General features: G+C 43.5%; 2 protein-coding genes across 11 annotated transcripts; both read right to left on the reverse strand.

Annotated features, from left to right (window-relative positions):
- Window positions 1-734: 734 nt before the first annotated feature.
- CLK4 (CDC like kinase 4) lies at window positions 735-12,680 on the reverse strand. Of its 7 annotated transcripts, none has more exons than XM_074603725.1 (14): window positions 12,429-12,680; window positions 10,275-10,334; window positions 9,495-9,652; window positions 8,231-8,456; window positions 6,936-7,026; window positions 6,474-6,540; window positions 4,918-5,034; window positions 4,653-4,819; window positions 4,457-4,551; window positions 3,580-3,709; window positions 3,149-3,231; window positions 2,582-2,661; window positions 1,182-1,269; window positions 735-1,092 (listed from the first exon to the last, which is right to left on the reverse strand). In XM_074603725.1, the coding sequence occupies exons 2-14, from the start codon at window positions 10,326-10,328 to the stop codon at window positions 955-957; spliced, it is 1,494 nt and encodes a 497-aa protein (XP_074459826.1). In that variant the 5' UTR covers window positions 10,329-10,334; window positions 12,429-12,680; the 3' UTR covers window positions 735-954. The 7 variants fall into 7 exon arrangements, with proteins under 7 accessions (XP_074459826.1, XP_074459827.1, XP_074459828.1 ...); XM_074603726.1 differs by having other exon boundaries at window positions 9,495-9,646; window positions 12,429-12,557; XM_074603727.1 differs by lacking the exon at window positions 10,275-10,334 and having other exon boundaries at window positions 12,429-12,572.
- An 11,669-nt stretch (window positions 12,681-24,349) lies between these two features.
- RASGEF1C (RasGEF domain family member 1C) lies at window positions 24,350-100,781 on the reverse strand. Of its 4 annotated transcripts, none has more exons than XM_074603850.1 (15): window positions 100,522-100,781; window positions 98,364-98,520; window positions 54,164-54,346; window positions 52,390-52,512; window positions 49,676-49,813; window positions 44,359-44,571; window positions 40,604-40,678; window positions 36,901-36,996; window positions 35,728-35,830; window positions 35,547-35,626; window positions 34,821-34,916; window positions 29,585-29,680; window positions 28,047-28,170; window positions 25,915-25,987; window positions 24,528-25,510 (listed from the first exon to the last, which is right to left on the reverse strand). In XM_074603850.1, exons 3-15 carry the CDS (start codon window positions 54,338-54,340, stop codon window positions 25,486-25,488), a joined length of 1,419 nt encoding a protein of 472 aa, XP_074459951.1. In that variant the 5' UTR covers window positions 54,341-54,346; window positions 98,364-98,520; window positions 100,522-100,781; the 3' UTR covers window positions 24,528-25,485. The 4 variants fall into 4 exon arrangements, with proteins under 4 accessions (XP_074459952.1, XP_074459951.1, XP_074459948.1 ...); XM_074603847.1 differs by lacking the exon at window positions 98,364-98,520 and adding an exon at window positions 81,523-81,992 and having other exon boundaries at window positions 100,522-100,708; XM_074603851.1 differs by lacking the exon at window positions 98,364-98,520 and having other exon boundaries at window positions 24,350-25,510; window positions 100,522-100,780.
- Window positions 100,782-103,439: the final 2,658 nt, after the last annotated feature.

A 103,439-nucleotide genomic window follows, 5' to 3' on the forward strand; every position in this document is an offset into this window, starting at 1 on the left:
TGACAGCCTGGATGAACCCTACCGCAGCAGCGTCCCTTCCTCCCGCTCCGCAAGCCATCCACGCTGTGTCACACAGACTAAGAGAGCACTGAGCAAGACCAAGAAAACATCAACTTAAACATGGAAGAGTAAAAACTACCAAAGTGCACTAACAGGGCTTGGAAAGCAGTGCCATTTTCTCCTCAACTCAGCACCAGAATTCAGGAGTCTCAACTGAGAACCCATCCTCCTCCCTGTGTTATGGTCCGATGACAGTGTTCCTCAGTTGCCAAGGTTACTTAATTTACCAGTAACTAGAGCTCCACAGAAATGTGAATTTGAAGAGCGCAGGATGACCTTGTTATTATTGCAAGAGAAGGGCCTAAATATACTACAGCTCTGTGGGATGCATTTTTCTCCAGGAGCAGTACAGTCCTCCTTAAAACCTTATGAAAGTGCTGATAATTCAATGAAACAAAACAGTATTGAAAATGTTACTTTTCAGACCTTCACAAAAAACCTACCTCTAAAAATCACTTAACACCGAAAGCATCAGACAAGTTTCAGAGACTACTCTGAACATACACTGCTTCCACCCATGCTTCAGAATGCTGTCACCAAGTACTATACAGCATGATTAGGCAGCCTTAGCCCTTCAAATCTTCTCTTTATGACTAGGAAAAGGAAGCTAGTTCTCAACTCAGAAGCTTAACTAGCCCCATCTGCAAAAGAAGAGGGATACAAAGAGAAAACAATTTTCAAAAATGAAAATTACTTTTATTTTTCACTTTGATACCCAGAAGACTACAACAGTTCAACAAGGTAAACATAACAGTTATACAAAACATATGTTAAGTATTTACAGACTTAACTGTACAAAATAATTTAAAGTTTACAAAAGTTTCATGCAACTTTTGTTGACTGACACAGTCTAGGAAATCTCCCTGGAGAAGCATAAGAGATCTTCAAATTTATTTACTTATTTAATGGTTCAAAAAAAGGATGCTGCAAGGCTTCATCAAGAGTAATTCTTTTGGCTGGATCATATTCCAGCATCCTGCGAACAAGGTCAAACAGACTTTGATGATCCGTGTCTTGGCAATGCATGAATTCCTGAAAGAAAAGAAAAAAAAAAAAAAGTATTTTAGAGAGATCTTTCACAACTGCCAATCTAACAAAATAATAAAAATGTTGCCTCCTACCTTTAAAGGCTTACAGCGTCTCCTAACGTATCGTCCTGCAGAACTGTGTTCATCCCAGTCCAATTGGTCATGGTGAAAATAATGCTTTCTGCATGACACAGAAAATAATTTTAAGATAGTGTCAGTGTGTAAAGTTCTAAGAAGCTCTGAAACACCATAAAGGTGTTCCTGCATATCCCTCTACATTTAGGAGCTAGCACCTCTGTTAGCTAATATTTATTCGGAGACCTGTTGCTTTTATATTACCATTGTCCCAATATTTAGAAAACAGGTCCTTCAGTATTCCAATCAACAAAGCAGCCACCGAAAACATCATTTCCATTACTGACATTTAAACAGATGGATGCTTTCAGGTATTCCAAGAGAACAACTTGGTCTCATCTGCTACTAACAAAAAGACAGCTTGTCATCTATCAACTTTTAAAAAACATTTCTTATAAAATCTGCACAGTGTAAAATAGTTGCTAGCCACTTGAAAAAAAAAATCAGACATTGCCAAACATCTTTAAAAAGTGTGTCGCCAATACACAAGACTGACTACCAGTGCAAACTATGTTCTGAGAAATCCACACCTCAGCATCACGTTAACACTGCTATATGAGTAGCGTTTGATTTTTAAATACTACCTGAATCTATGCCAAGTGCGCTTTTGGAGTTTTTTTCCCATTTTTCAAAATGCATTATCAATCAGTTGGACAACTGTAAAAAAAACTAAATACACTAACCAACCCAGATTGTTGGAATTCTACTACAACACGAGTTACAGGATTATCTAGATTAGCTGGCAAGAGCACAACTTATTTCAGAACAAGAATGGACCATCAAATCTCATGGTCTGGATTCAGACATAGGGGGTTAGGGGAGAACCCTGTGCTGGCTGCTTCTCCTTGCAATGGAAGCAGGAACCTCCTGCTGCATGTAGCTATCTTTGAGGAAGAGAGAAAGATCACTGAGGCACATGTCCGAGGGATATGAAGGGACGATGAAAGGGGTTGGCAGCTGTATTAGCAAGACAGGACCCTCTTTCCTCTCAATATGTATCTTCTGATGACAGCAGGTTCTTTATTCTCACAGTTTATAGAAAAATGGGTGTCTAGTACTGTTCTGGTGACGATACCAAACTTCGCTTTAAAGACTTAAGAATATTCATAATCAGTTAATGTTCAAGAGGCTGACATTTTGGTTGCTGGCAACTCAGACTAAAATCAGGAAGGATTACTACTGTCAGCTATTTAATTCACCTACGTCTCACATGATTTCTTGCAACAGAATAATAGGTAACAAGAAACCTGGAAGTCTCTTTGTTGATCATCAGAAGCTCACAGCTAGCAACGGAAACTCAAAAAGATTTCTCTTAACACAGGAAAATATTGGGCAACTTACTTCTGTGATGAACTTACCTGGATTTCTTGATCATGTGAGTTGGCAGAGGCCCTAGTATTCTTTCCATCATTGCTAAGTGTTCTTTACTGTCATGTGTCTGTGTGGAAAAAGCAATGAAAGCACTTAGCACATTTTTCTACTCTCAGCCACCTGGGCACAACACCCATCTACAAACAGGATGTTTGCCAGAGTACCATCACAGTATCTTTATACATTATCACCTTAAATTATTACAAATAGATTATGCAACGCAGCTTGTAATATAGCACTTTCCACAGTTAAGATGGCCCCTGAACAACAGGGTTCATAAAACAAGTTTTGTACGAGTATGTTTTCTTTACTCTTAATTCCAATATTATCTTCAGAATCTAGACAGGCTTCTTCATACAAAAAAACCCCACAACAGATCATCTTAAATAGTCCGAAGGAGATATCCCAGCCATCTAATTATCATGTGTGTGCTGTCTTTACAATCTCACCTATATAATCCTCAAAAAGCCTGTAAGGTCATGCCTTATACAGTAATAGTTAAGTACACATTATTAAAAGAAACAAAAACGTTCAATTTGACTTTATGTACATACCTGAAACACTGTAAATCCTAGGTAATACTCAATTAGAATACAACCAATACTCCAAACATCACAAGGCTGAGACCAACCCAGTGCTGCAAAAGAGGCAAAGTTTACATTTTACTTTTTAATATATTCTCAAAACTTGTAAGCCACAAAGCACATGACCAGTTTCCACGCATTTACTGATGCCCATTTTCCCCACACACACGCTTCTCTTCAAACCTTGTTGGGAGAGGAACACGTTTGGACTTCTGTTTTCAGAATGTTTCTAAACTGTTTTAGAATATTTCTTTTACTGTTTACTCTCAAGAATTCTAACATCGCTATCTGTGAGAGAAGACATTATTACTAGAAGCACAAGCAACTGCTGCAGTTCATGAAATAAAGACATCCAAATTAACTGCAATTAACTGTCAGAAGGTTTAAAAATCTTTACTGACCTAAAATAACCTCAGGAGCTCTATAATGTCTTGTAGACACCAATGTGCTGTGATGCTCATCATCAAAAGTCGCACTTCCAAAATCAACGACTTTGATGTCTGTGTTTTTTAAAGTGCGCTCATCTCGCTTCTGCAAGAAAATCAAAATGCTATTTGTTAGTATTCTTCAAAAACATGCTTAGGCCAAAGGTATTCATCACATTATGTTAACTGGTATTTTGAAGAGAAATTAAGATAAAATGATAAAAGTTAAACCTCTGTAACAAAACACTCCTTCCAAATACATCAATTCCTATTCAGGTCAAGCTCCAAGAAAGAGAAGCTGGTAAAGTGATTTAATCCGAATATTCAAAACAGCCGAGTAAAGGCCCTTCCCACAGTAACAGAGCTCCTTTCCTCTTTTGTTAACTTTCAAGTTAACTTCAGTTAGTTGTTATCTGTCTTAGGTTTTTCTATCCATTGGTGCATGCACTCATTTGTGTAATTTTATCTCTAAAATAAAAAAAAATAAAATCAAGCCTTATCCATACACTAAAGGGACTGAAATCCATATTGCTCCTGTCTCTAAGAAGGTTTTATACTTTGAAAAGAGAGCAGCAACGTAAAAAGAAACTTGTATTTCTGCCACTGTGTGAAGTGATTTGTGCAGACAAGTTCCTATCCCAACATTGTGCCTTAGTGTTTTCTCCAGTTCAGTTTGAATCAGAGCAAAAGTTACTTGCTTAGCAAAGAGTCAGTGTCTCTCAAAGAGCACAAAAAAATTCCAGGAAATGTAACTATCACTTGATGTTTCTACACATACTTTTTTTAAAAGAAAAGTTCAGATGAAGACAGAAGTAGCCCAATGCAAGTTGGGAGAAACAAAGAACAAACTTACCATTTTGGCATTGTACTTCACTATGTAATCAGACTCCACAAACAAGATGTTTTCAGGCTTTAAATCCGTATGAGTTAGTTTATTATGGTGTAAAACTACAAGGAAGAAAAGAACAGTATGCCATAATTAATACATTTATTTCCTATAGGAAAAAAAAACAAAAAAATCTTTGGTAAGAGTATCGTGATTTACTTACAGTTTATAGATTGGCAAATTTGATAAGCCATATTTCTGATGTCATTAATATGAAATGGCAGAAAGCTGTTTTCCTTAATAAAGTCGTAAGTACTAAGTCCCAGTAGCTCAAAAACAATGCAAACATGGCCATGATGATCAAACCATTCCAGCATCTGGACACAGCGGCTTAAAAAAAAAAAAAAAAGAAAAAAGAAAACTCAATTTATTGAATTATTACCTTTCGCAAATCCTTGGTATGCTGACTATGCTGATTTTATACTTACAAAGTGCTGCTTGGATCCATGGTGTTTAAGTGTTCCAATACCTGTATTTCTGAACGGGCTGCTTCCCGATATCTACCAACATTTTTCACAATTTTAACTGCTACATGCATTCCTCTCCTTTAAAAGAAAGTAAAACATCACAAATTGAACCTACTATTGTTAAATACCAACAACCCTAAAGCAGCTCAGTTTTAATAAAAGAAACACAGGAAGATTACAGGTCATAAAGAATTATAAATTGGATTACGGGAATTTGACTTAAGCACATTGCACTTAAGCAGAACTGTTTATATTTATAAAGAAACATAATACCAATCTTTCCTTTGTCAAAGACTCATAGCGTATGCTGAATTAACTACTACTCAGTCTTATTATCTCATCTAAGGTAGAGTAAACATCAGGAAACCACTTGCAAGACCATTAAAAAAAACTTAGCAAAGTTCTAATTTGAGGAAAGCACTGCAGAAATTTGGCTTTTTTCCTCCAACTTGCACTTGTTCTCGTTCTTTTTCAGTGCTCCTACGGAATTTAATAACTTTTGAAGTTTACATTCGGACTATTTTGTACTATTGAAAACTGACGCACTCAGTGTAACATTCAAAATGTAAGGCTATTACTCAAATGGAACAGATACACATAGTTCATTCTATCCCATTTACCAACAGACAATTTTTAACTGTGTCTATATTAGGAGTCTAATGACTTAAGAATACGGTCTCGCCTCATAACACAATCTCGAGCTCCTGAACTAAACTTGAGAAGCGACAGAAGAAACCAAAGGCAGAGGAAAAAACGCTAAAACCACGTCACAGAACTGCAGATACAGAGCATATGTTTAAAATAATCTGAGGTTTATGAACTGCTTAAACCTCCTAGCACATACAGAATTAGTGGAGATCCATTCCATCAAAAAAACAACTGTGCATTCAGAAAAAGTTCAAAGGGTAATTCTGGTTTTGGAGACTGAGAAAAGAAATTTACAGCTCGACCAATACCAAGCAGTTGCTTTCATGAAGAAACAAATCTACTTTCTCAGCATTTCATTGCACCATCTTCTAAAAGTCAGTCTCTCAAATCAATTTTGTACTCTTTATGTACCCTCAAATTCTCCAGTTACAGAACAGCACTTGTAGAACCAACAGAACACAATGAAGCAAAACATAGCGCTCTCCCTTGAAAAAGGGCAGATGACATCTATTCATTGATTAGTAGTTTGCACCACATGGTTATACAGCTTGTATAGAAAGAAAAAATAGGATAGTTATAAAAAAGTTTAATTTTGAAAGAAACCCTTTCTAGGCAGATGCTTCCCAAGAAAAACATGGTTAAGGAAGTTTATTGTTAAGGACAGATTCTCAAATCCTTAGAAGTTTTCCACTAGAAATAAGCTTACAAGGTAGCTCTCAAAAACAGTGTAATTTCTTTCTAAAATATACCACAACACTTGATTTTAACTGTGACTTTCTTTTAAAGAAAATGACCCTGAGCTTTTAGTTTTTGAGCCAAGGAGTGTCTTTTGTCATGAGATCCACTTATAAAAGATAACAGACACTTACATATCATGATCTATGCACTCCACAACTTTTCCAAAAGCTCCTTCTCCTAAAGTCGCAACAATTTCATCTAAAAAGAACAAACACAAGTTAGAACTATATAACTACTTAAACAAGAATGAATATTATTAACGTAGATTTAAAAATGTGCCATTACAAAAGCATAATTACTTTAAATCTCAGCATCTGTATGCATTATTTTATTGGACAGGTGTCATGAAACAGTTAGCCAAAAAACTATCTCTTGTTCTAATCTCAAGATTCAAGTTCATTTACTAATTGGAACTTTTTGAACACAGTATTTAAATTCTACAGAAAAGAAGATATGCAAAAAAACAAAAAAGCACAAAAAAAACAGAACAAAAAGAGCAATGAAGATTTCTTTAGCCCCCCTCCTCTGACATACTATTCTAAACAGATTTTTTGCTGAAAAGTTTTTAAAAAGTGTTGAAAAATGTTCTATACATCTTGCTCTTAGAACGTCTCCACTTTCACAGATCAGGTGACCCTCCTCATCATCCTCTACACTCCTGGATCTTTTCCTTCGGTGACTCTTCTGGAAACGGCACCAAGATCGTCCAGCCAATCAATATATCAGAGTGAATTCAGGGCAGAATACGCAATTCATTCAGCGGGGAGATATTCAGGCATTCAGTTACACACCAGGCCACGAACAGTTGGCAGGAGCAATTTCAAATTCAGTCCCCAGAAATTCACAGGGCACAGTTTATGTTACAGAAGAAAAACATGGCAAGGAACAGATTTTCAGATAAATACTTAAAGTGATAAAGCAACAGAAAAAACAACACAATTTTGTCTCTCAAACAGTGGCTTAACTGAAGACAGATTAAGAATGCAACATCACTATTTCTAATACTTTGCTAGCAAATAGCAACAAACAGTATTTATTTACAATCTAAACTTACAGTCAGGTCAAATATGTCTATTTTTAAAACATACACTTTATAGAATCTAAACATTAAAAAATATAAAGTAATTTTACTTCTCTTGCGTTTAGGGAGAGAAGAAAAATTATTCTGCAGTCCTTAATTTGCATTGCATAACCTAATACAAGTTGCTGTTTTCTATTGCAGAAATGTGACATAAAACACCTGGAGCTGAAGATGCATCAGTGTGCATCATGCCAATACTAAGAAATTCACAGAGGATGCCTTCAAAGGCAAGCAGCAAACTTATCCCATCTTCAGTAAGACATTAGTTGCCATTAGCCAGGCACTTGGCTTATCAAAGTTTTCTGGAATCAGGTGTAGAACTGTAGAGCTCGTTCCTATCAATTTACTAGACATGCATGTTTCATAGCTCCAATTAAGCTCACATTAAAAAGGCATGTCACTTTAGTTACTTTTAGTAATAGGATATATGGCAACTCACAGCCTACCTGAAAAAACATAGTTCACTATGCTATAAAACCAAAAAGGGACAACTGTACTTTGAAACAGGATAGTTACGTGTTTTCAATTTTGAGATAACATTTTTCTGATTAATCCCAGAGACCTTAACTACTAGCCACCTATGTTCCCACTGTATAACTAAATAGTCCCACCCCCCACCCAACACTCTGATCCAAAAGTCTCAAGTAAGAACATATTCATGTTGCTCACAAATGGACTCAACTACAAACCCTTTCTTAATAATACATTATTTCTTAAAGTACTGTGACCAGGAATTGAAGTTCTAGCCACACTTAAGACGTCTATTACCACTAATTCATTAATAGTAAAGTTAAAAATTACTCATACCGAATGCGATTGGTGACTGGAGCAATGATGTCTCTTATGCTTCCTTTTATGACTACTTTTCCTGCTCCGACCAGAGGATTTGCTATAGTGATGATGGTGACTCTTTTCATAGTCTCTGTGATAATGCCTGTGGTCATATACTTCACAGAAGTCATTTCTGTATTCCTCAACATATCTCCGGTCATGATGGTCTCTTTCATTTATGGCTCTATCGTCCAAATAATGACTGAAAATATATTTTAAGTGAATGTTCTCCACTTCAAAAACTTGAGGTTCCAACAAGATAAGTGACTTGAGCTGAGTTAGAGTTACATAGTATGTCTTTACATCAAGAATGTTCTCTAATTGACTCCCTCCCCAAAAACAGTGGAGCTTTTGATGTTGCTTTATTAGGAATCTAACAACATTGTCAGTCTCAAATACATAGCAGCACATGAACAATATAGAATTCATCCGCAGTTTGCACAGTAAATAAGAAACTCAAGACTCAAAAAGGAGAAACACTTCCTAAAATATACTGAGTAACTCAATTACAATCTCCAAAGTCACAGGATAAAACTCCATACAGCAACAATCCCCTTCTATGCGTTCAAAGTGTTAAAGATAAAAACTGGAGACTGAAAGAAGTAGCATTGTTCTTAGTGCTCTGCATTAAACATTAAAACCCACAGAGAGTATCTGGATCAAGGATCTTCTGCACAGAAAAAAAACCTTTAAGAAAGCTGGTGAGGCCAAGAGCCGCCATATTGCTGTACACCCACCTCCCTTCCAGCATTTTATAAGTATCAGTATGAACTTTTAAAAGAATTCCATGGGACCTTCTTCTCAAGCAAAAAAAAAACAAACCACAAATAGAAAAAAACCACATCTTTCCAGTAAAAACAATTTAGAAGAAAAAGCAAACCACCTCCAAATTAGTAAGAGAAACTCATACTTACCACTGTATTAAATGATTAAACAAACCTTCTCTTCCTTATGTTCACATTATGTAAAGGCATACTTTTTACTTGAAGTTTAATATTGAACATGTTCAATACCAATACTAAACTGACAACAATGAAACAAACATTTACTTGTTTTTATTAAAGAATTTCTATGTAATGGTTCAGGTACTGTGTTAACAAAACCAACTACCTCTTGTCTTAAAGTAAGCCAAACCTTAAGGAATTGTCAACTTTGGGCACTCAAACACTCTTATCCTGAAAATGCATTTGTTTTAGACACGACAAGAAAAATTAGTACTACTCAATTCAGAGTTTTATACCTTTCTGAAATGTGATTTGGTTTATAGTGCTTGCTTTCTTGTCCACTGCTGTGGGACCTTTTCCTGCGTTTACGGCTGCTACTGTGCTTTCTTTGATCCCAGCTCTTTCTGTCGTCCCATTCAGCACAATGAGATTGTTTTGAATGACGCATCTGTGACTGAAAAAAAACAAATCAACAAAAACCATAAAAGACAAAAGCATTACACTGGTATCTGTAGATGCAAGTCAACTACTGCAGTTTGATCAAATATGACATAACTAGAAAGAACCATTTCCTCAAATAATTCTTTTCCTCGGCTTCCCCCACATATTATTTTGGTTTGGCGAGTAGACATAGCTTTCTCATCCTAACACTGTAACACTGTTACGAAACACAAATCAAGATTAAATAGGCCAACTCATCTTCACTTAATAGCTTCAAACATGTCATAAAGCCCATTTTAAATAAACTCTCAAGTGACTAAACAGAATCATTTCCTTAAAAAGTCTTCTGTTGGAGAGAGACCTTAATCTTCAAACATTCCCTCTGACAAAACCTGGATTTAGTTCTTCATATTGTACATAAGTTACTACATGAAACTCAAATACGCACAACCAGTCTAAAAACTTCTATTTACAAATCACTGTTAAATAAACACTTTTTAAAGTTTTAGCAACAATTAACTCTGATATACATAATTCTGTAGTACTATGAGCCAAGCCACAATTTTTGAACCCTATTAGCATGCAAGTATGCGGGTGCTTTACAATTAAGCTGATTCACCAAAGACAAAACCCACCAGCTTCCGTTGCTGGATGTTAGATGCAGAAATTCTGTGTTCAAACAGGTACATGCACAACTGAAAAAAAAAAGAAAAGAAAGTAAAGCACAGCTGTAGAATTAAAGAGTATAGCAAAACCAACCATTATTTGTTTACTCTTCTTTGGCAGAGGTTTTTGAAAATAAGAATAAACTACAAATTTATTTTAGTATATTCTGAAGAAAGAACACACGACAAGTTAAGTTTCCTATACTAAGCAGTGACAGCAAGAAAAGCAGTTTAGAAACAAGGATAGCACTAAAAAGTAATCATGATTGTGCAAATTTACACAGAACAATGTTGGTTGCCTCTCTATCAACTGCAGGCATTAAGAAGGAAACTTTCAGAACATGTAAGTGGCAAGCCTGTTCTGAAAAAGAAGTTTCCTGATACTTTCATAATATTTGTGACAGGCTAGTAGTTAAAAATAAACCACAACAGACACCTGTACCAACTTTTTTTTTTTTTTTACCGAAATCTGGTTTTAAAATACAAATACAATGCAAACAGAGTAACAAAAAATAAGTGACTGGTACACCCTTTGAGTCAGTCATGATCTAGGTCTTGTAAAAAATCTTATTCACTTATGATACATTAATAAGAAATGAAAATATGAATATACTGAATGACAGACAAAAATGCCTGAAGGATAAAGAGGAAATTAAGACAGATTAGTGTTTCATTTACATGGCTGAATTTCTTTTCTTCTTACCCAGCTCCAATGCCATTTTCCTCTATTTTCAGCCTATATAACTCAAATTATGAAATGCCCTCAGATTTCAGTTATTTTACTTTTGAGGTGAAGAGTTCCCCACACACAGTGAACTGAGGATTTTACTTATAACTGCCTTTTTTTTTTCTTCCCCATCTAGCAGAAAGCAAGCTGCATTAATACTCTATAGTGGACAAATATCTAAATAAAATCACCATTAAAGTGTTGTGCAGAAGGGGACTTGGAGGGTGGCAGGACAGACAATTGACACAGAAAACTGGAGAAAAGGTTTAGTTGAAGTCTAACTGCTGCTTAACTACAGTCAAGTGCACACAAAATTACTGGAATTAAGGCGGAAGTTGCAAATTCTGCCCCTAAAGGAGCCAAGTAAATGCAAATGAGGAGGAAATAGTTAGAATCGGTCTGTGCAAAGCCCGAAGTGGCCACAACCCATTTTGCAGTAGGTGCCACCTTAAGATTTTTTTACTATCATGCACTCCCTCTAAATTTATGCACCGAAGCGCTTGACTTATGTAATACTGACAGCTGACACGAACATATGCATTCCTATATGGCATGTAGTCCTAATCCATATCACAGGCCGTTTTCACTCCCACATTCTGCCATACGGTTTCTCAAATAGAAGCCACAGACCTTTTGTTAAAAAAAAAAATAAATCCATACATAAAACGCCTCAGGAAGGACACAAGCGTCCTGCCATAAGCTGCCTACGCAGCAATTTCTAAACGTCTCTCCTCGAAAACTTGGCAGGCGGTACGAATCGGAGGAGGTCAAAGGCTTAATCTTTTGAAATGACCAAAGTCCGCCCAACCAGGCCGATCTGAGCTGTCCGGGGCCCAGACAGGCAGGAGCAGGTTCTACAGAAGACACCCACTACCCCAACACACGGCCACGAAGTCCACAGTTCCCCGCCATTTCTTCCCTCGGGAGGCCTCTGGAGCCATGGCGGGGAGGGGCGGGGGGGGTGACTCGTCTCCTTTACCGTCTGGGCAGGCGCCAGGCACCTCCGTGCAGGCCAGGCTGAACAACCCATCTGCCCGGCTCCCCCTCAAAAAAAATCACCCACCACACAGGAGGCCCCAGCTCAACCTGCCCCCCCCCCCGCCTCGCCCCTCCACAGAGGCCTTCTTCGCCACAGCAAACCCTGCCCGGGGGGTCCTGTACCGAGAATCCCTCCTTCCACCCCAACATCGCCTCGATCAACCCCTCACGCAGGGCTCTACCCTCAACCTGCTCGCCGAGCCGCGGGGGCGACGAGAGCAGGCCCTCCCCCCTCACCGACCCTCTGCCCCCCCCTCCTCTTCGCCCCCCCGGAAACGCAAGAGGGAGAAGAAAAAAAGGAAGAAAAAAGGGAAGAAAAAGAAAAAAGCCCGAGGAGGAGGGCAGCCCCCGCCACTTACAGCCGAAAAACAAGGCGAGCGAGCCCCGTGTCCGCCCTGCGCGCACAAACAAAATGGCGGCCGCGACCGAGCGCGCACGAAATTCCTTCCTCCTCTCCTCCCTCGCGCTCTCCCCCTCTCGCGGTTTCTCGGCGGTGTGACGTTTGGCGCACGGAGGGAAGGCCCCGCCCCCTGAAGCCCCGCCCCCTGAGGCCCCGCTTCCCTCACAGAGGGGAGCGGGTCCCGATCCACCCGGCCGAGCGCACACCCGCATCCCGCGGGGGGGCGGTCACCTCAAAGGAGCTGAGGCCGCGTGGGTCGGGGACCCAGAAATCATGCGGGGGGTTCAAGCAGCGAGGCCGGGTTCAAAGGCCGCCACGCAGCCGCCCTCCTCTGGTGCCGAGCGTTGCCTCGGATCGCACCGCCAATTAACTCCTCCTAACGAACTCGCCAAACGCTGTGTTTAAGCAGGTTGGTGTGCAGGTTGATTCCACTGTTAGGCCTGGCTTCAAGCTCACTTTGAGTGTTTAAGATTAGCTCGCGGGTAAGTCCTGGGGGAGTCATTGCTGTGTGATGCTAACAGGCTCTGCAGTAAAAAACTTAATAAAATTGATTATCGCCCGAGTCGGCAAGTTAGAACCGCCCCCTCCTCCGTGAGTAATTGCTCTGACAGCTGGAGAGAGCTTGTGCGTTGCTGGGTCCAAGAAAATGGATGTTCCCTGTCCTTGGGACGGGCCCAGGGGGGCTGCTGTGGTTGGGGTGTGAGGAAGGCGAGGTGCCAGGCCTGGCCACCCGGGCCTTCCACCAGTGGTGCAATTCCTGATTCATACCCCTAGAAATGTACTATGGGGAGTCAAGCTCATTCATGCGCTTCGGGCAGAGAGAAATGCTTGCTCCGAGAAAAGCGAAACCCTGGTGTCACAGTTCTGCATTCAGGCAGCGCTGTACAATGGAAAAATTATTATTACCAACTCCTCTAGCAGTCATTCAGACTGAGAATTTAATAAATCCAAAGAGATTGTTTTCAGGCAAACGCAAACCCAAACTGAGGTGAAAGTGGAACCGAAACGCAAACTTCAAATTTATTACCTCATAATGTTTTATCTAGGGAAAATTACAAATCTCTGAAGGATAGTGGATAAAGTGAAAAATTAACGAACTCATCCCTTCCCAGAACAGTTTTAGCAAGCTTTACCTCTAAAACAGCAAGATTTTGGAACTGAAGCAAAACCCAGAATATCTAAGGTGTAGCATACATTTTATTGAACAAGTGCTGGTGTCTTTTTAATGTCAGTCCCCCAAAGTACTAGCAAATATTACTAAAATGCAGGCATACATTTGGTTTCATGTTTTTAAAATTTCCATTACAATTTGTTTGCCAGTGAGTTTAAGCATTTAAATGTGATCTGCACTAGAGTGAAAATCCTGTTTCTCTTCTTGTTTTTTTTTTTTAAGAAGAGAAACTAAGATATGGAGCATTGATGGCTGTTTGTTGCCACGTGTTTTTTTAAAAAACTTTTTACCTCATAGTCCTTGTCATACATCAAATCTGTCAATGCCAAATATGGCTTTGGTGCCAGTGGTTTACTATTTCTCATTTAGCATGTAAACGATTGGTTATTATTTATAAAACTCACTGTAACATCTGCAAAGCGTTAAGAGTTTTCCCAGCATCCACTGATACAGCCCCTGCCTGAGGAATTCTCTCAGACCGCAAGAAGCAGAAAAAAGAGAGATAAAACTATATATACAGAGAGCGAGCATGCACATGTGAACATGCATGCAGAAGTGTTGTGAACATGCAGAAAATACCCGTTGACCTGACACTAGCCAACTGTACCAGATAATTACAGTTTCTCACTGATTTCTTATTCCAAGAGGACTGTCTAGGAAGGGTACCTGGATTTTATGGAAAGCTTCTTGCTGAAAGGCCGATGACAAACCAGTGGCTGATATCCCTGGCAGGGCAGAGAAGATGGGACGTGACAGGATCGTGTTATCCACCTTCCTTGCCTCATTGCCTCTTCTAGGGTTTTACTAGGTCTTTCCTACCTTTGCTATTTTTGTCTTCCTGTATAAATAGATGACAGGCCCTCCAGCAGGGTATCGCAGCTCAGGGACGTCCTGTGTAATGGGAAAAAATAAGCTAATGCTGAAGAGATTATCAGAACTGACTACCTTGAAGCAGGAAAATTTTGGTTCTAGGGTATATTAGTTCTCTCCTGTCGGGAAGAAGGACCTTCAGCCTGGAATAGAAGAGGTGGAAATAACTATTGTTCGTTATGAAAAATGCAAGGAATGGGAGCTAGTAAAAATCTATTGCAATCAGAGGTTTTCAGCTGACAATTGAAAGAGGAACCAATCTGTCAGAAGAATAATTAACTTTTTGTTTGAAACCTTTTTGAAGAAGAAAAGTGGTGTGTAAATGTTGTACCACCTTCACATCAAACATATGTAAACTAAAGAAATTTCACTCTGAAGCAAAAGCCTTACAGCAGATTTTATAGATCTTTTAAACAGATTTTAGTTTTATTTTTGCAGCCTCTATAGACAGGCTGCGAAGCAGTTTCAGCTATTGGTCTTTGTGCTGAACAAAGTGCTTTCAAAAATACCTCTAGAGACATTCAAAAGAAAAGCCGTATTGAACGCATTTAATTTTCCTTCCTGTTCAGGAGGTGGCAGTGCAGACCCAGCAGTAGAGGAATGTCAGCTGGAATTTAAGTGGGGTCTCCGAGAAGGATAAAGTCAGGAGAAATTCACTGGCCATGACAGGTTATGTAGTGCAAACAAAGGAACAGCCCCTCTAGAAATGGCCGTTTTTAGGATAGGAATAATCTAACAGTGAAGAATCAAATTAGTCTTTAGAAAACTGGGAAGAAAACTCATTTGAGTGTAGTTACAGCTACTTCTGCTGTCAACCCTTATGGTATTTACTTCTGTTTATATGCGATATTTCCTTGTTTAATTAGACTTTACAACACCAAACGTATGCACAACTTGAGGAGAGTGCAACACACAATGCAACTATGGTTTAGATTGCTTTGTATAGCAGAATACGTTACAGTGCAGTGTAATTATCCTAGTGGGACACATTTGTGCATGTATGAAAAACTACATTCAAAACATTTGCTTCAAAATGCAATTTTCCATGGTCCCCCTTTCAAATGCTTTGCAGCAGTAGGTGATCCATCCTCACAGCAGCTCTTCAGGAGACGTAAATCTCATTTAGTTTTCTCATTGTTTGGATACAAAATTTAAAGCAGGGCTTGTCTGCATGGCCAAAGCCTCAGAAAGACTCAACAGCAGAGCCAAAAATTCCTGGCTTTGAGTACTTCCAGTGCTGTGCTTGCTTTCTCTTAATTAAAGATGTATTGGTTTTGTTTTTCCTCCCTCTGGTTAGCGTCAGAGGCTGGTTGATTAGTAGTTGTGCTTTGCCTTTAGTTCTTTGTGGATTTCTGCAGTTCATGGTTTGGTTTTTATACTGATGGAGAGAATTTTGTAGGTCCCCTTGACTGGGTGGTACCAGCTGTAGCTTTGCTTGGGAGTGCAGGGACAGGGTAATGACAATACTGCCTGTTTATAAGGGGCTGAACTGCATGGGCATGGAAAAACCACCAGGAGCACTTCGAAGATGTATCAGGGAAAATATATTATTCATCTCACAAATCACTCTAACTACTGATCAAGGGAGCCAGTGTCCTAGATTGTTGTGGCATATGTAAATTCAAAGAGATAATAGGAGCTTGGATGGGTGGATCAGCAGAAAGGCAAAGTGAGAACCCACTGACAGTAGTATTTCCACTCCATGAGAGTTTATTTTTGAAAAGGATAATTTTTTTTTTTCTTTTCATATTAGGCAGTAGAATAAAGGCAAATATATTCAGCCAGGTCAAAAAGAACAAGATAATAGTTGTGGCACTGGGACACATTATCCTTGTTAATGAGTTATTAGAATTTTTTCTTAGAAAAGCAGTGACCCAGAAACTTTGTGTGAGCACGGGCACTTGCGTTCATTCTCACGTGCATTGGTGAAAAGTTGTGGCCAAATAATATGACGGTTCTCCCTGAACTGTGACTGGTGGCAGATCAGAATGGCCTATGCTGCCCTCAGCATGTTCATACATTGTATTAAGATATTAAAGGCAATCGAAACAGCATGCCTTAAATGGCTGGCAGATTGCCGCTCAGGCAAGATGTTTTCTCTCCCGTGTTAAGGCACGGTGTGATTTTCCGGTTGGGATCACCTTGGGCTGAGCTGACTTGATCCATTCCCTTTGACTGCACAGCTCACAGGGACAGTGGAAACTCGGACTTTTCTCACTCTGTGTTTGTGGCACAACTGAGGATTGAGCCTTCCAAGGATTGAAATGTTTTAGCCTAATAAAGACTTGGGGGCTTGGCACTGGGAAGTCTGAATAAGCTACAGTTTACAAGAAATTCAGCCAGGCGACTTACCAGTGCCTTTTAGCAAGAGTCTGACACCGTAAGAACACTGTGCTGAGGAAGGAGGTTGTACATCCCACTTCTGCAAGCTTTGGAGTCAGAGACGCTGCTTACATAGAGCAGGAGTCCTCGCTTGGTAACGGCAGGCAGACCCAGGCTGTGCTGAACAGAAGTAACAAGCTTACGGTCGCAACGTAGTGCAGATGCCTAATGTTACATCGAGGGAACTCCACCACTTGCCCCTGCGCTTCACCTCTCAGCCTCTTCTTTATTTAAAAGAATTTTAAGCTACTTGAAGCAAGGATTTCTCTTGCTGTACATTGTTACTGAAATGGGTCCTTTGTCTCAATAAAAGCTTTCAGTTTACTGCAATAAAAATAATAAAAGAACACATTTAAACATTGGTTGTACCACTGAGTTTTATAGGAACAGACTGGAAATACTCAGGCCCAATCTCAGCTTTTTCCTCTCATTATGAAGAGTTTTAAGTCTATGACTCTTATTTGGGAAAATACTTTATTATGGGAACTAAGAGAATTTATCTCTTTTCCTTGCAGTGTACATGCAGTGCAATGTTCTCAATGCGTGAGGATGAAGAGAGATGCAGTAAAGTGGAAACAAGAGCAGAGCAGAAACCACAGGTACTGTTGTGCCTCCACACATATTCATAAATTGCTGAGCAGAGTCAGGGGCACCTTTGTATTTTTGGAGTTTCAAAGCAATGCGAGTTTCCAAGTTTCTTTACAGCCTATTCTGTAGATTTGTCGTTGTTGAAATCTCTATTACAAATAAAACTGAAGAACAAAGTACATACAGCTGAGCCTTTTTTTTTTTTTAATTATTATTCTTATTTGACACTCACATTACAAAATTTAGAAACCATAGACAGTTCAGGCAAACTGTTAAAACACAGTATAAATTAGGGGGGTTTAATATATAAATTCTATACATAGGTAAGTTAGCTCGAACATGACTGACAAAAGGATTTCATAACAATCTTACCACAACTGTATAAAAAGGCATGGGAATAGGATGGGCACTACCATCATGAATGCAGGTTAAGACATTTTCCACAACAGCTATAAAGCGTAACAATGACCATGCTATTCTTGCGGTGTTTATGTGGGGTACAGTATGCATATTACCATTAACATTTTGCAAGATCTATGTACAGTCACAAAATCATAACAGCCACTTTCAAGTAACTTTACTGTTTCCTGCCTGTGCAATTAATAAAGTGTCAATATTTGTTCTGAGGACTTCTAACAAAGCTACATGGTTTGAGTATTATGGATGGTAGAAGGATTTTAATTTGACTTGAAAATGCTAATTGGAACATGAATTTACTTAAAGAAAAAGATAACAGGAAAAGCACAGTGCCTCATAACTATTGCTTACATGATCAGTATATACCAGTCTTTTAATCCATTTTTATTTTCTAGCTTGATTCTTTTTAAAAAATAAAATGATAATTTAGTTCCCATTTTTCTAAGCACAGTTGTAAAAAGAAGTTACACCAGAAGAAATGTAAAATTAAAATTTTGATACCTTAATGGGGTAATTTTTTGAAAGGACGTGCTTCCCAGGTGACCCTGAACATGTTATTCAACCTTTGAAATTCTCAATCTGAAAGTAAGGACAGTTCTGCTCACCCGGTTTTACTCTGTGGTTTTAAGTCTGTGACTAAATGTTTTAGAATAGGTTGTTCTTGGAGTTTAGGTTTAAGACAGCTGGTACTGTCACTGTCCCTAAAAGTGAAAAAATCTTAAAATCTGATTTCTCACCTTTATAAGCTGATGAACACTTGTTAAGAGTTCTGAAACCCAGAGGATAATTTATTTCCATCTGTGTGTGTACTAACAATAGTCTTTTTAGAGACAGACTCCTAAGGGAAGTACTTGTACGTTTGCAAGAATCGTATCTTGAAGCATGTGAATTTAATAGCTTTCTGTGTGCATCTTTTACTAAGTTTTAATAATTAGGAGGATTCTATTGGAACAATTCTTCTAATTCAAGGCGAGGACAGACTGTAAGTGATAACCCAACTCGGGCTGTTATGGAAATACATATGATGTCAACTGTCCAGACTACAGCCTGCGTTTTCTCAACTCTGTTTCCCCATGGGCCAAACATCAAGAAACCATCATATGCTTAGTTGTTTCAAAAATACCGGAATTTTAGAAGCATAATTAAATAATGAAAGCAGTGATGTAGTACTGACCAGTACCAGTTCATTGAGGAAGTCACATTTCTCTGAAAGGTAGCTGGACTATGGAATTTTCTGGTCAGAAGTCCATTAAACAGGCTTTGCACATTTCAGAAGGAAGTTTCCTGTACAGATATTTAACTTATAGGACGTATGAGCTCTGAACTCTAAGTCTTCTGCATTCAAGGCGGCCTGGGAACACTCTTGCACTGCAGTATTAGTCTGGGCTGGCAGTTTTAGGGCTACAGGGATGAAGGGAGGAGGACTCCTATTCTATCATGACAGCTCTGGAGTATTATTATAGAGCCCTTGTATGGCAGGGAACTAGAAAAATGTTCCTATGGCATTTTGCAAGAGTGAAATACCGCTTCTGTGGAGGGAAAGGCATCAAGGGAAGAGTGAGCAGTCTAAGCCACTCTGAATTTACAGCATTACAGTCTGTCTGCCCACAGTGCAAGGCAGGGGATCTAGACAGGAGTTACTCATACTTAGCTTTTTTCGGTAGCTGAGGTTATAGCCTGAGTTTCAGTGTCTTGCACCTGTGCAGAGCATATGAAATACCACGCATACAAGCTATTAGCTTCTTATCTACATCTTGCATAATATAAAAAATGCAGGATGTGATGCCTTGTATGAGCATTAGCTTAATGTATTGAGTATTTTTTGCAAATCTTAATATATGCAAAAAGAATTGTAAAAGAAATACCAAACAGATTATCCTACAGATCTGTTCCATCAAAAAAAAGGTAACTTGTTTGCTGCCTCCTCTGCTCAGCTCAGAGCTCAGCTGCTCCACACAGCAGCTAACAGTGGCTGCAGGGAAAGGGACACACGATCAGGCAGTGTGTTTTCTTTCCAATGTACCCAACATCAAAACAAAAGTATTCGTACAGCTTTCTGCATCCGTATTTCACTGTATTCTCTCCTGCCTCAGCCTGTCCAGCTACCACTGATATTATTAGGAAGATATGCACACATATCTTGTTCCACTCTGCCACCGTGCTGTGAAATATGAAAGTTAACAACCATCAATATATTTCTCATACTTTTTAAAAGTATTTATTTTTCCATGTTGCTTAGATCTGAACATCTCTGTCAACTAAGTAACAGATTCTTCACTGTTTCAAGTCCTCTAGGGGAACCTCTTTTAGTTCGAAAAATTTTCTTGTAATCATCCTGTTGGATGGATAAGGAAGTAGGCTTTGCCCCAGGTGAACTTCCAAGAACTTCTTACCTTTCAAAAGTGATGTGTCCCAGCATCAGCATCCTGTGTCCCAGCGCAGGCTCAGATATGAATTTGCATGTCAGCTTCGTACAGTATCACCTAATCCCCTCTGCATCCCCCCTGTTAGTGTATGTGCTGCCATATGGACACCAGATACGTGTGCGCTGTTCCCCAGCCACGGTTCAATAATGCCCTGCACCAACTACTGAGGTAATTTCACTCAACGGATAATGTTAACGAGACAAAAGAAAAGAAAGTCTTTGGCCCACAGTTGAGCCTCTGAGCAGTGACAAAGGGGCTTTTCCCTGTTTCCTTGTCACTCCCTAATCCCACTCTGCAATTACAACAATGGAAATAATCAGTTCACAATAAAAGGGGTTTTAATTTCCAATAAAAGAGGCACCTGAGACAGTAAGGCTAATTTCTACCAGACTAAAAGGAAAAAAAAGGTTCTTAAAGCCAGAAAGTCAAATTTTGCTTTCAGACGTGAATTAATTCCTTGGATCAGATTTAGTCCTTGAATTCACTGTTGAAACTTCAACAGTATCAAAGAAAACTTTTGCTAAGGCTGGATTTTCACCCAATTAAGTGCAACCTGCCCATCTGAGAGTTGCACCTGGCTCAAAAGAAAGGCCAGGGACTATAATAGTTGTCAATGCAATTTAATCCCTATGAATAACTTAAAACTGTACTATAGTTAATAATTGCAGGACTGCTCCAAAGCCCATCAAAATCAATTGGAGTTTTTGGGATCAGTCTCATTCTATGGAACACAGTCATTGTTAGGCCAGATACTGGTAACTGTGTAACATTTCTACACTGATATGCATAACAATATCTTTTCTACTAACATGTCTTCTTTTTGCTAACTCCAATTACATAGTCAGCAATCTGAGCTCTGTTCTAAACTGGATTTACAGCTGCGTGCAAACCAGTGCTCATGTGCTTTAATAAAAGGTGCGTAAACTATTGCAATAGAACACGACAGAGTAACCAAGGTATCAGCAAGGGACTGGCTTGATTTTAAGTGAGTGATTATCTTATCACCACTGACCACATTGTAAAATATTTTCAAGCTGAGAAAAATATCTCTATGCTTAAATTGTTTCTTATTTGAAGTGCTTTAGCAGCTGTGTCCACGCTTTGTTAAAGTGCCATCTCGGCAGTGGCTGGGATCACAGTCTGCTTCCAGATCTGCGTGTCCTCTATCCACACGGGGAGCTTCCAGCCAGCTGTACGACAGGATTGTGTTAACGGCCCAACAGAGGGAACGGTGAGATGCTAAACGCAGTGTACTCTGGTGCACAGGGTTCTCGTGTGCTAGACTCATTTCAAGAGTTTTTTGCCCTCAAAATTCAGTCATGCCCAGCAGACCTACATCCATGCACCTTTAATTAGGTAATGTGATTGATGCTGATGTGAAATTGAGGGCAAGATGGTATGATTAAGCGTCTCTTGAAAGGCATTGAGCAAGTTAATCTACTGACTTCAACACAAGCTGAAGGCACACAATTCCCTCATTGTTTTTCACTGGGCTTTTTATCTACCCCATGTTGCAGAATGGCACACTCAAGAGATGAAAAAACAGGACTTTTGCTACAACTCTGATTACCCTAGAGGAGGTGCAGAAGAGATTTAATGTATTTGGGTCTTTTAAATTTTTCTGTATACACAGGAGCTAAGTGAATGCTTCGGAAAGGCTCTGTATCATATATTCACATCTTTCTAGCTTAGGGTTCGGATACTAACACTACAGACCTATCGGTCTAGTTTTGCTCTGTTCTCTCTGTGGCATTAGTTCAAGCAGCTGTCAGGGAGGCAAATCCCCTGAAAAAGGTGGAATTAGCAAGCCATGACATTACTACTAGCAACTTGTCTAGATGTTAGTCTGACTACATGCCTTACAGTGGCTTAGGGGTTGGTGTTAAGTGATACTGCTTTCTTTTCAGCATGGCAGGAGTTCTTCACATGTTTATAGCAAGAAAACATTAATTTTTGGAGGTGCTTTTTCTCGTTTTCATGTAATGTTAATACATTTTTTGAAGAAATCTATTCCCCAAATTGTCATCCTTTGTTTTCAGTTGTACTCGCACCTTGTAAAACCTTTTGGTGAAGCAAGACTCTAACCACTCTTGAGTCTGGAGCTGTACACCCTCATTAGGTCAAATATGAATTACAAATGCAACTGACAGCTGTAACCTTAAGGCTTTACATTGTTTCTATTTAAATCAATAGGATTTTAGCTACGAAATTATGTGAAGACAAGCTATGATTCCTAAAGTCCATTTTTTAAAAGTGCTGTCCTCTTGTTTTAAGTTGCCCTGTACTCTCATCTCCAAGTCACTTTGCAAAGAGCAGCCAGCATCTCTGGAGATCAAATATTACAGACCAATATGCCATGCACCTCTATAAAGCAATAACCGCCTCAGTATTCACCAAGAAATGAGGATGTTTAGCACCTCTGAAAAAAGAACTCTTAAATATGTGATGACATAAAGGCTTAAAGATAATTTAGTGCTTCGGACAGTCCCACTAAGCCCTTAATACCTACCTAAATCTGACCTTTAGGCTTCCATTTTGAGCACTGAAGTTTGAAAGTTTTGGACTATGATAGTGGTTTAGTTTGCAACAGTGATAAACTTTATGAGATCTAATTTTACTTGTACTTAACAAAATTGCTTGAATTCATGGAAGGTGCCCAAGAATATAAAGTGTTACCATGAGAAATCACATTTTGATTCATCTTCAGGGTGTTATCATCTCGGCTGTACCAGCCTCTATTGGCTCATTAGAAAAGGAGTGAGGATTTGCATTTTAAGAAAGGGACCATCCACCTACATTGGTTTTCAGATAAATAAAAAACCATTTCCACTATGAAGTCACGCTGTGTCTGTTAAAAGGATGCAGACATTAAGAAAAAAATGACCATTTAGCAAACACACTTAAGCGTTAGCATTGTTGTAGATATGTTTATGGTTATTGCTCTGGATTGGGTTGGAATTTAAGAGGCTTTTAATGGCATCATTTTGGAAATGGTTCCTCTTGAAGGAATGACTATGTGTGAACGTTTCTCTGTATAGCTCTCAGCTCATGTACAAAAATTAACAAGCAGCATATTAACAGTATCACCAGAACAGCAATCATTCCCTGGCTAGAATGATGTACCATCCTTACACTTAAGTTCTTCTGTACAAAGCTTGAATGAACACATGGACATTTTTATGTTCCCCCTGCTTGAATTCATACGCTGACAGACCTATACGAAAAGGAGAATGGAAGTTCCGCTTCAAGCCCTACGTATGCAAGTCTAGAAGAAGCTGTCCTGCTCATCTCAGCAATTGCAGGAGCAGCAGATTCCAGGCGGCCATGATCCAGACTGCACAGGTTTTCACAGATGATAACCCAACGTAAGAACTGCCCTGCAAACACTACCAACCTTTAGTGTATTGCACAGAGCACGTCTCCGGCTGCTGCGCTCCCGATCTGCTCAATTGGCAGAGCTGCCCTCAGACACTGGCTCACCGATGCCTCGCATTTCAACAACTCGCTCAGGCATGGATAACTTTTGAGGCCTGGCAGAGGGCAGGAACGGTTCCAGTTTTCTGGCTAAATGCATAGGCCAACCCAGCCAGGTTTTGTGATTAGCCTAATTTTTCAAAACACTACAGCCACTTGCAATCACTCTATATTGAAATAAAAGGGTTACACGCTTCTGTGGTAGACAGAGAAAGACCGGAACGTCTGAGAAGGCCAGCATCAAGTCTGTAATAAACTGCAAAGTTCAATATCACGTGGCATTTAGGTTTCATTTAAGCTTTTTGAGGTCTTTTCTGGGGCAGGTAGGAACATTCCTTCCACACGTAATTAGTCTACTGTTAGGGCTTAGTTTTGAATCTAATATCCATATAGTTCATTATCATTTAATATATGTGTTACACTAGCACCTTGATTATTGTGTTGATTATTGTACAACTTTAAACACAAGACATAGTCCCTACTTCATATTATCTGTAAGGAAATGGTGAACATGGTTTAGATCCTAAAAAATAAAAAAAGAGAAAAATGGTTATCTGCTCATGAATAACAAATTCTTTAGTGCATTCATTCTAGTCTGAAACCCTTTTGTCTTTTTAAAGCATACCACGTCGTTCCCAAATTCAGAGCAATCGCCCCTCGCTTCCTGTCCCCTTAGTATCACGTTGCAAAATAAACAGTACTGTATTAATTGGAACCTGATAGATTTTTTCATATGGTAATGCAGTATCTTTTTTCTTTAAGTGTGATAAAACCCTCTAAAAGATGCAACTCGGCATCAACAAAATTAGGGAATACGCTACATACATTAAATAGAGGTAAGTTGAGCCCAGAGTCATTTGCTTCTTCAGTTCAACATTAGACGTGGGCGGGGGCGGGGTGTCCTTAAGTAATACCGTCTACACTCTGTTCCCTCCTCAGATCTGCCAAGATTCACAGTAAGAAAAGCAACAACAGTGGTGGGAAGAATAACTAAGCAATAGTCATACTTCAGATTGTTCTCTCTAAAAATTCATGGGGTTTGTACGATTGTCCCATGCTGATGCGGTCTATATGTGACATACACGTATACATATGAGTGAGCGATGTCAGTTTTCATCCGCGGGAAGCTTATACCTGTAGCAGTCAGTGCTTTGTTCAACAAGGCTGAGGGACTGCTAATGTAAGATTTAGTTCGTCTTTCTTCATTCAGCAATTAACCAGATTGCTGCTGTGTCTGTGTTTGATTTAATTTTACAATCCTCAGAGAGTTTAAAGAGCTGCTGTCTGAAGCACCTGCTTCTGAAATAGTAATGTGTATTTTTTGCTTTCCTTTTTTTATACTTCCGTTCTCTTTTGCAGTACCATGGTTCTCCACGCTCCTGGTTTTCTTATGTTTTCCTTCAGAGGCAAAAGTTACAGTGATCCTGACGCAGTTTGGGCACAGCCACAAATAGTCTGTTTGTCCTTCCTCTCTGTGTCTCGTAGGTAGAAAAGCGTCATTGTGCACACAGTTCTGTTGATTTCAGTGGATGAATCCAGTTCATCCATCATGTCAGGCAGTCAAAAAACCCAACAAAAATCTCAAAGAAAAAAAAATGTCTAAATCCCAAACAGGCATCTTTGGAATCAGTAGTGCAAAATGTTTGTGGATTTCTTTTCCTTGACCTACTGCAATAATCTCTTAATCTTCAAGTCTTTCCTAAAATAGTGGATCTGTAAATTTAAAGCATAAGAACAATAAAAAAAAAGCAAATATAAAGGTGCTTGGTTTTTTTTTTTAAATCACTCTCTTCAGATTCTCACTTACACCGAACCATTGCACACCTCTCAGAAGATCCGGTTAACCTACGGCATTTTTCATCTACATCAGGCCTCTCTCGCATGGGTACAGCACTGGGTAAATGCAGTGTGGAGAGTGGAGAGTACTCTTTAAATGGTGGATAATTTGAGATTACGATTAGCTTTTATCAGTGCAGCCTCAGCTCTGAAGATTAGTTTTAACTGGAAAAGATCTCCAGCAGAGGTCACATTTTAAATACCAGCACTTTGCAAACTTTGACTATCAGTGTAGCATTTTGGAGGTACCTTAGAAATGAGCTGATAAAACGAGTGGTTACCTTAAGGATTTCCACCTGTCCTTCTCTGTCTGGTTTTCTGGACTTTCACTTTCATAGGAAGCCAGATACAAACCTGGAAAAAGTAAATATGTGTTATTTCAAAAGCAACAGTAACCCCCTGTATCTCTGCATTCTTGTATGTCCTATATTGTACCATACAGCAAGAGAAACTTTAAAACTTCATGGTCCGCCCAGTAGCTGGTAATCAGTAGGACGCTGATGTTTAGCTCACGTGGCTACCTTTGGAAAGCTGTTAGGTTGATTTTATTGCAACAGTAAAAGAGCCCAGAGTTAAAATCTGTTAGCGTGACCTTCTTATATAATACGAAGCACTTAAACGGTCTCTGGTTTTGCAGATAGAGGTCTAGGCCTGTTTACTCCATCACAGCACTGCTGCCAAAGTGTTATATAAACATTAAAAAAGAGGGACAGGGAGAGCTGACAGCTAAACAAACAGACTTTTTAAAAGTAAGGCTCTTCCCATCACTTAACACAACGCTATCTTCCTCAATCTTTTTAAAGCTTATGGGGGCATGGTATCTTAAACGGATACAAAACACCCTCAAGGTAAGAATGAGTTACAGAAACCAGAGAAAGAACACAGCAGAAGAAAATAAACAAGTCTCTCTTTTTTCTGCAAAACTTTGCACTGTAGGATGCATTTTATGACACACCAAAATGTGTTTAGGCTGTAGAGTCTCCTCTGCAAAAGCTGGCGGTGCATTAATATCTCACTGTCTTCGCAGATTTTTTTTTTTTTAATTTAAGTAAGCTGTGACTTGCATTTCACACGCATTTCTTCACTTGACTGTTTAGCGATGCTTTATTCTTTAAAGCTGGAACCATGTCAGTATTCAAGTCTGCGCTACAGTTCAATTGCATTTTAATATTCCAGTGTGGGCCCACCATCCCGCCGCGCTGTAACAAGCACAGCACAGCTGCGTTTCACGTGCCGCTGCTGCATCTCGCCAATATCTTGGCCCACCTTTTGCTCAGGGCAGGTCTGTCTGCTCTGCGCGTCCCCTGGGGAACAGGGAGCTCTACTGTGGCTCTTGCACAGGGCATCTCGTGCAAGCAGGGTGAATACAGGGGAGGGCAGGAGAGAGAAAATCTGCAAACAGTTAGTGGGTTGAGGTCACCCTTTTTTGGTCCATCAGCCTGAAAACTGAACGTTTATCCCTGACTTTCACTTTCTGTCCCTTCAGAGCCTAAAACCAGAACAAATGCCTCCATCCTATCTCCTTTTGGTATGTATTACTTTAGTCATATTAATTGTTCTATTTTGGCAGCCATTCTTAGGATTTAGGCAGGATTTTTGAAGCAGTATTTTGTGTTCTGAAGTAGTCTGTGAAATAAAACCTGTCAGGTCTGATTAACTTGGATTTAGTACAGAAAAATGCCTATAGAATCAAGAAAAAATAAACCCAACACCAGTATAGCTTATGGGAATATAGCTACAGACAATTCTGTGCGTGACAATGTACCGAGTGGCAAATGACATAAAGCAATGTGAAATGACACAGTCTGACATGCTGGATACCAAATTGAAGAGGACAGATAAGTATAAAAAGACAATCAGAGAAATAATGCCAGACCAGGGCTTTCGTAGCTACAGCTTAAATTAATTACTAGAAAAGATTTTCTTAAAAATTCTTTTCAGTAGCTAACATTTTTCTTTGGTGCAGGGGGAGAGGTCAGCTGGACTACCATCGCCCTGGGCTGCGTTCACTGAAGAGATGACAGTGTTGGTTTGCGGAAGAGATTAGTTCTGGCTCCATCAGTCACAGAGTGAGTGGCTAAGGGACAGCTGACATTCACAGCGCTCCACGACACGGTTGTGTGGCCTCTTTTTGTGGTTATAAAAGTAGGGCTGCAATGGCGACTGCCTAGACAGTGCCTTATAGAGAAGTTACGGACAAGAGAAAAGCAATCAGGCAGCGGCTTCAGGAGCTAGAAGGTTGTATTTGCAAAACCACGTTGATAGGCTGGGGATAAACAAGCCACATGACAGCAACGCTAGGAAAGAACCAGGACCGGTCAGTGGGAGACATCACCAAAGCATGGATCAGGCTGTTAATTAGTAGTGATGGAGAGACGTATTTTCAGTGATTAGAGATTGTACACAGTCTTACCATCTTCAGTAAAAATGGGAGCAGTATGCAAGTAGTGGATGATGTTAGGGTCTTGTTCAAAGGGACATTCCACTTGCTTCCATGTTATAAATTCTCCTACTTGCTTAGCCAGTTCCAGAAATTTCTGTAAACATAAACCCATTGCGCTCAGATACAGTAAGGTTATCTCACTAAAACAACAACACCCAAGCAGAAGACTGAGATCCAGGATCCCTCGTGCCAAACCACAAGGACATTTGGAGAAAAGACCCATGTATGTTTTGGGTGGGTACATTTTCCCAGTTCATTTACAGGGGAAAGTGAGAGGAAAGGGTGCATTACATTTCTTCTTACAAGATGTCTCTGTTTGTACTTAAAGGAAAATGTATCCGTGAAAAAAGGTATAGGTTACACATATGTACTTGAGAATAGAGGCCACCAACTTTGATGGAACAGGAGGGAGCAGAATTAGATATTAATTACATAAAATGGAGTGACTCCAACGCCTCACAACTCTTTAGGCCTTCTAACAGTTCTGATATAATTTAGGGCGATGCCCCAGGCTCAGTGTTTTATGGGTTATTCAGTGTCTCACAATGCCAATAACTGAAGGAGAAATTTAATGCAACCAAAGACATGCTGAAGAAATGACTTACAAAGAATTAACTCAGGAACTATTTTCTCCTTGACCCTGGGCATTTCTTTGGGAAGCACCACATCTCTGCCCCTCCAGCAGAGGGCAGGAACACAGCCATCGCGATGCACAGCACAACGCAGAACACCTGCGTGCCTGCACGCTGCCACTGCCAGCAAGTTGTACCGGTGTAAAACCATCCACTCCGGCAGAGAACTGGGCTTACTCGGGACACCTGACTAACGCTACCTGGTGCCAGGGCTGGGGGGAATACAATCCTTCTACGGCATTTAACATAAATTTTTCTGTGTAAAACCTACAAGCAGGAGATAATACATTTGAATCCTTACCTCAGCAGCGTGACATTTACCTCATGGACGCAGTGACTGTACTCTATATGCAGTTCTGCTCGTATTCTAATTTTTCTTTAATGACCACAAGTAATTTGAAATTTTTTTTTTGAAATTATTTGAAAATAAAGAAATTTCTTTAAAGACCACAAGTCTTGCTTTGCCAAACCTCCTTATTAAAAATGAGAAAGGGCTAAAAAGGCAGATAAAATAAAGTATAAAGCATCTTATACTGATTTATTTATGTAAGAAAAATATTTTCCCATGTTTTCTGAAAAAGTTGTCTTCCCCTCCAAGCCATAAGCATAGTCATTTATACTGCTGACACTGTATTTCTAGCAGCCAACAGACATCAAGCAAGGTAGGATGATCTGCTTGGAATGTTTACATAAAATATACATATTAATTCTTTAAAAAAAAAAAACATTCTGGGATTGGTTTAACCTTCATGAAGTCTCTTGAGATCGTCCATTTTGGCATATTCAGTCTTTGCTGGCCTGCGCTGAAATCGCAGGCAAACAGTTTCAGATAGCGCTATCAGAATGGGATAGATAAAAACATTTTTCAGATCTTACTTCAAAGTTGACATGTCCATTTGGAAGGCGATTAGCACACCCTTCATTCAAAAAATAAATGTCTTTGATCAATAGGCTGAAGAAGGGGATCACAATCTGTGAAGAGAAATGACATAACTATTATCTTTCCAGTTCGGTATTTTCTCTGCATGAAAGAAGAACTCAATCAGGAAAGAGGAGAAAAAAGAAATATTAACTTTTCAGTGTGCTACGCACTTAGAAAGCAGTACAGCGACAGGCAAGCAAAAGGGCAGTGGGGCACAGAGACACCTTCAGCCATCAGGAGAACATATGCTGAAATTAATATGAACTGAACACGATGTTCACGAGCAGAATAACATGACTAAGAAAATGCTAATACTCCAGTGTATTATCAACAGCATCGGTGCCTGATGACAAGATCAGACAGCAAAGAGCAAAATAAAATTGCAGAACTCCTCTTTCTCTTTCGGGTCTTTACAAACAAAGATGCTGAATATACAGATCGAGCAATTTAAAGACAGCTGGAAAGCAAAGAACCAGTATTGTCCCTGAACAAGGAAAGACAGAATAAAATTTGATGACCAAGGGCTTGTCTGCAAACAGTGAATCAGGAGCTGCTTCATTTTCAACAGCTCCACGCATGGCTGCCTCTTGAGGATGTAATTTCCTTTCTGGTATCTAATTAGTACAACCTGCTCCTCCAAATTAACCTGCAGACAGTAGGATTGAAAATATTACGCTGGTGACAGGAAACTGCCAACAGTAGCCACAGAGGTCATTGTGGCACTCAAAATAAGCCCGGGGCATCATCCAGGGCAAAGTGGTGATCCAAGCGTTCTCTCTACGCCATCACAGTCAGATCATCATTTGCTATAAAAAAAGTCTACTTCTAGGTAAGACTCTTGAAATTAATGGAATTACAGCAGGATAAATTTGCTGCCAGATGTTGTACAGCAGGAAGCAGCAACAGCGCTCCCGAAGCGCATCCCCAGCACTTCAGCAGCGACCCCGCGTGCAGCAGACTCCCTCCGTGTCCTCTTGTGTCACAACTCAAAGGGGAAAGAAAGAGAACACAAAGGGCCAGTCCGTGACAAAGCTGACCCCCGGGGCTTTGGGATTCGATATTCAAATCGGAGTCCACCCACCTCTTCAGCAGTGGCCCTGTGACAGAAAAAGGACACTTGCAGGGTTTGAGCTATATGGGCGGCAGCCACCCCTGTGAGCATCTGGCAGCAACACTTGTCTTTTAAGCCATTAAGTATAAACATAATCACCATGAACTTAAAGGAAAGCGCATCACATGGTAGAGTGTCCAAATGTTTCCACTGGCCTATTTGTGAATTAACTGAACTGTAGCTCATTAAGTGTGCAGCAAAGTTAAAGTGCCTTCACGGCACGCAAGACCGGCCAAGGGAGCTGGTGACAACAAAGCAATCCTCTAGCTAAGGATTTAATGTCATACTGTTACTCCATCTCATGCTGTACATCAGCTGTAATGGGATATGGAATGGACCTAGAACAGGACGGCAGCTGTTATTTTCCAGTCTACAGCCTTCATGATGCAACAGCGAGTGCGAGCAAGTCATAGACGCGAAAACACTGAGGCAAGGAGTCTACAAGCCACTACCAATTCTTGCAGTGAAAAAAGAAGCCGATTTCTGTTTCAGCTAAAATACCACGTGCAGTAAACTGCTAAAGATCTGCGTCTCGGCTGGCTTTTTTATGGGATAGCCATAGATTAACTCTGTAATGTCAGTGCAATAGCCATAAAAAAGCCTGTACTGACACTCAAAGAGTCACTGGTGTTATACATCCTACTGGTATAATACAGGAATGGAAGCAAAGCACAGCCTAACCCCCCGAAACGCTGAGCCCTCCTATCAGGGTGAGGTGGAGCAATTTCTAGTCAAACTGAGCTAAGTGCGTTTCAGGGTTCATTTTTATATCACCCAAACTAGATCAATCAACCTAAGGTAAAGAATACAATTCAGTCTATGTGGTTTGTTTTCTACCAAAAATGACGATAACTGTAACCAGCGTGGTCTTAAGAAGGCGGAAAGAGAGAGAGGGCTGGAGGCAAACACTGATCCCCAGCTAGAAATTACTGCCAGATTCTGTCTACATATTTTTTGCAGGCAGATGCCAGCTTGTTCTACCCTGCTCCGCGCTGCCCGGGAGCCAGGTCACCATCGTTAGTGGTACTAAACATAAACGAAACGCCTTGCTGAGAGGGAAGGTATATACGAATGTGGGCTCAGTGCCACGCTAATACAGCTACAAAGCCACCAGTCAGCTCAGAGCACAGGTAGAGCTTGTTCTCATCTGCATCCCAAAAGCGTCAGACATACCCTAGGATACCAATTTTCTACACATTTGCACGGAATTGCTGCCTTTGGGTCACCATTAATTTCCCCAATAAAAATACGTTACCCTGTATGTTTTGTTTTCCAAATTTCTGTAGGAAAAGCAACAAAAGTGGATATAGTTACACTCTAACGTTGGCTTCAATCCAGGCACTTCGCTAGCATAAAAACTGGGTTAGTGCCAGAAACTCCTATTTCACTCCCTTCTGATTCCCCCCCCGCCATGCCATCCAACCCACCCACACGCCGAAGGACAATCGCCTCCCGCAGAAAGCAGCAAGCTAATGAGATCAGACGTGTTCTTCCTCCACAGTATCAGACAGCAACACCACACAGCACCGCACTGTACACACTCCCAACATTTCAATGCCAGAGACATGTCATTAGCACAATGTAGGGTTTCCCAGCGGAATGACTTAATTTTGGAGGTGGCATAGGTCGGCTGACTGCATAGATAAAACCAGACTTAGTTCCTAACAAGTACATCCCCCGGAATTCTGAGTGGGACATCATCCCTTCTTCATTACCAGCTCGCTCACCCTGCACTTCGGCAGGTTTCTTTCTGCTGCTGGACTGCATGTCTCAGCTCTGAGAGCTGCCTCGCCATCCTTTTACAAACCCGCTCCTGAACGAGTAGCGATAACTGTGCTGTCTGCACACCGAGAGAAGGGCTGGATCAGAACAGTGTGGACTGAAGTCAGGGATCCTCCTTGGGTATATTGAGATGCTTCTCCTACAACCTGTGCTGCAGTCTGAGGATGGGGACAGAGCAGGTCGGGCAGTGCTCTTCATGCCCCCAGGCTGGTGGCACACGGGGCATTTGGGCGAGATGTGTGCAGAGGAGGAGGAGGGGGAGTGTCCCAGGTCACTGGCTCACCCTGGCTCCCTCTGAGGATATAATTTAGCCCCCGAGCTGTGCTTCTGTTCAGGTGCTGGGCAAAACTCAGCAGCCAAGACACCAGCCCTCTGGAGAGAAGAAAGTAACGTTTCTGGTGAGTGTGCCAGTTAAATGCTAGCTCCTCTGAGCCTACAGGCAGTTTTTCTTCCTGCGAGACATAACCCGCTGCTTGGTCTGTTGGTCTGCGACACGAGCGCTCCCTCCAGAGCGCCTTCTCAAGCAGATGGACTGAGGCCTGAAGGCTCCATCTGAGCTTTGGGATGGCCCCTTCTTGAGAAGAGGGGTGCAGGGGACTGGGATCCCAAACTCTTGTAAGCACAATTCCGTTTGAAGATAAAAATTTTCTCCAGAGTGAGCTTTGCTACAAGTTTGCCAAGAAACAACATAACATTTTCTATCAAAAAAAGTGATCGTGTTCTTTCAATTGTATTCAAACTCATTAAAACAATAACTGATAATCTTGTTTACAGAAAGAAACAAAATCCCTTAATTCCTACAGCAAGAATTACAGTATCTGGCACTGTAAAATACCCAGTGTGAGTAGCTACCAAATCATATGCTTAAGCATTTTCTTGAACTAATGTTATCTACACAAGGGAAACAGAATATGGGCTTTTTCTTATGTAAAATAGATACCTTTCAATCTAATAACCTCTCTGCCCTCGGTCTTAACCAGGTAGGGGTAGAGATCTGACAGAGATTGCCAACTTCCACAGGAAATTAAGTCAAACAACAAAGCAACTGGTTGGAGTATATACGATGGTCGCAGAAGAACTAAACTGCAGAAGCATCCCAGACTGACAGGCCCTCGCTGCAATGGGCGAGTTAGAAGAATTTCTCTGCCAGTCACAAAGATCCAAAGCCGTCGTCTCGTCTTTGCAGAGAAGTGCTTTTCAGAACAACTCAGCGTATTCCCATTGCAGCTGAGTCAGCCTGGGACCAGATGCTGATCTCATTTCACTGTAAATGCTGTGGGATTCCATTAGCTTCAGCAGATTTACATCAAATTTACAGGGATGTGAGATTAGCATCTGGCCTGGCTCCTCTAGTGAATGAATACTAACTTCTGTATTATGCTTGTTCACGCATTATCTACTGTACCTTAGCCATACTCTGTGCAGAGATTACCCATTTATGACTATATGCAATTGCAATGTTCAAAACAAACCGTTTTTCATAAAACAAAAAAAAGAGAGAATTGAATGGAGAAATAAGAAAATGAACAAGAAAAACTGGGGCGCAAAACAGGAGGATCCTGCACTACCATCTTGTCAATCTGATTTTTGCAGCATCAGTGACATCTCAGAAAACTACGTATCTGCCACGAACACTGATAAAACCCTTCAATTCTTGCTCACCGAGATGGGAGCAACAACCAAATGAAATGAAAATTCACGCGGACAGAATTTCGCTCCACATTTGCTGCAATTGATTCAGACTAGACTTCTTTGCGGGACTTGCAGTAAGTCACCTTTCCCTAATGTAAAGGGAGAACGACCTCATCCCCGAGCGCTGTGCCCTTTGCTCAAATCACACACAACACAATAGGGGCCTGTCCGCACAGAGGCCTGGCTGGCACAGCCGGAACAGAAGCAGGGTTCCACCTGGGCCCGCCGGGCTGATGCTCCATACCAAAATAAAAGTTGTTTTAGTCTGGAATACCTATTCCATCAGGCTTATCAACCTAAACAATGTGAATTTTCCTGGGATATAGAGACGCTTGCACCAAAGCGTTCCATGCTGTGTGTCCTGCCCTCTCTAGCTCCCCAATGTCTGAGAGCAAGTCCACAAAAGCCCTGTCATCCATTTCAGACTCCTTTCCGCCACAGATTTACATTTCCAATTGCATTTAGCAGCGCAGGAGCCTTGCATTGGTGACTCATGGAAGGGAGGAGAGCATTTGCATCTTGAACATCTTTTGTCTTTGAGCCTCTGGTTCTCAGCAGCAATGCACAGCATCCGTTTGGAGATAAAGGGATGTGCTCACACCTACCTTCTCCCTGTTGCTGTGGGCAGTGAGGGATCTGTGAGCAGCCCCCCGCAATGCTGTTCTGTAGTTATAGAAGTTACCAGTCGGGTCCATCTGGTGCTAGATACACAAAGAAGACATGTTGGTTAGAAAGCAACCTGGGTCCTCTGAAGACAACTTCACCCTCAGCTGTAGCAAACCCTGAAGAAAACCTTGCCTACATCTTCAAAAATCTACATATGCACAAAAACCCATGAACCAAAAATACAATGAAAGATCTACAGATCATGTTTGTACCTTTGATTTTTCTAGTAACAGCTTACTGAGCTTTTATGTGAAGAACGGAGATTGCACATTTTATCTATGATAAATCCTGGTATCCTCAATACCCAAAACAACCTTGGGCCGTGTTCAGTTGATGTCCAAGGTATAGCCTGGGAGCTTTACACTCAGCACCGTGTCTGTGGCCAAACAAAACTAGCATCACTGGGAAGCACTATGGCTTGCATATAGGCTTGTATTTTTGGGTTTTCTTCCTCTTATTTGTTTGAGTGCTCTGATTCCCCTCTACATTTCAGCAGCTTCACACCTTCCTCACTACACCTGGGAAACTTCAGCCAGAATCTGGCCTGTGAAACATGTCTGCAAACATCTCATACCTGGATCACAATGTGAACGTTCACAAACAAAAAAAACCCAGAATATATAATTCAAGCAGTGTATCAGCACTTTTTTTTTTTTTTTTTTTACCTCAAGAATGAAAAACTTGGCTGTTTTCACTTTTGACCAAGTCTTCTTTAGCCTGGAAACTGGACTCATGTTCATTCCAGCTAAGAGCGAGAAAGAAGAAAGGAGAGCCAGGGATCAGAGTCAGGTTTCCTTTTTCATCTGTGGCAGCTGATGGAGAGGTCTGGTTAGAAGCTGTACTTACAAATGATTGCCATCAGCGAATTAAAATTCCCTATGTTAAAGCACTCTCGGGCAACGTCAATGAAGAATTCGATGACTTGTGCTCGCTGTTTCTTTTTTGCAGGCTGCAAATTAAAATAAACGAATATCTGTAATAAGCACATGCAGAATTGGAGGGCATCTTAGGTATTTGTTCCATATGCATCTGCTATCAGTCACTGTCCCCAGTTCTGTTCCAGCAATCCAGTGGATACTGCTGACTGGCAGTCTCTAAAAATCAGAGCTTTCATCGCAGTGACACAGAAGAAATTCCCGGCAGCTCCCAGGCTTGCCTCAGTTAATGTCTCAGTCTGGAACAGGCAGCCCAAGAGCCCTGCAGCAGCTCAGCCCCCCGCTGGCCTCCCTCAAGTCAGTCGACACATCAGCACGGGCTTTCCTGAAGGCAGGATTTCACACCCATATAACAGCAGCATCATTGTCCCAGAAAGACTTTGTTTCACTGCATTAATCCCTTTCCCCTCTTCTGGCCCTTTCAGCAAGTCGGCCAGGACAAATGGGAGTTTGCATTTTAAATCCACATTTTAACTGGACTGGAAACACCCCACCTTTTCTAAAGACAATCTTCAAATGGTAACGCTTTTGAGTCACAGGCTGCCTAGGCTGTTTATACAATTACTATTCCTCTCTTCCGCCCCCTTTTCAAAGGAGAAAACGTTCATTTCATTTTGATGGGGCCAAGTTAAATGAGCTAAAACCACCACCAAGTTAAAAATCGACCAGTCACAGGAACAGTAACGGGCAGCAGGACAAAGAGCCATGCTATGGGAACGCACATGCACAAGAGAGCTTTAGGATGACAGATAACAAACACTGCTCCACTACAATGTTTTCCAGCAGAAATCTCACAGGATAATTCAAGGCGTTTTTTCCTCTCTTTTTCCCTGCAGGGTTCATTATTCCACACTGTGCTCCTGCTACATCAAGAGAAGAGCGCATCCCCTGTGTGTCGCCAGCTCTGTTTTGCAATATGTTAGTCATTTATCAGGTCGCTTCTGCGAGTGCAATATTAGTAAAACTCACCATCAGATGCTTAGCTAGGTCGTAAGAAATAAATCCCCAGGTTTGCTCATTAATGTAAAATCCCAAACTGGTACTTCAGGCATGTGGTAAAACACGCCAGGTACTTTTCGCTTACCATGCAAATTTCTGTTGCTACGAGATAGCAGAGTCTATTGAACCATTTCACATAGGCCTCAAGGTTACTCGTCTTCTTCTGTTCACTGAAACAAGTCTGGGGAGAAAAAAGCACAGAAAGACATATAACTGTGTTTCAGTTAGCTGCCTGATCGCTTAGATAAATACTACACAAAGGTAATTATTGGCCACCTCTCTCCGATGCACACGGAAGACTCTGCATTAAGGGCCCCTCTCAAAAAGTCAGTGGGTAGGTGGGTGGCAGATGCAGAGGGTCTCTCTGAGACTGTCACACTGCACAATTCACACCGGTGTCTAGAAAACAGCCCCATTTTGCCTGCAGCACGTGTTCACCGACACAGTCTGCGCTGACCCCCGTTCACTGGGATATTAACAGCCGGGGCGCTGCAGGATTCAGACAGCAACAGGAACAGGCAGAAAAAGTAAGACAAGCACAGTCTTCCATAGCACGCTCGGTTTGTGGCTTTGATTCCAGGAATTCCTTCACTTCAGTAAATGCAGTCACCCACAGCCCTCTTCTGGAGGGGACGGACCATAATTTAGTGAAGTGAACAAGAGATAAGCAAGAGAAAACACGGTCCTAGTTGCTTCTTTATGAAAAAAAAACATATTTCCCTTACTGAGTTTTCAGGATAATAGGCTCTCCAGTGACCAGCCGTGTCTTGACGGCTGCTCTTGAACAGGTTACTTACGTGCCAGAGATACTTCACTGATAAAAGCCATTACAAGAAAAACATTTTTCACTTTTTCCTATGAAACTTAACATAAATTCCCATAACCGATACAGGCTGTGGGAGCAGATACTTGGCTGAACTCTTCCCGTTCCTTTGACATCAACAGATAATTTGACTTCAGCGGAGTAATAAGGCAGTTCACACAGCCTGAAGATGTTGCTTGGGATTATAAGAATTCAAGTCCTTTTCCCAGCCCTAAATTCTTAGACTGTCCATCTAGGACACACTGCTCTCTAGAGTCCACGTGATTTATTTGAACATTCATTAACATCCACTAGAGGGTATCAGAGAATACTGATTTTTTTTTTGTTTTATTAAGATGATTATTTCCCAGAGCTGCCATAAATACACACCACTAAGAAGAAAATCACAATACATAAAACGGATCCATTAATGTCAATGGGATTACCCATATGATTCACGTTAAACAAGTACCGAAAACCCCTTAAGAAATGGGCTTTGTATGATTCCCAAGGTAATACAAAGTAAGAAAATATTCACCCGTGATGCTGTATACAGGAATGTTTAGAAACAGATACCACAGTACCGTGCTATGGAGCAAATCTTAAGCCTGACATTCCTAGCCACTTGATGAGTAGACCACACATAAAGTAAAAAACATATTTTAAAAGCATTTCAAAATTAAATGTCAGCAAACAGCATGTAAATATCAAACAAAGGAGACCCAAAGCAGCCCCAGTTTATCCACAGCAGTTGCTTTTCTTGCGCTCTGTGGTATTGTTCCTCATTATAGCAAAAAAGTACATGAAACCTGGGTTTTATTTTGAATATAGCATTTCCTTCTCAACACTGCTGTCCTGTGCCGCGGCACAAGAACCACAGCTAATACCACAAAACTTGTAAAAAATGTGCAGCAGCTAAAGCTGAAACAGACTGCTTTTTAAAGGTTAAGCTTTACAAATGGCAACAATATTATCACCTCCCTAGCATCTTCCATCTGCAACTCAGAGTGCTTGATAAACATTCGTAAGCGAAGCCTTTTGAAACCCTCATGCAAGAAAGATATTTAATATGATCTCCAGCTGGAGGGAATTCAGCCCAGAGCCAATTCCCTGCAGTTAACAGGGGTGCTCTTCATGGGTCGGGGAACGATATGTCACTCCACGTAAGGTTTGTGTCACTATGCACGATGCTCTGCCAGGTCCCACAGCCCGCCCTGGGCTAGACCTTACCCTCCTGCAGGGGCTCTAAGTCATCGCTGGGACCTCTGGTCAGCCCAGGAAAAAGGGTGGAGAAAAGTTCCAGACTACCTCTGCTTTCATCAGCCTTGCTGACTTGAAGCCCAATAGTTTGTTAGTGCCTCATCTTGTGTGAAAATGTTACGGCAGTTTTGCTTTACTAAGTAGATCCTCCTGGGGGAAGACACTGCGTTGACCTTAAAAGACAATGCAGTGGCGCATGCCTGCTTTGCACCTGGTATTTTCACTGTTATTATGCTTTTCATTGAAGTCACAGAACTGTTATTGGGCAGCACCTCAGTGGCAGATTTGCATTTGAAGAACATGCATAACTGTCAATTAGCTCGTCATAGTCCATCAAGATGATTTGCTCGGATTTCCCATCCCACCATTATTTTCAGGCTCTCCGCCTCTCATTCTAATCTTTCCTGTCCACCTTAGCTGATGTTTCCTTACGTTTACTTGGTAACCTCAATTTCTCTTCACATCTTTGTGGCATTCTGTGCTGGCCCTGCATTTGTAATTCTAGACACAGCTGCAGCCGTTGTGTGTATGTTAGGTTATTACTGAACATTTCCTTCTTCTTAGCATCCCTTCTCCTCTATGGCTTTGTGCAATTTGATTTCACTCACTGCTGCCTCCCTCCCACTCTTCCAAAATTCACTCAAATTTAGTGCCCTCATTTGACTTCTTTCATTTTACTTAGATACAGACAATGACGACTGTTCATTTTCAGTCTTGTCCCTCATGTTTGCAGCAGGTTGATGAAATCTCACTGTGGCTGGTTTGATATTTCATGTCTCTGACACATCTTTGCTACCTTGGGGTTCCTTCCTAAAGGACGTGATCAATGCTCAAAATACTTGAAACACCAGTTCTGCCCACTCCCATCTCCTTGAAACCAACTGCAGAATCTCCGTAACTCAAATAAGAGAAGGAAAGAGTCCAATGTTGCACTTTTTATTCATCCATCCATCCATCACAAGCTATTCTGGTGCTCTTTGGGTAGCACTATAAACAGAGGTCTTCCTGTTATGTTCAGCATCCAATGATGAAATTCTGCCATTGATGTATGATCTCAGTGGGAGCCCATATGCAGTTTGGGGGAAGAATTTTCCATTCCCTTTCTTTTCTGGCAGTATGTGAAATCTCTGACACTCCCTCTCCAGCCAGGAAGTCTCTTTCCTTATTGAGGCACTCACTGAAATGCTGCTTCAAACCCCATTGGAATCAGTGGGAAGACTCCAACTGGCTTCCACGGACTTTGGATGAAGCCCTGATCAGGCACTCCATTCCCTGCGGTGCTTTGGGTTAAAAGCTATTGTGTAGAGAGAGAAGAGTATGTTGATTCATGACGCACTGACTCATTACTGTGGTGTCTGGGCACACACTATGGGCATTACATCACATCCAGAGTCTTTACGCCTCCAACACTGGGGAACAGACATTCCTTGGTTGCGTACAGCCGCAAGCCATCTAGCAGGTTAGGAGGAACAAAGCCAGAAAGCAGAACATCAGGGTGCTGGCCAGTCTCAGGCTAGGACATACTCTCACCAGGAAGGAATGGCAATGACCTGCCAGTGCGAGCTCTACCAACAGGTCCCATCCTTGCCATGAGAATACAGGTCATCAGTTGGCCTAGCCATGGTCAACCCGTGCCCCAGGCCCTGCTCTTATGGATCTCATCACATCAGTTCATCTAGAACAAACAGTGATCACAGGAGACACTTTACATGCGGACAAATCATACCTTGGTACCATCCAGAGGGTCTTTATGGACAAATGCCTGCACAAACTCCTCAGGTCCGATGTGACTTAGCCTCTCCTGTTAGAGGGGGGAAAACAGAGAGAAGAAGAAATAAGAAACCACCCCAGAATCTCTTCTGTTTCTCTTGGTAAGACATCCCCATTATCCGTCAGCTCTGAATGGTGTTACTGAACTGGTAGACAGCCAACTAGCACCAGACATTAAAATTCATAAGAACAATTAGAGTTATTTCAGCAGAAAGAAGAAAATGAGAATAAATACATCTCATTACTGACAAGTCACAGTAAGAGCCCTCTCCACTGCACAGACAGAAAGGTGCTGGATGCACAAGGCCCCATCTGGGAGCCAGCAGACCTCAGTTCTGTGCTTGGAGTCATCACAGACCTGCTGTGGTCCAGCATTACTCAATAGCCTTGTTCCCAGCTGTTACAATGGCAGCAATGCCGTGCTCTGGTAACCACAGCAATACGTTCCTCGTCTGCACACACAGTGCTCTGACCCTACCTCCCTACCCAGTGAAGCTCAGGTGATGTCCTGGGGTGGTGGCTCTGTGCCACTGGGGAAAAAAGGCATTGAAGATGCACAGGCTTACATTAAAGGCCTTGCTTACGCTGAAGAGTGTCCCAGGCATTAACCAAAACAAGAGTAAATAAAGCATCCAGATCTCACTTAGCGAAAGACAGGCCATCTCCCCCAGCTCCTGAACAAACTTGGCAGTTCCAGCCACACCGCTGGCCTTCTTAATAGGCTTTTCAATTCCCTTAAATACGTTTATTAGAAAAAAATATTTTCAGTAGGTTGTAGGTCACAAAGGTATTTCAGAGGAGGTATTTTGGAATTCCTACAGCCCAAACTTAGGACACTCAAGCAACAATAAAATCAATGGTAGTTTTGCTTAAGTGAAAATTTTACGGCTACTGCCATGCTACTTCTCTTGGCTTCTCACCTTGCCGCTGATAACTGCACAGGACTCTTACTAACAAATAACTGTTATTAAATAAATAGCAAATAATTCTTACTACCAAAGAAGCATCAGACAGTTTTAGTGCAGAGTAGTTGGTGTACTGGATGCAGTAAGTGAAAGAGAAGGTAGAGACCACTGATTACAGTAAAGTGGAATGAAAACCTCTGGCTGCATCAGTTTTAAAAGTGCAGCAGTGCCCTGGTTACAGGGAATCTCCCCTTGGAAGACAGTTGTACTGTGGAGGAAGAAAGAAAAGCAAGAGAAAAACTCCAGGCAAAAGGACTTCTACTCTCTGGCTTAAGCTATATAAAGCAAAGAGAGCCAAAGCTGCATGTTCTAAAAATTAACCGAGCTGAGAAGATGATCCTAAATTCGGGGTTTCTGAGCTATTCCACTTCTTGACAAATAGAATATCAACTACCTTCAGAATTCCTAAGGCCAATTCCATGATATTCACTCCAATCCACAGTCCATTTCATGGTTTGTTTTTCCAGCCTTCCTCTCAAGGATGAACACTGTCTACAGGAGGACAGGCAGCAGGGAATCATTACAGCATCAAGAGATCTGCAGATGGCAGCAACGTTTTATGTTCTTCTTTGAACATCCAGGAGGTCTACACAAAGGACCTGAACCTGGGAGAAGGGTGTGCAACACAACAGTCTGACCAACATCTTGGTACTGCAATTGGAGCAATTACCATCAACAGCCTGTTTGAGAGTGGACTGCAGTCCAATGAGGGCATCAGCAGGACTTTTTTTATACCAACGGTATTGAAAGAGCTGGCGGAGGTGCTCGCCAGGCCACTTGGTATCATTTATGAGCAGTCCTGGACAACCGGGGAGGTCCCAGCTGACTGGAGGTTAGCAAATGTGACACCCATCCACAAGAAGGGCCGGAAGGAGGATCCGGGGAACTACAGGCCAGTCAGTCTGACCTCGGTGCCTGGGAAGGTCATGGAACAGATCCTCCTCAGTGCCATTACACGGCACATGCAGGAGAACAGGGTGATCAGGCCCAGTCAGCATGGGTTTGTGAAGGGCAGGTCATGCCTATCAAACCTAATATCCTTCTATGATAAGGTGACCCACTTAGTGGATGAGGGAAAAGCTGTGGATGTTATCTACTTGGATTTTTGCAAAGCTTTTGACACTGTTTCCCACAGCATTCTCCTGGAGAAACTGGCTGCTCATGGCCTGGACAGGTGTACTCTTCGCTGGGTAAAAAACTGGCTGGATGGCCGTGCCCAGAGAGTGGTGGTAAATGGAGTTAAATCCAGTTGGTGTCCAGTCACAAGTGGTGTCCCCCAGGGTTCGGTGCTGGGGCCGGTTCTCTTTAATATCTTTATCAATGATCTGGATGAAGGGATTGAATGCACCCTCAGTAAGTTCGCAGATGACACTAAACTGGGCGGGCGTGTTGATCTGCTTGAGGGTAGGTGGCTCTGCAGAGGGATCTGGACAGGCTGGACCGATGGGCTGAGACCAATGGTATGAGGTTCAACAAGGCCAAATGCCGGGTCCTGCACTTGGGACACAACAACCCCATGCAGCGCTACAGGATTGGGGCAGAATGGCTTGAAAGCAGCTCGACAGAAAAGGACTTGGGAGTGTTGGTTGACAGCCGGCTGAATATGAGCCAGCAGTGTGCCCAGGTGGCCAAGAAGGCCAACAGCATCCTAGCCTGTATCAGGAATAGTGTGGTGAGCCGGACTAGGGAAGTGATCATCCCCCCGTACTCGGCACTGGTGAGGCCCCACCTCGAGTACTGCGTTCAGTTTTGGGCCCCTCGCTACAGGAGGGACATTGAGGTGTTGGAGCGTGTCCAGAGAAGGGCTACAAAGCTGGTGAGGGGCCTGGAGGACAAACCTTATGAAGAACGACTGAGGGAGCTGGGGTTGTTTAGCCTGGAGAAGAGGAGGCTGAGGGGAGACCTTATCACCCTCTACAACTACCTGAAAGGAGGTTGTAGAGAGATGGGGGCTGACCTCTTCTCCCTGGTGACAAGTGATAGGACGAGGGGAAACGGGTTCAAGTTACATCAGGGGAGGTTTAGATTAGATATTAGGAGACATTTTTTCACTGAAAGGGTTATTAAACATTGGAATAGGCTGCCCAGGGAGGTGGTGGATTCACCATCTCTGGAGGTGTTTAAAAAAAGGGTAGATGGGGCACTGAGGGACATGGTTTAGAAGTGGCTCTTGTCAGGGTAGGCTAAAGGTTGGACTCGATGATCTTAAAGGTCCCTTCCAACCTCAACAATTCTATGATTCTATGATTCTATGACTTCGTGGGGGTGGAATTTGCACACCCTTGAATCTCCATGTATGAAGTCCCAAAGGGAAGAATGAAAAACACATCAGAGAACTCAGATGCTTTGTGGATCTGTAGGAGCAGATTTGAACTGTTAAAATTTCTTCCACATTAATAAAAAGGCTAAAGAGCAGCCATTTCAACAACACCCTCAGGTTGTGGGGCTCAGAACACCTTACAGAAGTGGGAACGCCTTGACCTTCCTGGGACAATGACTCACATTTCACAAATAAGCAAGCTGAAAAAGTAAAGTGACCTGCCCCAAGAGGCACAGGAACACCGATATATAGCCTGCTTCCAAAGCACCTCTTAACCTGTCAAACCCTGCTCCTGCTGCAGCGCTGATACAGCACGGGATGTGCTGCAGCAGTGCAGACATTTTTCAGTTATGTCTGGAATACTTAGCAGCTGATGGCTTAAAATAATATCTCTGCCTGCAGAAGTTGGGAACCATTCCCACTTACCAGCTCCACATGCGTCAGCTGCTGAGCCAGAGTGTAAGGGTCACTGCAGACGCTCAGGATTTCCCTCTGAATTGATGGAGGTTTACTTTTAAAGGCAACCAGCTTATCAGAGACAGCAGCACTGATCTTGACAATCCCTTCTTGCCTGTGGCTGAGGGTTGCAAGCTTCTGATTCAGGGTTTGCAAAAGCTGATTCATCTTTTTCCAGTAGGCCTGGAGAGACAGGGAGAGAAAGAAACATAAATCACCCCCAAAATTCGACAAAGGAGTGTTTTTATGCTGAATTTTCCCTTCTGTAAAATACTCCTAAGCCAGCAACAGGTTACCATTTTATTTTCAACAAGCCTATTTCAGAATAACCAGTTGGCTTAATTACAGTTCTGTGCTCTGGACCACAGAAACAGACTGCAGTCAAGAGCAGAGGCAGGCAGGACTGGTGGGTTGGGCTGGCATCGATACTCACATGCTCCTGCCAACACCAGGATCAGAGGAGTTATTGCAGCTCTCTGGAGCACAGCAGCATTCGGTACCTATCCTTTATGTCCGCTATGTGTTGGCTGAGAACTCCACCTGTTAGTGGTGTCTCCTCAACTCTTATTTATTAGGAATAAGAAATGTTTCTAATGCTATTCTCTCCATCCTTTTGAGCTGAGAGCAGCAGAAGCATGCTGCTGCTTGCTACCCAGTTGGAGTGGTCTGAGCATCATGTAGCTTTGAGTATTTAACATCCAAAATGTTAATTGCTACTCAAGGAAGCTCATATCGCATTCCAAGCACAGCCACGTGCTCAGCAGGATGATCATTACTAAGTTGCTCAGGCTGTTTCCGAGCTGGAGCAGCTCTTTACAGACAATGAGTAGAGCCACTGGCCATGAAGGATCCGCAGAAAGAAATGCCTTCAACTCTTCATGACTGATGGAGGCTGGCATCATAAAACTGAGACAACTGAGCGAACTGGTGGATGGGCTCTAAAGACAAGGATTAATTGGAAATGTCCTTGGGCAAAAGCCTCCTGTGGAGCATTGGACATACCCTGCTGAGGCACATGCCCTCATGGGCTTTCCCAGGCAGAAAAAGGAGCAGCAGCCATGGGTGCAATGGGTGCTCACTTTCAAAGAGCATGGTCATTTGGGAAAACAGTTTGCAGGCTGGCCTACTAGCAGCTTCTCTTCCAGCACAGACACACAGTGGAGAGATCCTCTGGCTGCTCACAAGTGCAATAACTCCTCACTCCCCATCCAAACAGAATTTACTAACATGAAGTTGCCAGTAACATCAGTTTGTAATCTGCCAGTGTGAAACCAGAGCTGGCATGAAGGCCTCTTCTGTTACATCTGTACTGTGCGGCAGATGTACACCCTGGCACCCGCCACGCACTCCTCATCATCGCAACAGGGACTTGGCCAGATTGTGCGTGCATTCCCACAAAGACCAACACACACCTGTGTTGCATCCCAAGCTGTACGCAGCCCAAGCGAAGTCTTTGGAAGTACTCATGAATCCCATGGTTTAGACACAGCCTTCGTCTTCGTCAGTCTTCTGTAGACTGTGGATAGTCTTCAGCGTTAGGCATTGACCACACTTGTGTTTTAGGTGTTCAAGGTACCCGAAGCCAGAGTCACTGCTCTTCTCACCTACACAGGATCCCACCTGCACGCTGGAAGTAGCATCTCCTACTACTTCACAGTAAGAATAATGTGCTCAGTTCTACCCTGTCTCCATCACAGTCTGAGGCTGGAAACCATCAGAACATCCCAAGTACTTCAACTTCTGCTGCAATACTGTAACTTTCATACAGCTTTTCTAGCAGAAGGTTTCACATTGCTGAGGAACCTCTTATTTCACTCAAGGAAGATGCTCTCTCAAGCTGGGCCGGAGCATGGGCCAGATACGCAGGTCGTAGTCAGGCTTTTTTTGCAAAACAGAACTGCTAAGTCCAAAATGAAGCAAGTACCTATAAGGCAGGAGGGACTTGTCCTGGAGAATGACAACGCATGTTCTATTTGGAAGCAAATCACACAGGAGGAGTGAAAATTGAGTGAGGAAGATGTAAAAATAAAGAATTTAAATAATTTTTAGAAAATTAAAAACCAGGCTTTTCGTTTTCATCTTTTCCTGACGTATACTAGCTGCAAGGAAGAGAGACTGCTGGCCTTCTTCATGCAATTCCTCATTCAAGCAGATGGTCACACCTTTGATTTACAAAGACTGCCCTGGACCCAAATTACTGAACACCGTCTAAATATTTCTCTGGTTTACATCCAGGTGTGTTTGCAGATCTGAGCATAGCGTATCAAGCTCTATGAATAGAATGTTATTTTTCAGTGGAAACTCAAATAGCAACATATTTGGTATTTTGTGAACACATTTTGTAAACAGGGGAATTCACTTTGGGGCAGGGGGGGAGGCACAGCACTGAAATCCAAGTCTTCTACAGAACATAAAATATTTGGCTAAAAAACTTCTAGCTAAAAACCCAGTTCTCTTTCAAAAAGGAGTTTGGAGAAGAAATCTTAGGCCAGCCATGTCTGTGCAGTTATCAAATTCTTCGCTGTTCGTATGAAAAGCCAAAAAGCAGCATAAAATTGGCTGAAAGACATGCATATTAGCCAGTCTTTCAACAAATCCTTATCAAGGGATCTAGTTTCACATAGTTAATAGGGAATACAGCATAATAATACAGATATAGAAAACAGTAAACAAAGACTCAGGTAAGCCAACCACCTAATAAAGAATGAAATGAGAGAGACATTTAATGGACACAAAAAAGATTATTCAGAAATTAGAGCTCTTGAAGAGACTCATGGAAAATCGGCTGGGTGCACCCTTGCCTAGAAAGCTTTTCTGTGCCTGTTGGGGGAGAAATTAGAAAAAAAATCCTGCTTTTGCCCTTCTAAAAGTATTTCCTGCCTTCCTCAAACTATGTTCACTAAGTGAAAACAACATTGTTCATTACCTTCAACATGCTGGTAATTACCTTGCTACAAAGTGACCCCCCATTGCACAGGGGCTGCATGCTGGACTCTGTCAACCAGTTTCATTTCATTGCCACATTAACAGTCAAAAGAAGCATACTACTGTTTAATATTTAAAGGAAATGTTTCATTCTTAACCAGGAAAGTTCCTCTGAAGACGGCAGGCCTCAGCAGGTAGCTTAGGAGCTCAAATTTTAATTAAAATTTCTAACTCTAAATGCAAATCACAGCACTTACTAAGAAATGCTTCTCAGCATGACCACCTTTACAAGCACATCACAGAGCCTTTAGAAAGTGGACCCTACAAAGGACAAGAGCATACACTGCAGGGGAAAATCCTGCATTAACCTACATGGGCTAGGTGACCTCACAAATCTTTCAATTTTTAATTTCTATGATCCACAATGGCAACAACTTTCTTCCAAACAACTAATGGGCACCACCACTCTTTCGTGCTGTCCCTTAAAAAAGGAAATTTGTACTCACAGCTGTGTCTTAAATTGATTTTACTGAGGCGTAATCACTTGCAATTATACTGTGTAGTAATATTTGAAAAACAATGATTTGCCCCCCAGGGCACCCATGAGCATTGGTACACAGCTGTGCCCACTCCAGAGCGAAGGTGTGTGGCACTTGCGCAGGTTAGGGAAATAAACTATCGCTTTGTATGCAAAAAGTTGATTTTTAGCATCTATGGCTCTTGACCAGGGCAGCTATTGTTTTTAAAGAGCATCCATAAAGCCCCCGTTCTCTGCCCTTCTGGCTGGTTCCTTCTTCCCAGTGGACATGATTTTGGTGGGTCTGTACAGGTTTCTCTCACTTCAGCTGCTGACGGGCTGCAAGGCACCTTTCTTGGTGGTTGGCAGGAGCAGGTTCGTTGCCTCTTCCCCTTGAGGGAGACATTTTACTGCTCTGGTCAACTGAATTGAGGCCACCTTGGTTCCTTCTGAAAGTCCTTTGTGTTCCTTCACCTCCATTGAAGTGTGACGCAGCTTTCCCTTCCTACCCCTTCTCTCCCACGGGCTGGCCAGCCCAGCCAGCCAATCCATGCCAGCCTACAGCCAGCCAAAAGTGCCAGCCGTGATGCCAGCCCAGCCCAAGAGCAGCTGCTTCAATTTATCTCGTGTTTCATGTGGGTAGGAGGGTCCAATTTCATTTCCGTTGTGCTGCAGCCCTGCTAATTCCTTCTTTCTTCTCTCCACCCCTCTCGTTGGACTCACAGGTACGTGCTTTTTGTTCTACTGAACTGCACCCATCTGTGGCCTAAAGCCAGGCCTTGATGTAGCCAATGGAACTGAATTCTTCCACATCCCATGGTTAACCTAGAAGTAATTAAAGACTCTCTATGTACTATTTGCTCTTATCCTTATTATTTGCATGGATTTTGTGGTATTTTTAATGTTTCTGAACCAATTTATGGGATTCAGCCACCTGAATTTGCAAGCAGGTCTCCCAGAGACTCCATTTACTGTGTCCTAGTCTGCTGCACACATGGCTTATGCATTTGAACACCAAGACCATACAGCCATCTAGACTGAGTTTTGCCCAGCAGGCCACCCACTTGTTAGATTGTAAGCCAAACCCTTGTTAGATTCACTAATGAAAAAGATGACAAAATGCAAAAATTGTTTTTAATAAAAAACCTACCAGACTGAAGACGTGTAAAGTAAGAATGTAAAATTAGATTTCGGCACAGGTGATCAAGGATATCAGCAAATGGAGAAGGTGAGACTAAAAAGGACCATAAACACCCTTTGGTAGTTACTCTTTCATAACCACTCATTTTCTTAGAGAAAGGAAGCCTTCATCTGGTACTTTCAGGCAACTGATGATCTTTTTTAGCACCCCAATGCAATCATTTGACAACTGGCTGCTTGTTCCGCTTCTCATTCGCTAAACTGAACATCCTGGAGCACTCCCTGAGCCACCGCTTGGCCAGGACGGTTGGTCTCAGGTGACAATACTTCACTCCTCTGCTAGGCTGTAACCTGGGAGATCACAGCGCTGTTGCCATCTGAATTGTGACCACCACATTCCGACTATACTGTGCCTCAGATGTTCCATCTGTAAAATGGGAACGGTATTCTCTTACAATTCCGGTAAGATAATAGATAGATTCCACTGGTCACTCCAATGTGTCCCCATGTCACTGTCACAGGGGTACCTAAACTGAGAGATGTGGCTTTCAGGGAAGCTACTACAGTTTTTAACTGTTAGAGGAGAACAAAACTGTAAGAGTTCCCAGGAAGGGGCACGGAAGAGAATGTGGCAAATGGAGGAAGAGGAAGACCAATCAGGAAAATGAACATCTCGACACAACATGCCAGGTCAGACATCCTCACCTCATCACACGGGGCTATCCTGTGAATCATGTCTTTCAGATGGCCAATCATCCGCTCTTCCTGAAAGTCATACGGGAATGTCTCTGTCCACTCTGTCAGCAACTGTAAGATTTTGGGGCCAAATTTTCTGATCCGTGCCTGAAATGGAAACCAGAATGATGGACAGGGATTGAAACATGGTTACTCATTAAAGTATCCCAGCAAATATGTGTCTCACTGAAGGTGGGGCCAGATTTTCAAAGAAGGAACTGACGGTTGCACCTGCAAAATCTGCACACATGCAAACAAATAGTGTGGTGCACAAATGATATATTTTGGCATGCAAAATATACCAGTACTTAGATGCATGCACAACCATCTGTTTTACATGCAGATTGGAATATTCTGCACATGCAATTGGCCAGTTTATGGTTGGATAGACATTTTGTTGGTGCAACCTTTATACCTTTTTTAAAAACATCTGGCCTTTTTGCTCATTTGAACCACATGTTCTTCCCTTTTGTACTTACGACCCTCCTACATTTTCATCCTTTCCTGAAAAATTGATTGCAATGTATCTCTTGACCAACAAAGAGGTGAGTCTTTTGCTTTCTGGCTGTATGAATAAACTGCTTAGTGACCACTGTCAGATGTAACATGAGGAAGAAAAGACGGACAGCACTTTAGTAACTCTACCTGGGCTACTGATCACGTTGCTCTCTGCCCGCATGAGCTCAAGGTCATGATAAGACAAGGACACCCACTTCCATAACATACAGCTGAGGCCCACTTTACTGAGGATGCAGCAGTGGGAATGGTCAGGAAGATATGGGGCAAGGAGGGAAATGTGGGGAACAGCTCAGTTGGTGCACTAGTATTATCTCAAAAGACGGCCAGTGGGGCTGCTTCCAAAGCTTCCATTCTCCATTATCCAAGAACACGTGAAAAGGAAAATGCGTTAAATGACAAACTGCATTTTTATTTACAGAAAACCCAGACCAAAACAAACAGCCTTCTTCTGCAACCTACGTACTGTAGCTAAAGTGTACCCTCTAATCAGGAAAAATTATACTCTTGAGCTCCACGGCTCTCTGCTTTTCAAACCAAGGTGGTTAAAATGCATATTTCAGCTTTCCACCAACAACAGGTTTCAATGAACCACATCTCTAAAAATAACTGCTGTCAGCTAGCATTAAGCTCATGCTCAAAGACCAGCAGGTGGCTGCTAAAGGGAAAGCTTTATTGGAAACTACAAAGGTCTGGGGAGACATTTGCTCCAGCTGTGTAAACTGCTATGACGAATTGAAGGAGAGGACTTTGTGCAACACACAGGACACAATGCAGGGGATGGGAGGTCGCTTGTGTGCAAAGTTTCAAAGTCAGCCCCACTCTCAGGAACACAAAATCAGCCGTGTCCCACCAACTCTGCGTTACCACAGGCTAGACCAAAATGCAGACTCACCTCAGGCAGATTGGGAGATCTTCGTAATAAGATAACAGTTCTCATTTCTTGCAAAGTTTAATGAGCAGCAAAACCTTGTAATGCTGACATTTTAATCCTCCTAAATTTGCATCTGCCATAGCATCAGAGAACAGAACCCATCGCACCTCAGAAATGTTGTTTTGAATGTTGCAGCTCAAACAGGTATTTTTATTAACATGGACTGTAGGGTCAACCCAAGTATCAGGTTTCTATCTAGCCTGGCGGGTGGCTCTCCGCAGTCACTATGGGCAGAGCTCCTGTTACTCATGCAACCAGTTGCCTGGGCAAAACCAAGCACACGCGTTCAGTTGTTGGTTATTCAGTATTTGATGCCAAAAATAGTTTCAAAGCTGGACAGGCTGATCTTGAGAATCATTTCAGAATTTGGGGGTTTTTGGAAAGTTGCAACTAATGCACGTTCTTCTTCCCTCCACTGCACTGAAGACGCATCTCCTGCTCCAGGTAATGTACTGGAGAGGTCTTCATCAACACACTGAGGAGAGCTTGGGTGGAATCCAGCACTGAATAGAATCCAGCGGGATCCATCTCCACCGTAGGGTCTACGGGACTGCCAGAGGATACACATGTGTTGTTACACACTGTATCAGTCTGCACAGTCCCTAGGGCAAAAGAGGAGGAGTGCTGACGCAGTAACAGCTTGGATTTTCTCTTCTGTTACCTTGTCACGGCCTCACTACTGCTTCAGCTCGTCCCTGGTGTGCCAGACAGCGCCGCTCTGCAGCACGGCTGTGCGGACGGTCTGTCAGTGCCAGCAACGGGAGGTTAGTGGGTAGCTGCATGCTGTTACGTAGTGTTCAAAGTGACAGGTAAGGCCAAGAGGAAATATTACTGTACCAGAAGCACCAAAGCAAAAGGGCAGACGCATTAAGTAAAAACGGGAGAGTGGTGTGTTGACATCTGCAATTGATGGTGTGTGAAGTTTATATCCTACCTCCTTGCATCCCGCAGGCTTCATCAGAGCCTTAAAGAAGTTAAGAAGTAAAGTCACCTGGGAAGACTGAGACAGGGGGGAAAGGGAAAATTAGAAGAAGATTTGAAGTGACTAGTGCCTGGAGCACTGCTCTTGGACATGGAAACTAGGATGCCTCAACGTCAGGATCTCAGCGACAACCGTCATCCTTTATGAGAAAGTTTCATTCGATCCAAAGGAGGCAAAGGACACACACCACAGCCCAGAATTCTCTGCCCATTGAAAATACCTCACATTTTTCTGCTGTAAAGATAAACTAACCTTGTCCAGCACGGGGTCGTCCAGCCGCTGCTGCTCTATGCACTTGTGACAAACTCGGGACAAAAGCTCATGCGGTTCGATGAAGAGTCTGGAACTCAGCAGGAATGTAAAGATATAGGCTTTCTGTGGGAGAAAAACAAGCAGACCTGCTGTAAGCAACCGCACAGTGGGTAATATTAGCCATAAAAGCCCCAAACTCCATGGTTTATACATTTCCACTGGGACAGACCTTTATGTCTAAAAGACGTAAGGATTCCTGACCCTGAAGATGGAACTGGTTACAGTGGGTGCAGGAGGCAGTGGCACCATCTCCTTGCTCCACAGCATCCAATTCCAGCCTTTGTTTGCCCAAACCCTGTGCAAACATCCAGCGAAGACAGTGGGTAGGTCACTCTACAGGAGCGAGCCCAGGTATAGGAGACAGCACAGCCAGGGATGCACGGAGGCCAGTGAAAGCTAAATGTGTAGACACTCGGGCATCTCTCTGCTGTACTGGGTTGTGAGCTGCAGATCACAGACCCCCAGATTAGCCACATCTTGCTGTAGCCCTGCAGGTCTCACCCAGCCTGTTTTAAGGAATGTTTCCTTTATTCTACTAACTCCCCAAAATTCATTTCTATCAACCAAGCCATATCATAGACAGTCCCACATCTGTGAAGCTGTGGGAAGCAGGACTCTTGAATAAATCCTTGGATTATTTAAAGTATTCCAACAGTGAATTTAAAATATATGCATGAATCCTCAGTTGTCCGCATCCTGACCCCTCCTGGCGCCTGAATTATCTTCTTTTCCCCAGACCTAGCCATGCTCCTGAGCAGCAGGTATAATATTACATATCACACATTGCTTAATGAAAATCTCACAGCCTAATCTGTCTATTACCTATTTTTATTGCCTGTGTTGTTTTTTTTTTTAATTGATATGCTTCTTTATTACTTATTTTTAGCTGATCAGAAACTGAGCTGTGGGTAATTTAAAACATGCTGTCTGCTCTGCATTGATAACTTTCGTAGTCTTCTAAACTGCCCAGAAGTCAATGCTACTCTGTGCTTTGAAATACAAGCCTTTCCATAGAGATATATTAGCACTTAAAAGTCTTCCAGTTAAACTCCGTCCTGAATTCCACTGAGGACGTGCAAAATCCAGTGAATTCAATGGCTTGCAGGACCATAAACCTGCTTCCAGTTTACATCCTCACAGTGTTGGTGAAGAAAGGCCGAATATTCACTGATGGGGCAAGGATTAGGATCTGGACTGTGCTGTCCAGTGACTGCCGGGTCGGTGTGAATATAACCCGAGGCAGATTGTGAACCCATCAGAAGGAGCGTCTCTGTTGTCACTGAGGGAGTGCCTCGTACGAGCAGACAAACCTGGATGACTTCAGCAGCTACTGAATTTCAGCTAATTTAATGCCAGTTCAGACTTGGAAGTTTTTTGCTTCAGTGTTCATCTAAACCTCTCTGAGATGCACCGCTATTTTTGAAGCGCTCCGACTGCTATATCACTAATTCATCACCACCACAGTTTCCCCCCCACCCCCCGCCCCCCTTCTCCTATTTAAAGGCAGTATCAAGTTTGGGATCTGCTTTTTCATGAGAACAATTATAGAGCAGTGAAACAGCATTTAAAGCCATGCATCAATTTACCAAGCTTTAATTGTATGCAGCTTTTAAATTAGCCCTCTTAATTCAAAATTTACATATTTGCACTTTTGCATAAAGTGCTGCCCCAATTCATCAGAATTAAACTGTTTATTATACTGTGAATTGCTTACTTCAGGGTAGTAATCAGTGGTAGGTATCAGATGCTGAATGAGAGCATCCAGAGATGCTGAGGTAAGGTTTCCATCCTGGAAGATCAATCCTCCTTGTTCATCCTCTTTTGAAGTATGTAGATGAGGGCTGAAGCCACATGGGGTAAACATACTGGTAGAACTCAGCGTTTGGGGCATGCCTTCCTACAACAGAGAGAAACTCACGTCAGGGACAAGATCCAGCAGATTCACAGCCACATCTGTCTTCTGGTTGATTTTGGTGAAAAACACAAGCCTATAATGAGAGCTTCCTGTTCACAAAATTAATGCCATCGCTTCATTATAACCTCTTTTATAGTCGTCGATGGCAGATCATGCCTGCAATGGGAAACACGCAGGAAAATGGGACATTCAGATTTATGCTTTTGGGCCAGAAAGGAACAGCAGCTGCTTCGGGCCCTCACTCCAGTTGAGAGCTCGGTGCTGATCTCCTTTTTGCTACCAGCCCTGGTCAGTCCCACGTAGGAGAGGTGAGATACCTGGGACTTGAATTGAGTAAAAGTTCCTGAGCAGATCAGAGCTGTTGGCTTGAACCTCTGTCCCGCTGAGAACAAGGCGGGAGGATTTACGGGGAGAGGGAGAGAAACGGGGTGGCACCCCAGGCTTGCTCAGGATGGACCTTGAGAAATGCTCTGCGGCTCCCATGGGACAGGAGAGGCATCAGAGTGAGCGAGGGGTAGCAGCGGGAGCCAAAGTCAACTGGAGGAGGATGGAAAAATGAAAGGAGTTGGAGGGAACAGAGAACGTGGGAGCTGAAGAAGAGATTAAAGAGCAAAGAAAAGAGAAATGAGGAAGAGGGAGAAGGCAGACACCTGCACTATTTTTGGAGCCTGAAGTTAGTCAGTCCTAGATCTATACTTAGGCACTAAATAAATGTTTCAAAAAGATCCTGAGCACTCATCCGCTTCACTAGAGATGCAGAGTCCTCAGCACCTTTGAAAAGGAGGCCAGGCAAACTCGGAGCACATAGCCCAGTTTCAAGCTCCCTGTATTTCGGTTTTCTGGGCTGTCTGGGTTTCATTCTAGGCTCCATCTCAATTTTGTGGCTTACAATCAGTTTTAAATGTTTCTTCTGCTGAGTAAAGTTAGTTTGTGTCTGAATTGGTGCAGGGGGGATGACAGATTTTGCCCTGAGAGCTTTAAAGCATCTCCAGCTGCCTCTGAAATCCCCACTAGAAACTGCTCCACTCTCAGCTAGAGGCAGCATCACAGGACGTGGACTGGGAAAAGGACAGAGCATGCTCACTCCTGGGTCAGCAAAGGGACCTGTGACTTGACAATTTGCTTCTAAATTTGATTTTACTTGGTGTGAGGGAGGATGGGAAAGAGATGACGGAAGGGATGTGTCCTAGAGCCAACCTCTACTCCCCTGTGCAGCTACAACACTTCTCCCAGGACTCCATCTCTCCCTCCTGAGCATAATCTCTTCCTGCTGGAAGAGCAAGATCTGCACCCTGCGGCCGGTTGAGGCGGCACCGACCTCCCACGGAGGAAGGCACAGGGCCACCGGCTGACACCGCCTGCCTGCCACTCCGCCTCAGCCTGCTGCTGCTCCCTCACAAGCAGTCAGCAGATACGCCTTATTTTCCAATATATTTCTCTGCCCTATTCTTTACCCTGTTCTGTTTGGTTTTCTGCCTCTCTACCATCCCACACAACTTCAAAAGCTGCCCCACGGATTTGGCTTCAAAACTGAAGTTTGCGTTTCTCCCTCACATATATGTGCTGTGACTCAGACAGCTCAGCTTTAGTTACACGTACATGGGTTGTATTTACTCCAGCAAAAGCACCTCTCTGCCTGGCACAACCCCTCTACTCCCCCACGCTCAGGCTGCTGCGACTTGCCAGCTCAGAGCCACCTTGTGCCACCAAGGACGAGAATGGCAGCGTGCCCGTAAGCCAGGCAGGGTGTGAAGCCCTGGGAGAGACTGGGAGCTGGGTCCCAGCACTGTGGGAGATCAGGCTCTAGGAGCAAAACTTGGGTGACTTCATCCTTCAAAGGAGGGACCGTTCCCTGGGAGCCAGCGGTTCGGTCACTGCCTCTTATCTCCTCCTGGGAGGCTGACACGGGCGGGGAGCACGGGCTGCCTCTGGGATTTCAAATCAAACCAAGAGGAACCAAAATGTCAAACCCAACAAATTCCTGCCTTGACTGAAAAATAAAATAGATGTCAAGGATTTTAGCTTAGTTTAAACACCAGAATATCTGAATGTCATCCCAGCCCGAACGGAAGCTGAAGTATCTAGTTTTAATGAACGTGCAGATGTGCCTGTTAATAAGGCTCCAAGAGCAAGTAATTGCTGCTTTTTGTACACAGCTCAGACTCTGTGTAGTAAATGGGAAAGACTGCCAAATCCCATTTGTTACTTCTAACACGCTCTACGTTACATCTTGTTTCTATGGCAATAATCCCAAGAAGGACTGCATGTCCATATAGATCAAGAAATAAATCTCGCGGACATATAGCTGTCTAGATGAGGAAAAGTTAAAACATCGGTGAACTTACAGGACACATCCTGGCTTCAGTGTAAAACACAACTCAAAGTAATAATTTATTCAGTGCAAGCCCTCACTGACAATGTCATTTTTATTATCAAATAGAAACGTATCTAAACAGGATATTGTCTGAACTTTTGCATCTCACTACATGAGAAATCTTGCCGAAATACATAGTAATGCTTCTTAAGAAAAAGTTACCTTGTTTCTTTAAACTGAATAAAACCAGCAGTACAACTGTCACTGAGACATCCATCTTGGGTATTGTTAAGAAATTAAATTTGACTTTTTATTATGAAGTTCCTGGTCTAATTTCAAGTTTTTGGGCAAGGCCTGCATCACATCTGAGCTGGTGCCTGGTTGCCACCTTACTTGCCACCGAAGGAGACCTTAATGCCTTTTTGGTCCCTGTTAACTGACACATTTACGTTCACAGTAGGATGATGGCCAACTGCACAGAGACTAAAAACCTCTTGCACTACTAAGCTTGACAATAACTAACATTAGTATTTGGCAGACAGGAATTCAGGACAGGGGCTTCTCTGCTCACGACACCTAATTTTTTTTTTCTGTTCATGCAGTTTCCAAAGTATTCTTTTCAAAACTACTAAACAGAAACAAGATCTTGCTTTGAAAGTCCAAATATGCGATTGCCCACAGTAGGCAGAAGATGAGGTTATGCTGACAATCACTCACAGAACACAGAAACAACAAGGGAAGCATTGAGAGAGGAAAACAAACAAGCAAACAACCTCAAGGAGATGCACGTTATTGTACTGATGGTAGTTTGGATGACGGAAAAAGTAGATGGTGTAGACAGCACCAGACCCTTCTCAGAAAAGCACAGTGACAGGATGAGAGGCAACAGCCCCAGGATGCAGAAGGGAAATTCCAGTTGAACGTAAGAGAAAATCCTCCCCTGAGCACTGAGTGAAATTGGAAGATGGACACGGAAATGATGTTCAATTTCTATCCTGGGAGATTTTCAAAACTCAACCAGACAAGGACCCGAGTAAACTTTGAAGTTAGCCCTGCTTGAAGTGGGAGCTTGGACTAACGGCCATGAAAGGTCCCTTCTCCTTAACTTCCTGTGATTCTAACACATATCTTTCTCAAACTGTTGCAGTATTGCCCTGTTTCTGGGCTTTTTGATATAAACCATGGCAAGTAAAAATAAATTCCAGATCATGAGATATTTGTAAAGAAGTCCGTGTTGGGCATAAAAACTTTTTTTCACTTTTCCCGGAAACAACAGCTCACACGCGGTAAAAATGGCCCAAAACCTCACTTGAAGACCACTTGGACTTAACCTGAAGTTAATGAGATTTAAGCATGTGAAAACTCAGCAGGTACATGCTTCCCTGAGCTTCAGTGCAATTCAACACACAGTGTTTTGCCATTCCTCTTATTTCAGAAGGGAATCAGATGCCAATTTCAACCAAAATTTGCAGGATGATGGAGCATCTGAGTTCCTCCACATGCCATAAAGCTGAGCAGCTGGGTAGAGGAGAAAGACACAAATTCTCACCTTCTGGGCAGAGAGCTGCAACGTGAGCTGACCTGTTGCTACATTCAAGAGGACTTGTACAGAGGTAAGAGACCTTACAAATACACCAGCCGAAGGACCAGCATCCACCAGCCTTGCTGAATACAGGAAAATCTTATCACGTCAGAAAAAGCCAAACACCAAAGTTTCACTTTGCTGCTCTTATACATACTGAGACCTAGAAATTTCCAGCAATCAACATACTGGAGGGCTAGTGCCCTGACTTTGGAAAGAGATACTGCTATTCACTGGTCCTAAAAGCAGATTTCATATTTGTGGGTTCAGAAGGAGCAGAGATGCTTTGCTAACAGCACACAGGCTCTGGTGGCAGTGACAAGGGTAAAATACAATGTGTGCCCTCAAGGACCACTCTGATAAATGGTGCTCTGGAGGGAGTGCTGCTGGTGAGGGGATCTTAGTGAAGGTCAGATTTCCACACCCCACCATGCAAAAGTATGATACAGGTGGCTGCACACATACAGCATTTAAACTACCTCTGTGCTCTACAGGACTTAGACCTAGAGATGTGAAAATGTCTCTGAACCACTTGAAAAAAGACAATTCAAGGGTTGACTGTTCCTGGGACTGGTCTCCGTTACACAGGGCTTCCCATGTGGGAGATGGAAGGGCATGTGGCTCCTTCCTTGCCTACAGAAAACCAAGGTTATAAAATGGAAAAAACAAAAAAAGCAGATTGGACTCAGCACTGACATTTGCATAAAGGCAACATAAAATGCTACTGAGCTGGTTTGGTAGGATTTTGCATTAATCTTACCAAAACGTTATGTCCACCAGCAGTGGTCCAGTGCAATCAATAATCCCAGCTCTGTGCAAGTGGTGCTGAGCAAGAAGGGACAAGAAAGGTCCCTCTGCACTTGTTGGGGCACTTTGCAGTAGGGTGTCCTCGTGACCCTCTATCAGGACAACAGTGTTTCACCGGATCATAGCGGGCTCCTCAGTGTTCTCCCAGATCTTGGGGTTGTGCATTCTGTGAAGGATTCTCTGATTGGGAAATACAACAGCTCAAGCAACAGCTTGTTCAACTGTGGCTTTTTTGGATTATAAAGTTGGGTTTGCTGTAAGTGAGCCCATTGCCACTGCAGAGGAAATAAAGTTCTGGGTTATTAATAACTGGAACAGGGAATCTTCTCCTGCATTTATTTCTACCTCTACTCTTTTTTTTTGCTGCTCTTCTGTTTCATCATTCATCATTCTTGGCTCTTATTGGCTATTACAAAGTGCCTTTTCCTTACATTCTTCTAATATATTTTATACGTTCATAAGATTGGAAAGAAATTAAAAAATAATGGCAATATACTGCTTTTTAATCTTTCTCCACTGGCCAGGACAGCTCAGTATTCCAACATAATGATGAAAATAGGTGATCCATAGACACTGCTCACTACAAATTATGCTGCTTGCACAAAAATATCTAAGGACTTGATTCACCATGCCAAAGCACGGAACCAAAGGATCACCAATGATTGGATGAAAAAACACTCACAAACTCTGCACCTACCTACATCTGCAAGTGCCTTAAAGCCTCTGGAAAACCAGTGCCCAAACCTGGAAAACTAAGCAGGGAATGGCTTAAAGAAAGGACTGTCTAGTCATGCACATAACATGGGCCCATCAACCTGCAGCGAGAGAGGTTCAACGCGCTGGAGGATGGTAACAGGCTGCCAGCTCTGCCTGGTGCCAGCCAGGTGACCTGCAGCAGAGCCATGAGGGTAAATACCCCACCAGCATTCCCCAGCTCCACTGCCAGCTGTTACAAATGTCCCCATGGCAAGTAAAGTTAATGCTTATGTGGACACGAAACGTTCAGGAAACATTTAATGTGTTTTTCAGCGGCTTTGATGTGATAAGTGTTTTATCCTCTATCAAAAACTTAATCATGCTGTTTACTTTTGATCTTCATTTCATCTCTGCCTTCCATCTGCTCTGCCTCTCTCAAGGGGAAACAAGAGCTGGTACCATGTGACGAATGGAGCGGGGCTGCAGACTTATCTTCCCACCCACTTAACTTTCAGATTAACAAAATAAATAAAACCCTTCCCACTTCAGGGATGAAAGGCACAAGCTTTTGACAATCTCCCCCCAGAACTACAGGAGCTTGAGAGGATGGTAAGGGAAGGTGTGGAGGCTGGGGTGTCCACCTGTGCCTTGAGGGAGCCTCCAGTTTCCCTCACTAACCTGACCATGATGGTGGGCTCCTCCTTACAAGAACTCAGGACGTGGAAGTCAGTGCTCAGTGAGCATGACCAGGGGATAAATCAAGGCTATAGGAGATTCAAGGTCAAGCATAATTTGGCAAGGCACAGACTTTAACAAATATACCTAATCCAGAGCGAGTTGGACTGGTTCTTACTCCCATCTGCGAACAGAGGTGGGAGACATCTCACATCCCATCTCAATCCTGCAAAATTCTTTATTGATCAAACTGTCACCAAAACCAGAGTTCAAGGAAGTGAAGATGGTTCATGCTAAAACATTTTGGGAAAACATCTTGGAGAATTCTTGTCCACCTTTAGTAACCAAACCTATTATCCAACCATCACTAATCTCTCTATGTGACACTGGAAGAGCTTTGCTGAAGGATTTGCTCTGCTCCAAAAGCATCAGGAACTAAGGGATGGAATAGCAGGAAAAGAGAAAGAATCACAAGCAACCAGCATCTTCTCTCAATGGATCTGGATACGATCTAATGTACTCCACAGGGTTGCAGCTCAGAGCAGACATACAGATCTCTTCTCCTTTGATGTTTAGTTGCAATAGCCCCAAAACCAAGGCCCTCTTTGTTCTAATTCATGTACAGGTGAATCCTGCCCCAAACAAAAGTCACTACTGTGATGGACAAACAGCAGGAGAGGAAACTGAAGCCAAAGGTGATCTACTTAACGCCACAGGTGGGAGAAGAACCAACTCACAGCCCAACTCACTGGGCTTTGGGGTCCGAGCTATAACCAGAGTTACCATCTAGGTAGCTTGGAAAAGACTTTCACTCCTAAGCGGAGACTCCAGTAGGTTATGACTGAAGGAGCAGAAACAATGGCACCGGGGAGCAGGCTGCACAGTGAAGGAGAGTTTCAAACCTTCCCGATTGACAACTTCACAGACAGTCTGAACATGCCAACTGGAGCCAGAAGGATTTAGCTGTTTGTAGCTGCATTATTTGGCATGAAGACACTTTTAGCAATGATGCTTCTTGTCTCTGTCACACGATCCCCGCAGGTCAGGATACGGCACAAGTCCTTCAGCTGTTCCCATAAAGCACTTGCTTTCTGTCCTGTCCCCCGGGGAACAAACCCTGCCCTGTGCTCTCTGCCAGGACACGAGGCACAGTCTGGTCTCATCTGCCTTGGTACCTGCCCACCGCAGTCATACAAGCCCTAAATAATGGAGGGCTCAGCAAAAACTTTGGTAACAGATGCTCATTTTTCTTTACATTACTTTCAGTAATTTTCCAGCTATTCATCTTTGCAGAGAAATAAAACCTCAGACGATAATCATAATGAGTTAAAATTCAGATTTTTCTCTATTTCTTTTGTAGGGAGAGAAGCAGAGGAAAGAAGAGAGAAAGAATTCTAATGTTTCAGAAGACAAAAAGAAAACCACTGCAAAGTAATTGCTTTCAGTTGTCAAGGCCATGGTTATACACGTTTTTTCAGCAAGAGTACCTGGCATTAACAAACTCATAATGTACTTGATGCTGATGTAATTAGGAAACTGGTAGCAGATGTAACTTTCTTTTCACCTTTTCAACAGGCCATAAAACATTCAATTTACATTCCATGAAGTTGTGAGACTGCAGAAAACTCAACCTGTCAATCCCAATACTGCCGGAAACGGTTAAATGAGCAATATAATGAAGCTACACAACTTAGAAACATGAAAGAATCATAGGGGAAAAGAATCGTGGGATGGAAAAGGTGGGGAAAAACACTTAACTGCAATATTCTGCAACTCAATAACAATGATTACATCTCAATGCAGGTTGGCTCCCTCCCCTTTCCCATCCATTCCTTGCAGCAGCTGAGGCACTTTACTGAGATTCACGCAAATAAGATTGCAAGAGCAGTAAGTGAATGTAAGGGTTTTGGGTATCTAATCAGAATTAGATGACAATTCTATTTCCTTTGATCCCACCTGGTTCTCACCTCTGGCTCATCTCCCCTCCCAAATCACTTCCCTGAAGAATTCTCCCCCACAGTCTCTCGTGTGGAGCCTCCTCTGGGTGTTGCAGATCAGAAGGGTAAGGAAAACTCCTGACAAATTTGAACCAGCAATTGCAAAAAGCAATTGGGAAAAGTAAGGGAAAGGAGAGCAGAGAGGAAGAGCACAGCTCTGCAACATGTAGAGCACATGGCACTCCAGAGCAGGAGAGGGATGTGGGCTAGGAGTCTCAGGGTGCCTGGAAAACTTTTTCTTCTGTAAAATTTCTTTTGGGGGTGATGAAATTCCACTATACACCTGGTTTGGCCCAAACTGAAGTGTTCTGAACTGTGCTAGGAGCTGCTGGAGACTGAAGATCGGGTGAGTGCTGCTGCCCATCCCCGTGCTATGGCACAGCCCCAGCCCTCAGCACAAGGTGGGGAGGGGGATGCACTGGGAAGCTCCGACTGGGGGAGAACAGGCTACGAGAGCAGCCGAGCTGCAGCTCCCACAGGGCACTGGAGAAGCACCTAAAGCACAAACCCTCTTCATCCAGTTTTTCAAGGAAAAACCCAAACCAAAGGAACCCCTGCTGTAAAAAGCAGCTACAAACTCACACACCAAACAATTCTTGATGAGCTTCCAACTTCCCTGTGAAAAAGCATTCTAATCCAAAAGAGTAATTGCAAAAATTCAGTTGAGAAACTGGGCCCAGCATCTCCAAAACAGCATTTACATCGCCCCAGGAGTGACCTGAACATGCAGAGAAGCTCTCAGTCTCCATCCTCTCCCCGCTAGCGGTTGGGGAACTCATGGAGCAAAGACCACCGCTCGTGGCAGGCACAAAACTGATCCTGGCTTCTTGCTTTGCAGCAAACCTCCAAACCAGAAGGGCCCAGCGTGAGCGATGCCTGCACTGTAGCTTCATTCCTCTAAAGACATTGCAATGAGACAGGAAAAAAATTCGACTCAAACCCCACAGAAATCACGGGGCTTTGCGTCTCGCATATTTACTCCGGGCTAGAACAAGAGCTTTTATTCTCCGAGATACGCACATAGCTGCGTTCAAAGCCAGCCGACGGCAGAGGCATACGTACAGCTACCAGCTAAATTTTTTCCATCGTGTCAGTGAGCATGATCACAGCTATTCTTGTAGTAGAGGTTTATGAGAAATATCTTGCAGTCAAAATTACTACAGTGAAAAAACAACCATGCCAACCAATTACTTCAGAATCTGATGGACATGCCTCAGAAAGAGGCCCAATTCATAGGTAAGGAGGCATTAAATCAATTACCAGCACGATGCAAGAAAGAACAAGGTCACCTTGCTGAAGGAATATTTCTGTTTATGCTCATGTCGGAGTATTTTGTTCGATAGAGAAAAATGAAAACCTGATTATCATGAATTTGGTAGAATGGTGCTAAGTAGAATGTAAATCAGAAACGAGAAGATTTATGGCCAATTAAATTGAACTCCAATCAAAATCCCATTCAGGCAACAGTTCCCTAGGGGCTTCAATTTGTTAGTGCCACATTTTTTTAATAACTTTCTTTTTCATGTAACATCAGCAATAATAAAAGCCCTTCAATAACAAGCAGAGCTGCGAAGACATTATTTATCTTAAAATGCCATCGTTGCCCGGAATCAGAAAGCATTGAAAGGACGCACTGTGACCGCTCAGGAACAACCCCCCATAAAACTGCAAAGGCTGTAAGGCTTTTTTTCTTAGTCTCAGGACAACTTCTCTTTTCATTAGTCTGGTTCAAGTCTGAAGTATTTCTCCTGAGTAAGTGTGAGCTGGCATTGACCCTGGCATGAGACTGAACGCAGCCTCTGATGTCTCGGACACTTTCCCAATATTGCGTGTGCGTGTGAAGTACGGGGCCGGTGGTGTATCTGTGCCTCATTGTTATCAGATTTTTTGTAATATTAGAAGGAGAACACCTACCAATGTATTCCAGATGCTCGTCACAGTATTCAAATGTATGCTAAAGGCAGCAGTCTGGATTTCTCTCACTTTAGGCTAGGAAATCTATTTTCTGCTCTAATGTGCCTCTCTCCCCTTACGCCTCCCCCTTCCTCCCGAGTTGCTGGTAAAACCTTTAGACAATATAAAAACTATTCTGGTGTACAGGGTCTTTTTTCTTTTTGTTTTTCCAAGAAAAATTTATCCTTTTTCTTTCCTTAAGGAAAGAAAAAGGATAAATAGAACACAAACAGAACAAGGAAAATCAGAGTGCTTAGAGTGGGAACGAATTACTGCACCTTTTGTTAAACACACAATTGCAAAATTTGCCCTGAGTGAAGTCAGAGCTCAACCAGGCATGGACGGAGAGGGAAATCCCGGAACAAAACCATGCAGGCAGCGTTCCCAGAAATCACTGACATCAACAGGAGCCTTTTGGCTCAGTTCAGTTGTCGCTGACGGGCCACCACTGTGACTGCCTGGAAATCAGTCAACGCTTGGATTTTCTTGCTTAGGCAGTGGAAGTGGTGAGGAGAGGAAGTTATTTAAGGATAACTAACAGTTGTCAATCCGAAGGGCTGTGTGGTTTTGTAGGGTAGTCTGGGCTGTGGCACCACCAAACTCACACTTATAAACCAGAAAGGTGCTGTGGGGAATTTTATTTTATATCTAAATACACAGGCATGACACTGTGACTGCCTTTAGACGTCAGCAGCCGCCTCCTCTCAAGGAACAGCTTCTTCCAGGCTGAACCTGGAGGAATCAGAGCAGCTTAAAAGCAGCATGGCAGAGTCTGGCCCCTGCAACACCGACAGCTTTGCATGAGCAAGGACGCCTCTCCCCATCTAAATGAATGCTGTCTCCACCGCATGCTGTCAGAATTACAATGGAAAGCCCGTAAATAAAACAAAAATGCAGACCTCAGTCCTCCTCTCATGACATCTTGGTGAGAACAAGCCCTGACAGGAATAAAAAACCTCCCACACTAAGCAAAGCAATTCTGCTATTTATGCAGAAGGAAGAAGGAAAGCTGTATATCAAACAAATAATTACAAGAGCAGCTTTATCAGTCCCTGCTGATTACTCTCAGCTCGGTTTGATGATTCTGCCAGCGCTCCGCAGGTTGTTCAGAGAGGTGCATGTCACAACATTTCACTTGCAGTTCTTTCATTTATTAGCACCTACTGCTACCTGTCTCTTAGTCAAAAATCTTGGCATACATTTAGAAATTGGTCTCCTGGAGTCTGTCAGGGAGGTTTAAAAACCTATAAATCATATTTTTATACATACACATACGTCCTCAGACAGATTCCACATGCAAATATGAATGCATAATGTATTTTGGGTGTTACGTAGGTACATACAGTTACATAGAGGCACACACATTTTTATATAAGTGCACCCTTGCTCCTCAATATGTAACTTGTTTATCACTGCTCCATTTTGGGTGGGACAACATTACATTTGACTTTTTTTTCTTCCCAAATTCGTTAAAGTATTACATGGAAGAGGGTCTAATCTTTATCTCAGAAAGCATCAATGCCTTCTGAAGAGAGGCACAAGCTCTGACTGTCAGCAATGTCAATTTATCACCACTGTTAATTACATTGCATTTGAGCAATGCTCAGTTACCAGATTAGCACAAATGCCTCTTAGATTTTTGCTCCTAATTGCCATGGTCTGCAGGCATCCCTGAGATTTATGTCCAACTGCAAGGCATCCTTTGTGGCAAGCACCTCTGTGCTTCAGTGTGCCGTGCCCAGCCGAGGGGACAGACAATCAAGCACCTGATTTACAGTGCTCTCATCCCCTATCCTCAACTTGCTTTCAAGAGCTGTGCACAGGATTGTGGATAGGGAAATGGAGAGGTCAGAGCACAGGGGCTACACCAGCGCAGCCAGCATCAGGCTCCAGTCTTAGCTATAGATTTGGATTATTTCATCCTAGCATCCCTGGAGTGCTCCAGACTGACGAGCAGGCTCTTGTGCTCTATGGATGGCATATGGACATGTCTCCCTAAAAGAGACAAGCTCGTGAGCTTCTGGATTTCCCCTTCTGGAGCACCATCTGTGCCTGCTCCCAGTCCCACCACCCGCTACCACGGTGTGACCTGAGGCAGCCAGGGACACGACGGCGCTGGGGGACTCGCCAACCCTGCACCTCTCGCACGAGGCGAGAAAGCAGCAACATCATCTGTAGCTGTCCCCAAATTAAACCACATTCACCCTGGAATATTGCTCAACCCACACAAGTTCAACCTTCGTTTGGGCAGGCAAAGAGTCTTCTGCTGACAGATTTTCTCTGGCTACATTAAGTATTTAAAAAAAAAAAAAAAAAAGAAGAAAAAAGAAGAGACTCTGCTGCCATTTAGGATAACACAGTAAGTCTGTAGCTGGGAAATAAATCCCTCGACTTCAGAAAGAGGAAATTTCAGCTGCAGCTCAAGCACCAATGCAGGTGAGAGTGCTGGGCCCAGGTGGATGCTGCTGGGGCTTCCATACCCCAGGGAAGCACCATGCTCAGCCCCACCACCTCTTCCCCAGCAGGCAAGGGGCAGGGGGAAGTCACGGCCAAGCTGACTAATTGCTCATTAGCTGAAATTAACTCTGCAAGACCCTTCTGTGATCATTGCTGCAAGTCTGTCATTAAAAGGGACTGCAGGCATTAGGTCTTTGCTTCCTATCAAAGCACCAGCAATGTGATGCTCTGGCTTTGGGATCAACAATCTGCTCTTGCAGAAACATGGGAATCACCCATGCGGAGCTGCCTGTGGTCCATCCAACTCACCTACCTGCCTCTCATGCTGGCCACCATCAGATCCATCGTAGAAAGGGGTAAGAGCACCGCAGAGAGCAGAAATACAACCATTTGCTCACTCCAGGAGCCTCTTTCTGCTCTCCAGTAGTTAGAGATTTGTTCATACACTGAAGTACGAGATTTAATATCCATCCAAAATCTGCATTTGTAAGTTATTCTCAGTGCCCATATAAAAATTATAACCTTCAGGAACCAGCAAGGAGAAGTCTTCCTAGAGCTACGGTAGGGAGCTCAGCGAAATACACGCGTGTTGGAAGAGCTGACTTTAAATATTAGGGGATGAATTTTTTCTTGGCATCATTTCACTGATTTTTGTGGTATAAAACCCAGGGGTGAAAATGGTCCAAGATATACACAAAATGAGCTAAATTCTGAAGTGCACTTGCTGACCTCATAACTCTTCAGCAGCTGAAATGTGGGTTACAAAGCCAATTTCCATAAAGGACATGTTCAGTTAACAGTGGGAGACTGTGCTGACTCGAGCTGTGTGAGCGCACTACTGAGATATTTCCCACATAATCTACATTCATTCCATACTTTTTGGAAGTGCTCCTCAAAAGACAGTGTCAAGGGTGCAAATCCTATAGATCAGAAAGATATTTGACCCGTCAGAAAGCACAGAGCTTTTTTAACTCATTCTGATGCTCTGAGAAGCCACAAACACCACGCGTGGCTTTTTTCCCCCCGCACCCTCCAAGGCCCCAGGGTGGCAGCTTGCTCAGTGTACAGCCCCCAGATGGGGACACACACACCCCCCTCCGTAGTGTTTGAAGCAGGACATGCTCTATAGGGACACAGTGAAAATCCCACATTTTGGGATAGGTCCCCAGCATAAAAAGCTATATTCATTCGTTCATTTTGCATATTGCTTGAGCAACAGTGAGCTCTTTAAAGCAGCAACTACCATTGTTACGAAATTGTATTATTTTAATAATATAACAAACTACCTGATACAAAATTTGAATGTACACTTGAGTCGTTACCCTGTGGCTAAATGTCTCACCCTTACTTAATCTTCAAAGACTCCAGACCTACACAGAGACGTACACAACAGGACTTTAAACACTGTAGGGGAATTTCTGGTAAAATTATGCATGTACAGATATGCAAATATGTAGGATTTGCAAAAGGAAGAGTCTAATGTCACCAGCAATCTCTCAAGCCCATAGATTTATACATGCAATTGAAGAAAACCCTTGACTTCCCACACCACCTGGGAAATTGGATGAATCACAAGCTCAAATTAAGTCTGGCACCGCGACATCGCTGGGGCCAAATTCTAACCATCTTATTTCTGTTCAGTGGCCACAAACTCAACAAGCCTTTGCAATCAGGGTGACTATTCAAAACGTATGATTCTGCATCGCATGGATAAGGGGAGCTACCTCTGCTCCCCTGATAGAACCGATTGCTCACGTAAGTGTTTACAGCAACAAGGCTAGATATCACCTTTAAAAATCCAGTCTCTGGTATTTGCAAATTTTCTAGGACTGCTAATACCAAACCCAGAAACGTGCAACTTGTCTTGAAACATTTATTCAGCTAAATAATCATTTCAGTTTGAATAATTTTAAAGGAGCTGAGCCAGCAGCCTGTTTCAAACAAAGAATATTGACAGGAACGAGCAAACACTGGTTTATGCTCAATTTAAGGCAATAACTAGAAGAAACGTACAGCCCATCGTCAAATGGATATAAAACAAGAAAGAATATGTGATGGGTGAGAGAGGCCTCAAAGGCTATTTTACTACTAGAATAGAGATTAGCAGTCAAGACATCACCAGTGTGTCCAAAACTTCCATGGCTGGGTTCCCAGTGCAAAAACCCCTGCACGGGCCCAGTCTTTGGGAACACGACTCAGGCTGCACTCACAAACATTTGCTATTGCAGGAGTTTGCAGAAGGATGGACACAGGACAAATGAAGATTTCATTGCTAAACGCTTTGCTGGGATGTCCTCAGCTGCAGCCATGATAGACACAGCGTATGAAAATCTGATTAAGAAGCTATCTGACCCCCATATAGGAAAGAAACTGTGGAAATGAGGAATGTAATGAAGTGTGCAGCATTCAGTGCAACAAAGACATGGGTTTGAATGTCAGTTTGTAAATAATCCTAACTAGAACAGAAAATATAAGAATTGCAGAGTCACTTAAGCCTTCGGCAAAGTTTTCAGCAGCGTAGCTAAGCTGAAACACCATATAGAAACAGCGATGCCCCTTCCCCTGCTGCACTATGAGACTCCACTTCAGACGTGGTGTATGGTTATTCTGCTCTCTGGGATGGCAGTTTCAGATCCAGGATGCTTTCCCTGCATTTCAGATTTTCAAATCCCCATTTTCAGCAGTCCCTGCTGTACTTTCAGATGGCGCTGAAATTTCACAGTCGGTTTTTCCTTCACGACACACAAAACTACCGAGAGAATCCATTTAAGAGGGAACTGGGGAGGTAACCAGCTGGAAACCCCTGATGAAGGAACGACTACTTGTTACCTCCCTGAGGGAGACAGGGGAGAGTAAAAGTTAATGGAAGGATAATCAGGAACTCTTCAGGGATATCAGTTTATAGGCCAGGAGCATATATAACTGAGACTTGTTTGCATATCAAGAGATTACAGGAGAAGGTGTGACAGCCAAATGCAGCTTATAAAAATATGGCTATCTGTAAAGCCGATAGCTTCCTCGCATGTGAAAACACAATCCTAATGCTCAACTTGGCAAGTGAAGGCTAAATAACATCAATATGTCTGTTTTGGGCAGCCTGTACAGTCAAATCTTATAACATTTACAGTGTTTTCAACAGACATGCCTGGGACTCAGAGAAACAAGCTGGTTTTTTAGGGATTTCAAGGATCCCTGCTTAAAATATTCACAAAAATGAAATACTCAAGCTTTAAAACAACATGGTTGAATTGGGAGCTTTTTAATGGTCTGTGAAGAAAAAAAACCAACTCAGATTGCTCAAAACCACCACGTTACGCTACAAGAACAGGACAAGATGTAATTCAGCTTTAGACAGAGCTCCAGCTATTTAAGTTCTTCACAGAGTTTTAGTAGATCAAACCACAGAAAAGCTGCAGTGTCCAAAAGCACAGCTGTGATGGTCATTTACATGCCCTGCAAATACCAAAAGCAGCACGTGTCTACAGCCATGTCACCTCACCTGGAGGCCTCCCTGTACCTCAGCAGGGCCAAGAGCCCTGCAAAAATTGGCATGGGAGCCCATTTGGGAAATACAAGGAGTTCACCCATATCTGAATTCCTCCCATACTGTAACAAGCATTTTGTTCAAGTATTATCTTCTAAATAGAGATACCTGTGAAGATCCCCCCCTTCACACCAATACTCTGATTCACTTCCATTCTCCACGTTTAATAATCCCCCCAGCTGGTCCCTACAAGCGCGACGGCACTTAGGCCAGATCTGTGTCCTGACCTTCTTGCCAAGGCCAGCACAAAACTCTCCTTCCCTTCCTGCTCGGGACGGGTTGGCGATATCGTTACAGCCTATTAAACAGCATGAAAAGGAAGGACTACGCAAAGCCTTTCACTGGGCTAAGCAATCAAACACAGGATTTTATTATTAGAACCTGTTTTGTCGAAAAGGAGGATATTGGCCAATATTCTCTCAGTCTGCTTTGTGATCATTTCAGTGAAATATTTCATGTTTGGCCAAATCCAGAAATGTGTGAGAAATTAAGTTATTTAGCCCATTATGTCTCTTTTACCATACTAATGACCAACATTCTTCTTTATTGTTCAGGGCACTTTAAAGTGTGTGCTCATCATTCATAAATATATAATTTCTTTCTTGTTTATAATTTTTATTAATATAGTGAGTATTTAGATGGCTACCACATAATTACCCGGGGAGAAAAAAGTTCTGTCTCATATATGGCACAATTCACCAACATCTTCCAGGACTGTAGTCCATTTTAGCAGCCAAGTCATTTCTCAGTGGGAACTCAATTCCTAAATTCCCAAATCCTCCACTTTTAAAACATCCCTTTTTCACGTTACATCAGCTTTTCATTCCGCTTCACTGCCACACCGCACACCACGAGAAGCCGGAGTCAAGAGGTTATTCCAGAGCTCAGTCTGTCATTACTTAATGCCCATTTCTAGAAAAGCCTCCAAGGGCTTCCAATTTCCAAACAACCTTCCCACAAGGAAAGGGTTTGTTCCAGCACCATGTCTCCAACCTCTCTAGAATCCTATGATTTTTTTTTTTTTCTCTCTCTCTCACATCTGCAAATCCTTGGTACTTTTCACTTTCTCCAGGCAGTTCAGTGACTTTTGATTTGCAAGTGGGTTCAGGCAGGAACTTTACTGGATGGGTAGCATCGCTATCCACATGCACTTTGTTATCACATCAGTACTGGCTCTCTTCCAACCAGGAGACTTAGAAGAATCCTGAAGAGGTCTTCGTGTTCAGACCCAGCCTTCTGCTGGGCTGTGGGCACTATCTCTAAAGTGACTCTATGAAAATGACATCATTGTGAGGAAAACATGTTCTTCCTACAGTAAATCTGTGTGGCGTGCAAAGTCAAACCCGAGCTTTTTCAAATTGTCAGCATCTTGGGCTCAGTCTTGCAGCTAAGTACCATGTTGTGTTCTTTCTATTTCATGTCTCGCACATCAGCAACAATACAAACTCGGCAATCAAACCTGAGCTGGCGTTTTTTGTGATGACTCACAGAGCTGATTAAAATACAATTGCTCTCTCAGATCTGGGCTGGCTCAAAACGGCAGCAAGTGTATCAAAGAGGTGTCTCTTAATTCCCCACCCTTTGTTCAGAAAATTAAACGCACACAGAGAAGAGACAGATGCAGTAATGGAGTGTGCATTTTACCCTCGTTTGTAACCGGTCCAAGTCTTAACTAATGGGGCTTAATGTCGTTGTACATTATGATTTCAGATGGGTGTCTTTACTCACGCTGAGTTATGCACTCCATGAGTAGCAGTGACAAAACCGCACACTCACCAACTGAAGCACTGAGAAATAAGGCCAGAGTGAGACTCTGTAAGTTAAAATGACATTTAGTAGCATAACAGCCACATAACCTCGAGATAGAGGCTCTTAACCCATAGCAGGCTTATTTCTAATGCTGTGTTTGTCACAGGTGACATGAAGTTACGTGCTCCCCAGGCAGCAGTGACACACAATAGAGAAACCTTCAGTCTCTGAAGGCAAAAATATTTGTCCTTGTCACCCAGCGGAAGATGGCAACCCCAGCCCAGCGTCTGTTGTAATCATACCAGCACAGCAAACCCAGGGGGAGGAAAATTAAAGCAGCAAAGAGGTAGTGCCTACCTTTTGAATCAATTTATCTTAGGGCATGCCGGTAGCCCTCCTCCGCGAGACACCGCTGCTGTGCTCTGGCAACGTCTCTAAAGCAGTCAACAAATATCGACCTCTAAAACGCCAGCCAGCCAGGCTTCTCTGTACGAACCTTGGATGTGACTCAGCGTGGGAATACATCTTCAAAAGCAAGAGTTTCAGACAGCATTCTCTTTAACAAAAACCAACCACCTCCTAAACAGTTCACTTCAAATCGCTCTTCCTTCTTCCTTTTGTTTTTGTTTTTAATTGCAGCAGAAATGAGCTTTTTTGGGCTACTATTTTAAAAGTCTAGGCCTAGGAGAAGTTCTGCCAAGTCCTAGCAAAACACAATGTAATTTTAAAATTACAGTCTGACAAACTGCTGCTTTGAGAGAACGATCATCTTCTAAATGACTGGGCAGGCTGTCTCAAATCGCTGCTTTACATGAGCTAGAGAAGGGGCTGCAAGAATGTGTAGCCGTCACTGCTCTAACTCCATGCAGGCCCCAGACTTCCAAGACACCTGAACATCACCACGTTGCTAATGAAAATCCCAGGGAATTGCTCTGCACCGTCCTTGCTAAGCCTGAATTTGGTTGCTGTGCTGAAACGTCAGGAGGGTACCAACGCAAGTCTGTTCGTGCCTTGTTACGACTCCAGACTGATACCACACAGCTCCATCAAATAACAATAAATCACGTCTCACAGATATGATTAAATTCCTTTGGGTTATTTAAGTCTGAGCTGGACAAAGCACTAGAGAATACTACACAGACTGGGCACACAGGGAACAGCAGTGATCACTTAAATGGGTCTGATGGTCTAGACAATAATCTAGATTCAAGCTGGAGGCACCTCTACTACCTATCCCACTTTGGAACCCCACTCAGCACCTCCTGGACATGAAGGGACATGCAGGGAGGATTTGAGAAGCTGTCAAAAGGCAGAGAAGACACAGCACTGCCTGCCCTTCGCTCTACACAGCCATACTGCGGGGACAAGGATGATGCACTGCACGGGAGGATGACAAAGGGCCAGGAAGCAGCTGGCTGAAACTGAACCCAAACTTCAGAGACATGATGCTACTCAGCAAAGAAAAGCTGTTTGGAGAAAGTTCCAGCCAAACGCTGTCTTTTCGCCCAAAATGAGCCTGTGCCCTGGGTCCAGGCTGAGGGACAGCGCGTGACGTGCTAGCCACATTGCTGACAGCCTTGCTGGCAGGCAATGAACGGCTTTTTGTTGCTGGATGTGAACGCACATCCTTCAGCTGACTCCCAGAGGCCATCAGACTTTGAACCTGTCTACCACCACATCCCTGCAGCCAAGGCCAGTGCAAACCATCCACAGTGCCACCTCCCAAGGTGCAAGGCCCCAGAGCCAACATCAGCAGTGCAACCTGGGGCCACCTGCACCACAGCCGCTGCTTCCAAACAAGCAGAGCGAGAGGGCAAAAGAAAAATATGAGTTGTCCGGTGGGCACTCAATCGCAGCACAAGCTGATTTATCCAGGGTACAATTCACCCCTGAACTTGCCCCAGGGAAGAAGGTTAAATTCACTTTTAAGAGTTTACAGACTTGAAAAAAAAATTCAAACAGCTTGAGAGTCTGCAGCCCAAAGCAGGCATGTGTCCCTGTCCTCCAGCTTTCGCAATCTACAGAGCTCTACTTGCTTCTGGCTGTAACCTAGAGCATTAACACTGTACAAGATTTATGTTTAAAGCATATTAGTAACACTTTTTAATGATGAAGGAGGCATTTTTAGCAAACACTAAATTCTGCAGAAGCTCTGTTTGGCAGAGTTATCAATAATCCTATTAATGACAAGGTGCAATTTACAGCAAACTGGCAGTGGAAAGGAGATACAGGACTTAAGTGAAACAAAAAGATAATACAATATTATTCCATTGACTGTGCTTTCTCTTAATTGCCTTGTTATGTACGCTCGGGGCACACAATCTATCACGGATGAAGTTGTTTGTTCATAAAGCAGCCCGCAAGAGGTTTTTAATCCAAGATCCCTCTAGCTGCATTTCAGGATTTATTTCAAAGTTGTCTTTAATTTTTCTATTTTGTGTAACTTTATCCTAACATTAGGAAGCACTCCTCTGAAAAGAAATTGCTGTGCTCAATTGTGCTACTTGTACCGGATTATGCGACTGCTTACTCAGGCTTTACTCAGTAAGACGGCACAAGGAGACATGACTGGCAAAAGAGACTGCGGATGTCGTGTCACTCTTCCCTGTCCCCAGGTTTGCAGAAGGGCTGCTGGCCCTCAGGACAGAATCCAAGTAACAGCCATCCGTGCGTGTCCAAATGACCCACGTTCTGAGTGCCAGGTTCAGCACACGTATTACAACCAAGGCGTCAAGAATACCTTTTGCACAACTATGAAGCAACTCTATCAAACTGGATGTCAGAATTTTAATGTAACAAGCACACTTTACACCTAAGTATGTATCTATCCTATTAACACATGAAAAAAAAAAAAACCCACACTGGAAACTTTCCAGATTGTAGAAAGATGCGTTTGAGGCTTTAAAATTATTTAAATGATTTGTTTTCTTTTCAACATTAACTCATCTTCAGGTGTCCGTGTGGGAGGCCAGACAGATGGTTACTCAGCTGAGGAACTTGAGGCTGTTCTGTCTTTGTATAATGGTAACAACCAGCAGTCTGGAAAGAAGATGGGCTTCAGACCGGGACAAAGTCCAAATACAGGAGAAGAGGCTGTGGAAACATCATTTAAGGGAACTGCTCAGATCTAGCTTTTCTGTGGTTTTGCTTCAGCTTGGATTCCCAAGACTCTCACAGATGGATTTGGTCATTACGCCATGAACAGCTAAAAAGCCCAAGGTACACATTTTTATACCATATATAGTGCTAAGAATGTAAGCTACGCTGAGAATGAAGATGATGATGAATGAATTTATTTTATTTGTAGTTTTAATTATCGGGTAAATTCCATTTACCACCTAGAATGCGAATGTGTTTTATTACAATAATATGCGTCCGGCAGGAAGCCAAGACAGAGATTCCAAGCAAGGGGGAGGGGGCATTAAATTGTGCTGGCTGGTGTTGAAAGCACTTGACATTTCTCCATTTCATTTCCTAGGTGCAACATCATAAATAAGCTCAATAAACTGTTGCTTACAGCCCTGGCCAATTTGAAACCCTACCAGATAGATTTATTTCAAGTATACCCTGTCCTCCAAAGCTGCTGGGAAACAACAACTTATCACTGCCAACCTGTTATTTCTAGACCCTACGTTGTCCCTAGCATCAGTGAAGCCATTTCCAGTGCTTGTTTGCAGAGCTGCTGAAAGGGACTGGAGCTGATGGCTGCCCGCACTGATGGCTGAGGACGCAGCAGATAAGCCGAGTGACATTTAGCTGTCCTACGTCACTTGCACTGCCAAAAATGGAGACCACAAAAATACAGAAATAGACTTGGATTTTTTCAATTCATGTTCCACAGTTTAGGAGAACTAGAGAATTATTTCTTGGTTAGGATAATAACACTGGCCAATCTTTTTCTATAGCTCCACTCACATAGCAAGCAAGTTGATTTGCACTAGAATAATTCAAAGAATTTCAGAACTTTCTCTTATAAAAGCCATCAGCTTTGCATTACCTGCCTCTGACAAACACAGAGCAAAAACCAGCTGCGGGCGTTTCTCCAGGTGTGTGCTTGTTAAAATACACACACTTGGCTGGCAGTCTCCATGCAGTTGGCTGATGTTAGGAGGACTGGGACTTGGACTTTCCAATTTGTGGAGACATTTACCTTAAAACAAACTACAAATGAGACAGTCAAGGTCTGCTCTATTAGTTCAGGTACACGGTGAGCTCAGTGAAACCAATTCGACCCTGGGATCTGACGCCTTAGTGACAGGCAGTGCAATTGCTGTGTACAGCTGATGCAAGCCGGGAGCTCACACCACAAGAAGCAGCATTTGCAACGCACACCTATCTTTGGGTTCTCCGACTCAAAAAGCTATTTCACACTCATGCTGTTACACTGCTCTGGCTGATATTTCAGCCTGCAAAAAAAAAGAAAAAAAAGAAAAAAAAATCAAACCTTACCCTGTTCATTCCTTGACAAGGCTGTTTGCCACTCACCACCCTCTGTGTGCCCAGAGTCCTACGGCAGCTTTTCCCTCTCACACATCCAATGCAGCACTTTGGCCTCTGATCCCAGATGGAGCTGCCGCGCAGAGGGAGACAGTCCAAGAGATTTCCACATTATCGTGGCTCTCCATGAATGACTTCAAAGGAACACACAGATCCTATCTGCAGGAGATTAGCTCAAGTGTACCGCCTGCGTAGGCAAGCTTGTTCCAGTTTTTTATCCTGTCACTTGCAGGATCTTCATGCAGCAGAGAAAATTCAAGACCACATTTGCCAAAGCCTCCTACACTGGGTCTGCAGGATGGTCATTTCCACCTGCCAGAGCTATAGGAGACAATGGGACAACACTTACAACCTTTCCTATAGGACAGAGGTGTTTATTCCAAGGTACACAGCAACCACCATTGTTTTGGTTAATAAGTATTCAAATCTTGTCCTGTTTTGAGTTCCAGAATTACTTTTACTAGTCAGTTTACACAACATACATAATTACATTTCCATGAATACAAACCCCATTTCCTGTCGTGCCTTTACATTCAAATAAACAACTCAGCAATACATAAATGCATATGTGAAGGACAGCAAGTCCCTGGGAGCTTTGGGTGCATCCTTACAGGAAGGAGCGTTGCCCGCAAAGTGGGGAACAGGAGCTGCACCTGCCATGAACAGTAAACAACACTATTTTGAAAAAGTACATGTGGGTTCTTCCGTGCAGCTGTGAAGCCCAGGGGAAGCTCCATATGCTGTTAGATTTCTACTTAGTGCTGTCAGACAGAGGTTGTTTGGGCTCTGCACAAGCTGCTGTGGATGGAGCTGGGACAATCCCCGCCCACAGCTCTGTTTGAACCCAATGGCTTTTCCACAAGTCAGATTTCCAGCAGCTGCGGTGACCACCAGGTACGCAATCAAGCTACCCACACCAATGCTCTCAGACTTACTTGTGAATTTTCACAAGTGTCTCCATGAATGACAGACTCTCTGGATCCAAATCATCCAACCAGGGCAGCATTGGAGAACCAGGGACATAGATAAGGCACATTCTGCATAACTTCTGCAGTGGCTGAAATGTATCAGAGAGATCTCAGTGAGGAAAACGCAAGCTGAGCTTCACCTCCACACCCTGCTCGTGCCAGCTCCAAGAGGAAGGATAGAGCAGAGAGAACAAAATCACACAGTTGTGTTTTCTCCCAATGACTTCTGCTGAGTGCACTGGCAGGCTCACGGCTGCCTGCCACCTCGGCTCCCAGAGCCAAAGCCCCTTTACCCAGGGTGCCTGGCAAGGCCAGCCTGCAGGGCGCTTCTGCTTCCTCGCTGTAAACCAAAATGCAAACGAACCTCAAAGTTTCAGGGTGGCAAAGATGATGATGGTGCAAGTTTCCCTCTCCCGGATGAAACCTTGGGTTGTGCCAACTGGTGCTGCATTACGCACATCTCAAACCGCTCCAGCTCCGCATTAGCATTCTGGAGCACAGCTTTATCCTCCTGCCTCAGAGACCAGCCCCTGCTTTACATAAATCTTTAATGAAATGCTCTGCCTCAAGCACCAATGCCTACGCACAAAAGGCAGACTTGAAGGAAAACACAGATTTACCTCCAAAAACCAGAGCAGTTCTACAGATAGCACATGAAAATGACACTTGCTACACCTCTCTGGAATCTCCGGAGCATCAAGAAAGAGAAGGTAGAACATCAAGAAAAGTAAGGAGCTGGGAACAATTGTAAGTACTTTCCAGAAAGGCAGGGAGGAGAGTTATTTAACTGTGGCACATGCTAAAACACAGCAGGACTGATCCAGTCCCACCACATGCGTGTCTGGTTGATGCACATGCAGGAGGTTGTAAGGCTGCGTGTGCCAGGTCGCCGGCATGAAATGCTCCACAGCAATGAAACAGGCTTCCCACTCATCAGGAGACTGGTATTAAAACCTCGAGATTTAAAAACACACGCACAAGTCTATCAACTTTATATTCCCTCTGGGATTCCGAGCGCTTATGGTTAATGCTGTCAAGTGTTTCAAGGCCTTCTTTCACGAATTTAAAGGCTGTAAACGTCCATCTCCCGCTGGAACATGCACTAAGTAGAAATAAGAATAGAAACAGAGACTGTACCGTTGTGAATCAGGACTAGGAATTGTGATTTTTAGATAAAACTAAGTACCATGGAACTAAAAATAAAATTACAGGGGCTGGAAACACAGTGCGATAAGGACAGTAATGGTCCTGATGCAAAACAGTGACCAGGAGATGTTACAAGGCCTGCAGAACTGAGAACGCAGACTGCAACGCAAAGACATCAAGCATTCAGGGCTTCATACTAGACTTGATTGATGTTTTTCAAATCAGTCTACAGGAATTAAGGCATGCATCTTCCATTAATCTTAACGGAAAATGTTTGTTTAAATCCCCAAGACTGCACTGAAAAAGAAGTATTTCAGCTTCACAATCTGGATTGAATGCCTAAATTTTCATTTTTAATATTCACATCTGCATGTAGGCCCCAGGTCAGTAAATCATTTAAACGTGTTCTTCAATATGCAACAACCAATAAGGCTATTCGTGTGTTCAAAATTAGGTAAACAAAAACATCCCATCCAGTAGAGATGGGGTTGCTCCCATGGTTCTGTGTTTTGCTGAACTGGCGCCTAAAACCTGAAGGGAGGCTGCCATAAAGGAAATCAGATTTTGCCAACAAATACCATAGTGTTACCGTGCTTATTCTTATACATCAAGACAAAAGGCAATGTCAGAGACATAGTCCAAAACATACAGGTGTCTCAGAAACACCTTGGCTTTCTCACACATATTTTGGGCTCACAAATCAGGGATCTGAACTAAGTTGAAAAACTGGACCCAACTGAACATTTTTCAAACATCCCTTTACTTTTTCTGAGCAGCAGGAGTCCTGGACAAGGTTTTCTGTACACGCAGCTGAAAGGGAGGATTAAAAATAAAGCAAGAAACCCCTCCAAACTCCAAAACCAATACCTTAAAATAACAGTAACATTGAGTAGAACAAATCTTCCTCCCCAGCTGGATTTCAAATACGTAAAATAAATAGGGCTTTGGCAATTCAAAATACCTCCAGTTTTGGGTCCCTTTACCTCTGCAGGACAGCACAGGATGCCTGGGGACAGGAACATAACTCAGGAACTTGAGCCGAGTGCCCAAAGATGGGCAAGGGATTGTTACGCCCTTTGGGATGAGACATTTTGGGAAGGATCACCATGAACATTTGGACCTAATCTCTGACTTGCAAACTGAGGTCTCTGAAAGCATGGAAATATTTGGATCCCATCATCTGATTCTCACCCCAATCAGCGTAAGAGTCTGACAAATTAATGACTTCATGCACACAATATTTTAGCTTTTTAATGCCAAACAGCTATTTGTGGCTGCATTTTGAAATGCAGAACCCAAAAATAATTATATAAAAAACACAGCAGTTTCCATTTGCGGGCACATCCAAGGTACGCAGTAAGTAGGTAAGACAGCAGTTGGATGTTAAACATCATCTGGTGCGACCACGCGCAGCGTGAAGGAGAGATGCTGCTCGCCCACCACTGCCTGTTGCTTCCCTTGCAACACAGACAGCAACTGGCAGACAAGTGGGGTAAGTCTGCTCAATCTGCTGATCTAGCAGAAAATTAACACACCAAGAGATAAAAAACCCTCTAAGGGCTGCTCTGCTCTTATCAAAACTGAACAATGCCCAGAGGATGAGCCCAGAGGATGAGCCCAGGGAGTCCACTCCCATCAGCCACACAACCTGCAAAGCTGAGGCAAGGGAGAAGGAGCAGATGCGCAACTGCACAAGAGGAAAGAGACTGTCCCTTTTGGCATCAGTTCATGGGTAGGATAAAACCTTCAAGCTGTGCTCCTGGTGAGCAAGTGGCATCCAGCACATGTGGGAGAGGACACAAAGTCGTGTTTTTTTGGGGTTAGCCAGCAGACAGAGGCAGGTTTGCAGAATAATACATAACCCATGCACACAGAGATGTGCGCCTAAAAATCACAGCCCGCGGGTGGCAATCTGTGTGACACTTTCCCACAGCTGTGCCGAGGCACATTCAGATGGAGGGCACACATTTGGCCTCCCCTCTGTACAGCTGTAAGCTTGGCCGAAGTTCTGCCAAGCACAGAGGAGTGCCATTTTTCATACCAAATCGCCCCTCCCTCCCGGAAATCTTCCATGTATTTTTGTAATTTGGAAGGAAGAGCACACATGAGAGGCAAGAGGACTCACCTGCCCAGTATGCGTTCATGGTCAGGTGCTAATGGCTTGTGGCCCATTTGCATGGGGGCAGCAGGCTCATGCCAGCAGGTACCAGCCGCAGCAGCTCTCTTGGACAATAGCACAAGCTTCCACCGCCTTCCTCGGGTGGCTATCACAGCCTGACCTGTGTCCACATTGTCCTAGAGAGACACGCAGCTAAACCCAACTGAAACAATCTTTTCCTCATTTTACTGGTATTGCCAGCAGAGCTGCAGTGTCTTCTGCAGCCCTTTATTCATAATCTCCCTGGTAAGGTTATTACTCTTCTGCAGGCAAACACCTTTGGGACCCACATCTTCCCAAACATACATAGACCCCTACTCCTACATTACGGCAAGACAAGGACTTAAGTGAACAGGTACTCAGAGTCACAGCATACCCCACATAAAGAATGGGGTTTCCTTGAACTTGTTTCTATGTGAACGACAACATCATCTTCAGAAAAAGCAGCTCATTTTGATCCTTCTGAGTAATTCCACTGATTGGAGCCACCCGTAGATTGCTCTGTGGCTCATTGATTATGCTCAATGTGAATAATTACATTACTAAAATAGGCTGGCTCAGGCACCACTGAAGACGAGTCAGAGCAGCCAGGGATGGCAGAAGCGATGCACCCACCTGTACAAGGGCCACGCGAGCACCCTGACTCCAGAAGGACAGTAGAAGGTGCTTGTGTGGCTGCACAGAACTGACCTCCAGAAGGTCTGGGGGTCATCTGTTCTTCCCTATGGCTGTATCTTGCTCCCGAGTGGATGGGCCACTTCATGCTGTGGTCCCAGACGTGCATTTAGTATGCATGACGGTGCTCCTGAGGGCAGCGCCTTCACGAAGCAATGCTAAACATGCTGACAAAGGCAAGGGAAGTGACCTGGAAATGACAAAGTGAAGCAAGGCAAGGAGCAAAGATGAGGCGGCCGAGGAGAAACGTTTGCATGGCTATATCGATAAAGCCCGCTGAGGAAAGGCGATGAGTTTTGTCTGAGACAGTTGGTGCAGTGCAGGCGTTGCTAGGTGTCTCTGGTTTGGGCAAGAGCTCTGTAGATTGGCAGCCAGAAGATTAATCTTGCGCCGCCCAGAAGCGGTGGGGGCTACACACGGAAGAAAAAAAAAAAAAACTACTTTAGTTTTTCATCACGTAGAATATTACATCAAAAGGCAGAGACGCACTGTCCTGAGCACAGTAACAGCTTCCTGGCAGCAAGCACAGAGCTGCCACACAATTCTGAGCAGCTGAAACTGTAATTCTCAAAGCTGAGGTCCCTTTTTCATAACGAGAAGTAGCAGAAATATTACTTTTAATATGCAGAAGGAATCACTTGTAAAATCAAAGACCAATTGTAAAAAACTACACAGCTACTTTTCATGACAGATGATGTTTTAAACACCACAAGAGAGAAGAAAGTTCCCTTAAATAGGTGCCAGTTAATTAATGAGATTTGGTAAATGAGTGCATTTCCTGCACAACAAACTACAGACTTCCACTTCCAAAGTACATTATGTTAAATTGGACAAAGGCCCATTATTCTGGAATAAAAGATTGCCCACTGGAGGGTTTGCACTAAAATAAGTATTCCAAGAATATCTTCATCCAGGAATACAAGCAACATATTTGCAAGTGGAGACCAAGCAACTCTTAAATATCTCCTAAAGAAATTAGGACAGTTGAAGATTAGGCTTCTAGTAGCCAAAGAAAACACAGTAGCTGGGCCTATCGGTTTATACAAAAGCTCAGGAGACAGAGGGATGAGCTACCTCTTGTGAGTATAAGACCCTCAGGGCATGTGTATGCTCTGTAGTGTAAAGTCATGAACTGGCTCTGTACCCTGCACCATACCACGCAGACATCACGTCTCTCGGCCTGTCTCAGCACCCAGGGACCACAGTGTACTTTTATTTCAACGGTGAACTACCGTGTGAGCTGGTTTGTCTGGAGTTAGCTTAAGTTTTCAGGCACCATGCCACATTGCAGGGTATGGACAGGACAGGGTGAGTGTCCTTAACACTATGCAGGAGTCCATGATGGAACTGGGCATCATCAAGTAGGTTAGCGCACAGCTTGAATGCAAGATAGTGGTGGAGACCACAAATGGGATACATGCTTCCACTTCACACTGGAGGACACAGATGTGACAGCCTTCCATCGCAGTCCCCAGTGCCCAACACCCTAAACCCACTGAGAGACAGCAGGGCTGCCCCTAACAAAATCAACAGAAGAGAGACCAGTCACAAGACCAGTGTAGTTTATAAGGACTCTCCCCAGCTCAACCCATGGCGCTCCCAAAGCCACCTCCTCCAAATTCCTCCCAAAACCTTACCACAAAAAGCTTTACACCAGCAGAGCTCTCAGCCCAGCTGAAGGGATGCTAACCAGTGATTCAGTGGGCTCCTAGGCAGGTAAGTCATTTGAGGTAGACACCATCTTGACCATGCACTCTGGATGCCCATTCTCTAGGCCAGAGGTTGATAATCCTTAGCAGACTATGTGCTGCTGACACAGAAAGACTACTCAAGTTATTCTTTGGAATAATAAGCATCAACCTTACCTCATCAGGAACACCTCTCTCAGCTCTCTCACTGCAAACAGCCAAAGTCAACTCACCAGGATGCCAAACTCTTGACTTTCATTATGGTAAATTATTCACAGCAGAAGTGTCACTTTAGCAGTGTAAGATTCCTTGCCATTATAAATATTTTCAAATCATGACTTTCCTTCTCTTATACCTGTGGAGTCTTAGACCACACTGGTTTCTTCACCTTTAAACTGTGCATAGCTATTCCCACACAAAGGACAGTCCCCAACTTACTGGAACATAGAGTAAAACTCACAAGAACCCTCTCCAGACCTTCAGAAAGAAGCATTAATATTAATTTCTTACAGCACTTCCACTGATTTTTCCCATTCCCCAAAATAAGTTTCCTTTTCTTACCAGAAGGCCCAACTATGCACACACTCCACCTTCAGTATAATCAATATATTGATACAGAAGCGAATGCCTTACAACACATCTTTTTATTGCTTTAATATTCTTTTTGCTGTGGCTGTTAGAACTAAATCCATTCTTAACTGTATTTCTGTACCAATGATTTCCAACTCAAAGGCTTTGCATTGCCAATTACACACATGCGTGCACATACCTACATCTGCATCTTCTGTTAATTCTTTAAGCAATACTTGAATCCTTTAATATTCTCTTCAAGGCTTTTTACTATTTTCCCACAATGCTATTTAGGCTACCAATTAACCCCATTAAAACATCACTGTTGCCCAGTGCTCTTACAACAGCGGTCAAAGACAGGACCACGTCACAGAGCCATGCATTCATCTTCTCTTCTGCGCGTATGAAGTCTTGCCTTGCCTGTAACCATGTTTTTGCTCACTTACCTAGGGATGAAAACACTTAGTTATTCCCAACTCTACTCATCCACCTCTGTTTGGTAGTTCAGAGCAGGAGTGCTGAGCCATGCTATGAGAATCATCACCTTTTCTTCAGTGATCTGTTTGGCAAGGCCAGTGCTACCAGTTAATGATTTTGCACACTAACAGAATGACTGGGACCGTACAGCAGCAGGACAGCAGACAGGTATGCTATAGCAGTTGGGACACGTCATACCCCTGATCTCCTAAAACACACCACCCCTGAAACGGGAGCAGGGAGGAGCGCTAGTTTCCATTTCCAGGCTGGTTTCGTGCTGTCAGCCACCCCGAGGCGCGGACACAGGCAGCAGATTAACCTGTCACAGGCAGGATACGGCTGAAAGTCTACAAAGGGCTTATCCTCCCCGCAGCCTGTGCCAAAACAGCTGGGGAAAAAAGCGCCTGGAGACTCAGGTCCCTGGGTGTTCCCCAGAACCTCAATTTACAGTCAACCTTCTAAGAAATTACTTGTATATCTAGGAAGTCTTCAGGACCATATCGGTTCTCACCTGTAGGTGAGAAAAGGAAAAAAAAAAAGAGCAGAAATAGTCCCTTCCACAAGCCCTGGCTACAGGGATATTTCTGCTGGTAGCAAGCATTTGACTTCCCAGTATGGGTGTTTTTTTAAATTGAAGTCACCTGCAGCACCTGTTTGGGAAAGCTCTTCCTAATGCGCTTTTGTCCATTGGGATAAACATACATTTGTGCGCTCTGGTTAAAAATTGTTACCTTTTCCTGGTGAAAGGAACTGGAACTTCTATGTTGCATAAAGTGCCACAGAAATGAAAACAGACTTCTCCTATTAAGATCATGAAAAAAGAAAAAGAGAAACCTTCCTACATAAACATGATAGAACAGACACTCAAGTCACATACTGAGCATTTTACAGTGGCTTGGGAAAGAAAAGAAATACAAAATTCGAAGTTAATATTCCTCACGGAATGAGATTAGAGATATTTATTTTACGCCCTACTTGAACCATCATAGTAATTTTCATCTGCACTAATAAAAATAAATCAGAAGCTGATCTTCCATGCATTAAAATTATCATTTCATGCAACAGTCACAATGTTTCCGAGACGTATGTGCCCTTTGGAACTCCTGCCACAAATAGAGCTGAATTTAGGGACTGCTGCGTGCGCAAATTTATTACATCAATTCTTTCCAAAGAAGGATATTGTCATGTACAAAATTCAATGTGGGCAGATAGAGGAAAGCATCCAGCACTGAGTAAAGACTCTGAGCTTTTAAGAGGAAAATAATCAGAACCAAACAACTAAAAAAAAAACACAGCACCAACTGTTCGGTGACCAGCAGAGCCCTGTTTGGAGCACACTTGTCACCCAGACAGGAATTAATGAACTCACAAGCAGTTCCCCTGTCTGCAGCTCAGCCTCTCACAAAGATGCTCATTTGCAGAGCAGGATACAACTTGCTGTTACACGGGAGAAGTTCAATATTCATTAACCAAAAGAGCCCCCACTTTGTGCTGCTGCCTGCAGTACAAATCATCTGCCCACAGGTTTTGTGAATCCCGTCACCCGCTGTTTTGTGAACGCTGTACCTGGAGACACCCCAAACGCATCAACACTCCCAGCCCTGAGCCGGGGTGCTTCCATAGCCAGAGTCCAAAGCTGGGAAACCTCAACCGCTTCTTCAGCAATGCAAATAGAAAATGTTGGAAGGGCCAAAGGTTTCATTTCAAATTTGCATACAACTTCTCCCTGCAATAGCTCACTCTACAAAAAAAAGGGTTATGTGAAAAGGGAAAATTAAAGCAGACAGTTGCGGGTTGGGAGACTGACTCCAAATCAGGCTTGCAAGTGCATGCTTTTCTTTTGCAACCCAGGACAGTAATACTTTATAACAGTAAAATTGTGCTAAAGCAATTGTCAGGCACAGAGATTTAAGGAGATAATACAGTGAAGGCTCAGGGACTAGATATAGTCATAAAAAGACACAGGCAGAAGCTGCTGCTTCTTTGCTTTTTACTATCAATCGTCCCTGTCATCATACGGGATGGGGAAGGCACAGCACAACTGCTTCAGAGGACAGGGCAGCTGGGGTCACCTTCTCCTCAGCCACTTGTTGCATACTCTCATGACTCAGATCCAAACCCAGTTTGTCCCCAATCACCCTTGCTCTTCTGGCTCAGAAAAACCCAGCTCTGGTCACCGACACAAAAGGCTGTGTTCAGGTGTGCGAGGCATCAGATGTACAAGGGTTCACTCTGCTGTAGCCAACACCATCAGGTGAAAGTCTAAGCTGCTCAAGAAGTCAAACACAACCTTTCTTAGATTCTTCGGTGTCTACATTTCAACTCCTGAGCTCCACACTGAGTCTTGGCAATATGCAGATAATCCAAGAAGCTCAGTAAATACATGGATGGGAAATACCTAGGTATGGTAGAGCCCCAATACTACAGTAGCTGTCAAAAAAACTGCTTTCAAATTTCTGGAAGCTGTGCAGAAAAGATCTCCATGGCCATCTGCTTGGTCCCTGTAAGCACTCGGTCCCACAGGTCACACGGGAAAAACAAATCCAACAAACTGCAAAGCCCCACAGCCATCTTGCTAGTAGCACATGGACTGAAGTCTGCTACCCCAGCACTGGCGACGCTTGGTCATGCATGTTTCTCTCTCTCCACTGTATGCTTGAAAATGCTCTCTTTAAGACACAGCTATATCCAATCGTCTTGTCACCATCTTCCAAATAACTCATATGAATGTCTCACATTTTTCAAGTGGTGTCATAAAACGTGGGGCTGCACACGCCACAAACATTGACATATTTCACTAATACAATCCAGTAGCAGCATATGGAGAATATTTATACAGCTCTTTATTATTTTTTATGAAAGGTAAACGACCCTTTTGGTGAAACAGTGACTTGTGCTGACAGCATCTTTGTTTTTATGAAAAAAATACCGATGGCGGGCAGGTCAGAAGGTTTGCAAATCTAATTCATGGGTACAAATTCCTCTGGTCCTGGTTGTAGGAAAACAACATTCTCTTCATCACAAGACTTGACTGTCATTCATCTTTAAAGTGGTCTTGATAAACTAGTTACTTGACACAGTAATTAGCAGAAATAAGAATGAGTTAAAGATACATAGAAATAAAATTCAGATTTTAACTGAGTCTTGAAAAACAAATTTCCATCATTTAAAAGTCACCTTCTTGATACATTTTCATATCTTAAGGTCAAATACTTCTAAACGAGGAAAAGAATGATTCTGCTCGTCAGTGCAGGGCTAACACTAAGCAAAGTTAGCTGCACGCACTGGTCTGCTACAGTATTCCCAGACCCAGGAAGCAGTAAGATTTCAGATGTCTTGAGTCTAATTAAGTCTTCCTATTTGCTGCTTTACTAATTGGGGTGGAGCAGTTTTGTCATGATTTTAGCTGTTGACGAACAGTTAAGTAGAATGCGGCATTAATTCCTTCTTGATCTACCAAGGAAAGCCAACACACGTTCAAACTCCAGTGAGAGAAACCAAAACTAATCAGAACTAATCAGAGCAATGTGATATTAGCACGTGTTGTCTCACCATGTGGAAAGCCAAGAAACTAGCACCAGCTCCCCGCAGTGCCAGCAGCGAGGATCACTTCCACACTCCCAGCCCAAGCTGGTGAGATACCAAAACCTCAAGTCTTTGCACTTGTGCTTTGCTTGCTGACAGCAACAACAACCTTTGAAAGCCATGCCAAGGTGACTTTGTCAAATTACTACTTCACTTCCCCACACACACTTTTCTTATGTGTTTTCTGGTATTCTGCCTTTGCTTTAGAATATTCCAGACTAAAGACTGTTTGCATTTCTACAGACATTTCATGTCCGCGCTTATCTTTGCAAAAAGATCTCTTCCATTGCTAGTCATGAACCCAGCCTTCTTCTACTCCACTAGGAACAAACTTTTCAGTATTTTAAGCATTCACAGAATCCAGAAAGACCTACCAATAGTGTCTTATGAATCAAATAGTGCTTGTTCACAGCAGGGAGGTAAGCCAAGGCAAAAGCTGATAGGTTTTGGGTTGTTTTTTTTAAAGCTGGCCTACTAATAAAGGAGGGCCTCAGCTTCACTCCCTGCTGTCACAAATCAATTCAGGGAACTGCGGGCTGAGCTGTGCCTTGGACGCACAATATTTGCTCTGCAGTTGCAGAAAGGGAAGACGCCATCACATGTGCAGGACAACTGCTCCAGCCCATCCCAGCCCAGCTGACCAGGACTTCGGCCCCAAGCGTGGGCAGGGGGTGTTTTCCCATTGAATCAGCCAAGCAGAGGCAGTGTCCGCATTCATGGTTGTGGCGCTGTGGAAACCAGGAACTATCTGGTGTAATCGGGAAAGAAATTGGGCAAAACCATTCTCCTTCTCAGCTCCAAATCACTGTGGGGACTTCAGCCAGAGCCATGTGAAAGACCCAAGTGATGCTCCCCTGAACCCCTGGGAGGTGGTTTAAGAGCAAGACCTGCTAATTTGAAATAGTTTGTTTTCATTACTTTCCCTACAATTTTTGGTTTGGTTTCCCCTCTCCGTCCCTCTGGGACACCCCTGGCTGGCTCCTGCCTTCAGTCCAGCTGCGCTTTTCCAAATGACATAAGTGCAACCTCCCTGGGTCCCCAGGCAGCGTAGAAACTACCTCGATGGAAACGAACACCACTGTTCCTTACTGTGCTCTTTATTCAGATGCTGGAAAACTATTTGCACACGCACTCTTGCTGGCTTTCTCTTTTTCCCTTTGAAAGTGAACAGCCTCTGCTCCCCAGATCGCGAAGCACCAGAGGGCACTGATGGGACAGGTCAGCACCCTCCCTTCCCTGCCTGCCTTTGGGAGCCTGGTGCAGGGAACAGGGCAGATTTGTGCTGTATTTGTTTGCCATCCGGAGGAAAGGCAAAGGCACAATATACCCCAAAGGAAGAACAATGCAAGACGCGGGGGACCAGTCTGTCTTTTAGGGTGCCAGCACTTTACTCTTGTGTCTGCTACATCACACAGTGGCCTCTAGACAAGCCCCATAATCTCACTGTCCCTCTGTTTCCATCTATGAAAAGCGGATAACAGCCTGTCTCTAACATGGAAAGATGCCTTGATAAATGCACTAATTATTGCCAGACACCCCACCCAGCACACAAGAAAATAGAGGCCATTTATTTGCCTAAAATCTTCTTCTGGTAGGGGTTTCACAGCTAGACTCTGCAAATCAAGACCCTGGAACCTGATTTAATTAATTCAATGGGAATTATATCATTAATTTATCAGAAAGCTCAAACCTAAAAGGAAATTGTTTATATTGACCAGCATACAAAATCCTTTCATCTGCTGAAAGTAAATGCATTTTTATTATTCTTAGCACTGCAGAAGACTCTCATCGAGCCGCTCAGCGGTACCTCCACTATCGAACAGCCCGTGCAGCCCAGCTGCACCTCCGCTGCTCCATTTGTCATCTCAATGCACCATTTGTTCCTCACAACACAGATCATCTTACACAAAGCAGTTGTCATGCATCTTCCCAGTCCCTACCATCTCAAGCACTTTACACATTCCTCTCCACATGTGCTCATAAAAAAATCACTTGCCATAAGGAGTTTTTAAATGGGGCTTGTCAAAACATCAAGATAGAAGGTGTGCAAGACAGAACCTCAGATTTCTTGTGCTTCTTGCTGAAACACCCATACACACAGCCTCATACAATAGGCTTTTCTTTCCACAACATACCACTGAGATATTTGGACTTGGCTTGTAAAGGAGAAGAATCCTGCCGGGAGGGGAGGCGAGAGTGACACAACAATCTTAAAAGGAAGCTTCATGCATGTAAAAGCCTACAAAAAGTAAAACCTGGCTATCTGTAACAGAAACGATTAGGAAGTGATTTAAAGCAGTTTGGAAATACTGTTTCAGTGGTTGGTTGAACGCCTCCTTTAGAACACAAACATTCCTCAGGCTGTTTATAGCCCATGGGGAAAAGCTCCTGATTTCCCCTACCCAAGCACAGCAGGCCACAGTCTATTCTCAGTGAAGAACATAAATTTTGAGCAACTCCAACGGACATGAACAAGTCACTGAATTTATCTCAATTTAACTGATTTCAGAAAACTTAAACAAGCGATACTCAAGACAAGCACTCTCAATCTCAAAGACACTCAAATCCCTACTAGACCTGCTACTGCATAGATAACAATTGCTGATTTATTGACTGCAAAACGCCGTGGATCAAGCCTTAGTATTTGCTAATATCTCTGCTGAAATTGGCCTTTAATGGTTCAATCCTACTCCCATTAATGAGAAAGGAACAACACCTATTTTCTTTAATGGAGTTGGATGAAGTTGTAGCAGTTAGCATCTGATCAGGTAAAATAAAACATTTAGACCCATTAGTCTCACTGGCTACATTTTATCTGATATGAAAGCTCTAAATCTAGAGCTACAAGAGAGAATCTCAATTACACTGCTGTTTCCAAATTAAAAAAAGAAAAAAAAAAGTGTTGAGAAGTGGAAATCCACCTCATTCACTTGGGTGCAATTGAGAAGTAACCCTGGCGAAGCCAGTACAGCTCCAGGAACATAAATACGGAGTGACAGGGAAATCCAGCCTACCATTCACATCACATATTTCACACTTCTTTCTATTTCACAGTAATACACCAAGTTAAGCTACTTATTACATGGGCACATTCTCCTAACCACAGCCAGACTTGTATTTTATGCTGGGCTCACCATCAGTACTGACTGCCCTTTAATCATAATTCTGCTGTCATTTGTGGTTCCACTTCGGAAGATACTTGCTTTAACACACAAACTGGATAGCTGTTAGCACTGCTATACCCCAGAAGAGAGGGGCACATGAGTAATGCCCAGAGAGGGACTTAGACGTAACCATCCCTATTTATACAAACATCTTGCACGTTTTCCTAACAATCTACACTCTCAAATATTTCTGTTGGCCTACACGACACTGTGGCACATGCTTCCAAGCTCCACAGCACACCAATTTGCAAATAATGACCTTCCTGAAATGACCTAATAACAGCTAATAACTGTACCATAAAGAACAAAGAGGTTGCTGCATAGAAGATCTTTCACGGAATGAAAGAAAGATCAAGTTTTTATTAACAGAATCACTAATGGACACATGGTTCTCATGTGATCTATTTATTTTTAAGAAATGCCTAGTATCAGTTAATGAAGTTGTCCTCGGCAACAAAAACAAACCCCAAAACAACAATTTCAAAACGCACACTGCAGTCTGGCAGCTTACGAATGAAATGCTCCATAGACGTTTGTGTACATTTATAATTTACTACACCACATTAAGAAATAAGACAACTGCAAACGACAAGCTGATGCTCTCCCAGCTGTGTGCACTATGTAATATCTCCTACCAGGGCTTGGCCAGCCTCACAACCAGCTTCTCACTTGGGAGATAGTCAGGAGGATCCAAAGGATCCACATGGTCTCCACAACTGAGTAACAAATGGCAGCAACTCAGCCTTTATAAATTTGTATCATGATCGCTTTAAAACAATACACACTGAACACCTGAAATGCTGTTTAACATAAGCACACGCCAAGAACAAAAGCACAAATCCTGTCCCAGACACACAGAACGAGTATATGAGGCTTGTACTGGCAGCCTCCACAGAGGCTGAAAGGAGCAGAAATCTCTCCCACAGCACTTGGCGCAGCAGCAGCCACGAGAGAGGCTGCTAACCTTGTCCTCCAGCAGTGCTTGGAGATGGGGAGCACTAATTGCAACTCTGCCTTCATCTCCGCTCCTTGGAGTAGGGTAGAAAATGCCAGGGGAGACTGCTACTAAGTAGGAACAAATATCATGGCCTATTGCCTGGTTCTCACCTCTCACACGTTGTGTGTGCGAGGCACAAGCGGTTCAGCTACAGTGAAGTTCTCCCCCGTGTCCTGAAAGAGAAGGGTCCCATCTCACCTTGCTCTACGCCAGACTTTGCGTTCATCCTGCATCCCAAACTTGTAGAAAATCACTGCTGATCTCATGTGGAGGCAGACATCCGTATCTGACAGCTCACGTAGGACCAAAGAGCCAAGTACTCGACATGGCAGTAGGAAAAGGTCTCTCCCCTAAATAGCTAATAGCCTGTGTCCTTCATCTACAAATGCCCAGGCCCAGATACTGTCCCTATTGACTTCTGAAGAACTGCTCACATTCCCCAAATTATTCAACCATTTAAAATATCTGCAAGATTACACATTTAATATACATGTCACTTTGTCACAACAACGTATATTAAAGGGAGCAAAGTAAAGAGTATTCAAGCCTTATCTTCCAAGTCACACTTGCCTCCTGACTTGGTTGTGTTGGATGTGATTGACGAAGTAACCATTATTAAAATTACAAAATGATTTAAAACAAACAAACAAAATCAACCACAAAACAACAACCCCAAACAAAAACGAAAACAACTGCAGCACAGAACTACTCGATTCTGTCAGGTCAGGACTCTGATCAGGTGCCGTGACCCAAAAGGGTAAGTCAATAAGCCAAATTAACTCCTTCACCTGTCTTTCACTTTTCCTTTTTTTCCCTCCCCATCTCCTTTTTCTGCCAATAGGTATTCCACCTTACCTCGACCTTTGAGAGAAACACAGAGGACCCCACTGTGTCTGTTACCAGGTGAGAGTGGGGGTTGTGTTAGAGACCCCCAAACATCTCCAGCTGTTAGACTGCAGGAAGGGAATGGGAACAAACCACTACTGCAGTAACAAGTGCACCCAGTCTAAGTGGAGAGTCAACACAAAGATTTTAAGGCTTCATACCTTAAACCCAAGGGATGCTGCTTTCTGAAAGACTTGAAAGCCGGAACCCCAGACACTGGGACTGCAGCGTCAGCCCCTCTGGAAGATGGCACCAAACTCAGCCAGCCACACGCTTCACTTGAAGCACGCTCCCAGCTCAGGAAGAAATCTCTAGATGCACTTTTAAGCACATAACTCATCAAATGAAACTTAGTGAGACGTAGGCTTTTCTTTATGTCCTCACCAGGAGTAGAGTCAGTAGAGTAAGTATGCACAGACGTGCCTCGCTGATTTGGGCCTCATGCAGTGACTGGGTGACAGGGTAATTTATACAACACTGTCACATGCTCTTGAACTTGCAAACTGAATTTCTTTATTGGATCCACCATCTGCAGTTGCACCTGTAACCTTGGTGAATTATTTCATGTTGTGTCATCCCAATGGCCGAATCATAAGTGACCCATGCAACTGTAACCCCAAACTCCTTTCTGTGCGCATGGATAAGGAAGCTCTGCAGAGTTTCAGTTCCATGTGCAAGACGACAGATTTGAATGAAGTGATGGAAAAGACTGGAAGATCTCAACAGCCATCTTTGCCCTCCACAGACCCACTGAGCACACACAGTGTCTTGCCTGTGCCCCACTTCAGTACAGCTGAAGTTTCCTGGCAGCAACCCAGAGACAGCCACTGAGCCCTGACGCTTTCAGAGGGCACCTTCTCCAGTCCACAGGGAGAATAAGGGGTTGTGTGAAGATGTTCTTTGCCTGAAATCTGGTCTTTTGCCCAACTTCTATACCCCTGCTTGATCCTCATTCCTGTACCCTCTCCTGAGCTCCAGCCTTGCAGAAAGCAACAGGCCTTTTGCCAGCACCAATGTGGGACGCTGCAGCTTCTCACACTTGTGGCTTTCTCTTCTATCTGCTTTGATTTGTGGAAGATATGTGGAACGTGAGCTCCAAGCCCAGATGACCAGGCTGTACATGGTATACAATGTTTATACACACCCATTGGAACAGACTATATGTACATGTTCAAGATTGCTGTAATCAGGAAATGAGCCATGAAATGTGTAAGCGAAGGCACATTAATAATCTGTTTTATAGCTTAAATTAGGATCTTCGGAATTTCACAGCCAGAGACTTTTAAATAGGTCAAAAATGTGGTAATCACGCCTAATGATCACACTGTGATATGCACTGCATCAGAGCTAGAAGTGAGAAAACCTGAGCAGAATGGATATGAACTACTTGCACATTCAAAAACGCATTTAGCGAACCTCAAGTGACTTTTAATTTTTTTTGTGTACCAAAACACATAGCCTAGGCCGGAAGTTTTTTGCTTTTGGTCCTGCTCTTCAGAAGTCATCTGCGAGATTCCATATGATCACAGAGATCCAATGCTGTGCCTCTATCTTTTCTTTCAGTTGGCACTGCAGATTAGCAAAGGCTCTGGACTTAACCACTTACAAGCAGAGAGCATTTAGCGGTGAAAAGAAAATCTTCCCCAACTGAGGAATATGCTTTATTTATTTTACTTGCCCATGCACATTTCACCCCAGGTAGGCAGAGTTAAAACACATTCCTGGGTACCAGCATTTTGATTTCTCTTAAAGAAAAGAGCAAGAATCAACAGACCAATCACAGTAATCTCCTAGGCTCCAAACCAGGGAAACCCTTCACAGTTTTTCTAAGTTTAGACACATGCTCATGTTCTCTTTACACCAACTGGACTTCAGGTACAATAAACCTCATGGAAAAATTGTGGAAAAAAAATGAAAGTTTCAGCAATATAGATGGTCGATGTTAATTAGTTCTGTCCTGTTAAGCTGCTGAGACATAAGCAAAAAGGTAAACCAGGAAAAAAATAAAACAGCTGTATTCTGTGGAAATAAAGTCAATGTTTGTCTACTGTGAAAGTACAAAGTCAGCAGGGGAGACTGCTTGGAAGCTTATAAGAAAGCAGGAGAGAAATGTTTTTTTGGTTTCTTTTTTCCTCCAGTCAAACTTGGCTTCTTCTAAAAAACAAAGCAAGGCAAGAGATGAAAGGCCTTCTTTTCTGAAGCCAAAGATGAAGAATACAAAGAATATTAATGACTAACAAGTCTGTCTGTAAATGCCATGAGCTTAGCTGTAGTAGGGACAAAAAGGAAGAACACCACTGCTATTAACTAATGAAGTTTCTGATCTAACGAGCAGTGATGAAGGCTGATTGGGTCATTTATGGAAGGGAGCATTCGTTCAGAAGAACACAGGTTCCCTATGGAGGATAAAAGGAGAGAGGGAAATATACCATTATATACATGCAAAAGCTCAGGATGGTTGTGATTCATTCACAAAGCACATAAAGGTAGTAAATTCCCAATTAGGGTTTGTCTGTCCCTCACGCATGTTTGTATGCACAGGTACACCAGATGGCTGTCCTGTGGAGAACTCAAGAATTGTTGCAGATTTGTCACTTGCCTTATATTACAAAATGCTGGATTTTGAGGAATCCTATTTCCTAAAGGAAAACTTCAAAACACACAGAAGCTTGCCTTTGTCATGGTTATTGGGTCCAGCATGAGCCAACGAGCCTGCCTGGCCACCGCAGCTTCCCAGGGCCCCGGCGTCCCACAGCGGTCCAGGAGGGTCTCACTGACAAAGGGCAGAGCAGCACGGGAGGCCGGCGCCCGCGTCACCTCCCCGCTGCCCTGCGCGAGCACAGCCCTGCGAGATCAGTGCAAAACACATCCCTCCTTGTTTGAAGCTTGCCTGTTCTCTTTTGAGAGATTCTTCTAACTTAAGGAAATGAAGCCAAATGAAACCAGGAAGAAAAAAAAAAAAAACAAACAAAAAACCAACACACACACACAACAAGCCAACTCAGAGCCAGAAGTGACACAACACAAACTTTGGATTTAGAAACTGATTCATTTGCCAGCTCACAGGCATACATACCTAGTGTTGTCTGTATTTATATGCACGGACTCAGGCTCTCTGCTCTGTAGAAGTATTCTGAGTATTTTTAAATCAGCAAGAAAGCAAGAATCGTTGCGCTTACAGGAAAGAAGATGGAAAAATCCCACTTTCTCTAAGCTGCAACTATTCAGGGCACAGGAGTCCTGACACAGCAGCTCTCCTTGCAACAGCCACCAAGACTGAGAGTCAGGACAGATACAAAATTTTCTCTGAGATTCTTTCCCTTAACAGGCCACTGCTCACTCCTGCAGACAGGCCATATTTTCAATTGGAGTTTGATCCAGTAGATGATATGAGAAGCCTTTGTGTTGGCATGGAAATCTGGGGAGCATTCAGAATCATGGAAAGATAGCAACGTTTAACCAAATATTGCCGGAGTGCTGTGCTACTGCCCCTGCCTTACCGGGCTGAGAATTAAAGGCTGCTAGTTCAACACCGAGCTTTGTCCATAACCTGCAGCGGTCTCCGCCTATTTCCAAACTCTCTCAGCATCTCTTCTGGAAAATGGGGATAACAACATGTCTCAACAGCACCACAAACGTTTGTTAATGCTTGTAAGCACTTTGTAGATAAGGAACATCAAGACAGCAGTTAGCAGAGGGATTTGGGGCACAGAGAGACATAAATCCAAAGCACTCATATACTCTTTTAGACAGCATAGCAGCAGATCATCTCCCTGCATTTAGTGGTTGTGGGCTCCATCCTCTCAACATATTGAGCACTCTGCCTTTGATCCAAAAAATGAGTCCGGGGAGAATATTCACATGTTTAATGTTAATCATATGCTTAAATCCTCTGAATCTATAAAGAGGGTAAAAGAGAAAAGTGTTCCCCAGCTCCAAAACAAACACAAATTCCCAGAAGTTATATTTAGGACATGAGCAAACATTTGACCAGCAGAGGAAAGGCCTTCACTATGCACCTGCTAAGCTTCTGCATCCCTGAAGAAATCTGCAGGAGGGAAAAGTATCTGGAGGGAGTTTACTTAGACAAAACATCTCTAACATAACCAATGTGACGCTATTAGAAAGTAGCAGCCCAGAGTATTTGAACTACTACTAATAATAATAATCTGCAGAGCAGACCTTGAGCAAGGAAATGAGAATAAAGAATGGATACAGTTTACTAAGGAACTCATCACACAGATTTAAACTTATGATTATGAATTCATTTGCTACTATTAATTTCTTCATTTATTAACTGTCTACTGTAAGAGAACAGGTCTTCCTCAGCAGACAGGCACTGACACTCAGACCTCAAAAACACCCCGTGCCTTGCAGCAGCCATCAGTAGCACCTAGAAAGCACCTTCTCGTAACTCTCTGCATCAGAGAGCAACTTAAACTCTAAGCAAAAGGCTTTAGACCTCCCCTTAAAGATGAGTTCATTTTAAGCACACACGGCACTCTCTCATTGTAGCTATCTGAAACATCTAACGTGTTTTTACATCCTGCTAAACTCCTGGCCTAACTAATGGCTTGGGGTGATGAGTCTCCTACACTCGTTGGCCGGGGCGTCCAGAAGTCTCTGTTCTTGCATCAATCCCACCTTGACTTGTTTCTTGCAAGTGCATCAAGTCAGTGGAGTGAGGCCAGAGCGCTCCTTTTGCACAGGTGAGCTCAGCAGGGACGAGCAGGTACCGGCAGCGTGAGGCTGCTCTGACCTCCATGTCCTCACAGACACACTCCTGCGGAGCTCAGCGCTTCCTGCTACATCCATGACTGTAGCATAGACATATCCCTGACCAGATCAGCATCTGCAGCATAAACAAATAACTGGCTTCCAGAGATGATTTTCAAAACTCTGTTAAAACAAGCATGTACAGCAAGAAAAGCCTCAGGCAATTAAAGGACCACTATCCAGAGCTTGATTGCTTTAGCAGATCTGTAAACATTATCCAGCTTACTCACAGGAACATCACGCTTTGCCAGCGATGTGTAAAGGACAAATCATTCTCGCACCAGTGTAAATCGCCCAAGATGCTAAATAAGGCTGCTAATTATTTCTAAGGCTTTTTAAGGAATACTTTAAGATTATTGTACGCAAATTCGATTAAATAACACTTTAAATCCTTTCAACTGAACATCATTAGGTGAAGCTGACTTAATAGCATAATAGAAATGTTTTCTCCGCAACTAACGTGTTTTTGTGAAGCATGCTATATTTTAACAGTACAAACCACTTTTAACTTAAGAAACCAGCGGGAGCTGTATCAGTCACATCTTACAAAGGGTTAAGAAGGTAATTATCTTCCTTGGTTGGCTGAATTAGAACTATACAAAATGCTGTGCCTCAGAGGAGGCAGAAGCATATTCCTACCTTTGCTTGCCGTAAACCAAGAACCACGAGGGATGGAATCACATTGCTGGGTGAGGCTGTGAGAAGTCCAAGGGAAGTTAACCACAGCAGTAGAAATGCTGGGTTTGTTTCTCCACCTCCTTCGCAAGACACTTTGCTGTCCCAATGCTTTTTGATACTACAGAACAACACAAAGTTCGCTGTTACTGCAACTCATTAGCATGAGGTGGCAGGCCCCACCACTGGGGAAACCCTCTGTAGGGGGCTGAATGCCCCAACAACACCATCATGACTTTCTTTCCCATCATTTTCCTGGAGGAAGAAGCACTGTCTCTCATGATGGGGCAAGCTACAAGGCATATCTCCAAGCCCGTACAGTCTCAGAGCACCTCTGATGACAAGCTAAGACCTCTTGGACATCTCTAGTGTCTTTGCTTTGTTCTGTGCCTCCACTAAGATCACCCAGGAGGACAGCTCTAACAGACCTTCATTCGCAGGCACTTTCCCCGGGCTTCAGCCTTGACTCCTCCTTTGCTCTACCATTTCTTTGTAATCTATAAAGAGCTGGAGGATAATAAATGAATGCATTCCCCATCCTACACATACAGTCCACTCCTTATCCCATCCCTAACAAAACAAATGAGATTCAAGTTGTCCTGGAAAGCAGAGCACCAGCAAAGTGCATCTTTCAGTGCCAAGGCGGGCAGAGACACCTCCAGGCAGAAGATGCCATTGGCTGCACCACAGAGCACAGGTATCCCGCAGCAGAAGCTGAACCCGGGTAAGGACTGTGATATATTGGCTTGAGAGCAGTAATTAAATTCCAGTCTAATTTCCTTCTGATCTACAGCTCTAACTCCAGAATGACTCCCATTAAGTCAATTACCAATGTGGTGTCACTCTGGATTTTTGTCTTCAATACGAAGCCTGTGAAGGTAAACAACAATCTTTTAATCTATGAAATACCTGTCCAGGAAATCTCTTCTGTGGAACATAAGCATCAGTGTTTTAGGTTTCAGTAACAACATAAGATGTGCCACCACTGCCACCCTACCCAGAAAACACAGGGGCAGGGAACTGTATTAGAGGACCATCAAGTCTAGAGAATACAATCTGGATGCAAATGGTTCCTCCTCTGCACTTCTCTTCTCCCACTCATCTCCCCGTGTTTCATGCTATGCCAGTGCATCGCTAAGGGATCGGTGCCCAGTGTCGGTCCTCACACAAGCCACCAAAACACCCCAAGCTATACAGTGTCACCCAGGAATACCCCGGGTATTACAGCCATCACTGGCGGGGTCTGTGCAGCTGCTCCCATGTCCTGTTAATTAGGTACTACAGACATGCTCATGCTGTAAGCACATCTTTGACATAACATAGCATGACAATTTCTTCAGAGTCACAGAAATGCAGAGCATACAAATAAACCTGAATGCTGAAACCATTTCATTGTTCATAAGAATATGCACACTGCACCTGTTACGACCAAGGGCACTGTCTATGCCTTGGAGCTGATTATTTCAGCCTCTAACAAGCCTGTCTGTCTTGTGAGGATTGTGAAATTCCAGGAGTAAATAAAGCACAACAAAATTATTTTACAAAAAGAAATCATTACCGAATATATATAGAGAGATATTTAAACCCAAGGTAAGGAAAACAATCCCCAAACTGACATTTTCCCCTGAGCTTCTTACAACCGCCGAGTCGGTTTAAATTAAATTTAGCTGAAAGAAAATAACTCCAAGACTGATATTGCTAAAGTCCTACCCTGAAACAAATATTTGGGAGTCCACCTGCAACCCCCCCGGCCCAGGACTCCTAGCAGAGAGAAAGGCTCGCCGCGACGCGACCGGGGAACGCTCTCCCAGATCCCATCCCGGCAGGAGGGACCAGCCCGCAGAGGCGCCGCTCCCGCAGCCCCCGAGGGGAGCCGGAGCCGCAGGGAGCAGGTGGCGGAGCCGGGCGGCCAGCCGGTCCCTGCAGCCCAGCCCCGCCGCCAGCCGAGCCCCCGCCGCCAACACGCGTGGGACGCCGGAGCGGGGGTGATATTTATGCGGGGAGAGGGAAACGGAGGAGCGCGGCAGAGGGAGGCAGCATCCCCGGCTGCGGCAGCGTGGTGCGGGCTGCCGGCGGGCAGGGTGCTGGGGGAGGGGACGGGGACAAGACCGGGGAGACTCACCGAGCTACGCGCGGCTGTTGCCCCCGCTGCCGTCCATGGGGGCGGCGGGGGGACGGGAGCCCGCTGCGGGCGAGAGCCGCCCCAGGATCCGCCGCATCTGCCCGCCGCGGAAGAGGAGAAGAAGAAGGAGGAGGAGGAGGAGGAGGAAGAGCAGACCGCGCCGCGCCGCACCGCCCCGGAGCGGCCCGGCCACAGAGCGCCGCCTGCCCGCCGCACCCGGGATGGGACCGGCGGCGGTGGGGGGGACGGCCCGGCGGCGGGGGCAGGTGCAGCGGGCGGGGGGGCGGCACGGAGCCGGGCGCGGCCCCGGAGCGGTGCAGCTGGCGGAGCGGGGCCGGGCGCGGTAAACGGGGAGGGGAGGGGGGGGGGGGGTGAGGGAGCGGCTGGAAGCGCCTGTGCGTAACGTGGCCAGGCGCGAATCCGCCCCGCGAGGGCTTTTAATGAAGTACAGATGTTCCCTAATATAATTATATCGTCCTCTTCCTGATAATTGGCTTTGGCAGTCGCGCTGATCGAAATCCTCCTACCCCCGCCCCCCCCCGCATACCCGGACCCCCACTCCTGTGAACTCCACGTTCAGAGACCTGCGATTTCAGTGGAAGCTTTTGGCTCACAGCAGGTGAAAATAAGGGGCGACATTTGTTTACTTATTTCTTAAAGTCTGTGTCCTTAGAAAGCAAAATGACTGGGCCGCTTGTAGGAAGGGAGGACAAAACATCTTCGTTATGCAAATGAAAGGTTATCGCAAACATTGGGGAAGGGCCATCTTACTGAACAGGAGCACAGCATCGCTTTAGGATGGCAGCAGAGGATGTCCCATCCAGATGAGTGGGACCATCACCCCCCCCCCACGCTGCTCCTTGCCTATACCTGTGCTCTCAATGGGCCAGGTGAGCTGCAGCTGGTTAAAACACTCCAGTTCTCCCCAGCTTGGTTTGTCTTTAGAGAAATTGCCAATGAGGACACGCTAATACAAGCTAGATGTGTGGGCGTTTTGTGCGTGTATATGGGGAAGATGGATCAAGCCTACAAATTTATCTTGCAGAGGACAAGCAGCCGACACAAGGTAATGATTTCTAGTCACTACAGGCCCCAGACCAGACTTCCTTCACCTGATGACTCAAAGCCGAAACAAAACCATGCTGTGCCATGCCTGCTGACACTTGGGCGCTACGAGGAGTGTAAATACTAGAGATAAACAGGATTAGGGAATTCTCCTAGCCCAGGGTTGCGGAGGGGGGCAGCAGGCAGCCTGCACATGTGTACCTGCCTCCATACGTCAGCCCGGGAAGTGTCTAAGGGGTTGGGCATTCCTGTGTGTTAACACAAAATGCAGGTTGGAAGTGAGGTCCCCCACCCCCAAAAGACAGCATGTTCTGCCTTTTCCTCTTGCGCAGTCCAGGATCTCAGCCACTGGCTTCCGTCAACTTCTTTGTGTCTTACGTGAAGGCAAGTGACTACAGTCCTTTCAGGCAATGACTAACTTCTCAGCCCAAGCCCACAACAATAAGTCACACTCCCATTTTATATTTACCAATGGCACCAAGATGACACCTGTGGAATGACAGTCGCTTTGTACCTATGCAAAGGGTAAAGGGATAGCTCTACCCAGAGACTGGGGCTACATCAGCATTAATTCTGGCCTCAAGCCCATGCTCCAAGCCTGTCCCCGTGCAGGTTTTTCCTCTGGAACAAACAAGCCCTCCAGGCAGGCAAGCTCAGCCCCAGGAGGGTGGCTCTGCAGACCCGGCTTAAAGACAGCTAAGAGACAGGCTGAACTGTGTACACAGACACCCGCCCTCTGCACAAGGAGCGCTGCCTTTTCCTCAGCAGGAATGGTAAAATGCCTCTTGTTTTTGCAATTGTGCTCTGCAGATTTCTGAGGGACACAAGCAGACCGGGGTGGGGGGTGGTGTCACAAGCTGTGCATGGCACGGAACATTCTTGGTTTGCCTTCGATTGCACCCCTTTGGGGTTTTGCTCACCCTCTAATACCCCCGCGGCTGCTCGGAAGACAGAGAAGCCAACATGATCACAGAAATAGAAGTGACGCTGTGTCTTCCAGCCACTATTTTTCATATGCCTGCTTTCTGTTCTTGATTCATTGGGCTCCCCAGAGAGTAAAGGCATGGGGAAGGTGCAGTGTCAGAATCAGCTGTGTGTATTCCCTGAGCACAGATGCCACTGCAGCAGATGGCTTAGGAGCCAGGTATGAAGAAGGTAAGACTATCTTTCCTCCAGTTTCACTTCAGCCATGGTAGAACCTTTTCTTAGAAGGATGTAAATACAGAAGAGGTGAGGGAAACACAAAATCAACACAATCTGTAAAAACACGGCTTGAACTACGGGAGAGGCAGGCTGACTCTGCGATTTCTCTCTTAAGGTCTTTTCTCTAAATGTTAAATTTTTATTTTAAAGACCCATCATAATTACAGGCTCTTACTCAGACTTCCCAATCTTCCTCTAAAACCAACATAGAAATAACTTCAGAGAATTACCTAGTTTAGTTTTGCCTCATAGACAGATGCAGAAAAACATGCACCCTAAATGGAGGAGTCCTCCAGTTTGTGAGCTCTTGAATGAAGATACAAGTAGACTCGCACACTTACCTTATCGGCAACATTCTTGTTTCTCTCATGCTTCATGGGCCTTTCAGCAGGAGTCTTCTCCTCCCCCCAGTTCTACAGATCAGTGGGTTTTTAGCTGTCTCTCATTCACTCAGTTTTTCTCCTAACTTTCCAGGTGTTAAGCTGATAAGTGTGTGATTTCCAAGGATCAGCTTTGTCAAAAAGAGGAGGAACAGTATACTTACTCCTCTCCGACCTCTCTTATATTTCCCATCCTCCACCCGTTATTAAAGGTGGATGGTTCAGAGCTGGCTTCAACTTGTTCCTTAGATATTCCAGGGTAATCTTCTT

The sequence above is a fragment of the Larus michahellis genome, chromosome 11 (assembly GCF_964199755.1).
Source record: "Larus michahellis chromosome 11, bLarMic1.1, whole genome shotgun sequence".
Classification (NCBI taxonomy): domain Eukaryota; kingdom Metazoa; phylum Chordata; class Aves; order Charadriiformes; family Laridae; genus Larus; species Larus michahellis.

Bases quoted from the DNA above. Each gene is read 5' to 3' on its own strand.
- CLK4 (XM_074603724.1), bottom strand. From the start codon at position 8,683: ATGAATTCTATATTGTTCATGTGCTGCTATGTATTTGAGACTGACAAT. The intron at 6,541-6,935 runs GTATAGAACATT...TGTTCTTTTTAG, and splicing joins AGACGTTCTAAGAGCAAGAT to ATGAAATTGTTGCGACTTTA. The intron at 4,820-4,917 runs GTAAGTATAAAA...TTTTTTTTTAAG, and splicing joins ATGGATCCAAGCAGCACTTT to CCGCTGTGTCCAGATGCTGG.
- RASGEF1C (XM_074603851.1), bottom strand. From the start codon at position 54,340: ATGCCCCAAACGCTGAGTTCTACCAGTATGTTTACCCCATGTGGCTTC. The intron at 49,814-52,389 runs GTTAGTTTATCT...TTTCCATTTCAG, and splicing joins ACGACCCCGTGCTGGACAAG to GCACGGATCAGAAAATTTGG. The intron at 25,988-28,046 runs GTAAGACTGTGT...TACTTTTTCCAG, and splicing joins TCCCATTTTTACTGAAGATG to GTTTGTATCTGGCTTCCTAT.